Genomic DNA, 144,179 nt, shown 5'->3' on the forward strand with positions numbered 1-144,179 from the left:
CATTTTAATTCTTTAAGTTGCATGTTTTTCTTCGAATAAATGTTTTAAAAATTTCTATTTACCTATTCAAACTGCGTCAATAAAGGTGCAGCGTTTATTTATTTTTTTTTCAAATAGTTTTCTTTATATATATTTATTTGTCATAGTTATTATTTTAAGAAATTTTTTAATTTTTATACTTTTTTTTTAATTGTTTGTTTGCCTCTTCAGATAATTGTTTTAAAATTTTCTATTTATTCCTTCGAACTGAGCATTTTAAATATATTTATTAATATAAATTTTCCAGAATTTGATTTTATTTTTTTGAATTGCGTTTCTTTCCGAAGAATATTTTGTAACCCAGACTATGATGCATTTGAAAACTGCATATATTAAAAGAGAAATTACAGTAAAGCACAGTTAACACGCCTTTCAATGTTCCGTTCAGAAAAGAAATATATAAATAAGAGAGATGTATAACGGACATTTTAACATAGGATGACTTGCATACACTGCTTTAAACAGTTTAATCATTGTGCCCATTGCTTTACATAGTTTTATCCTACATTTGGTTTCTTAAAATGTTATTCATATTTTAGTCAAATATTTTATTTTTGAAATCGCAAGAATCAAATATCATAAGATTAAAAAGTTTTAAATTAAAAAAAAAGTAGAAATATTAAATTTTACGCAAAAATTTATTTTTTCTTTTCTTTTTCTTCAGGCATTCTACTTTATTCTTGCACTTTTTCTTTAGGCATTATGCAAGTATATTAAAAAGCATCCAACTTTTCGAAATATCTTGGTATTTCTGACAATCATTTTAAATAAAGTTATCGCCTTCCATTTCATAAAGGCCCACAAACGGCCGAGCGGTAGAGAATCGTTGAACACTGGTAGTTCACTGCGGGGTTCGAATCCCGGTAAACGGGCTGGTTACATGGGCGTTTTCGTGGATTTTCTCATGTGTACCGTGTATGCTAGCTGGTTTCTCTTAGAAAGTTCATCATATTTGGTCAGAGCCTTTATCAGTCTTTAGAGGCTAAACATTTTGAAGGTATGAGATGAAAGGAAAGTCTGGTTTCATCAAGAGGTTTTGGTTTATTTAATTATGCCTAAGGGAAGGGATGCCTTCGTGGAGGACTTTCTAAGGGAAACTGGCTCGCATACACGTTACATATGGGGAAAACCACGAAAACGCCCATGCAGACAGGGATTCGCGGGATTCGAACCTCGGACCGAACTACCAGTGTTCAGCGATTTACCGCTCAGCCGCTGTTTCATCAGGAGGAAAAAAAAACGTCTTTAGGTGACATCCACATACATCACTGGATAAACTCCTGAATCTTCAAATAATTCGACTGAGAAAATCATGGCATTCTCCATTTATGATACGATATGATGTTCTATAACGTAATTTAAATTTATACAACCATATAATCTACAACCAGTCGCTCTTCACTTTAATCTGTAATGATATCGTTTTTGTCTTTTCTGTTAACACAAGCTCAATTGATGGTATTTGGTGGTGGTGGTGGTGTACACGTCCAAGTGTTTTCTCTTTGAACACCTAAATTCTTTGAAGTATCCTGAAGGTATATTCAAAAGCGTCCAACTTTTTGAAACATTTTTGTATGTCTGACAGCCAAATTTCCCTGCAAATTTTTGCTTACTTTTCTCCCTAATTTTCTTCTTTCCTTCTACAGTTATTTTCAGTGCTCACACAAAAAAATTAAGATTTTTCGATTGCTAGACTTCTATAAATTTTACATTCTTGTCAATTTTTTTTTTAAATATCAATTGCATCAACTGCGTTTCAGCTGAAGACAGCTTTTCATTTTCTAGACATTTTAACTATAAACAAAGTATACAGCAAAGTACAAAGCATAAATATTTTAATTAAAAGATTTTTGCTAAATGACAAAGAAATAAAAGAATCCAGCAGTGTTTATTCTGTACCACCGAGTAACCCGATTCTTATATCGGCTGAAACAATCTAAATCATATTAAAGATCATGTTTTTTTATACAATCTATAACGCGAGAGAAAAATTAGCTTCTTAAAACATTCTTTCTAAGAGGATTAATATAAAATATTATATTTAAATATATATTTTTTTAAAGCTGGGACTTGAACCAAACTGTCAGACTTTTAAAGTTTAATTTACATGGTGGTTATAATTAAAGTTCCAATTTGAAATGGTCATAAAAGGAAAACTACCGGACCAAATGTTATCAAACTTGGGAATCGTGTAAAGGAGGTTACGGGAATTTATTTTCCGCGGGAAAGAAAAAAGTTCAAAAACTCACCTCCAGTGGAAAAATGGCGCTGTATACAATATTGGTAAATGAAATAAGACATGAAAACATCCGTTTAAAATGTGTTTAATAGTTTCCGAAACGTGTTACAAAGCATGTTCAATGTAGCGTCCAGCATTTCCCGAGAGCAAGTTAAATCCTGTTACTGCATTCTTAACAACAGTTCTTAGCATATCAGGAGGAATGTTACAGACATTTTTCATTTCTGCCAAACTGTTTAGAATATCACCATAAACAGTGCTTTTGAGATAACCCCATAGCCAAAAGTCACAGAGATTGAGGTCTGGTGGAAAGAGGGGAATTGTCGGCCTATAAGATGTTCATTCGTGAAATGTTTCCGAAGTAACTGTGCGACACACGTGAGGTGGGGCCCAGCCCTGCATAAAAATCGTAGTATCTATGAGTATCGTAAAATCGTAGTATCGAGTATCGTAAAATGCCATGTTACTGCAGTTCCATGCAGTTCATGTATCACGAAACATTTTAACATTGACTCTAAGTGAGCTGCAATCACAGTGGTCCAGCTGTCGCCTGCTCTTCAGAGAAAAATGATTCAGTTATGAAACTAGCTGTCATTCCACACTAAACGGTGTGGAATGACTGCTATGCAATCGAATGCAGTAGGAGAATGCAATGGAACTAGGTAGATAACATGAGGGATTTCTTTGGCCCAAATCGATTAAAAGCGTTTTGAATCAGTATCTTCATGTTTTAGTGCCGAATTCAGGCTTCAAAAATTACAAATTAGCGATCTGTAAGAAAACGATTTCCAGATTGTACGCACTTGGGCGAGTGATTTGCACTTGGGCGAGTGATCTCACATTTTCTAATCGCTAATTCGTGGTTTTCACGGACGAATTTCTCACTTACACGGATGGCGCACTCGACTTTTATCGAATTCAACGTTTTTAAATGGTAATTTGCCTACTTCAAAGTTTCTTAAGGGTATGCAACATGTTAAACCCGTGTAACAAAAGATTAAGTTAGATTCCGACCCACATTTTGTTTAACAATATTGCATACAGCGCCATTTTCCCCCTGGTGGTGAGGTTTCCAATTTTCTTTTTTTCGCGGAAAATAAATTCCCATGACCTCCTTTACACGATTACCAAGTTTGATAACACTTGATCCAGTAGTTTTCCTTTTATGACCGTTTCAGTGTGGCACTTTAATTATAACCACTCTGTATATTATTCAATTTTAATTTGAAGCTATGCGTTATATACCAAGCGTAAACTTTTCGCTTTTATGGAAAAATAAAGAATCGAAGCAAATATACTTAGGATAATGGACCAAAACTGAAAAAATTTCCCATCCCTCCGAAAATAAAATATTGAAACTTCGACCTTGAATTTATTGGGTTACCGAAATATTTAATTTGACTTATCTTCTAAGTCCTAGTTCCGACAACAATTCCGTCAAAACTTCCGAATTACTTAAGCTAAAGTAAAAGATTTAGTATATATTCACTGTATGTTAATAAAGTAATCAGAGTGGAATAAAAATAGATTATAAAATTTACGCTGATGCAACATTTTGTCTGACTGCACAACATGTAATGGAAGAGAAGGCTTGTAGAGATCTGTTTTTAACATGCCTCTAAAAATAGATGTCATACTCCTTTTGTCTCTTCAATGCCAAAAAACTTTCCTTTGATAGGCAACTTTAGTTTTTGGGAAAGAAAAAAATCACAAGAAGACAAATTTGAAGAACATGCAGGACAATTGAGTACACATACTTATTTTCGGAACACAAGCGGTTCTCCGACTGGTTATTGAATAATGAAAAGATGCATTGTCATGCAATACAAAAACATTTGGAATAGGTTTTCTGACTGAAAACGTAAAATTAAAAGTCATCTGCTTAATTCACAGTCATTTATAAGTCAACTACTCGGGCAATTGCAGAATCGTTTTGATCCTGAGCTTGTAAGACAAACCTAATATCACTAGATTTAAACACTTCTTTAATCTTCCGAGAACGTTCCTTCTTTAGCTCATATTCCAAGAATATTAAGTGAATACAATTATTGCAAAAGCAATTGAATATTCATTTGCACTACGGCTTGGTAGTTTACTAACGAGTTAACAAAACTTAAATTCTGCCTTTTGTGTCTAAGAATACAACAATATTTTAAATATTTAGAAATAAAATGTTAAATTGGAGATTTAATTGGAGCTTCACGAGTTGCCTAGCATTTGAAGATTGTTAAATACTAATTGTTTGTTGCGAAGTCTAACCCAGGCTTGCGTAGTTGGTTTTCGTAGTTTTCTAGGTTCTCTTTACAAAGGTTCTCTATGAAAGCATCTTAATCAAATAGCTCCCATGTTCTTTCTATGTTCAAATAACCAACTAACCTAGTTTAAGCGCGATTTCTAAGTGAAGTTACTAGCAAAACCCGAAAACACATTAAAAATCATGTAGCTTGCCAATCGGGAGTAACATGAAAGATACGGCGCCAATAATTGAATTGCTGCTACGGTACGCTGTTTTTAAACTTAGATGGTCGTTCCTTAATTAAATAGCCCACCAGCGGCCGAGCGGTAAAGACGCTGAACACTGGTAGTTCAGTCCGAGGTTCGAATCCTGCGAACGATCTGGCTGCATGGACGTTTTCGTGGTTTTCCTCATGTGTAACGTGTATACGAGCCAGTTTCCCTTAGAAAGTCCTCCACGAAGGAATCCCTTCCTTTAGGCAGATAACCCTCGTGTGCTTTGCGATAATTAAATAATCCAATCCAATCCAATTCTTAATTAAATATAATTGATTTGTAACTTCTACTAGAGCTGACGGTAAGAACTGAAGTGTAAATAAATAATATCGTGTACAATCTTGATTAATATAAAATTAGAAATGTTTACAATTTATAAGAAGGATTTATTATATTACTAATGATTAGCATTCAGTTCTTGACAATTACATTCTAAATTAGAATTTTAAGAATATAATGAAAATACGCTACGCACAAAAATACATTTTAAGATTAAAAAATTAGTTGATTTTTTATGTTTTAAAATTTCTTGAATTCATTTAATAAACATCGTATCCTCGTTGTTAATTGAATCCAGAATGTTGGGTGTCGTTTATATAATTATTCTTACTTGTCTACAGAATCTGCTGACTTATCCAGCCATTAAGTAGCTGCAGATCATTTCTACACAACCACCGAACTTCCATTAATTCAGTCTCTAGAGGGTTGTATGTTTATATCATAATTTGACTTTTATAAAAATGATAATTCTAAATCTTATGTTTGTATAAAAATATACTGTGCTTTAAAAATATGTATCAGCCGCTCTTTCAGCCACTTCAAAAGCAATAGTTTGTTTAGAAATAAATTATGCAGTAACTGTCATAAAATTCAAATAAACATCAAACGAAAATTCTCAGTTTTAGACAATTCGATTTAAACGAAGTAAAGCAGCAGACGATAAAACGCCGAAGGTAAAAATTTACTCATACAAAAATTTACTCTTATTATTATTTTTTTTATATATATAGATATAGAGAAATTAAAAAAAATAGTTAAAAATTTGAATAATATCATCTGTAATTTAAAAAAATAGCTTTAAATATAGTATTAATAAATATTTATTACGCATATATTAGGAAAAAATGTCATATAATTAATTCTCCGTAAAATTTTACTTGAAATTTAATATTAAAAATAGCTGTGGCAATTCAGTGTAACAAAAATCCATAGACCACATTTGGCGTTATTATCGCTCAAAAAAAGATGCCAAATTTCAAAACGCGAAAATATGTAAATTCGTGTATATCTTAGAAAATTCTGAATAGAAAAGCCTAATTTTTTGCAGATATGCTTAAAAATACACCTACTTTAAGATGATGGTAAAAATTTTATAGGTTATAATACAAAATGTTTTTCGAAAAATTTATAAAAATTATTTTAAAATAGAAATTTTAAAAATAAAACACAAAAAATGGGTAAATTTTATTTGGAATGAACCTAAATTTCGAAATGTGAGAGAAAAAATCAAAAAAGTTTAATAAAAAAAGAGATATTAATAAATATTTGCCAAATTCAATTAACATTGAGGAGCTAAAATTTTGATAGCTAATATTTTAAAAACTACTCGTACGATTTTTACAAAACTTGGTATTCTGACATAATTTGAGTCGTAGAATCGAAATATGGAAAAACAAATGGTATGTTATTTCAGAAAAAGTCCGATTTTGTGTCAAAATACCTATGTTAGAATAGTGCTATATATAAATCTAATATATATCCTAAGTCGCGCTTTCGAGACATGAAAAACGCAGGTTGAATTTTGTCAATCGGCCCAGTAGAACGGGAAATAAGCACTGTCCTTTTTTTTTTTTTTTTTTTTTTTTTTTTTGAGCAGTGTACAAAGGCGTCCCCTAGGAAAGCGCACTTTCGTCAAAATTATTTTGCATTTTTGTCAATGACATGCTTCAGCCTTTCTCTTCAACTGTTTTTATGTATACTGATGACACCGTGGTTTTAACTAACTCCCTGAACCCTCAAAATGCTGTAGACAAGCTGAAGTACTAAATTAATGAAATGGATGCATGGTGCAAGCTATGGAAGATTAAAGTGAACCCTTCTAAATGTCACACAGTGATTTACAGACGGTATAAAAAATGGTTCCCTCTTAATATTAACGTAAAAATTGACAATATCCCAATTCCTGTTGTAAATTCTTACAAATATCTTGGAGTGCATATTGATAGAACTCTCTCTTTTCATGATCACGTGACTTACGCGACCAATAAAGCTAACTCAGCATTCATGGCCATCTACCCGTTATTAGGACGAAATTCTAAATTGGATTTAAAGATTAAAAAAACACTTTATATCACCTTAATTCTCCCAGTTTTATTGTATGCCGTATCGGCCTGGGCTACAGCAACGAAAACAGACAGACAGAAGATGAATGTATTACAAAACAAGATACTTCGATCAATTACATACGCTCCCTGGTTTATAAGAAACTTGCAGCTCTATGAAGAGTTAAAAATTCTACCAATTCAGGAACAGATTCTGACCACAGCACACAACTTTTTCACAAGTATGCAAAATTCTCCTTACTCTGCCATAAGAAATCTTATTACTTACGATCCCACTCAGGAGAGTGTTGTAAAACGCCCACGTTCAATCCACCACAACCGACGGTGGTGGTGATATACATAATGTAAATATTTCGTATTTTTTCGTATCTTATTTACTCACTTTTTTTGTTTAGTTTGTGTTTAGTGTTTTGCACCAAGAACTTTGTGATTTTTATAAATCATCTTGACAAAACGAACTGTGCACCGTTTTTGTATCTAGCCAAGTTTGGTGTTATTTTAAAATGTGTTTTTTGTGTTTCTTCAACGAACTTTGATTTTGCAAAACCATTGAACTGTGTAATTTAAGGGGTATCAGAAACCCCTATACCGACAATGTTAAATTGGCCATTTTCGATGTACCTTTTCTCAAAATCTGCTGTAGATACAAGCTGGTTATTTTTTTCTATAATTAAAGTATACCTATCTGATTATACTGAAATGAGCTTTTGAAACATTTTGAATTTTAGAGTAAATTACAGAATATTTTGTTAGGCATAGTGAAATTTAGCATTTTTTTTACACAAAAATTTTTTTAAAAATTTATTTCTAAGTTTATTACAAAAAGCTCATTTCAGTAAATATTAGGGAACCTAATAAATAAGCCATAAAAAGTTTAGATACCTTGAGCAGTAGTTCCTGAGAAAAGGTACATCGAGTATAAAAAAATCACGTTTGGAGAAATGCGTTTTTATGTAAAAATCCTCATTGATCAAAGCAGTAGATGACAAATTAAAACTAGATGTTTTTACAGTTCTAATTTTCATGGAGATTAAGGAATGGTATTTTTAGAAAGATAAAAGTGTAGAGAATTTGAAAATGCAAAAATCCGAAATCAAATTTTTTTGAAGATTTTGGGGTTTCAACACCCCTTAAATATTCACGAATGTGGAAATTACTTACACTCTGAAGTTCAGTTAGAATAATCCCAGCTAAATTCGATTGGATTACGAGCCATACCTGACCGCATAAGTGTTTACCTTCAAAAGAAAATTATCACGTCTCAGTGTTTAAGTTTTGACTTCTTTTTACCATTTAAAAATCTTAAAATGGCATATATAAATGATTTTCAGTAATACTAAATTGTTAAAAATTACAAGTATTTTAGATATCAGCTTTTTGCGTCTCATCATCATGACCGCTCTGCTTAAAGCAAGGATCAATCTGAATTTGACTTTAAGTCATGTGACTTTACGATGTACTTGTTTCTCCTACTCTATGCACGCTCACGTAGCTGCTAACTGTGTGGAAGACTTCAGCCGCACCTACTCATGTATTTACGAAGGCGTTATTGCTTAAATTTACTAATTTCAGCATCCTTGTTTAAATGCTTGAACTTTCACGAAGGAATGATTTTCCCGACTTGCCACCTGTGTTTCTTAGTTTTTTCGTCCCCAGGACACGGCACACAAGACAGTGTGCTTTTGATTGAATTAAAAAAAAAATAAAGTAAGAGCCCAAGAGCCAAGATATCTATTGGTGATTACTCTTTGTAGTAGAGGCCAGATTTTAAATTTACGATCCAGATCCAGAAGATCGGTTGCAAGCTTTTCACTATTGAGCGTTGAAGCTGAGATGGCTGAGAAAATGGATATCCAAGTATTGATAAATAATTTTGCGGAAATGAAGGTTAGGAGACGCAAATTTTAAAAGAAGGATTTTTTTCTTTATGATGGATTTTGGCCACCAATGTTATTATTACACTTATTGAGAGAGGAAAAAATTAGAAAAGAAAAGCAGTACGGACTGAGGTAAATTAAAAGGAAACAGTAAAAAACATTAGCATTCATATTTTTTATAAAAATCATGTATTCAAGTAGTTTAGTGTACCAAAGGGTTTTTTTTAAAAAGACAGAAAAAACTTTACCATACATATTTTCTACAAAAATTGTGTGTTCAAATAGTTTTCTTTACGAAGTGTATGATAAATATGTTTTATATTTAACAAATGTATCATTTACATCATAAAAGTTCTTATTTATTACTTGTATATTATTGCATAAATCATGTTCGTAAGTTGAGTAAATCACAGAATACTATACATTAATGTAATAGCTTTTCTGTACATTTATCAATTATCTTGTCTGTCAGGTTACAACTAATTATTTATAAGTTCGCTAACTTATGCGAAAAAATTTAGATAGGCGCAGATTTTATATAAAAATTTAAAACATTAGTATGTAAAACTTCTTGGATTTTATATAAAAATCTCCGCAAATCTAGGTTTTCTTCCTTTTCTTAATGTCGACATGTTCCTTTCTTTATATAGACTTATTCATTTATTATCAGTATGCATCTCAGTGAAAGGAGAGAAAAATCTGTCTCTCGCACTCACACAAAAAGTCTTAAGTAACGTCAAATACCCAGACTAAAGCAAATTTTCATTTCACCTGTTGGTCAAGGGAAATTATTTTCCTTTTTATTCTTCCTTCATGTTACACACCTTTCAACTGGTTCCCTAAGAACTGCTTTTATTTTTTAACAATTGATCCAGATGTGATAAAATTCGTCATGAAAACATTGGCTCCTGGAATCCTTGACTTTTTTTTTAATTTTCGTGTTTTTTTTAAGCACATTAAATTTATTTGGAAAGGGGCCCAGGAAATGTTTTTGCATAGGGGGCCCAAGAGTTCTAGTTACGCCCCTGAATGTAATGCTTGTCTAAAAACTCATTCCGGACAATGCAATTCAAACTTTTCGTGCAGCTGCTGTTTCCGAAAACATCTTTTCCTCCTTCATAGATCTATAGATTTCTAAAGTGGTGCCAGACACCAGGGTACCTGGGTATTACTAACCCTACCTCTCATCGAACAAATTATAGTATAGTTTCGAATATATGTGAATTATAACTGAATACATTAATGAACATATCTTAAAATGTTGTGGATATACATAATTATCAGGTAATGGTACATAATTTTTTGACAGCATATAACCTAACGGTAATTAAAGCAATAATCTGGATAGAAAGCCAGTCAAGCACAGAAGCTGTCGAGTGGTAGAGCTGGAAAGAGAACATAGACAAACATGGCAAAACAAAAGAGGTAAGTGCGCTACTTTGGTGCCGCTAAACTGACAACATGCATAATACTAAAAAAGAATATATAATACAATAACAGTACAGAAATTTGTAGATTATATATGTATAATAATAATAAGTCATTACACACAGAAATTAAGGTAGGTTAACACACATAATGGCCCGCGGGCGCTTAATATTCATAGGATTATTTACATCATAGTTATACTTAGTTATCGCAGGATTGTCAATAGCCTCCTGTTTGTCATAAAAATTCCGCGATAGGCGGCTGTAATAATCCTTGAGTTCCTCAAGTTTTAGCTCCTTGTGGAGCTGTCTATTCCTAACATACCTGGGGGCATTGCAAATTTGTCTAATTGCCCCATTCTGGGTTGCTTGCAGTCTTTTTCTAAGTGATTTACAAGAGTATGCCCATACCTGGCACGCAGTGGCTAATCGCACCGACGGTGCGAATAGCTAACAGGCTATTCACACCACCTACGTTCGCGCGTGCGCACAAGCAGCCCAGGTACAAGGCAGGCGGTAGTGAGAGCGAAGGTTGTTAACCCTAACTCAGCAATAGAAAGGGTTGTTAATAGTTCACCAGCAAGACAAGAATTTGCAAGTAATAATTATCAGTTACAAAGACGAAGTCAATCTATATACAAGATAATGTTCAGGAAATGATTATATAAAATAGGGATTTAATGATGGTTCTAATTGCAAGCGAGGACGAGTAATAGTTTATAAAAACTTTAGTGTATTGACAAAAAGGCTACAGAAATTACTTAAATTCTTTTATTTAACAAGGGAATTTTTATGCAAACTTAGACCCTAGTTTTATAGCATTGAACTGTCAGAATTTATTATTCAATAAGAAAACTTAGTGAAAATTATAATTTTCTTATATATTCATCACTTTTTCAGTATCCACTCATGTTTATAGGTTAAAATGCCATACTCAATATCAAAGTTATTTATGAAATAAAAACCTTATAAAATCTGATAAATCATTTGTGTGTGCAAATTTTTAAATCTAAATCTCTTACATTAAATTATTTCTGTCTTTTAAATTACATCCCATTATTTATTTCAATCCAATTGATTAATGTGTTTGTACTAATATTTCAAAGTTCTTTCAAGCACCTTTTTGTGTCTTGAAAATGCCAAGTATTTCCATAAAAAAAAGTAAGCAGGCATATAGAATAATTCATTTAATAGTTCATATAATCGCTTTTAACTGATTTCATGTCTAAATTTTCTACACAGAAATCAGCTGTATAATTTTTAGTGTCTTTTATCGGACGAAATTTTTCAAAGAGGAATGAATTAAAGGCTTGATTGAGGAAAACAAATCTTTAAAGCTAAATGTATTCTAAGAAGTACAAAAAATGTCAACACGATTTTGCCCCCCCCCCCTTCAAATCAGTCATTTAATCTATTCAAACCGTTCAGGAAAAGGATAAACATTGCGAACATAAAAATCTGCCCTTTTTTATATATACTTTAATAAAAGGAAATGTGTTCTTTCTTTTTTTAAGAAAAGGAACCCATTTTTCTTTCTAAGCTTTTGAAAGTCGCCAACGCTTAAAAAATGATAAACTACGCCAAGGTAGAAACCCGCCTTTGACAACTCAATGCGCATGCGTGGTGGTGCGAATGTTGGTGCGAATAGCTTAAGCGGCTAATCGCACCGGTGGTGCGAATAGCATCGGCCTACCGGGCAGGCATAACTCAGAATGGGGCGTAACATAGATTTGTAAATGAGCAACTTGTTATCTATAGATAGAACGCTGTTTCGAGCAATTAAGGGGAAGAGTGAAGCTTTACTAGCTCAAAACTACTTAATAATATTTGTAATGTGTGGGTTCCATGTAAGAGATTTAGTGAGGATCACCCCAAGATAAGGGACCTGCTTGACCCAGGGGGTGCTTTCTCCAAACATCTGCAGGTAGACTGGAAATTTCTTTTTTGTTGTAAACAATATAGCATATGTTTTCTCAACATTAACCTTAATTCTCCACTTGACAAACCAAGCCTCTAATGCCTGGATGTGTTCTCGTAAGTGTTGTATAGCTGAACAAACAAATGCGCTTTGTGTAAGGATTGCAGTATCATCTGCATACATTGCGAGTGTCGTGTTGGGTGTAGTGGGTATGTCGTTCACATAAATGTTGAATACAGTGGGGCCCAAAAGGGACCCTTGGGGTACGCCAGCCCTTATAGGGCGGCTGGTAGATAATGTGCCAGAAACGGGAACGACAAAGTGCCTACCTGTTAGGTAGGATTTGATCGTGGTAGTGATGTAGCCTGGTAACCCCAGGTTGTGTAACTTGTATGTGAGGGCATCTAGCCACACACGGTCAAAGGCCTATGCAATGTCTAGAAACAGACCTCCAGTCACTTTGCTTCTTTGTAAGCCATCACTGATCATCTCCACAACTCTATAAAGCTGGTGGGTGGTTGAGTGCTTCTGACGAAAACCGAATTGGTATGGAATGATGACCTTATGTTCCTCCAGATATTTATTCAATCTGCTCAGTATTATTGCCTCCATTAGTTTACTTACAGAGCTCAGGAGGCTGATGGGACGATAGGACTCAGGTGCAGTGGCTGGTTTGTGAGGTTTCAGTATTGGCGTAATTTGAGTAGTTTTCCAACATGCCGGAAAGTGTTGCCACTGTAAGATGCAGTTAGCCAATTTCCTCCTTCATAGGGACCATGATCTTCAATCTGCGGATACTCTGTGACGCGTATTTCCAAAACATACCCTACTTTCTGAATTTTCGACGTCACGGAAATATCGGTTTTCCTTGGCAAATACTAGAAGTCGGCGTACCCCACTTATGTGTCACTTCAGATTTCAAAAAAAACAATGTATATTCTGAACAATAAATAGCTATTACCATGATTGTAATTGTGTTTTCTGCCTCTGTCATGGCTGTTGCTAACTTTCCGGCTGGAATCGGATTATATTGCAAAATGCGCAGCCTATTTTTATTACTGGATCTGTGGTTTAGATCTGCAGTACATTTGCATTGAGCTTTTGTATTTTACTTAACGATTTTAAACGAATTTCTCAACGAGAAGTTAACTTGTTAAATTTATTTGACAATTACCATCATTAAAATTTTGAATGAAGCTATGTGAAATATTGTCGTTATCATAATATTCGATAACATCGTCGATCATGTGTGAAAAATGAAATTCACAGACTTTAATGAATCGCAGAGGGACGAATCATTTCAGTATTTTAAACGGGAAAGAAACTAATCATTCATCTGATGCCATTTCAAGGGTACAGACATCTGTTTGCTTCATGTACAATCTTTGACCATTTTTCCATTATTATTACAATTGATATAGGTTTCTGAATTTATTCCTATTATTACAATTGTTATACATTTCAGATACATTTCTTTTCACTCACGAAACAGATTAAGGGAGAAGTCATAATCCCATAATTTTGTGAGTGAGTTTCTTAAATCAAATTCCCGTATTTTATTCTATTGTGTGTTTTTTATTTTGCGTATTCAGTATCTGCCTTTTAATCTTATATCGTAATATATAGAAAATTACTTTCTTTCATATTTATTCGTTTAATAATGATTAATATGTGTGATTTCCGCAAAATTAATGCAGGTTATTCGATTCGAAGACGAAAAATGGTTTCCAAATCCTACACAAGAGTTTGCAAGAATGAAATGAGCTCTTATTACCACACCCACCCTACTGTGTACGGTGTGTGTGTGTGTGAGTGTGTGACGGAAGCGATGATTGGTCATGTATTGTGCGAACATAGTCGGTAATTGTTCCACATTGACAAGCGAGATGACAATTCTTTAATCTCAACTTCATGCATTTCTTTATTGTCTGTTTCTGGCGAAGAAAACAAGTATTCGTGTGTTCATTACAAAGCTGGGTTCCTCAGGGGCTGTAGGTCAACATGGCGTGTTGCCTAAGTGAGGAGGCGAAAGAGCAGAAAAGAATCAATCAAGAGATCGAAAGGCAACTGCGAAAAGACAAACGTGATGCTCGAAGGGAATTAAAATTGCTGTTATTAGGTATTTATAACATAATTTTCATTTTTCCCTTCCCAATATTAACATGCTTATACTAGTTAATAGAGACGGCCATGTTGTCGATATTTTTTAAAAAATTTTATGATATGTAATTTAAATTTGAAAGATTCAGCAACGGTAAGTATGATGTCGCTAATAACCAGAATTGCATATTTCTTTACGCGAGTTCTTTTAAATGTGCATGCTTAATATACGTAAAAAATTCCTTTAGGGGATCATGTTTACATGCTAACGACGTGATTTAAAAGAAGCGGCATAAATAGTGTACGATAGATTCATTTATTATAATAAAGCCTGATTTTTCGTTGAACATAGCAGCGGCTATTTGTTATAGTTTGCCTAAAATATAATGTTGTATTACCTATGCAGCGTTACTTTTCTAGTCTTTGAAAACAGTTGTATGAGAAACACTATGCTTGTGTGTGAAGTCGGAGCTATATTTAACATATTAAGCCCAGTGTTTTTATGTTAGCTGATGTACTTAATAGTTGCTTATTTAGTTTAATCGTAACATTTTAGCATGCTGGAAGAAATTAAGACCGTATTTATTTATTGAAAGTTTTTGATCAAAGCTTTTGTGCAGCAAATGAAAATTTCTGGAATATAAACTGCTCTAATAAATTATGTTATATTGCGTAGTTGAAACAATGAATGCGTGCAAAATGCAAACTCCTAATGCTCAGACATCATGATTTCATGTAACATAGAATCAACCGGCACATTGGTTAATTAAAAGAACATGATCCCAATTTGATGTTAGCATATTAGTACACATCATATGAAATAATATAAAATCCACATCATTAGCATGAAAAAAAGTTAGTTTTGAGTTGATAAAAAGAGAAAGTACATTATATGATTGGAATATTTATCTATTTTTTTGCACATTATCTGATGAGTATGATGTGCTATTTATAATTGTTACAGGATAACTACATATTTACCTGTTGTATTTTTCTGTACATTAGTTGCCCTCTTTTTTTGGGGGGGGGGGGAAGATTTGTATTCTTGATTAATTGCACCCCCATTAAATGTTTCCAATTCACTGGTGAAAAACTTTGGTTTGATTAACTATGTTTCATGGGTACTGTTCTGTTTCTAATTATTAAATAAAAAGAAGCCTTTCCTAAGAAGACTCTATGCTGTATATTTGCATCTTTATAGGCATTTAAATTGTTCGTTATATATAAGCACGTGAATTCATGTGTTCTCAAACATGTATGGTATATGCATGCATTGGTTAGATATTCTGTGTTCTCTTTGTGATATAATTAATATTTTTAATCAGGTATTGTTACTTTTTTATAAATGAGAACTTATTATATACATGTTAAATATTGATATCTATTATCAGCAAGCAAGCAGTTTTTAATCTGGTTGAATATCACGTAAAACTTCAAATTGGAAAATTTGATCATAGTGAAGGATACTATAGCTCTTTACTTAGGGGAAGACACAAGACATCTTAAAGGAAACTAAACCTTGTTTATGTTTTTCATGAATAAAATCAAGAAAATCTTTGGCAGTTACAGCATTCAACTGCTATTCAAATTCAGTGGCATAGCCAGAGCTTTTTTCGCTTGGGATGATACTTTTGTTACTGTTTTCAGCACACATCAGAAAATCTATAAAATGTCAGTATAACATATAAGGAAATAAAAGCTGTTTGTTTATTTTTGAAATAAAACTTTTAACTCGAACAATCTGAATTTCTTTTGTTTTTGTTTTGTTGTTGCTGTTAGCAAAAATCATCAATAACATTCTAAGAGTTTAGTAGACACCGAACTAAGGTTAAATGCGATAACTCATTTTAAGATCTTAGGTACTTCTTAATCGACTGATAGAAAGATTCTTCCCATAAGTAGCACTTAACCTGTTTTCAGGAAAGTTCATAGTGAAATTACAATATTTGGAACTGCTCCGAGGAGACTGTATTTAAGAATAAACTGCAAATATTAAAAATGACCGTCGTTATAACTGTCTGTTAATTTTCTTGAGCAGTAACAGAAATAAAACTGCGAAGAATTTCTATTTGAGTGAGGAATGTTTCCTTTATATCACTGTGTCTTGCTTTAATTAATATTCATGGTTTTCGTTCAAAAGTTTCAGGGAACTAAGGAAGGCATAACAAGAACATGAAGCTGTTGAAATGTTATTGTGATTTCTTTCAGTGTAAAACTAGTTGTCTCCTCAATTGAATTTTGTATAGCAACGTAGCTTCTTGGGATTCGTCACTTCATCAGGGGGTGAGCAGATAAGATTTCTGTTACAAAGACATCCCTCTTAAGCAGATAACCATTTACCATAATTCATAAATACATTCAGCACCACAGTATATTGTAAAAAGTTGTTTTTAGCTATTATTATTTTTGATGGTACTATTATGTGCGTCCTCGGGTCACCAAACGCAGCAATATGTGTTGTGCACTGGTTTTTGGCGCGATTGCGTATTCTGCAATGGTTTTGGGCAATGTTGGTTTCTATGGCAACCCTTTTTATGGGGAAGCTTGGATTGTACTGTACAACTTTCAGTTGCTAGTTGTTTCATGTGGTGTGTGGTATTTAAGTGATTTATGATGCAGTGGCAAAATTTTATTCGCGTGCCTGGTACAACTCTTTTTTCGTATGGCTGGAAATTCTACAAGTATATAGCAGAAGAAGGTTTTGAACATTTATTTTTGAAGGATAGTATCAGTTTTGTGGATAGTGAGTCTGGCTGTCAAATAAATACGATAGAGATTACGTGGCAGCATGTTAAAGCTACGTTGGCTATATTCTTGTTCTTATTTTGTAAAATGTTCTGTTCATTGTTTTTTTATCATGAATTTCTGTCATTGTTGTTTTTTTTAATTGTTTGAAATTTATTTTGTTGATTAGTGGACAATGCCTAGATTGTGCAATTTGTACATGTTTTTTAAAGTTTGAACAGAATGCTCTGTACATGGTGTTCTTTGAAATTTATTGTTATGTTAATTTATTAAATCAAGGTGTGCGTAGTACGCAAATTCCTTCGTTGCCTAGATTGTGCAATTTATAGATTTTTTTTTTAAGCAGAATGCTGTGTACATAGTATTCTTGTCAAATATTTTTGGTAGAAACTTTATGTTTTTGCTATCTAAATTTTTGGTTTTTGTTTCAGATTTTTAGCTTAAATTGTGTGTTCAAAATGTGGTTTTCGCATGTGCAAAAACCAAGCCACACCTTGTAAAACACATTATATTTATATATATATTTTTTAAATAACATAATCATAAATGTTTCCTAATGTCACGTAATATATTTGTAAAGTGCATTATATTTATATATTTTTTAATTAGTTTGTATTCATGTGGATACATAAGTTCCATGTGGACAAAAAGTTCTGTTGGACAATTGTATCTTCTTGAATACAAGTACAAGCTTGTTTAAATATGCTTTAAGAATGTTTATCTGATGATAATATATTTGGATGTTTTTGAATTATATGTTGTTATAGTCAAATACAAGTCTTTAATCCGGACTCGTCGGGACTTCGGCAATTCCGGATTATAGATCATCAGTTTAAATCTGGTAAGATGGCATGTAGAAATTATAGAATTAAAAATATGAAACCGTAATTTATGAAATAAAGAGCAATTATGATCTAAAGGGTATCAAAATTTACAAAAAAAAAAAAAAAAAAAAAAAGCTTAATATTTATTTGTTTACTTTATTAAACATTTCTTTCAACGCGCGTATGTATAAAGCATACATTATGCATAGTCGAAATTAGAATATTGCAAACAGAAAACTATTTGATGTGTATTCGTGATATTTATAATGACGAGGAATTTGATTTAAATCATATCAAAGACGGAGTACATCAAGATGAAGTACTACATTTAGTAAGGAATTATAAGCCGAATAAAATAAAAACATCTGCCCTGAAGATAAGGATAGTGCTGACAGATCAACTTGCAGTTCATTGCGTGCCGCGACGTTCCCCCTCTCCCCCGCTGAGCAACGTGAAATTGATAAACATATTTCGGAATGGTTAGGAAATCAAAGGATATGCCTTTATCCATTTTTTGCAGCAATTCCACTTTTTGTTTGATGGACATCAAAACAGGCTTTCACTTTGTAGATCCTTTGATAGCTCCAGAATCGGAAATTCTTTTTGACATAATCGAAAGTTCAAGCTTACTTTTATAAAATTGCTCTAACAGTATGCAAAAAATAATAAGCTGGATTAATTAGATAATTTTAGCCTAGCTTATACTGTCTGTTATACATTAAATGCGCATGCGTAAACGCTACGCATGCTCAGAAAGTTTGTAGCTTTGAGGTCCGTATTATGGACGTCCAGATTAAAGACTTTTGACTGTACATCTTTTTTTTTTTTTTTTTTTTTTTTTTTTGCAAAAGGCCGACATATGCCTGTAATGGCATTGGTCGCTACTAAGGCCAGAAATGGTAGCCATTTTATTGTGGAGGTACCTAATAGGCAGCCAGCGTTACCTGCTATGGAGGGACAAATAATTTTACATCCATGCCTTCTCCGGGATTCAAACCCGGGCCCTTTGGTATCGCAGTCAGGCTCCCCCAACCAGTATACCGTTTGGGTGGCAAGTCAAATACATCGTTCATTTGCTGTATAAAAATTTAGTTATTTAGTTAAAGTGCGTATATTTACATTATTTCCTATGAACTAGAATAAGAGGAACTAATGAATTTATGATTTGCATTATATCTGTAGGAGAGGGTGATCCTATTATGGGTACTTCAGGGGACTTTGAAATGAGATCTAATCTCTTAAGTAACTCTTCTGATTGAGATACCCTTTTAAAAGGAAAAACTGTATGATGTAAATAAATTACCCCTTCTATCAAAAAAGAGAGGGCACCAAAGTAGTATGGGGATTCATCCATAGATGTATTAATTTGACCGATATCAGTGAGGAGAAAAACAGCTACTGGTTACCAAAGTTTTGTGTACACCAGGCTGCCTATAATAATTACTTCATTTAACCCCTTCGCGCCGGGTAGCGCAAACGTGCGCTTATCGCGGAGGCCGGCAGTGTCTTACGCGAGCGTCTGTCCAGGGCCGGGAGCTTTTTTGCTATTAAGCCTAAATCCATGAAATTTCCAAAGTATCAACGCATTGTTTAATAATGCTCTATAGAGTATTTAAACAGCTTATACTTTATGGATATTTTTATATATACTTTAATTACCATATTTCTTGTTTAAATGCATATTTTACACATTTTATTTTCATTACTCACCATTTTATGACTTTTAACATTATACATCTGAAAACTAAATATATTACTTAAAATTCTCTTTTCGTATGAAAAATTTGAAAACAGGGATATACACACAGTCCTATGTTACATTTCTTGCACTCGTAATAACACATTTGTCGTTTTGGAGGATTTTGCTGGGAATGTGAACAAACGGAACATCGTTGTCTCATTTTCTTATCAGTCTCTTCTGAACAAAGTTTTGGTAAATGTCTTTCAGTTAATCTGAGCGGATTTAATGATTCTGCTGATCTTGGTGTGATTGCAACGGTAAAAACAGAAAGAATTCACGTCTAACAAATTTTCTATTAAAAAATATTTATTCGGTCTGTTTCTACCCAACGCAAAATACCCAACGCTTTAGCGAAAACAAAACTTCTCTACTTACAATAAATTGGGGGATTGGATTCAGAAATGTATGTATATATACATGTAAGATATAGCAAAATATGATAGCTGCATTAAAAATAATTGGCGACCTCAAAATAAACATTCTAGATTTGGTGCTCTCCCCCCCCCCAAATTCATCTGTTCTCCGAAATTCGAGATCATTCCAAATTATGTAACACTGCTTGAAAAAAGGTAACTAAAAGTAATACTGACCAGTCATAGCTTAGAATACTCTCTGCACATAGCAGTGTACCACTGCTCAAAATATATAACAAGTATATGCCCATGCAAACAGCTGGTGTCTGCATCAGATTTTTTCATATATCATTTGCAAGGACATTTCTTAAATTCTTGATGGGGATCAGGTCAAGAGATTTGGCTCAGTTTATTTAATGGCTTTGATTTCAAGAGATTCATTGGTTGAATTTAGTTAATATGGTCATTAACATTATCATCCATGAGAAGAAAATTGAATTTGCATGCATATCTAAAAAATCTTACATTCGACTATAAAAACTTATCTTAGTACTTTTGGACATGTACAGATTTTCTGTTAAACATACAGGAGAATACACCTGCTGATCATTATTGCTCCTCTTACCGTCATGTCTGCTTTTGTCATAGCAGTAATATTTCTGAGCATTTTTGGGAATGTTTTGTGTTTGGCTGGTTTTGTGAAGTGGTAAATTCTATCTTCCGGGTGGCTAAGATGCTTCAAACATTCATCGGTACTTTTCCATTTTGCTGGCGCAGATGATAAAATCGCCAGTAACGGTACAACGCATGCGCAGAAAGTTTTTAGCTTTCAGGTCCGGATTCTAGATCATTCCGGATTATGGGTGTCCGAATTAACGACTTTTGACTGTATATGTAAGATAAAAAATATATGAATCAAAATTATAGTTTAAACTAACGGTAAAACATTAATTCTTCCTCTCTATTCTAAAATCGTAATAACTTCTCTGCATTGCATCATTTCTAGATCACCGTATGGCCCGCGCAGTTCTGATGACGTAATAATTAGGAATTGTAAACCAAAACTTTTCTCTTCGCCGTGCTTCCATCCTTCATAACTACGCACTTCAGCTTTTGCTCTCTACTGTGCTAAGATGTAATTTCGCTGGCTTGCTTTCTATCTCAACAATACCAAAAATGTAAATCTTCTGTGGAAAGGCACGACTAGAGTGCCAAGTGATTGTGGCCACAAATATTAGTTGCAAATAAAAATGGAATTAAAACTGCCTTGACCTCCAAGTTCTTTAGATATTACCAAGTTAGCATTACTAGCATACTACACAATCAAAATCTTCTTCAATATGGGTCTAATCACGCATCTACAGTGTTCTGTCTTTTCCTTGTGTTTTTTATTATGGCATATATAGAGAGAGACTAGAAGAGAAACACGCTAATGTGACAATCAAAATCGTAAAAACAACCTTGTATTTAGCGTAAGTATATAGAAACACTCAATCGATTTCGAGGGCAGCTAAAGGTCTCTCCTCATCAGGAGAAAGAAATACCTAGAAAGAAGAAAAATAAAGGGGGGAGGAGTCTCAGAAACATGTGGTCCTTATCAGCACTGCATGTGGTTATGACCGGATCCAGTGTAACTCTGCGGCCAGTGTAACTCTGATAAAAAATCTGGTTATAACCATGTGCAGTGCTGATAAGGACCATGTGTTTCTGAGACTCCTCCCCCCTTTTTTTTTCTTCTTTCTTGGTATTTCTTTCTCCTGATGAGGAGGGACCTTTAGTTGCCCTCGAAATCGATTGAGTGTTTCTATGTACTTGCGCTAAATACAAGGTTGTTTTTACGATTTTGATATATATATTTATATATTTACTAGCATCTGATAAAACAACTATGTAGAGCTATGGCATCTTCGTTTTCGTAATCAATATTTAACCATCGAGGAACTTCAGTCTAATACGGCAGAGGTATTTGGTTCAACCAAACTGCTCACGTAGAAGTAGAGAAAGATCTTCATCCCACTTTATCTTCTGATTCCAGGTTTCTTGCAATTCCAGTTTCTTGCAGTTCCAGCTCGAATTACAGTTATCGGTGCTGTGCAGGCAATGGGATAAAAAATTTTCTGAATAGTTGATAAAATTTTTCTTTTGGTAATAAGTTCCCTAAAATCAGCTCGAATTACAGTTATCGATGCTGTGCAGGCAATGGGATAACAAATTTTCTGAGTAGGTGATAAAATTTTTCTTTTGGTAATAAGTTCCCTAAAATTAAATGTTTTTTTGATTTTGCAACTCAAGTTATAATACAGGTACAACTTTCGTCGTATTCTCTATCTCATCGATCATGTCGATGCAAAAATTTGATTGTCAACATCTTAAATTGAAATGCCCTGAGGCCAAAATCAATTTTGCTTCTTAAAGGAAATTTTCGCCTTCTACATTATTTAAGCTGATTAACAAATTATCAAAGTAAAATGAATCCTTCAAGATATTAGAAGTTTCTACCAAGGCTATGGAGTCGGTAGGCAAAATGACCGATTCGAACTCCTGGAATTTTAGATTCCGACTCTTGTATATATATGTAAACATATACACATGGGCTGCAGCTTACTTTTTTAATATAAAAGAAGTAATAGATGCTACAGGAAAAAAAAAAAAAAATTCTTGGCATAGCAAATTATTTATATTAGCATTTATTATGAAATGGAAAAACTGGCATTAATAATTTCTAAGAAACTTTAGCAAGATCTTTTTTGTTAGAGGACCATAGATCTGATCTGATAATATTAAATTTTTGTAAGTTATCAGACAATGAGATACTGGAGACTTAAACAGAATTATGTATAAAGTGAAAATAAACCGCATAAAATGAAAAAAAAAGGACATTAATAGGATATGTGATCCCCCCTCATCTGTATACAAAGTTTACACCTTGTGACCATGCTTTCAATTAGGTGGTCAACCACCGCAGAATTAAGCAATCGTCATTCTTCTTTTAGAGCAGTTTCCAGCTCAATAAAAGAGTAGTTGGAGGTGGGAAACGTAAAGATACAGCACGACCGAGAGCATCCCAAAGATTTTCAATGGGATTAAGGTCGGGCAAATATGCTAGCCATGCCATACGCGCAATCCCTTCACTTTCCAGGTAGTCATCGACGATGTCAGCTCTACGGGGACGTGCATTATCGTCCATTTAAACAAAAATGAGGCCAACTGCTGTAGCGTACATACTCACAGTGGGTTCTAGGACTTATGTATAAAATGACAGCCTTGTATTAACAACCTTGTATCTTAAATCTTGATACCGGACAGCCGTTAAAGAACCCCGTTTAAAGATGTGCAGGTCGGTGCGGTATCCTAATAAAATCCCTGTCCACATCATAATGCTTCCGTCTTGGAATGCGTGATGTTTTGGGACCGATTGCGTGTTCGTTGTTCACGTCATATTCGTATACACTTGTCATCTGGCTCCAGAGCAAATCTTTTCTCATCAGTAAACATGAAATTGCCCAATCAGACACATTCCAATTGACATGTTCCCGGCACCACTGTAATCGTGCCCCTCTTGATTGAACGGTTAGAGGAACACAAACTCGAGGTACCTGGGCATACGGTCCACTCATATGTAATCTTTGGCGTACAGTGCCTGCAGATATCGCCTTACCAATGAACGCTGTAACCATAGGTGTCACACGTGTGTTGATCGCTCTGCAATTCCGCTTGGCTACAATAGCAATATATCTATCTTCCGTGCGGGTTATAACCCTTGGGCGACTGGCTATGGGTCTTCGGACAACTGTCTGTCGAATTTGGAATTGTGTCCATTAACGCGAAATTACAGAATGATGAACGCCGAAGAAAAGAGCAACATCTGTGATCGACTGTCCTGCTTCAATGCGCCCCACAGCATGCCAGTGCTCAGAATCTTCCATTCGTCTTCTGGAAGTCATAGAAACACGTTGTTCTTGAAAACAAATTGTATGAAAGTTTTAAACACCTTCTATTAGCACTTATAATCAACTTCTGTAACTCTTCATAAAGCTGGCTTCTTATAAGACTGCCTTTTTTGCATATTTCTTGACATGAAAGCATGATTGGCTGTTACCTAACATATTTGCATACTTCCATCTACCTCTGCAGCGAATTGCATCCTCTTCAATTCTGATTGGCTTCCGAAAATTAGCATTTTCCTCTCCATGCTTACTTTTGGAAGTGAGTATATTATCTTTGTATTCTTGTTGTTTTTCAATTTCCTTTTCTTATTTTATCAGTTTTGCACAGTCTTCGAATTTCATCATCAAGATGTGTCGAATATTTTTCCTTGTCTAAAAGTTTCTCTATTAAATCAACTGACTTTTCCTCTTTGTTTATTTCGCTTTCTAATAATTTCGTAATGTCAGTTTGTCAGTTGCTGCTTGTCTGATAAGGCCTCTATGCTTTTTCAAAATTTCAATATTCACTTTAACAATAAGTCTTTTATTATAAATTCTTATTCTTAACTTGGCCGTCCCAAACAGGGATGCCAAAAAATATGTGTAGATCAATCAGAATTCTAAAGGCAAAAAGAAATCTCTTACCTTTTCTATCTTCCGGGTGGCTGAGATGATTCCATTCTGGTCTGAAAGAAATCCTAATTCAAACATTCTTCAAAATAATTCACACTGCCACTTCTAGTAAATATAAAGGAATATATATTACATTTATATACAATTATCAGATTACGTTTACAATAACATTATTCTCTTTCCTTCATACAATCTTTCTAGTTCAATGCAAATCAGAGTTCTATTTACGTTTTTGTTAAGGTTATTCTAGAGTTTAGATATAAAGGTGCTGATAGTCCAGAGTTTAGAAGTAACAACTAGTTTAATTGAAATCTGCATTTATCTCCTTGAGCAGTAAAATAGAGCTTAGTTATTAGTTACAGGTTTAATTTTTTCCCCCTCTCTTTTCATTTTTCCTTTTTTAAATATTTTTTATGTACATGTCTTAAATGTTTTCTTATTTTAATTAATGATTTTACATTTGTATGCTGTAAAATAAACTAATTAAAGTTTGTATTGTAAAATACACTCCTTTTAATTGATGTGCAGTTTATGCTTGTATGTTTAAATGCAGTTTCTACCTGTACATCAATAATGCCTCATTGATTGATTACATTGCCAAAGTAAACTTCTTATATCACAAAACAGTTTTTTAAATGTTTTAAATGCACATATTTGTTTTTAGTGAAAGTATATGCTGATGCAATGTAATTTCTGTTCATTCAGTGATTAAAAACTCTTAAGAGTAAGTTATAAAGTATACCTTCCTGTCCAATAAATGTTATGTATAATTTTATCAGAAAATGTTTGTTAATTTTTTTTTTTATTTGCATTTAGGTACAGGAGAATCTGGCAAAAGTACATTTATCAAACAAATGCGAATTATTCATGGATCAGGTTATTCTGATGAAGATAAAAAAGGCTTTATAAAATTGGTATATCAGAATGTTTTTATGGCAATGCAAAGTATGATCAAAGCAATGGATATGCTTAAGATACCTTACAAGGATTTACGCAATGTGGTGAGTTATTTTTCTTTTAATACTTTTTATGAATTGAGAATTTTTGTATCAAATCAGGTTTGTTAAGTACTCATATACAGGGTGTCCAGAATTAAACTTAAAATTTAGGAGCGGTCTGGAGCAAAAACTATGCAGCGGAATTGCATGAAAATTGGGTAATGGCAGAATCAAAAGATGGGAATTTTATTGAGGGAAAACGAACAATGAGTTTCAAAAACCACCCCTAGGTGGCATATCATAGCCTATTTATTGAGAACATATAAAAAATCTACAAAACATGCTTCATATGATACCCACTGTTGTCTGCTACCATCTGGAAGTGTAAAATCGCATGTTCGACTGTTGAAAGCAGCGTGAACTGAGGAATGATACGCACATGGTGTTCTATGCTTTTTTTAAAGTTGGAAAGAGATGTGATGGGATCATGGTAGACCATGTCCTTGAGGTATCTCCACAGCCAAAAGTCGCAAGATTGAAGTCGGGAGATCTAGGAGGCCAAGCTGTAGGAAATTGCTGGCTGATGATTCTATCATCACTGAAATGGTGGCGGAGCACTTGTTTCACACATTGGGCGATGTGTGGAGAAGCACCATCCAGCTTAAACAATGTGGTTGCAGTGTTGCCAGATCATGTAAATTTGTGAAAATTTGTGTTTCTTTTGGCAAACTTGTGCTACTAAAATTTTAGTATTTGCGATTTTGCGACATCCATCATTTTCTATGATATTTTTTGCGACTTCAAAGTTTTTTTTAATATATCATAAAATGCTTTCACTTTAAAATAATTATCAATTAAATATAATTTATATTAAAAAAATGGTTTATTTAGGCTTAACTAGAAGTTGACAGCTGGCAAGCTTATTACGAGGGCATTTCGAAAAGTAAAGATACACCGTATGCCAGAGGAAAAGAAAAGCTTTCGTGAGCAAGTTGGTAACACAGGTGTTAACCTTGAACCATTAGCTTTCTCCTCGTGGTCGTTTGGCATTTCAACGTTGATTCTGGTTGGAGTAGGTCGTGTTTAAAATAGCTGCGCCGATTCAAAATCCTGCCAAATGCGAAGTGCGCTCCGTCATATGTTTTCTTCATGCAAACGTTCAGCGACCAGCGGATATTCACAAAGAAATTGTTTCTGTTTATGGGAACATTATGAATTGACAAAATGTAACGAAATGGTGTCGTCATTTCTCTGAAGGTGGGACCGATGTTCATGACGAACAAAGAACAGGTCGGCCATCTGTGATCTCTTATGCTCTTCTTCAGAGAACAGAGAAAGCAATTCATGCGAATAGACGTCTCAAATTGAAAGAACTACATCAGATCATACCGGAAGTGTCAATGACAACTCTTTATGAAGTTGTGACTGTCAAGTTAGGGTACAGGAAATTGTGTGCGCGCTGGGTTCCAACAGGCGGCAACCTTCTATGACTGTGGGATACAAAAGCTTGTGCACCGACTTAACAAATGTTTGGATAACGGGGGGTGATTATGTCAAAAAATAAAAAATAATCCAGTTAATAAGATGTAACTGACGTTTTCTAAATAAATGTTTTTTTTTTAAGGAATGCGAGCCGTTGTATCTTTACTTTTCGAAATGCCCTCGTAGATGTGGGTTTTTCCTTTTCAAGGCTGCACAGCCTGATGCTGCTATAATGAGAAAAGGGTAAGGGAAGTGAAAAAAGTAGAAAGACGAAGAAAAAAAAAAAAAAAAAAATGCTTCGGATCCTCTTGACCCAGTGCATTTTGTTTTTAAGTCAGTTCCCTCCCCTTCAGTTCTATGGTGATAATGAATCGAACCAAAGAAGTTGCAGTTTGCGCACCATATATTGGGTACCCAAGCAGAGAAATAAATTCACACTCTTGATTATAATATTGCTAGGAACTAAGTAATGAAAATGACTTGAAAATCAAAGCAACGGCATTTTTTTTAAATAACAACAAAAATAAAGGTAACAGTGAAAGAACAAGGCTTTCTTAAGTAATCGAAATCCGAAACAGATCTACCACACAGAACGGAAAACTCACTGAAAAGCATTCCTCAATTAAAATGTTCACAATTAAAGAAAAGAAAAAAAAATCGTGAATTAAAAAAATTAACTACCAACTCAAAAAATTTAATAGGAAAGAGTTAACAGTCTGAACCTGAGGAATTTCTTAAGAATGGATATCTGCAAATTAATTTAAAAATTGACACCTAAATTAAATGAGAATTAATTAGAAAAGAAATGGATATTTAAACAATTGAAAATGAGCAATATAGTTTTTAAATTTTTGTTAAGCTAAGATATGTAATTAAAAAGATTGCATGCAGTCTGCAACTTACAGAACCAATAGACGGTAAATCATCAGAGGTCATGTCAGCCTGCGTAATTATGATATCATAAAATCACGGAATCTCTGACATCATTTGTGACTTTTTGAGTCATCTTTTGCTACTTTAGTTAAAAATTTTCTGGCAACACTATGTAGTTATATCACATCGCCTTGTCTGAAGAGCCGGAATAACGGATTGCTCTAATAACAAAGTATATCGCTGACCGGTGATGGTCCATGTGACAGGCCCTGCAGCACTGTGCTCTTCGAAAACAAACAGACCCACAATGAAGGTTGAAGTAAAGCCGCACCAAACCGTTACATGCAAAGAGTGTAATGGAATTTGTAGGAATTGATGTGGGTTTGTAGTAGCCAAATAAGGCAATTGTGCATGTCAACCGCACCTTACATAATGAAAGTGGGCCTCATCGGTCCACAAAATGTTCCATGGCCATTCATCCTGGAGCTCATCTTGCACAAGAAAATGCAACACAAAAGCTATCCAGATCAGGTGGTAAGAGATACTGCACTAGCAACAGTTTGTAGGGACAGTCCTTTTGAAAAATCTTGTGGAACGAGGTTGGTCAACAGATGCTGCAACACACTAAATACTAGTACTGCCGATGGTTTGCGATCTGTCTTCCTCCACTTGCGTCGCTACATCATCAACTACCTGTGCTGCAACACACTTTGTCCGCTTCCTGGCTGAATCTCCAATGTTCCCGTTGCTTCAAATTTCCTAATCATGTTTGTTAGTCCTTGACTAGTGAGTGAACCTTTTTGTAACCGCTTCCCAAAGACCGAAATTTCCGCAAAGCTTCGATAGCAGAGTCTCTGTTTTTGTTAAAACAATTTCACCAGTAAAGCATGTTCCTGGAAAGTCAACGCCATCTTCCTTGACTTGAAAACCAGTATGACTGCACTTCGCCTCTCGCATCTTTATAGGTTTGCTGCGCACGCACAGGATTACTGTGGTTGCGACATTTGCATATGCCATTAATTTACATTCCACAATGCTATATCGTGGTGGTTTTTGAAACTCGTTGTTCTCCCCCCTCGATAAAATTCCCATAATTTCATTCTGCCATTACCCAATGTTCATGTAATTCTGCTGCATAGTTTTTGCTACAGACTGCTCATAAATTTCAGATTTAATTATGGACACCTTGTACTTTGTAATGCTTAAAGATAATTACAATTTTTACAATTTTTATGAAACATTATTTGATTGTGAACATTAACCCTTTGGGCACACATTTATTTGAATTTTTTTTTTTTTTTTTCACTTAGAGCATATTTAATTTTGCATGCAAGTAAGAACAGTTAGATTTTATGCAAGAATTAATTTAAGAAAGAATTTCTTATTATTCATTATATATACTTCTACATAATATTAAAATAAATTTAGGCACTTAGTATTACAAAATACTTTTAAACAAATAATCATAGAATTGCTGAAACTCTGCATTTCATACACTATCATTCTCGCTATGTACTGAATAATCTGTTTTTACTATTAAAAAAAAAAAAAAAAAGGATTTCACAAATTTAGCTATGGAGCACAAATTTTGATATATAAGATTTCATAGTTTACAAAATACAACTTCATAGAATGTAAATTTTTTGTGTTATCTACTATTAAGCATATTTTTGAAGAAATACACCGCTCTCTTTTTCATCAGCCAGCAAACTCTACAGCCCCACTGCAGTTTCTTACAAGGGAAAAAAAAAAAAAAAAGGTTCTGCTCCATTTCCAGGGGCCGTAAAAAATCACCTAGCTCAATGTTGTAACCTATCACAGTTCATGAGTTCATTCATTAAGTTGCACAGTGCAAGGGTTCCTTTAACACAATTCACAAGTTCAGTTTCTTTTTGCCTGTGAATTTTTCACAAGAAATAAATATTCATTAAAAGTATTTCTCCCCTCCCCAATGTATTTCACAATTTGAGAATTAGCTATGGCTGAAAAGTATTTTGAACAAGTAGCATCATCAAAAATAAACAGTTGTGCTCAAAAGATCATGAAATGAGTTTTGGACAAAATGCTGTGAAATGGTGTTGGAAGAAAGGATCTTGTAGTGATAGAAAAGGATGGGAAAAACAAAATTGGTTAGAAGGTTCCAAAGTCCCTTTCCTCATGACTGTGAGGTTCATGTACTTCTGGTGCCAGGAGATCAAATCGAGTGAATTTTGTGAATTACAATTTAAAATGAACCATAATATTACTGTACATTAGAATAGTTACATGTGGGAGGTTTGCACAACAGCTTTAATAGCCTGGTCAACAGTGAAAATTTGTGGAAGCGACAAGATTATCGAAATGGAGAGAAGCTTTTTCAGTGGGGGGAAAAATCAATGTTGAATTTAATGTTGAACTGGTTGTTCCACAGCAGTGGGTCTTTGGTGGATTATGCATTTATTAATTTCACTCTGTTGATCCAGACAGTAGATGTCATACCGAACCGTAGAGTATCTGTGGGGAAGCACTAAAATGGTGCAACAAATGGCATCGAGGCATAGCTAGACAACACTTCGAATGATACATGTCCGAGTTTATATGCCGACGAATGCATAAAAGGACTAATATTTTTCCTTTGATGTTGGAAGCTATTAAAAAATTTATTCTTCCTCTATAAATTAATGATCCAAGATTAGATCTTAATTTCAAATTTTTGCCTTATTTTCTGTTCGATATTTGATTTAATGAAAAAAGTTAACTATCGCCAGCGGCTCTTCAAAATGGAGTAGTACAAAAAAAAAAAAAAATACTCGGTGCAACCAAAACAAACATTAATGACCAACAAATTTAACTGGTTAAAGCACTGGTTTTAATCAGTTTGGTAAAACCTTGTAACTCTGATTTTGGTATCAGTATATTCACTGTGACTGATTGTAAAAACAGTAATAAAAGTTTGTTATGCTTCTTCTTCTGTGTGATCTTTTTATTTTAAAATCACACATTTATTTATGTATTATTTTAGTTATTGCAAAATTAGGTAATAGAAATTATTTTGCCATATTCAGATATGTATGTATGCATGCATGCCCGTATGGAGGGATGTATGTGTTCATGTACCTAATTTGCATGTACGTACGTACATATGTATATGTGTGTACACACAAACACACACATATATGCACATACATACGTTTCTGAATATACAGGATGAATAACCATCCAGTCCATTTTTAGTATATTATCATTAGTGATTATAAAAGCATGAATCTGCAATTCATGATAAATATTATGTACAGCATTGGTGATATCAGAGAGATTATATTAGGTTAAACTAATGGCTTGTCTTAATTTTTTACCAATTGTAATTTTGAAAAGCTCTGAGATGGTCTTTAAATTAAGTCTATCCTGGAAAAATCTGGAAGCTTGGTTATTTTATTAGAATAAAAGATATTATCTTCATCTATTTTGTATTTATTATAATTTAAAAAATATTTGCTGCTTTCTCCTTTAATCTTTGCTTGTCTGTTTTCCCCCCCCCCCTCTAGGACCATGCCGAACTTGTTCGATTAGTTGACTATGAGACAGTTACAACTTTTGAACAACCATATGTAATAGCTATCAAATCACTTTGGGCCGATTCAGGTATCCAAGAATGTTATGATCGTAGAAGGGAGTATCAATTAACAGATTCAGCTAAGTAGTAAGTATTGTAGAAAAAAAAAATTTTTTTTTTTTGAACATTACAAAAAATGACTTATTCAGGGTAGTGTCAGGGTTCATAGCGGTCCTTGTAAGTGATTATAAGTCCTTATATTTGAAAATAAAATATAAAGGGCCTTATAGGTGCTTATTTTTTTTATTTATTTATTTTTTTAATGAACGCGCTATTTTTTCCCGAACCAAAGCCAAAAGTAAATAAACAACTTTTCTTCCTAATATGGAATGTCAGATGGTGAGTCATGCTCCCGGAAATAGCTTTTCCTCCTTTCTCTGCATTAACATAACCTTTGGTGTGCACGAAGAGTACAGACAGGTACCTGACATTCTATTGGTCAAAGAATTGCAAAAGCAGTAGAAAATTCCGCTACATTCGGCATTCTTTTCCTCCCACCCAAATACTACACACGTTTGAATTTCTATCAAGATCTAAAAAATTGGCATTCTCGTTCTGCTTGGTCAGTTCATATTTGTGTTTATTATGATCTTTATGCTTATATTATGAGCATATATATGAATGTTTATAATAACATAATTGCAGTAACTGCTAAAGTATAGTAAACAAAAATGGTTGTGTTTTAACACAGATTAGCTTTCTAAGGAATAATATTCAGAATGGCTTAAATAAAGGGAAAGTAATAGAATAGTCAAAATAATTTCATTTTTTTGGCCAATGCATTATACAGTAGGAAGGTTGGGAGGTCTCCCTTTTCTCCGCAAAATATTGAATATTGAAACTGTTACAGTTTGCTGCAAAACAAGCAATGTACTTTTTTTTTTTTTTTTTTTTTTTTTTTTTTTTTTTGTCACTTTCCAATCTGGATTGAATAGGACAAAAAGTTCTGCGGTCTACCAACCCAAGCGAAGAATGATTCTATTCCGGAAATTTAACGCCGTCTGTTGAAAATTAGAATGAAAAACACCCCAGTTATTTAGTTCTTTATTCTCCCAATACCAGCAGTTGATTCCGATTGCGTAATATCACGTAGGGAAGAATTATGGCGCACATATTGCGCAAGAATGTTTGCGATATTTTACAGAGGTAATTAATTTGATGTTCAGTCTGAGATTTGTTTATGAACACTTCAAAGAGTTTCACTGTGCTTGCTAAGCAGAATATTTCCGTTGGTTTATTTTTATATGATGCACATATTGAAATGTCAAAGCATTTATTTAGCAGGAAAATCTAAAGAGCGGCTACAGTCTACCCCCCTCCTCTCCTTCAAGTTACGCTCGACTGTCCGAATATTCGCCAATTTCCAAGTATGCGGGTTAGTTAAGCTTTTACTGTTAAAGATAACTGCATGAAGCAGAATTCTGTCTTCTGATTTCAGAAATGTTCCTCTTTTTCACTTAAATTACTTTGCTTGCAATATCTGTTAAGAGAAAACTGATATACAATGAAAATTTAGAAAATGTTCAGAATTTAGATTTAAATTATTTAAATATCAATATGAGTGGGAAAATAAATTGTGTTTATTATTAAGTTCCAAGCGAATACAATAAATATGCCTTATTATTATTTATTTTCTCTATTTTGAGCTGAAATTTCATCATTAAATCTTGTAATATAGTTTAGTTCTTCATAGTTTTTTTTTTTCTCTCATTGTAAACTAGATCTGTAAATTGAACTATTATTTAAAAGTAAAAACAAAAAAAAAAGTAATTATTTTCCATTGTTGAGGTAATCCTTATTCTCTCTTAATAAGTACTTCATTTCTCATATTTTAAATTACAAGTCTAATTTTAAAGGTTTATGCAGTTGTGTATGATGTAATTAGACAGGTGCTTATTTTTTCTCTTAAAATGTGCTTGAAAAGTGCTTATAGGTGCTTATTTTTTTAACTAAAATGGGGCTATGAACCCTGTAGTATGTTTACCCAAATTTATTGAAGCATACAATCGATGTGTTTAAGTCTTTAAAAATTGAAGATTTTATATAAAGTTTTTAAATTGTAAACTAATTAAAAATTTTTACTTCTTTGACTCATCAGCAGCTATTGGTATTTATCAAGATAAGTTTTGTACTTGTCTGTTAATCGGTACCTGCCAGTACATTGTTGAAAAAAACCAACCTAATTCTGATATATGTAAGTATTTGGTAATCCTAAAAGCTACTTCAGATTAAAGAATAAAAGAAATTTTTACATATTTTTTCCCTCCTCTTATTGCTGCTCTATATCTTCTTCCCAGAGAGAGAGTGGAGATAGCTACTTTTTTTTTACGTCAGCATCAACTTCAGATTCAAAATGAGCAACATACCTACATTGCATAATTTTTATCTTTTTTTGGGGGGCATAGCCCATTTTCCCTTCGGAAATTCTCAGGACAGCATTCGTTTCTCTTGTGAAATTTTTATTTTTATTTTTCCATACATTTATCAGATTTTCGAAGAATGAAGCAGAAATAATCTTTATTTCCAGCCATGTGGTAGTTCACCAAAAAATCATAAGTTTTTCAATTCTTGCATTGTAAAACTGTATGTGATGGAAGATATACGATGGAAAATTTATCTAAACAAAGCCAATAAAATAAGAGCTGAGATTTGGTTCTAGAGAAGGTATTTATTTGCTTTTTTAATTTAGACGAATTCATATAAAGTCGGAGACAAGCCATGAATACTAATTTGATACAATATTGGATGATATTGTTAAACAGCAGTTGCCGAAAAAAATCCATCTAATGATATGAAAACATATTTTGTAGCCAAAAGTTGGCAATAGATTGTTGACAATATATCAATAAGCACCGGTTACTCAGCAAGTGCAGCAGGTACTATAGTTTCCAGTTGAGATAGTTATAGTTTCCAGGTACTATAGTTTGAGATTTAAAAGATACAACATGTTTTAATCCAATTTAAAAACTTTTGTGCAACCAGTATGAAATTAAATAGTGAGTTTGAGTTGAATGATAAATTTAACTTTTAAATATGATTACTGCTTTTACATTTTGGCAACTTAACTTAAGCATGATTCTTAGCTAGGTAAAGCAGTTTAAACAGAGACTATCAATTTTTTCATGCTAAGTTATTTACAAGAGAGAAAGCTGCCTATGAATTCATTACTTCCAAGATAAACAGGTAGATCTTGGGATCCTTGACCATCAAGGTATTTTCACAAACAAAATATGCTCTGTCTATAAATATCCTTAGGTTGCTTTTATTTTCACAATATTTATTTGTCATGTCATTCAGTTACAAAAGTACTTATTCTTATTATAATGTTTTCAAATTTAAAAAAATCATGTTTGTGAAAATTCTGAAATCTTTTTGTTCTGGTCCGGGCTTTGTAGTTCAATAAAATGTTCTCTGGCATCACAGTTGCACAGGATCGCATGCCTCCCAATATCCAGGTTGTAATTACTCCTCAAGTAGATCAAAAAGAAAGCATTATTTCAATCTTGACATTTCCCAACATAAAAAAAAAAAAAAAAGTCCGTTTTAAGAGCCAGAAAATACATGAAAAAGAGAATTATATGTAGTACTGAGAAATAACATGTACTTCTTTGTTATAGCAGCCGCTGAGATTGAATGGACAATCAACCGAGATATCTCGCCAGACTCTGGCTGCTTGTTCTTATACCTCACCACATGATCGTTGTGTTCTTACACTCCACCACATAATCTGATTAATTTCACTGCATGTTCTTATATTATTCATTTTTGACAAGGTTTTGAATTTGCATATTATTTTTTAAATATGTACATTTCTTTTTTTTTTTTTTTTTTCTTGTTGTTGTGAATATGAAGTTAACAATCTTTAATTTACCAAGTAATGATGTGGATGTCATATAATTTTTTCAAGAAAGAGGTCTTTCACCTGACAAACGAGTATGCGAAAATGGCCATCACATGAAACTTTTAACAATGAAACCATTTGGAGGTGCAATGTTAAAAATTATAGTAGGAAGAAGGGCCTCTGTGTTGGAAATTGGTTCATTGGTTCTAGAATATTGTTCATCACTCCTGTTAGATTTATGTATTCTTGGGCAGAGGGATTGACATCCATGAAATAGTATAAGAAATATCTTAATATGTGTGAAAGTGCTGCAGTTGAGTGGTAAAATTACATGCGATAAAATAGTAACAATAAGAATAAGGATTCTTAAAAATATTCTTAGGAAACAATATGTGAGCGTTATTGTTGTTATTACATATTGTGGTTTTTATTTTTACGTTCGCTCTTCACAAGCTTGGTGAAATTATAGGAGATCTTCGCGCAAATCTAAAATCGGCAAATATGGTTAGAGGCTGCTATACCAAAGAAATACCACTATAAATTTCACTTCCATATGAAATATTCAGCAAGATATTTCATTTTAAAATCATATTCAGGGGGTCATACATAAATTGAAGAGTGAAATATTTAAATTTGTAAATAATTAAAAATGAAATAAGGATTTAGAAAAAACTGATGGTAATAGATTAGGTGATGAGGATTACTATGGAAATTATCATTAAATGTTTGGATCAAGTTAAATTTTTCCTAAAGAGAGATCTTTTTAATAGAATCTGATAGAATTTCTAATCTAGAAATCAGTGGTAGGTTTTATTATTAGTGCATAGTATTCTAACATTATTGCATAAATTGCAAGCAAAGCATGAAATCCAACATTGAATTATTATTATTATTTTTAATCAACCTTGCATGGAAAAACTAAAAAAGATGGCAAAAATCCTGTATTTAAAAATTAACTAGCTCAATCTTTTTTGTGTTTAATTTTTTGCAGTTACTAATGAACACTATTTAAAACAGTTTTGAAGTTAGAAGTATGTCCGCAAAGAAAATAAGGCCACATAAGAATTTTATGGACATAGTGCATATCTATCTATATGTACATATGAACACCTTGCAAAAAAGAAGGGGGGACAGTTTTATTTCTTCCATTCTGCTAGGCTTATTGACGAAATTTAATATGCATTTTTCATATGTTGAAAGTGTGACTTAAGATATTTATTAGATTTAGTATATATAGCAGATATTTTGACACAAAACTAAACTGTTTCTGAAATGGCATGACAATTCTTTCCATATTTCGATTGTATGACTCAAATTATGCAAAAATACTAAATTTTGTAAAATTTGGGGATAAACTTACCAAGAAATTAAAAAAATTTTATCTTGATGCACTTTTTTCAATTTGCACCAAGAATAATTGGGGAAATTTAAAGCAACCTATTTTTCCTTCCCTTTTTTCACTATGCATGAGCAGAAAAAAGGTCCATCATTTGTACTTTCAAATAATTTTAAACTAAGTGCATAAGCACATTTACTGTTATTATTGCTTGTCACAAATATGCCAAATTTCAAAACATGTCAGTATATAAATTCATGTATATCTTTGGAAATTTTGAATAAAGAATTCATTTTTTTTGCAGGAATGCCTAGAAATACATCTGCTTTAAGATGATGGTAAAAATTTGGTAGGTTTGTAATTCAAAAAATGTTTTCGAAAACTTTATAAAAATTGCTAATAAAATATAAATTTTAAAAACAAATCAGCTGCATATTGAATTGAAAGTAAATCTTCGAATTGTAGGAAAAGAAAATAAGTTTAATTTTAAAAAAGTAAGCAATATTATTAAATACATGCCAAATTCAATTAACATTGAGAAGCTAAACTTTGGAAAGCTAATTTTTTAAAATCTACTCTTAATGATTTTTCCAAAATTTGGCACTTTGGCATAATTTGAGTTGTAGAATCGAAATATAGAAAAAAAGTCGGTATGCCATCTCAGAAAAGGTCCAATTTTTTGTCAGAATACTTATGTTAGAACAAATATATAAATCTAATATATATCCTAAGTCGTGCTTTCGAGACGTGAAAATGCAAGTTAATTTTCGTCAATTGGCCCAGTAGAACAGGAGATATAGAACTGCCCCCCTTTCTTTTGTGCAAGGTGTACATATGCATACTTAAATAAAAGGAATTAAAAACTTATTTCAAATAAAAATAAAAATTCAATCTGAAATTTTGGTTTTTTAAAGTATTCAACCTTGCATTATTAAAATTTTGCCCCAAATTGTTTAACTAGGGCAGTGAGTGCTCACTTTACTTTATTAGATATGATTTGCACTCAAAATTTACCATCTTAATATTACTTTTATGTTAATTTTTTATGGCTGTAAATCTTTGTAGTATAATATTTCAAATATGTAATGTTATCTGGGATGTGAAAGTCATTGGGGGAGACATGTTTCACATTAAGGGAGAATATTGCTCACTAAAGTGTATGTGTTTGTGTTTTTTTAATGTGCTGCATATTCTCGGCATACGAAAAATGTGAAACATAACTGGAGGTTCCATGTCCCTTATCTCCTACATCGGCAACAATGTAGAAAATCCTTTCTTTCTGTAATAGGTGCTTAAATTAACTAGGCATAAATTAAATAAACTAGCTTGAAAGCAATAACCTTCATATTAGCATTATGCTGAGCCACCACTGTACAGGTAGGTTTTTGCTTTGTTATTCTGATTTAGTTTTTAAGTAGGAGATAATGAAAATCGCAGCATCTTTCCATAAAATCAACTTCTTTCGCATAACAGAGCCTGAAAAATGGTAAGTTAACATGTTGGTTCATCATTATGCAAATTGGCTCTGGTTGCATAGCTGCATCACTAAGAAGACTTAAGACAGGGTTGCCACGCTACCTGGAAAACCGGAAATAGTCAGGGAATTCGGAAATTGACCAAAAAATTCAGAGAAAAGTCAGGGAATTTAAGTGTTTTAGTCAAAATCTGGAAAAGTCAGGGAATTTCATACAACGATCCCGCCAAAAAAGGCGAGTTTTGCGCCGACGTCGAAAGAGATAACTTTTTTTAGCGAATTGTGTATCACGTGAGTGTCATTCGGGCAGCTGGCATAGAGCCAATTTTCGCAGCTCCAATTTGATTGTCTTTTTAGAAAGGCAAGCAAGTTTCCCGCAACTTTTGGTTTCCAGCAACCTCGAGAATCGCGTGTGCAGTGCATGAACTAAAGAAAGTACCTGTTCTCGTATAAAACAAAATGGGTTTAATCCTAGTATACGGTACCATGAAGGTTAGAATTAAAAAAATATGTATTGTAAAGAAGGAAAACCTCTCTGCAACAGACGTGGCTCGGTTCCATCATAGCGGGAAACAGCTGTGCATGCGCGATATAGTATCTGTCGCCAAAGCTCGAAACCGGTGTCGAAGTTCGAAGGTCACGTTATCAAGAGTCCATAAAATGAATATCGTTTAAAATGTCTTTAAAGGAAAAGAAAATATTTTTTGGCGCAAGTAAATTAATTCATGGATTAGTTATTTTGACGGGGGGGGAATCTACGAAAATCCGTTTTTAAAATTATTGAATCCAAGAAAAAACGTTTCTTCTTGGATTTTTCGCAATAATTTAAAAACGGATTTTCGTAGTTTTCTTTTTTGTCAAAGAACGTTTCTTCTTAACACGTGTTTCTCTATTTCCTGTACACATCGCGGAGAGGGAAATTCTGGCCGTTCCGTCGTCAAATCCCTTGGCAAATTTTCCCTCCGCTTTTTACATAGACGTTCTTTGGTCAGAATAATCTCCATGTATGGTACAGCGGGATTTGGCGACATGATGATGAGCAGTAAACGGGTCATTTTGTTCTTGGCGACAATTTTCAAAATCATGCGAAGGCCGTATCGTATACTAGGATTTTACCGCAAAATCTTTTTTTTTTTTTTTTTCTTTTTAATAAATACCTTGTCATTTTGCAGTAAAATAAAAAAATAGTCATCAATCATCTAGGATAACCATATGTAACTATATTCGCTAAAATATCGTTGATTATTCTAATTAAATTTTTAAGTATATATCTTTATTTTTATGTTATTCATATCATTTAATGTTGCTTCTTCCCTCTAAATTTATTTATCATTAGTAAATAATATTTCCAAATTTCAGGAAATTTTCTCTGGCATAATCCTGAAATTAATTCTAGCAGTATGATGACATCACGAAATTTAATGCACATATTTTTTCCTTATGTATGCTGCGAAATAAATATAAAATACCTCAATTTAGTAAAAATATATCATTAAATAGATTTCTTTCTTTTGTTTAGCTGCAGAATGTCTGCAAAAAAAGCCTTAATTCCAGATTGGGCAGATTCAAATTTCAATCTTCAGTGGAGAAAACAACTCATATTATAATTATATTTGTGTTTTCAAGTGTTAAGGTGCCTTTTAAGAATACACCTCACACAAATTAAATTTACCTAAAATCTAACCTAACTTTTAGCATTGCGTTGTGATTTATAAGAATCGGATTAGCCTCGTGTTGAACTGGGGATGATCATGAGTAATAATTAAATAAAACGTACAGTTGGTTATCCAATGTATATATCTTAAATTTTATTAAGTTTTTTAAGTGGAAAAGTAAACAAAATTATCAAACAAAGTGTACCAAGAATAATTAAGAATAAATGTCCTCTGGGATTTATTGAATAATTAAGTGAATTTGCTACACAGTACAAGTAATACCATAATTAATTTACCTCTTAGCACAGCCAACGTACATTACGTGGATAGACTGGAATTTTCTCGAAACATACCTGGAAAACCTGTCAGGTTTTCCAGGTCAAAAAAAGTCAGGGAATTTCATTCTCCTCTTTGAGTGGCAACCCTGTTAAGAACATAATAAATAATATAATAAGAACGTAAGAACTAATTTTTTAATATTTTTAATAATTAATATTTTTTTTTATCCTGTGAAGAATTGTGATTTTGCTATTTTCAGTGAATTAAAAAAAAATATGTGAAGTGTATTATGTTATTTTAAGTTCATGCAATGCACTTGATTTCAATGTTGCAACTAATTAGATTAAGTAACTACTCTGAAAATTGTGCTATATCTCAGTTTTTGTTAAATGATGTCAGTAATTTTATATTTTGCATAACAATAAATTTTATACTTTCTGATTAAACAAGAATGAATGATTACTTTCTGATTAAACAAGAATGAATGATAGTTTCTATTTTGTAATTTATTTTGAGAAAATGCTTTCTGAATGCAGTAGAACTCCACTTAACCGAATCAATAGGGACCGGACCCCATACAGATAATTGGATTTTTTCCAAATAAAGAGGCTATGTACACTTTAATTAATTACTGTATGTACTGTATGTTGAAAAAAACTATTTTTAAAGAAAAAGAGTTTTTAATTAATTAAAATGAAAAGGCAACACTTTTACATACATGTTATATAGCGTACTGTACAGTACTTACAAGTGTTGAAAGTCATTGCTTGCTGAACATCTCAGTCAAAGTAAGCAGCTTGACTGTCTTCATTCGTTTATGGGCTTCTTCAGCTTTGACATTAAGGTCATCTTCTTCCTCGACACTTTCTTCTCTCACACTATCAATAAATTCATCATTATTTAGAATTTGAAACCCAGGGTCTGACGAATCACACACCATCCATTCTGCTGCATCCTCAGCACTAACTTCTGAATGTCCAGGAATTTTTCAAAAGAATATATCTTAATTCCTCAAGTGACACATCATTCTAATCTTCTGTCTTTTCTTGAGCTTTTTCTCCTTTTCCTTCTATTCTTCACTTTTTATCCTTTTCCTTCTCTTCTCGAGTTGATTCTGAAAGCGATTTGGCTAGTCGGAGTTCGAATAATTGAAGTTGTACCATAATTACATGATTCCTAATTAAATGTTGTGTAGAAAACAACTTTTAATTAGGAATGCTATGTAGAGTACTTTGTTAGACATGGTCATATTTAATATTTCTTATGTGTATTTTTGCTAATGGATAAATTATTTGCTAGTAAACGAATAGGTAATTAGAAAGTTAATGTATTTGGCAAGAAATTTAATTTGTATGTTTGATACCAAAATATTACATTCAAAAATTAAAGTATATTTTAACAGATGTTAATTGTATTAATTATGGAACTGTATTTCGATTTAAGGTTTTTTTTATCAGTTGTAAAGGCAAAATGCTAATGTTTAAAATCAGCTTTAGAACTCTAAAACTGTTTTTCAATGCCATGCTAATGATTATTAAAAATGTTTATGTAATCTTTAAGGGCTATGAACATGAATAAAAGACATTCTTTTTTGGATTTATGCACACATGGTTGATTATGTATAAAATGTTGTTATTAAATTCAAGTGTCTGTTTCTGTTGAATAATATGATGTTAATAAAATCAGTTATGGAATATATTGAGTTATTAATATGATAGATTTATTTTATTACATCTTATAATAAGACAAATGTAACATTTAACATTAATTTTGTTACACAAGTTGCATTTTCTCTTTCATTTGATTTTTATGTGTGTACTTTTTTTTTTCCTTTCAAGTTACCTGACTGATATCGATCGACTGTCTGCATCTGATTATTTACCTACACAACAAGATATTCTTAGAGTGAGAGTACCAACAACAGGGATTATTGAGTATCCCTTTGACCTTGACTCAATAATATTTAGGTAAAAGATTGTATGGAATTTAAAGTTCTATTTTGTTTAATTTTAATATTATATTTTCTTTAAAATGTTATTTTTAATCATGACAAATTGTGGTATGCTCTTTTTAAATGGTAGACAAAATTTTTGTACTACGAGTTATGTTATTTTGGTTCATGCAGTTCACTTCATATAAATAATTTGGAATGAGTGATGTGTTGTAGAAGCCTAAAAATTAAGTCGTATAACATTTATGGGTAAACAATTTTGATGATCATGAAGTTGTACATTTAAAAATTAATAAAAGTGTATTTTTTCATGGAAGAAATACTGGATGCCATTTTTAATTTGTTTATTATGAAAAAATATTATACTATTCAGGTATTTTGCTGAATGCATTTGTAATTTTGTTGTCCAGGAATTCTGTATTTATGATGTTAATTTCACCTTAGTTTTATGCTAGTGTTATAAATTTTGTACATAGATAGACAACATTTTATACATTTTCGGCCCTCATATGACTTCCAGTAATTTCGAGGAGCAGAAAGTACTAGAAATACCTCAGTGGCTGGGTGAAAAACTATATAAGATCGGAGAGAGCATCAATTCCTCAGTTGTTGCTAGTTGTTATTTCAGCATGAGTTCGGAGTACCGAGATATCTCTGGGTTAACTTTCTCTTTAGATGTGCTTTGCACTGTGTTGTGTTTAAGGTTCTTAGAAGTCTGAAATGTAACTACTGATTGTACTCTGTGATGCTGTGAACACCCAGTTCCTCACTTGTTGTGAGTTGTTAGTTCAGCATGAGTTCGGAGTACCGAGATATCTCTGGGTTAACTTTTTCTGTAGATGTGCTTTGCACTGTGTTGTGTTTAAGGTTCTTAGAAGTGTGAAATGTAACTACTGATCGTACTCTGTGATACTGTGTACACCTTTACGAGTATTTCTGTAGAAAGTTGTAGAATTCTGAAGTGTTTTAATAAAACAAATTTTACCATGTTTTCATGTGATCTGTGTGCATTCAATCTGTAATGAACCCATACACACGCAACACTAGAAACTAAGGTACTAATGAGCTTTCTCCTAGGAACAAGTAATATTTATTCAGTGCGTCTTTTCTTTTTCTAATAAGATTTATGGTATTCAGGTATTAAGAACATGTCTGCAAATGAATAGAATTTTAGTGAAGTATTTAGATTGTTATACCAAAAATAGGGGCATTGCTGTATTGAAAGTGTAGGGGAAACATGCATTATGTTTTAGGATGCAATAATTTATTACTATGATGCTCGACTTCTTTTCATAATCAATCCAGTATCATTTTATTTGTACAAAGATTCATTCAGTTTGCCAAAAGACATATGATGATAAAGGAAAATAATTTTTTGTCTTGTTCTGTGAAATCAACCCAGGGTACTAATCAACTCAGTGATTTGATTACATAATTCCAAGCCCCGTAATAGATGCTTATCATTTTGTTAGACATAAAACTTGTTCCCTTCACCAGTCTTTAGTAACATAAAGCAACATCTTGTGCATCAACATCAAATGCACAAAATGACAAAATTGTCACTTTGTGCATTTGTTTCCCTAGAATTATTATATAGTCCTTGGCAGTGAGTAACATGCCCATCAAGAAGTATCAGTATGTGTGGAGAATACTGGGATATTGCAGTGCGTAATTGTTTTTCTTTTTAAATAAGAAGCAGGCCCGGTAGTAAATTTTTGAAGAGCTTCTCTGCATGCAAATTTTCTGGTACTTCTTTGTTATAGTGGCCTCAGAGATTTTATTGCCAATCAACTGAGATATCTAGCCAAAGTCTTGCTGCGTCTTCTTATACCTCGCCACCAGATCGTATATTAGCACCGACTGCGTGTTTGTTTATTTTAAAATACATTTATTGCTCTTTTTTATGAATATGATATTAACAATCTGTAATTTACTAAGTAATGAGGTGGATGCCATATAATTTTTTCAAAAAAAAAAGTCTTATACCTGACAAACTAGTAAGCGAAAATGGCCGCAACATGAAATTTCATGTTAATTCACCATTTGCAGGTGCAGTGTTAAAAATTGCCAGAAAGAAGAAGAGCCTCTGTGTTGGAAATTGGTTCAGCAGTGCCAGGGTATCGTTCGTCACTGCTACAGAGGCCGTTTGCACATTTTTTAAATGGTTTTCTGTGTATTTACAGAAGTATTTTATCTAAAACTTTTGTGTTTTAAGGGCTGTGTTTGATAACTCTTATTCTTCACTGTCTCTCTACACCGTAATTTTTAAATTTATTGTCTTGAAAGTATCTGAAGAGTATTTTATCCCATTCCTCTCGAACAGCTTTTCAAAGTCCTTGGGAGGGTTGTAGGTCAATGTTTGGACAATCTGCTTTTTAAAAGTCCAAAAGTGCAAAAATCCATGGGTTTTATATATAAGAAAATTTACGAGGAATATGAGTGAAGAGTCTGACCTTGATATTTGTTTCTTGTTCCTTTTTTTTTTCCCCAGAAATGAGCAGTGTATTTTGATGTGTGGATTCTTGCTTTGTCTTGATGTAGTGCTGCTGATTGATGGCACTGTGGGTAAACAGAAGGTATTTCATATTTAAAAAGAAAAACTTTTAGAGTCTTTGAACCATGTTTTAAATTCTTTTCCCTCTTTCATAATAATAGATGAATCGCTTTTTATTGCAGTCATTTAAACCTGACGTAAAAACATACATTAATATATATACAGACTCATTATATCTGGTTTAGAAGCATTAGCAGATGTTGATCACACTAATACGGGGTGTTTCTAAATGAATATCAGAGTTTTATTGCTTTGTAGTATTTATTACATAAAAATTAAAATCATAATTACCTTATTTGCCAGCGTAAAAGATGCACTTTTTTTCTTTGAAAATAGGTCTGAAAAACGGGGTGTGTGTTATACGTTGATACTGAGTTTTTGATTACATTAATTTCTAGAAATTTCTTCTATTCAGAGTTATGTGATTTTGAATGGGTCAAAGCTTCATGGGATGCTGTAAAAACAGAGACTGTGGATAAATCATTTAAGAAGTGTGGCATTAGGAATGCACTGGATGGTACAGAGGACAATTTGTTGTATGAGGACTCGGATGTTAATTTAGAAGAGGCTTTAAGTGACTCTTCATTTAGCTCTGGAGATGAGTGTGTAGGTTTTGATGAAGAGATTAAAAGGTATTCTTTCCCAGATAGAGTAATAACATTTTATCATTCAAAAATGTGTATAAACAAGAGGGTGTATCTTCTACGCTGGCAAATACAGTAATATATGAAATGAAAGAGCAACTCAAACAGTTCTGTTTATTGGCGCATGCACATACAATAGTAGCAAAAATGTCAACTAGTGAACAGAAGCCTTTTTGTGTTCTGCAGTTTGCAGAGATCGAATCTGCAGTTGTTGTGCAATGTGCATTATGGATTAAGCTCACATGTGATCCCCCAAGTGATAATAACATCTGTACATGGTATCATCATTTTGAAAATATTGACTGCCTTTGTAAAAGGAAGAGTACGGGATGATGAAGGGTTAGTGAAGAGAGTTCATAAAGGATCATGTTAGTTAGTTCATAAATGATCGTGAGTATGGGCCTCCACTACCAGCTAATCTACCGAACCTAAGAAACAGGATTGAGGCAGCTATTGCAGCAATTCCAGAACTGGGCTATCAACTTGATGTGTGCCATGTGATGAGAGGTGCTTATATTGAACACCTGCAAGCTTTGTAGGTTTAACTGTTTGAGTTGCTCTTCCATTTCATGTATTAATTATAATTTTAAGTTATATGTAGTAAACACTTTAAAGAGCTAAAACCCTGATATTCATTTAGAAATGCAGCACCCTGTATTTTGATCTCATATATAAAAGAGCTCTTTGTAAAAGTTCAGAAAATACATGAAGTGAAAATAAACTGGATGAAAGTACATATTCGTGTTATAAGGCAATGAGAGGGCCAACACACAGCCCAAAAAGGCTGCTATGGTTAATGTTGGGGATGTGTTCCATATTCAGGCATCAAAAAGAATTGTTATTCGTAAAATAAAGGATTTCTGTTATGATTGCTGGAAAGCGAAGTGGAACATTTCAGGAAAAAAGAAAGATTATTTGTTGAACTTTTCAGTTGAAGTTTCTAAAAATATCAATGATATGTGATTTTGATTACAATCAAATAATTACTGGACATGGTCATTTCCCCGCATACCTAAAAAGATTTAATTTGCAAAATAATAGTCTTTGTAATGTTGAAGGCAATGCATGACATTTCATTGAAGACTGCGTATTGTGACATATTAGGGAAAAACATGGTAACATAAAAAAATTCTATTGCCACGGGAATGAGTTTAGATTTGAAAAGGATTTGATGAACCTTATAAATGGCAACAGAATAATACTGGGGATTTTGGTTCAGTGTTTTTAACTGTATTTTTGTTTTGTTCTGTGTTGGGTGTGCTGTGTAAACCTTGAGGCCGAGTATTATCAGCCAGGAGGGTTGCAGCACCATTCGTATGTAACATTACATTACTTCACTGCCTAGTTTTGATATCCTTAACTCTCTGACTGCTCAATTTGTGGACCGAAATCACTTCAAAAATTGTGTAATTTTTTTTTTTTTTTCATACTTAAAATCTATAGATGTTGGAGAATTGAAAAATTAACTTTTCTTTCTAGAAAATATGTTTTATATATATTTTTATCATGGGAAACTAAAGTTGCCAGAGAAACCAATTTCAGATGTTATCATGAAAAAAGTTTTTTAAAATAAATTTCAGTCGAATTACAGTTAATTTCTATTTATTGCATAATATAAAAAAGCAAAATGTATAAAATTTAACAAAATATAAAGCACTGAGGAAAAACTACCTTAGAAATGCAGTTTAGTATGATAGAGTTCAAAACAGAGTTTCAAGGCAAGTCCAACTTCACAGTCTTTGCACTAGATTCAGTAAATATAATTAATGACAAATCTAATTAATAATTCAATAATTTAATTAAATAATTAAGATAATCGCTGAACATTTTCTAGCAGCCATTTCTGTAAGAAAAAAGCGGTAAAAAGTGAAGTTTGAGCGGTAATACCACGCGCCTTCAAATGCTGCAGTTAGTGGACAATTAATGATATCTGTTGGCCAAAGCGTAAACTAAACATCTAATACTGTATATAATTTATTTCGATGGTTAAACGGGGGGGGGGGGATGCAATGCGCTGCTCAATAAAGGAAGAAAAACACTTGCCTGCGGAAATCGCAGGATGAGCAGGTTTTGCTACATTTGAATTGCCCGTGGAAATCGCGGGATAAGCAGCCAGAGGGTTAATGCAATGTGCCAACTTTGTTTTTTTTTAAAAAAAAAAAAAAATTGATACATTTGTCATTAGTTTTCAAGATTCTTATTTGAAGGGTTAAAATACTTTTGCTACAAAAATTATCTGCTTATTATGATTTCGTAAAATTTTTCAGGATGGTAGATGTCGGTGGGCAAAGGTCTGAACGAAGGAAGTGGATTCATTGTTTTGAAAATGTGACATCCATAATATTTCTAGTTGCTTTAAGTGAATATGACCAAATTCTGTTCGAATCTGATAATGAGGTAACATAGCTAGACATTTTCATCTTCATATAGTATTGCTTCTATACTTTATGTAAAATACTTAATACTTTGTATTTTAAGAGTCTTAAAATGTGTTTTATTTGCATTAATATTCTAACTAGACAAGTTATAAATGTAATTTCTAGTTGCTTTAGGGGAATATGATTAAATTTTGTTAAGTATTTTAATGAGGTAACATAGCTAGACATATTTATCTTCATATACAAATATTCCTGTATTGCATGTAAAATATTTAATACTTCATATTTTAAGAGTCTTAAAATAGATTTTTCATTGCATTAATACTCAAACTAGTCAAGCTGTAAATGTGCATCATTTTTTTTTTTTTTTTTTTTTTTTCCTCAGTACCTCAAAGCAAATAAATATATGTAGTTCTTGAAATGTGTAGTGGTAAAAAGTACAGATGGCAGTGGCAGTTCTCAATTATAATCAAGAAAATGTCTTTCTCATGAACTTTACAGGATGAAATACTTTGCTTGTCGCAGAATTGTTCGATGAGTAGTTAAAATGATATTTGCATGTGTAGTGAATGATGTGATGTATTTTAAAATGTTACTGAACTAATTCTATTAATATTTATTATTTTAAATGTAAATATTGTTATTTTATTAGTATATTAAAATAATTATATCGGTAACATTCATCATTCATTATGCATGATTTTGTAAAAGGGTCAATAAAGCTTTCCATAAGTAAGAATAGGCTGTTATTTCATGGATGTTGGTAATGCAGAATGTTTTCATTGTTGGCTCATGAGGGTGAAAGTGGTAGCACCTGATTAGTTTTCTGCAATTACTTGATTCAAGAGTGCATCACTCTTCTGTCAGTAGGAAAGTATATTCTGCAAACACGGCTATGGTTATGTTTGTTTTCACTTCCGAGAAAAACTTTGGAACCAATGCCGCTATCATAGCACAGAAATTAAATCATGAAAGGTCAAGCTAAACAAAACAAAATCAGTAATTCTAACTCGAACTAATAGCAATTAAGGAAGCCATAAAATTTACAAAACATTTTTTTAAAAAATGGATCATCATTCCAGACCGTGCCTCAGGCATTCAAACAACAGCCAGACAAAATCGTTCAGTAACATCTTTTTTTATTTGTATATTTAAAAATGTTTTTAATTAGATTATTTCTCAAACTGAAGAGACATACTGTAATTGTTTACAGTTATATAATAATCTGATAAATTTCGCTTGTTATGTAATAGATAGGAAATATTTTACCTTTTAAAATTTCATCCATATCATTTTGAGTATTAGGTTAGCAAGTAAAATTTCATTGAAGGTATATGTGAATTTTTACACGTGTTTGCTTAATAATGTAATAATTTCAGATATGCAGGTAAAAATTACGATTGGTAACAGAGGCTCCATCTATTTGAAAAGAAATTTAAGTCACCTCTTTCTGAGTGCAATTCAGAGCAATATATATTTTTATTAGTCATTGCCAGGGTTTTTAAAGAAGAGGCTTTTTTTGTGTGTCTTATATATAATAGATGTACTGTAGAAGATCCTGCTGTGTTACACATCGAGCCAGTGCGCCATTGATCAATATGGTCAGGGAGTTTGAAGAACTTTTGGAGAGATCTGTTCAAGGCTGATGCTTTGGTGGAAATTTTTGCTATTCAGGGAAAAAGGAAGTAATCAATAGATTTTTATGAGTTTGAATAGACAGGTGTAGGAAATGCAAAAATTTTTGTCCGTGCTATTTTAAATTTTTAGTATTTAAAACCCAAGATGTATCTTTAGAATGGGATATTTTGCATTCTTTAGACTTTTTGCAAGGTTCAGGATGTTCATCATAAGGACCTTTTTTCATCAACCATTACCTTAGTGATGGTTGATGAAAATTGAGAATACATGAATGAATACTTTCTCATTGGATATTAGACAGCACAGATAAGTGATAAAAAATTATCTTTCATTTTTCATATTTTCCTGACCTACCTCTTTTTCACTCTGTACTGGACAGTTTTCTTTGTGAAAATTCATCTGTGCACTGAGCTGTATAGCATTTTTTACTGAAGGCAAGGTGAGTATTATTCGAAAAATACAAAATGAATGTAGTTAAATTGATATCAGCTGGGTATACAATTTGTCCATATCTGCAGTCTTGCCATGTTTGAAAATTGAGACTGCATTATTTCTATTCAATGAGGTAATTTTTTTTTTTTTTTTTTTTTTTTTTTTTTTAAATCCTACATCCGTTTTTGTCATTTCGACCATTAGTCAATGGGCAGACCAATAGAATGATGAAAGTGTAAAAAAGTAATAATTAAAAATTAGCCTCCATAAAGTTGTCTGTAATAAACTTTAAAATAATATGACAGTTCTTGAGGTGGTCTCCATCCATATCACCCTGATGACACAGAGGGCAACAAGCTGAATCCTTAACTCCAATTCGATGTAAATGTTGCTGTAAACAATCATGACCAGTTGTATAATAAAAACAAGTAACTCCAACAGCCTGAGGTGGGGGTTATTTCTTTTGTTGAGCAGGATATTCCACTTCTTATCCACTGCTGCATCAACATATGAGACACAGAGGACAACAAGCTGAATCCTTAACTCCAATTCGATGTAAATGTTGCTGTAAACAATCATGATCAGTTGTATAATAAAAACAAGTAACTCCAACAGCCTGAGGTGGGGGTTATTTCTTTTGTTGAGCAGGATATTCCACTTCTTATCCACTGCTGCATCAACATATGAGGATATTCTGCTATTTTTCATTTTATTATATATAAATCATTTAATATTATGCAAAGATAAAGGAGACTCAGGTTGGACCATAAGGGATCAGGCCTTGGCAAGTCTATCTGTCTGCTCGTTTCCAGAAATATTGTAATGGCTCGGAATCCACTGAAGAACAATGCTCTTTCTGTTTTCCCTTAGCACAAAAAGTTTTAGTAGAATGAACCTGGACATTTTCATTATAGTTAGACTTGGTACGTGACAAAATAGCAGCTTGTGAATCAATGAAAAACACAATATTTTGATCTTGTCTATTTTTTAATTTATCATTGCATATGTTATAGCTCATTGCATATGTTATAGCTACTGTCTTCAGAATTATCACAATACTTCCCACAGCTCATACTAAAATTACTTGAATAGACTTCAGAAGTAGCATTTTTTATTTCATTTTCTGCTGAATCATGCGTGTAAAGATGGAACCACTTGTCTGGAGGGTACCTGAAATGTATGGTTGCTAGAGCAGCATTTTTAAACTCATTCAGTGTGGAAGGGTGTTTGTTGACATTCCAAGCAAGATGTTCCAAGCAAGATCCAGATGTTTTTCCAGCTTATCTAAATTTAAAACAGCATTCCACTCTTGTGAGAAAAACCTGATGATTGGGTGTAGGAATATGGTAAGTATCATAAAGCTCATACACAATTGAAGGATCTATGAGTCTTCATTCACTTGCTGGTCTACAGCAATTTAAAAAGCTTTCTTCTTAAGATTTTTTTCAACAAGATTCATAGCACTCCTTTGGCACCTTTCATTAAAGACTCCAAATCTGTCTATAATTCCATAGCAACAATAGGAGTTGGTTTTACGCCGCCAGTAATCAATCACAATATGTTGTTTTGCAAAATATCCAGCTTATTTCAAACAGAATAATAAAAATATCATTACCACATTCAATAACAGGATGCAGTTAAAGCTGTTTGTAAAGCAAAAGAGAAAGTATTAACCTTTTAAAACCAAATTATTAACCTTTTGTAAATGTTGATTCCTTTAAAATTACAAATGCTTCATTATTCCGTAAACAACCATTTCATAATTTTGCATGTCATCTTACTAGATTTAAATTAATGATCTAAAATCTGGCTCTATCTTAAACCTTGTGCTATATTTCTTCAGGGAAAATTGTCAGAGAATCAGGGAGAACATTTTCAGTTTAGATATTGAAAAATGGGCCGGGAGGGGGGAGTATTTAGGAGAAGTCTCTTGCTAGTGCAAAGTGAAACATTTTCAGTGTCATTCAAACTGGGCTGTTCTACAAAATGATGCCAAACTAGATTTTGAAATTTGAAGACCAAAGATGCACTGACAGAAACTGTCAAAATTGCTGATCACAATTCTTGTATGTGCCAGTATGAATGATTTTGTGTGTTGTAGGAATTGGGTATTTGGAAAATCTCTCCGAAGCTGTTTGTAAGATATGGATAAGGTTAGAATTGTTTTGAAAGGAGTTATAAAAGTTAGTCCAAAGGTGATTTTTTTTTTTTTTTTTTTTTTTACTGATAACTTCACACACAAATGTCAAAGTGAAGCTTGGATTAAAACTGTTCTCTTGCCCTCGAACGCAACTTTGATCCTGAACATATGTATTTGTGGAAGATGCTGTGTGGGAAACTGTCTTGTATCCATATTACACAGGGGGCGGCACCCATGAAAATACGGAAATGCCACACTGAGCTTTGAAGCAAGGTCAAACTATCTGTATTCAACAATTTTAGTGCTTGGCTGCTCTTAGAAATGAAAACTAGAATTTGCTTATCGATAAGAAACTAGTGGAAGAAGGCACTTCATTGTTTTCAGAGGGCAGTATGGAGCTTTTCCAAATGTCCGATAATGATGTTGCATTCGAAGATCCACATGATGAAGATATTTTCACAGAAATTAAAATGAGAAATACTGATTTTGAAAATTCTTCTTCTGATGTTGATAAAAATGAAGAAGAAATGGGGAACACATGAAAAGCAAACTCCCTGCTAGTTGCAGTGTGTGTCATTAATAAATTGTTTTTCACATAAACTGTGAAACTAATAACCATTTTGTTTCTTTAACAAAAACATAGATAAATGTTCTTACAGTCTGCATCACACCAGCATAAAATTATAGATAACTTTTGCATTTAGAAGTGAAATGAAAGTTAAAGGGAAATTCATATATATTTTTTGTTATTAAGTTGATTATTGATAGTCACAAATACGTATTTTAGATGAAAATATGTAACTGAAAGGATAGATCTAAACCACGACTTTTATGTTGATTAATTTATTATATAATATTAATTAAGGCATTAAAAATTAGTAATTTTGCATGATAATTGCAGTTAATCCTTAATAAAAAAATTTTAATTAAAATTATTCTCTTATTTTGAGATTCGTGACAGTGCTATCACTGTTTTTAAGTGGTTCATAAATCGATTTTTACATTGTGTTTTAAAACAGTTTCCTACCCACCCACCCATCCCATCAGATCGGATATAGCGAATCAAACGTTTGGTTCCTTGAAGTTCACTATTGCAAGGTTTGAATATACTTCTAAATATATTAGTAAAAAAAGTCTGAAATTTGTAAAAAAATCCTTATCATGAAATACAAGGTGTCGGAAATGGAACTACCATGCTACCAAATTAGAACCATAATTTATTTCCATTTCTGTTGCAAAAAGTCAGCTACAGAATGTCACCAAATCATGTGTACAACTTAACACATGATTTGGTGACACCAAATCATATGAAATTAAAGTACCAATGTTACTAAGGTGTACTTTAGGTACTAATTTTTTATCATATGACACCGTTAAGGTTTGATACCAAAAGTTCAAAAACGAGGACTACGGCATTCAAGAAGCAGAGTGCTCTGGCCAGCCTGCTGATGTTGATGAGGCCCACCTGGGAGAACTTGTGGAAAAAGGTCAGTAAACAACCACCCGAGAACTTGCTAAGAAGTTAGACGTTAGTACCATGTCCATTAGTTGTGCTGTGCATCATATAAACTTGACATCTAAGTTCAATTGCTGGGTGCTACATGAGCTGACTTAAGCAGATAAGGACAGATATGTTTGGGCCTGCAGTAATCTGCTCGAATATTAACACAAGCACAAAATTATGGACTGCATCATCACATGTGATGAAAAGTGGATTTACTTCAACAACATAGTCTGAAAAGGCAGTTTTACGTACAAAAATGATGTTTTGTATCTGATGGGATTATCCACAAAGATTATCTGGAAAAAAAAAAAAGGTAAAACCCTCGACACTAAGGTTTACAGCAAGATACTAGTCGTGTTGACGCTACTATCAAGGGAAAATGTCAAACTGAGTTTCCGCACAAAAAGCTAATGTTCCATCAAGATAATGCAAGACCGCATGTGTTCGTATTCTCCGCCTGTAGTGTACAGCAGTGCTTCGCAACCGGTGAGCCGGGAGTAGGATATAGGTGTGCTGCAATCAAATACGTGTATTTGACATTTTGCAATTTTTTATCATGTATTTAATACACAATGACAATTTTTTTCCTTAAAAATGTCTATTTTAAATGTTTTTATATATTTCACTGTTGTGCGATTGTAAGTGTGTCAGCATTTGAATTTTTTCGGCACTTCCTTGATAACTCGGAACTCCAGAATGATTTTTTTGTGCGTCGCAGGTGAGAAAAGGTTGCGGAGCACTGGTATACAGCCTTGAATGGGATCTTTGACCACATCCACCATATAGCCCCGGCATAACTCTAACTTCCTGTTTAGTTTGTTAAACTTAATAACTTCTATACTTTCAAAGTAGACTCAACTATTGATTATATTTCAATTCAAAATTTTTTATTATTACATTTTTAAACATGACATTCAGCTAACACAGTAACACGTGCATCACAACAATGGAATCGCATAGTATGAGTGCTATTACAGTTATAGTTATTTTAAATATACATCACAAACTCCTTTGGACTTCTACCTTTTTCACATCTGCAGGTACATCTTACTGGTGCTATATTCTATTCTGCACAGGACATCTAAAATGATGATCTGCTTTTGGACTCACGGCGACCAAGTTTCTCTGTCAAATGCTTTAAAAATTACCAAAATATTGGCAGAAAGTCATAGATTTGGGTTATAACTACTATCCGCATCAAAGATACTGGATTTCAAGTTTTATTTTTTCCCCCTAACTTTATTTAGAACAACTTTTACAACCAGCTTCTTAAGACATTGGTGGTTTTTTCTGTCATGCCAAAATCCTTTGCCATAGATTGCCAATATTCAGTAAGTGTTAACTGTGTTTCAAAACGTAATGCTTTCAGTTTGGATTTTGCAAATATTATAATTTAAGGTTGTTAAAACAGCATTAACTAAAGTTAATGATTTAAGATTTGGAACTTGCATGCATTTTGTGGCTGAATTGCTGGCTTTGAAATGAAGGTAACCAATTGCAATATCCCAAAAATGGAAGCCATCTGTTTAGGTGCCGCTAAATTGTTGATTTGTAGCAGAGAATGAAAAAATTATTTTGATCAGTTTAGGATTGTGATAAATCTTTTTAAGAGTTAGCCACTAAGTCAAGATTTTAAAAAATTGCATCACACTGATAAAGTATAAACGTGTTGATTTAGAAATTATCATCTGTAGATTTCCTTAAAATTATTTCTGCTGTTATCGTTGGAATTGAAAATGATTATGAATAATTATTCACCAGATTGGCATCAGATCAACTATGTATCTATGTGGAATGTTTCGGTTTGAGATATGTGCCAAGTAGATACGCAGCAACGAAGTCAAATTACTGATCGTACAGATTTATGCTAAAATGATTGTTTTCTTCAATAACAAGGTATTTTATTTAGTGTCGAAGTGAAATTAGGAATCAGGACTTTCCAGATGTTTTATCATGCGCGGAGGGGGGAAATAAATGCGCATCCGTAAAGCCTAGGAGAAAAACATTGGTGGTGGTTTTGAGGTCCGGATAATGGACGTCTGGATTTCAGACTTTGTACTGTATTTTTAATACAGTCAGCTTAAAAACATAAAAATCTGCTAAGAAAATATATTTAATCGCAAAAATACCAAAACCAAAAGTAAACATTTTTAAGTATTGAAAAAGTAACTATCGTCATTGATTGCAGATTAATCGACTTATCAAGGTGATAAATTAATCTACCATCAATTAATAACAACTAAATTAAGAGAGAGTGTTTCATCTTACTTCCAAGGAAGCATCAAATTATTTGCTACATCCAAATCATACGTCACAATTAATACTCAATTCAAATAAAGACCTTAGTCCATTTAAGCCAAAAGAATCCTGTTAAACAAAATAAATAGCAAATAATCTTAAAATTAAAGTTTACAATTAAACTGAACGGGATGCTTACTTTAGAAGACATATACCCTACACTCTCATCTTCAAACTCAAAAACAAAAGTATGCATTTAGAACACTAAAGGTAATTCAAAATCATAAGAAGATAAAACATACAATCCTTAAAGTTTAAAGTAAATAGTTAATTAAAAATTTAAAGATCAAACTAATAAGTTAAAATTAACTAACTTGCCTTCAAAATTTTAAAATTAAATGGATGGAAATGCAAGTACAGTCAAAAGTCGTTAATCCGGACTCGTCGGGACTTCGGCGATTCCGGATTATAGATCATCAGTTTAAATCTCGTAAGATGGCATGTAGAAATTCTAAAATTAAAAATATGAAACCGTAATTTATGAAATAAAGAACAATTATGATCTAAAAGGTATCAAAATTTACAAAAAAAAAAAAAAAGCTTAATATCTATTTATTTACTTTATTAAACATTTCTTCCAATGTAAGTTGTTTAAGTTGCTTCGTTTTATGTGATAATACTTTCCCTTTAATTCTATAAACAGACATAATTTCTTGTTCAGTTACAAAGTTCCGTTGTTCAAGTCCCGTTAATTGCTGTGCCGAGAATACTGACTAACTTGTCAATCGAAATTCTTTCGTTTTCACTAACCTCTCTGTCACGTTCTTCATGTCTTTATCCATTTTTTGCAGCAATTCCACTTTATGTGTGATGGACATCGAAACATACTTTCGTTTTGTACTATCCTTTGGGAGCTCCAGAATCGGAAATTCTATTTGACATAATCGAAAGTTCAAGTTTACTTTTATAGTATTGCTCTTACAGTCTGCAAAAAATAATAAGCCGGATCCAATTCGAAAATTAAGGAACAACGCAATCATCAACATTAACTGAACTAGATAATTAGATAATTTTAGATTATACCATCCGTTATACATAAAACGTGCACGCGAAAACGTATTCTGCGCTTGCACACACGCATATGCGCAGTGGTAAAAGGTCTTACGCACACGTGTCAACACGGTGCATGCGCAGAAAGTTTTTAGCTTTGAGGTCTGGATTATAGATCATTCCGGATTATGGGTGTCCGAATTAACGACTTTTGACTGTATTAAGTGATGGAAGTAAAAAGGGTTATCGTAAAGTGAAGTTTTCTGTTTAAGAAAGCATTGCCTAAATTGGCTAGAAAACAGGAATTATTCTTGGAGATAATACATAGAGAGTAGGCTGTTACTAAAATAGCACTAAAAGCTGCTATTAGTTAGAGTATAAATTCAAAAGTAATTAAAAGGCCCATGACTTGCACTAAAGCGTCAAAGTAATAAACCAGTAATTACTTTGCACCTTTAGCACAAGTCATAGGCTTTTTAGTTTACTTTTATTTTGAATATTTATGTATATATATTCAAAATAAAAGTAAACTAAAAAGCGTATAGTATATATATGTGTGTGTGTGTGTAAGATAAAAAAATATGTGAGTCAAAATTATAATTTAACCTTTTGGCACGCGGTGGTCACGCCTTGAAACCACCAATTTTCGATTTTTTTTTTCCTCCTCTTCTTTCCGAAATTTTTGAGTGAAAATCAATTGATTACTGATCTTTTACCTCTACATAACACAAAATGACTGCAGAATCATACATGTTTTAGGACTAAGTACTTCAAATCGGATGCCTTTTAAAATTCGTTTTCATTGAAACAAAACTGTGTTTTATTAATATAAACAACTTTAAATTTAAAAAGTTATTCATCGCACATCATGATTTCTGTCATAAACAATAAAAAATAGCAATAATTAAGCTGCATACATAAAGAAAACCCTCTATATGTATGGCATTTGCTTTGTGGTTTCAGGGTGTGCCCACTGCACCAGTAGAGCATTGTGTCACAATGCGACCACCGAGCCTCAAGAGCATTGTGTCACAATGCTCACAATGCTCTTGAGGCATACATAAAGAAAACCCTCTATATGTATGGCATTTGCTTTGTGGTTTCAGGGTGTGCCCACTGCACCAGTAGAGCATTGTGTCACAATGCGACCACCGAGCCTCAAGAGCATTGTGTCACAATGCTCACAATGCTCTTGAGGCTCGGTGGTCGCGCCTTGAAACCACTGCTGTTTACAATGGCGTTTGCTTGCTTCTCAGATAGGAATGTTTATTTTTGCCCAGATATACATAAGGGTTTTAAAACCAAAGAGTTATTTTATTACTAAACAATACATGCTCCTGCCCAGTAAAAAGTTCTTTCTTTTCCAGAGATTTTTCTCTGACCTCAGCCCACTTGCTCTCCAAGCTAGTATTGAGATTTTATAAATTATTTCCTGCGGTTTAAATTTTAATGTAAATATACTTTGCTATAATTAAAAATAGAAATCGCGTAAAGTTTTATTTAAATTAAAATATTTTCTGAATATTTTGTGACGAAATACGAATAAAATAGATATGAATGGGAAATGAATGATCCATACCAAAATCCAAAAAGACCAAGCCCCCCCCCCATTCACATAGAAAACCACAAACTTGATATGCCAGCTGAAAAGAAACTAAGTAACACTGAACATATAACAGTGAAATTTAGATCCAAGCAGTGTACATTTTGTAGCACAAAGAAGAAACATTCATAGAAGATACATGTGCGAAAAACGTGCAATGTGGGTCTATGCATGTACCAAAATGACAGAACATGCTTTGAACAGTGTCACAAAAAATTTATTCTTTGATATTTAAAAAAAAAAAACTGAGTCTTTTTTTTATCCTTATTTTACTGAATTTTTTATTCATTTAGCCAAACGTCCTTATTATGTAGATACTTATATTTTCACTGCTATAGAAAAATTACATAAATGTTTATTTTTTAATTTTTCCTGACGATTTACTTTGTAAAATAATGTAAAAAAAATTATATATAATGCAATTCTTACATACATTTTTTAAAAATTCATAAATTTCGTCATTTATTGGAAACGTGCATGTAGAAAGGTAAATTTTTTCCCCCTACTACCTCAGTAAATTTCAAAGTCCTAGACGCGCGATGGTTTCACAGTGCGACCACTACCCACAGAACAATGGGCAAGAAGAGGTTTTTTTTAATTCATATATTATTTGTCTCTAGGATCATAATATTCAATTTCTAGAGTTTTTTAGTTTAAAAAAATTATAAAAATAATATCGCTCGCGTCATAGGGTTAAACTAATGGTAAAACTTTAATTCTCCCTCTCCATTCTAAAAATCGTAATAACTTCTCAGTTGCATCATTTCTAGATCATTCTATTTTGCATGGCCTGCGCAACGCAGGCTGATGACGAAATAATTGGGAACTGTAACCTTAAACCAAAACCTTTCTCTTCGTATGCTTCCATCTACACACTTTAGCTTAGCTTGCTATCCTGATTGAATGTAATTCCGCAGTCTTGCTTGTTATTGCAATAATATTAAAAAATTTACATGTTCTGTGAATAAGCATGAATAGAGTGCCAGGTGAGCTGTGGTCACAAACTTCAACTGGAAAATAAAAATGGAATTAAAACTGCCTCGACTGCCAAGTTTTTTAGATATTACAGAGTCAACTTATTAGCTTACGACGCAATCAAAATGCTTTAAAGAACATAAAATAATTTATTTTTTGTAGCAAAACTGTATATTTTATAGTTTATGATGATCACAATCAGGTTAGGGAGTAGTCATCTTAGAGATTATAATTCTAATTATCAATAATAGTTTTCATTTTTTGTTCCCAGAAGTACTGATCACATTCAGAAGTGGCCATCATGAGAAAATTGACTGTGTGTTTACTCTAAATGTTAATTTTAATTATGCAAAGTTTAAATAAAATTATCAAATTCAGAGTTATATGCATCTTTTTTGAGTAAATGATGGTGTTGATTCTCTGTTTATATGCAGATCTTTTATTTAGCAATGAAATTTTCAGTGATTTATGTTTTATATATTTATTATTTTAAATAACTAATTCCATAGGCTTTTTTTTAATCAAGTACTTGAAAGAAGAAATGTTTCTTTAGGCTAAACTATATATCACAAACTGCTTAGACATACCATTTTTTAAAACTGTTTATCTAAAGAAATTTTTGGAAAAACCTACGACCAAAATCATTTGCATAATAACTTAGAACCTCATATTTTTTAGGCATTTACTTAATATCCGGAATATGATCAAGAATTTTATTGGATAGAAAAGAGTCATGCAAAATTGAATCGCTTTATTATATTTCTAAATTTTTGTGTAATTTGTTTACCCATAAAATTAGTTCTAATCAATGGTAATTATTTGTGTTTTATTTGCAAAAGTATTAAAAAGTGCAGAATATGTAAATTTCTTTCTGATTTATATTTATATGCTGTGAATTAAATATAAGATATATTTTATTAGAAAACAACTATCATGTTGATTTAAAAACATTGCCTTTGGTTATATAATTACAGAATTTTATCTAAGGTAGAAAAACAGATATGTGGATTAAATGGGATTGCAACTCATCTAGATATTTTGAAGATTCAAATATTTTTCCAATTATCTGTATTTTTCTAAGAAACAAGATAAATTGTACAAATTATCCCAATTATTTGCACGTATTATTATTAATAATATGATATTTGTTATTTACTATAATGCAAGTGAGATAAAAATGTTCCCCCCTTTTTTAATCTTATTTTAACAAAGCTCTTGTATTAAAAGAAGTAAAATATTTTTATATGAAAAGAAATGGAGCATTAGCACTTTTTTTTTAGGGTCAAAATTAAGCAATGAAATGAATTTTTATTTGCTGAATGCACAACCTATTTTTGTTTCAACTAAAGTAAAACAATGGAATTAAATGTTTATTTATATAGATGTGCTTTTTTGCTATGCTAAATTAAAAAAAGTTATCTGGATGTGTAGAGTTCCAAACATCTGTAATCCAAATAATTATAGTTTTGATGGATTTATTCATTGTTGGTGAATATTGCCAACTTATCCATTACCTTTTAAAATTAATATAGCTTGTATACTATAGTGGTACTATATTCAGCATATTTTTTCATGTTGTTTGTTTTTCTTTCTTTAGAATCGAATGGAAGAGAGTAAAGCACTATTTAAAACAATTATCACATATCCCTGGTTCCAGAATTCTTCAGTAATATTGTTTCTGAATAAAAAAGATTTATTGGAAGAAAAGATTATGTACTCCCATTTAGTTGACTATTTTCCGGAATATGATGGTTGGTTTTCTTTATTTAAGATTGAATTTTCCTTATTAAATGTACTAGTTTTTGTTTGTATTTCTTGTCCTTCTCTGGAGTGAAATATAGAGTATATTTTGTAGGATATTGCAGTTTGTGTAAAAATATTATTTTGATTGCATGCTGATGGAGCTGAAAAGCTCTTTAAATCTCCACTGTCACTTCTTCAGGTGAAGTGCTGCGTACTGTATGAGAAAGCTTATATATTATGGAAAATATTGTGTATGTAAATGCATTTGTCATAGTTTTATTTTGAATTCTGCAACCATCAAACAGTAATGTTATCTTAAACATTAGAAATGGGTAGAAAAAGATGTGATTGATAGATTGGACATTCGGAAGATATGCTTTTTCATATGAAATATTTTAACAAAGCAGACAAAATATAAATTGAAGGTACAGCTACAGATTGCAATCACTAGCCAAATGTTAATTGTATGGTTTAAAAATGAAAATTTTCAGAATGTTTTCTGTGACAAAAGAACTGCCTAAAAATAGAAAAATTAAATTAAAAAAATTCATTTTTAAACTTTTCGAGAATTGTGCAAGTTACTGCTAAATATCATGTATAGTTATCTCTCCCCTCCCCACACCTTAAAAAAAGATTTTGTAAATTTGGAGAATTTTTTTATGTGATTTTAAGCTAGCTTATTTTATGCTAGATGAAATGTTAGTGTAGACAGGAAATCTTTTTTTTTTTTTTTTTTGAAAGAAAAGTAGAAGAAAAAAGAGTAGTATAATAAAGATAATTTATTGGTCAAACTATGGTCAGAACCACAATTAACATTCTTAATTTTAAAATTCTGCAATTAAAGTAGCAGAGTGTTATAATTAAAAGTATTTATGTTGGTTTCAAAATATTTTTTCTCGTAAATTCTTCAAAATATTTAAGTAAAAGTTACATTGACATTTTGTCCTTTGGAAAAAAATTTGTGATTCCATTGCTGTCATAGAAACATACCAATAGTGTCTTCACTATTGGTATGTTTCTAAAACAAAAGGTTTTTGTCATAGAAGCAAATTAGTTTTTGAAGACATATTCCTCCCTTTTGAAGGTGATTGTAACTTGCTCTCACAATTGTGGTGTTTAGTTGTGGAATAATAAATTTTTATTTCTTTGACAAGTTTGAAATTGAACACTGTCATGCTTTTAATCATTGTGCGGGTGATGTAGAGCAGGCAAAGGAGTTTTTCTTTTCTTTCAATCATCAAATAAATTTTCATAATTTGTCTATAGTTGTTCCTGCATCTCTTTGGGATTATAAATGTCACTTGGATATCTGCCCAAAAAATAAATAATTATTCTCAATTTTTTCTTATTTATCTGTCTTTGTTTGATGTTTTCGTGTTTAAAATAAAATGTTTGCTCTTTGCTCCATGCTGTTTAGATAATAACATTTTCTTATTAACTGAACAAAATGGTCATGTACACTCTTTTGCAAAAAAAATCAAAGTGCAATGAAGAAAGGGCTTGTTTTTGATGAAATTGAATATGTGTATAACTCATACACAGATAATAAAATGATTAAAAATCAAGGCCATAGTACCTGTTCACGGCTCACAATCACCCATTGAGTGTTCAAATTGGTTACCCATTGAGTGTAGTTGGTCAAACCACCACTGACGGCAATGCTTGAATTCGTCAAGGCAAGGAGTGGTAGAGGTTCCTAATGTCATCCTGTGACACATTCTGCCAGGCATTCAATAGTTGTTGCTCCAGATCTGCGATATTTTGTGGTGCCCGAATCTGGCGGCCTACCATGCCCCAGACATGCTCGATTGGAGAAAGGTCTGGTGACCTTGCTGGCCAAGGAAGAGTATCAACCGCACAGAAACAGTCCAGAGATATGCGAGCAGTATGTGGCCTGGCATTATCTTGTTGGAAAATGGCCCCAGAATGATGTGCCACGAAGGATAATGCAACTGACCGCAGGATGGTGTCAAGATATCATTGAGCTGTTAAAGATGTACAGAGGAGGACTAAAGATGACCTGCTGTCATAAGAAATAGAGCCCCACACCAGGGGTTGTAGCTGTATGCCTTTGTAAAATAAAAGCTGATTGGAACCTCTGGCCTCGTTCTCTCCAGACATGAACACGGTGGTCATCTGCTTCAAGAGTGAAGCGGGATTCATCGTTGAACACTATACGATGCCAGTCGGATGGCAGCCATGATGATCCGCTGCGACACCACTCCAGATGACTCCAACGATATTGTGGAGTCAAAGGCAAACGTCTTAAAGGCCTCTGTGATCATAATCCTGCCTCAAACAAGTGCCCTCAGATGTTGGACGGTACCATGGGAGGTATAGATGTGGCTGTAGTGAGTTGAATAGTCTGCAATGATACTGTTGGGGCAGTTCAGGCGGGGTGAACAATAATCCTATCTTGCCTTGCATTTATGCTCCTTGGCGTTATTGTGTCTTTATTTCATCGGCAATTTCCTTGTAGCAACCATTGTTGCCAACATCTTTGCACAGCAGTGTCTGTACACTGCAGGTGGCAGTCTATTGCTTGGTATGACCACCCGGCTTCACAGAACCCTACAATGAGACCACGTTCGAAGTCATTTAGTTGTCTGTGAGGTCTTCGATATCGTCGTAATGGGATTTTTAGTTGCTTCTTTACGGGATTACAATGGCAGCAACAAAAAAAAATCAATTTTCCGCCTCTGTTACTGGTTTTATACTTTGCGAAATGCGCGCTATGAGTGCCATTCATGTTCATTTGCCTTGAAACTTTGATCATTTGCATGTTCGATCAAGCTGTTTTTGCATACCAAATTTTGTCACAATTGCAAAAGTCCTTCTTGGTGCTTCGATTTTTTTTGCAAAAGAGTGTATTTCAGGTGACGGCAGGGCCGATGGCGGAGTTAGTGCAACTGATGTGTTTGCACTGAGTGGCAGAATTTAGGTGCCGCAGAATTTTTATTATTTAGAGAGGAATTTAACAACAAAATTTAAGGATACCAGAATTTTTAGTTTTAGGGGGAGGTACTGGGCAGCAGAGTTTAAAACTCTCAGAGAGTGCACTGGTGGCAAAATGCATAGAGGTGGCTTTTGGGTGACACCGTGTTAATTTATTAATTATTATAACAATTTTTTTAAATTAAAGCAATAATCTGTCTTACATTTTCAGTAAATTTCAAATGACAGCTATATTATAAGGGTTGGGGTAAAAGTCATGCAACAACTTTTTTTTTTTTTTTTTTTTGGTAGATATGTGAATGGATCACAAAATGTATATGTTTCATGTGGAAGTTCTGCAGGCATAGTGTGTATGCAGAACAACAGATGGCTCTGTGATAGCTGGCTCTATGGCAGTCAGTTGGTGAGTGCCATGTGAGATGGAAGTAACCCGTGTTCAGCAGCGTGCTTACATCAAAATAGCTGTTCTCCGAAGGAGAAATGCAATGGAATGTCACAGTGAATTACTAGAAGCCCTTGGGAATAATGCCTTACCATATTGTACAGTAGCACGGTGGGTAGGAAAGTTTCAGCAAGGACGTGTCAACCAGTGAAGAGCAACGTTTGGGGCAACCGGTGAGTGTGCGGACCGACTTGGCACGTGCCGTCATCGAGCACCTCATGGATGAAGACAGACGATGGACATCTCTGGAGTTAGAGAGGGCAAGTGGAATTGAGAAACGCACTGTCCACAGGATATTGCGTAATAAGTCAAATTGATGGTGATCGTCGCGTAATACATCAGGGGTGTCATTGTTTGCCACTTTGTTCTTCATGGCAGAACAGTGACCGCACAATACTACAGGGACTTCCTGGTGCGACAGATACGACGTGGTGTTTGGGATAAAGTCTGGATCTTGTGGACAGTGCAATAATTCTGCACAACAATGCAAGACCACATAAAGCAGAGTGTGTACGACGGCTACTCCAACGTTGGGAATGGGAAGAATTGGAGCACCCTCTGTACTCTCCTGACCTTTCGCGCTGTGGCTTTGATCTTATTCCCAAGATTAAGGATCCAGTACGTGGTAGGCGGTTTGCAACACGAGAGGACATTGCTAATGCTGTGCGTCAACAGATGGCTTGATACACACATGGTGCAGCAAATGCTGAGGCTGATGGTATGCAGCGTCTCCTACATCATTGGCAGCATGTGGTGACAGTAGCAGGGGACTATATTGAAGGTCTTTAGGCCCAGCTTTGTAATGTCAAATTTATGTGTATTGTGTTATCATTCTTTTGCATGGTGAAGGCTATATTGCCCTGTATACTACCGTAATAAATTCATGTGTTATGATATTTCAGTGCTATTCATTGTCCACACATGTAGTTAAGACCTTGTTGTTTCATCTGTATATGTAACATTTTCCAACTGGACTGGTATGTTCAAGAAAAAAAATAGTTGCCATGACTTTTGCCCCAACCTACAGATTTGTGTTTTGTTGTTTTAAAGTTCGGCTCTTAATTTTTTTTCAAGTGCTATTTGAAATAACTGTATTTTCTTTTATTGCAACTTTGAATTCAAAATACTACTACTGAATACCATCTAAAGACTTTCATGCATATTTGACAAAAATCATTGAATTTAAATTAATTGTTAGAAGGTTATAACAAGATTATTACACTGGCTCTGATAGCACTGAATGGCGTTGTAAATAGCGTTGAAACATTTATTTTTATTGAATATAAAGCAGAATACTTTTTCCCTGGAAGATATGGGATTTTTAACTGTGCAGTTTGTTTCTTCTTTTAATGATATATATGTGTGTAGCAAGTAGGAACATCATTTATAACATTATCAACACATCTGCTTATATGTGCATAACTTATTCATTGCATTCTGTATTGTTAGCTGAACAAAGGCAAAATTTGAATTATGGTTACTACTGAATGCGTATGTTTTTGCATCATTGTGTAACAGAAAGAACATAAGTTAAAACTATTCTTAAATCAGAGTTTCCATCTTTTAAAATTGTTCATTACTCATATATAAATGATAAGCCTATTTATAAAATAATAATGTTATTCATATTTGTATAACATGGCAAATTTTGTGTTAATCGCCCTCCATTAGTAGGTTTCATAACCATTTAAAACAATTTGTCTACATTCAAATGGTGATTTAGCATTTAATTTTGTAATTCAGGCATAAATCCAACCAGTGAAATTTATTTTTTCCTGGATTTCTTTTAATTCCAAATGTTTGATTTTATAGAATACATGGAAAAAATATTGCTATTTTGAAATGATGTCTGAGTATTTGTCTTCTATAACGTCTTATATTTTACAGAATCGAAAATATTTTTGCATACATCAAGGAAATATGTTTTGTCATGAAAAATATAAAATGGGTTGATCTTAGAAATTTAAAATGAAGTAAGACTTAAATATATAAAATACAGGGTGGGTTCCACTCTTATTATTAAAGTTCTATTAAAGTTCCACTCTCAAATGATCATAAAAGGAAACCTACTAGACCAAATGTTATCAAAATTGGTAATCGTGTAAAGGAGGTCATGACAATTTATTTTCCATGAAAAAAAAGAAGAAAAAAAGGCTAAAAAAAACTCACCACCAAACAGGAAATGGCACCGTATATAATATTGTTAAATGAAATAAGGTTCAGAATCTAACTTAACTTTTTGTTACACAGGTTTAAAATGCTGTAGACCCTTAAAAAAACAGTGACCTAAACATAATTACCATTTAAAGGCGATAAAAGTCGAGTGTGCTATCTGTGTAATGGAGAACTTCGTCCGTGAAAAACCACAAAATAGTGATTGGAAAATGTGAGATCCCAAATCACTCGTAAAAGTGTGCATATTCCGAAAAATCGTTTTCTTTCAGATTTCTAATTTGTGAATTTTTAAGCCTGAATTTGGGCCTAGGAAATGCAGATTCGGTTTAAAACATTTTTAATCGTTTCTGAAACAAAGCTGTATGTGGGGTTGAGGCAAAACCGCAATGACTTGTAATTGGCTTATGGGAGGAAGAAGTAAATGATTTAAATGTAAATATTTGGTGTAATTGATAGATGTGATACACCGACATGTCTGTAACATTCCTTCTGATATGCTAAGAGCTGCTGTTCAGAATGCAGTAATACGATTTAACTTGCTTTCGGAAAATGGTGGATATCACATTGAAACACATTTTAGAAACAATTAAACACATTTTGAACTGATGTCTTCACGTCTTATTTCGTTTAGCAATATTGCATACAGCGCCAATCAAGTATATGTTTGTCTATAAACTAATTTAATGCAATTTAGTTCGAAGAAAATATTATGCATGAGTATGTAATTTCAGCATTTAGTTTGAATAACAACATTAAAAATATTTATTTAGCCTCATATGTTATTGTAAAAGTGTTTTTACTTTTTTATTAACAGTGTAAGCAGTAGCCTGATAACGATTCACTTCCGTACACATGCTTCAACATTTTGAAAGTCTCCATAGCACTCTTTCCCAAGTGAACACAAAATTTGATATTGATTCTCTGCTCAACTGATGCCATTTCCTTCTGTCGCGGGTCACTAAATGCACCTGCCTACAAAGAACGCTGTTACTGTGAGCTTTCAACAATGTTATTTGGGACAAACCACTTTTAGAAAAGGGGGAGAACGTAGTAACACAAAAAAGTTCTTGTAGTCACACTACTGCAAAAAAAGTTTTACGTTATAGACTCAGTCCAGGAACTTTTGAATCCTACAACATATATTTGCCAAAATAACATCGATTTTTGTATCCTTTAGTAATTAACTTTGTTTTAATATAATTTGTATCATTTAATGTGCCTTCTTCCATAAATTTGTTTTAATATGATTTGTATCATTTAATGTGCCTTCTTCCATATAAATTTATTTAATATTAGTTAATAATACTTTCAAATTTCAGGCAGTTTTCTCTAGCATACTTGTGAAACTAATTCTAGCAGTAATAGGACATACCATCTCAAAATTTATTGCACATATTGTTTACTTATGTATGCTGCTAAATAAATATAAAATACTTTAATTTATTGTAAAATATCATTAAATAGATATCTACTGTCTGCAGAAAATACAGTTTAAAATCCCAATTGAGACAGATTCTAATCTCAATCCTCAGTGAAGAAAACAACTCCTATTATAGTTATAAAAGTAATGCTTTGGGGATTATATATATATATATATATTATAAAGTCATGTGTAATTGGCAAATTTTTGTGTTTTCGAGTTGTACCATAATTAATTTACCTTCAGCACAGTCAATACGCACGGAGCAAATAGCCTGGAATTTTCTTGAAATACACCTGGGAAAGTCCTCCTGTTTAAGTGGCAAGCCTGTGCTTTCAAGTTTTTCAAAATATGGGTAGGGTGGAAGAAGTGCGTGTTTCATCATCATGTTGCTAATTTCTTGCTAACTATTGCAAGTAAATTTATCTATCAGTTTGTTTCCTTGATTGTGGAAGATATCTTTTTTCAAATGCACTTAAATTTTGTTCGTAAAGTTAGCATTTAATCAGATGAACTTATTGTCCTAATCACATCAGTTTGACTTAAACAGGGTTCGTAGCGGTTCTTATAAGTGCTTTTATAAGTCCTTATATTTGAAAATAAAATATAAAGGCCCTTATAGGTGCTTACTTTTTCTTTAAAGCCCTTATTTTTTTTGTTTTTAGTGCTTTTTTTAGGGGGGGGCTTTTAGTGCTCTTTTTTTTTTTTTTTTTTTTTTTTTTTTTTTTTAAAGCCAAAACTAAATAAACAACTTTTCTTACTAATATGGAATGTCAGATGGTGAGTCACACTCCCTGAAATAGCTTTTCCCCCTTTCTCTGCATTAACATAACCTTTGGTGTGCACGAAGAGTACAGACAGGTGCCTGTTGTTCTATTGGTCAAAGAATTGCGAAAGCAGTAGAAAATTCTGCTTCATTCGGCATTCTTTTCCTCCCACCCAAATACTACACACGTTTGAATTTCTATCAAGATCTTAAAAATTTGCTTTCTCGTTCCGCTTGGTCAGTTCATATTCGTGTTTATTATGATTGTTATGCTTATATTATGAGCATATGTATGAATGATTATAATAGCATAGTTGCAGTAACTGCTGAAGTATAGTAAACTTCCAAAAATGGTTGTGTTTTAACACAGATTAGCTTTCTAAGGAATAATATTTGGAATGGCTTAAATAAAGGGAAAGTAATCAAATAGTCAAAATAATTTCATTTTTTTGGGCCAATGCATTATACAGTACGAAGGTTGGGAGGTCTCCCCTTTCTCCGCAAAATATTGAATATTGAAACTGTTACAGTTTGCTGCAAAACAAGCAATGTACTTTTTTTTTTTTTTTTTTTTTTTTTTGGTCACCTTCCAATCTGGATTGAATAGGACTAAAAGTTCTGCGGTCTACCAACCTAAGCGAAAAATGATTCTATTCCAGAAATTTAACGCCATTTGTTGAAAATTAGAAGGAGAAACACCCCAGTTATTTAGTTCTTTATTCCCTCAATACCGGCAGGTGTTGATTCCGATTATGTAATATCACGTAGGGAAGAATTACGGCGCACATATTGTGCAATAATGTTTGCGATATTTTGCAGAGATAATTAATTTTGATGTTCAGTCCGAGATTTGTTTATGAACACTTCAAAGAGTTATACTGTGCTTTCTAAGCAGAATATTTTTTAGTTCCGTTGGTTTATTTTTATATGATGCACATATTGAAATGTCAAAAGCATTTATTTAGCGGAAAAATCTAAAGAGCGGCTACAGTCTACCCCCTTCCGCTCCTTCAAGTTACGCTCGACTGTCCGAATGTTCGTCAATTTCCAAATAAGCCGATTAGTTAAGATTTTGCTGTTAAAGATGACTGCATGAAGCAAATTTCTGTCTTCTGATTTCAGAAATGTTCCTCTTTTTTACTTAAATTACGTTGCTTGCAATATCTGTTAAGAGAAAACTGATATACAATGAAAATTTAGAAAATGTTCAGAATTTAGATTTAAATTATTTAAATATCAATATAAGTGGAAAAATAAATTGTATTTGTTATTAAGCTCCAAGTGAATACAATAAATATGCCTTATTATTTATTTTTTCTATTTTGAACTGAAATTTCATCATTAAATCTTGTAATATAGTTTAGTTCTTCATAATTTTTTTTTTCTCTTATTGTAAACTAGTTCTGTAAATTGAACTATTATTTATAATTAAAAACAAAAAAAAGTAATTATTTTCCATGGTTGAGGTAATGCTTATTCTCTCTTAATAAGTACTTCATTTCTCATAATTTAAATTACAAGTCTAAAAGGTTATGCAGTTGTGTATGATGTAATTAGACAGTTGCTTATTTTTTCCCTTAAAATGTGCTTGAAAAGTGCTTATAGGTGCTTATTTTTTTTAATTAAAATGTGGCTATGAACCCTGTTAAATTTATCTAAAACTTTTCCAATTTTGTAAAATGCTTTTTCATTAGTTTACAGCGCAATTATACAACAATTAAGTTGTATATTATTAATTTTCAAAATTGAGATTAAAATGTTCATATACAGTTAAATCTAAAAAATTTGTTAATGGGAAGTGGTTAACCCTCTCGCTGCGCATCCTGCGATTTCCCGGGGCAACGTAAAAGTAGCAAAACTTGCACAACCCGCGATTTCTGCGGGGATGAATTTTCACCATCTATTTTACTTTGCAACCAGCTCTTTCCCCATTCAAGGTTTCCTTTCGGCTTTTCTGTGATGTTTAATTGTTTATTTAGATGTGGGCTAACAGATGGTGTTAGTTGTTCACATTTCTGCCAAATATACAAGAATACGCAATGTAGCATTTTGCGCATGCTTTTCAGAGCTCAAAGATGTCTGGCAGGAAGCGTTTCGCGAGTGATATAACCTGTATTCCTGACGCTATTTCCGACACTGATAGTACTTCTGAATCTGATTTAAAGTGTATTGAAGATAAGTTACAGTGAAACTGATGAGAATTTCTCAGATTCCTCTGCAAATAGTTATGAATCTGAAAATTCAGTTTCTATTGAAAACGTTCAACAATGGTGCAAAATTGATATGCAAAATATTACATTATGCAAATATTTTCATTAGTATATATGTTTTACCTTTGTATTTTATAAAATAAATCATAATTTAACCAATAATAATTTTAAAAATTTTTCTTTTATATCATTATTCTTCAATTTCAGTATTCTGACAGCCTTTTTCTATGATCTAATTCTATATTGAAAAAAACTCTTTTACAAAAAATTTTTGTCTATTTTAACTGTAAAATATATGTATATTTAAAATAAGTAATAAAAAATACGCAATTTTTGAACTTATTTTGATAATGAAAAAAGTATGCAGTGAGTGGGTTACGATTAGTAATATTAAGTAACTTGTTTTTCTGATTAGTAATAACGGGTGGCCATAATTAAACTGACAGTGCTCACAGTGTTCTCTGTAGCGCGATCTATTTGCAAGAATGACACCACATTTTGTAGGGAGATTAAACAAGACGAGGGACGAAGGATTCCGCAAAAAAAAAAAAATTAGTTCCAAAAGTCACCGCTAGGGGAATATTTGCCGCTGTGTAATAAAAAATAGTGTGTTAACAAATGCAAATCAATAGGGAAATTACCTTTTATTTTGCATTAAAATGAGATTCAATGTGGCTGCCGTTGTTGTGGACCATATATTGAATTCTGTGCACAGTATGCACAACAGCAGAAAGTAACATGTCTGCAGGAATCTCCCGTACAGTCTGTGATATGTTATCCTTCAACGTAGCCGGGTCCTGGACCACTCCTTGATAGACCTTGGACTTAAGGTATCCCCATAGCCAGAAGTCGCATGGGGTCAGATCAGGCGACCGAGGTGGCCATGCAGTTGGAAAGTAGCGCCTAATGACTCTTTCTGTCGTAGCATCTGTTGCACCCGTACAGCAACGTGTGGAGGGCTCCATCTTGCGTGAAAATGATAAAGCATCTTGCGGGCATTGTCTTTGCTGAAGTGCCGGAATGACAAAGCTGTTTAACATGTGGCGATATTTCTCTCCGGTAACAGAACAGGTTTCCGGTCCTGTTGGGGTAATGTTCTCATAGAAGAATGGACCTGCGATAAATTCCGCTGTGAACCGACACCAAACTGTTACCTTTGGTGAATGTAAGGGAATTGCTGTGACTGTATGTGGTGATTTGTCATCCCAAGTTCGACAGTTCTGGGTATTCACAGTTCCATTCAGGAAAAAGTGGGCCTCGTCTCCCCATAAGATCATCCATCATGGCCAAGCATCATCCACCTCCATTCTGGCAAGAAAGGTGAGAGCAAAAGTCAATCGCTTATCATGGTCGGGGTACAGTAACTCCTGTACACGGCTAATCTTGTACGGATAGAAGCTGATAATCTTTCTTAAGATTTTCCATACCGTACTGTAAGGCATATCCATAATAAAAGGTAATTTTATTCCGTATTAATTTGCATTTGTTAACACTATATTTTCTATTACACAGCACGAAATATTCCCCTAACGGTGACTTTTGGAACTAAATTTTTTTTTCGCAGAATCCTCCGTCCCCCGTCTTGTTTAATCTTCCTACAAAATGTGGCGTCATTCTCGCAAATAGGTCGCGCTACAGAACACTGTGAGCACTGTCAGTTTAATTATATCCACCTGGTATTCATTGTCCTTAGGATAATTTATATCTTGAGCATAAATTTGCTTATTTAACTAACAATAGTTAGAAATTTGTTGGTAGAAGGTTGAGTTTAAACTCAAGTATGGGCTGCAAGAATATGAAAATGACAGACATGGTATTATTATGAAATGCAAATTTTCTCCTCTCTGATTATTCCCAATTTACTGTTGTCACAAGAACTGTTGGAAACAATGGGACATATTTTTTTTTCTTGATAAATTTTTGCAAAGGTTATCATAGAAATGGGAGCTCATAAATATATTAAATAGTTGGACGTGAAACGTTTTGCTTTATCAGATATTGTAACTGAAGGCAGTGTTATTCCAAATAAACAGCTGTATTGATTAACCAGTGATTTCTCATCAGTAGAATTTATTACGCATAATATAAACCCACCCATATTTATAATTAAAAAAAAACTTAGAAAGAGACAAAGTTAGGTAAATGCTTAAGATGCATGTGAAACTCTAAATAGAAGTAATTTTGAATGAAGTTGCCATACTTACTAAAGCTTAAACTTTCAGTAATTCATTCTTTTTTTTTTTAAATATATTTGAAATGATTATAATTTTTGGTGCAATGTAGTGTTTTGATGTAGTCATTTGGCATTGTTCCAGTTAGGCATGTTTTATTTTAAAAGTGGGGTTCTTCAACTTAAGTCAAATTCATGCTCTTGTTTGCCATTTCATTTCAGACCTAATATAGGACATCTTGCATGTAAAAAATTCATTCTGACATTAAAACTCTTTTTGATAAGTGTCCTTACATTGAAAAGACATTCCTTAAAGTAAAATAATTAAAATGAAAACATTTTAATTATTTTATGCCAGTACTTGCTATTTTAACATATGCTTAAAATATAGTATGTGACATAACTAAATTCAGTGCTAATGTGAAAATGATTTAACCTTTTCTTCCTTATCTGAGAAAAGCAAAACTGTATTTGTAGAGGAAAAAATTCTAAATTATTTTCCATTTTAATTTCTCATAAATTTTTCTCCATTAGCATTAACCGTCTTTTCTAATTATCATATTTTGTAGTTCTAAAGTACAGTTCAAAGACCAAGATCTGGAATTGTCATGACTTAGTTGATTCCAGATTTTAGATTACTGGTTTGAATCTAGTGAAATGACATGTAGATGTTACGGTGAAACACCGAAATCTGGAGAATGTCGACTTTCACTGGTGAATGTCAACATTCACATAGTCGCTTGGTTTATGTCCGAAATATTTTCCAAATACTCTTATTTCTGACTTACACCGGTGAATGTCGACATTCACCACGTACTAATGGTGAATGTTGAACATATAAGAATATTATATTTCTTTCTCCGTAATTCATTCGCAAAAAAACGCACTTGAGACTCAGAATAAGAACTTAAAACACACAGTACATTCAAAATGAGAAAAGAAAATAATAGAAGTTATAAACTTACCAAATTATGTGATTCAAATCTTATTTATTGCAACAACTTAAAAGTATTATGACACTTTAAATTGCACAAGAGGCCCTTGCTTTTACAACTGCATTTATTTGTGGAACACTTCCTTTTGGAATGGCAGCGTGTACATATACTCCTCTCTTTTCGACCTACACCAGAGCATATCTGTGATTGTTGACATACACCGGTGAGGGTCTGAATGTAAAGAAATATTCGATCTTTCACCGACGTATTTGGTGAATGTTGACATTCTCCGATTTCGGTCTTTCACGGTAACATAGACATGACAACATTGGGGCTTCTCATGCTGTTTATGTCAGACAGAAAAATGCTACCCCTCTACATTGTTCACCAACAAGTGGCAGCATTAGGGGTGGCAAAAATTTTAGAATTTGTTCTAAATTCTAAAATTTTGAAAAGGCAGAATTTTTGGAATAAAGGGCCAGGCAGTAGGATTTAGGACCCGGAGATATTGCCACCAGCAGAAAAATGTGTAGCTTTGGTTCTCCTCCCTCCCCCCAAGCATTCAAGGGCCAAAAGTGTAATCCTGGCCATTGTCAGTTAGTGCATTCCACAGTGCAAGTATCTAGTCAGCGCGTGTTTGAAAGTGACATGCAGGAATTTCCTTTATTCCATAGAAAAACCACATTTATGACACACCTGCTGTCTTTTGTTACAATATTCTCCATTTCTAGACTTCTACACTTTTCTTTGTCTAGTTCTATGGTGATTTTGGACTTAGTACTTTACACACATATTCCTAAATCAAATGCCATTTAAAAAAAGAGAGAGAGAGGGGTCATGGAATTTATAATTTCTAAAAATCGCAGATTTATAATTAATTGTTACACGTTACTAATTTAAATGTATGTAATTTTTTGGTAATAAATTGAAGTCAATTAAAAAAAACTTGCTAGGTGTATTTTATTGTTTTATTTCAAGTCCTGTAATCTGACACCCCCTCAATTTTTTATGATGATGCTGAAATTTGAAGGTGCATCTTAGAATTGAAGCTATATGGTTATTTATTTCAAAATCAAGGGAATTTAAAATATTCCTTGCCTCAAATTATAGAGCCTGGTGCTTATACGCTAAATTTTGTATCTATTTTGATTTTGCTATACAATGTCTATTTTGTGACCTAACTTCTGAAAAATAGTTCATTTGGTGAGAAATAAGATTAAATTATCTAAATAATTTTCATTTCTTTCTTTTTTACAGGACCAAAGAAAGATGCTATTCATGCCAGAGAATTTATTCTAAAAATGTTTGTTGATTTAAATCCCGATAGCGAGAAAATAATTTATTCACATTTCACTTGTGCTACAGGTAATGCATATTTCCTATTAAATCTTTCTTTCAGATGAATACACAAATGCTTCTAAATGTAAAATGTTCAAAATGGCTGATATTTGTGTTTGAAATAAGAATACCAAATTTTCTTGTTGTTTATAAAAAACCTAATAATTCCTATTTGAATTTTTCCCCCTCATAATATTTCAGGCACATATAATAATGATATGAAATATCCTGTTTTAACAAAATCTTCCTGCCACCACAATTATTGTCTGCACAAACACTTTGCTTTGGTGTGTTTAATCATATTTTGTTAAAACCATCATTTACTTCCAATGCTGTTGCAAAAAGTCAGCTACAGAAACTAATGTTGTTTCATATGACATTGTGATGGTAACGGAAAGTTCAAAAACATGGACCTTGACATTCAAGAAGCAGGGTGCTCTAGCCAGGCTACTGATGTTAATAAGTCCTGCCTGTGAGAACTTGTGGAAGAAGATCAGTAAGCAACCACTCGAGAACTTGCTAAGAAGTTAAACGTTAGTGCCATGTTCATTAGTCGAGTTATACATCACATAAACTTGACATACACGTCAGTCACTGGGTGCCATATGAGCTGACTCAAGCAGATAAGGACAGATGTGTTCGGGCCTGCACTAATCTGCTCGAATATGAGCGCAAACACAAAATTCTGGACCGGATCATTACTTGTGATGAGAAGTGGGTTGACTTCACACACCGAAAAGGGGGTTCATCTGCACCCATTGATTCCGTCAGCACCGTCGCAAAGTGCAATTTGACTAACAAAAACATCATGCTTTGTGTCTGGTGGGATTGCCGTGGTATTATCCACAAAGAGTATCTGGCTAAAGATAAAACCTTTGACAATAAGTCTACAACAAGATGCTAGTCCATGTTGATGGTTGCCTTATGCCGCATTTGGCATTGGACATTTTCTTCCAAATCCAACGAATAGTTGTGGGATTGATCTGCATTTCATCCAAGATGTAGTGCAAGTACCATCCGGAATGCAGAACATTAATGAACTCATCAATTTGGTGATTTTGAATATGACAACTTTGTTATACCTCAGACAGAAATAACACAAAATCTCGTATTTTATAGCCATGATACCTCTAAAACTTATGGTTTTGTGCTTGTTTACAGGCTTATGTACCTTGTTCTGTCTGATTGGCTTGCAGATGGTTGCATTTCCATAATTTATGTGCGTGTTTGTTCAGATTTGTGTCTGGATAACTATGACTTATTACTAAATTCATATTATAGAGTGCATGAATGCTGTTCTGGTCCTGAAGTTTCTATCTGTGATCAGTTGCTGATGAGCACTTTCTAAAGCAAATGATGTGTCATAGCTTAGCCAGTCAGTATGAGAATTTTAGGATCAAGTTAGTGGCATACTCTATATTTAATTTAGATTTTATGCTTTCTCCATATCCTTATGTGATTTGAGATATTGAGTTTCGTATGGGTTATTCAATTCATGGACATCTGGAAGTCATCCATAAATTGAAAATCTAAGAATTTTTATTTGAAAGCCCAAGAACTTTTAGCATATAATGAAGTGTTGATAGCATCCATACATTCAAAAAAAATTTCAAGTCTTTTTGGAGACAATAGTTTCATTTTCTCCATGTACATTACTATTTTATTTCTACATCTACCATTTTATTTATTTTTGCCCTGTTTATCTGGTTTTTTTATAAAACAAATCATAACAGATTTTTTTCAAATAACTTTTTAGCCCAAAGGGGCAATTTTGCCCAGAAGGGCTATTAATTTCATTTTAGCATTTTGTATTGAATCACTTTTCCAATTGTTGTCACCAAATCTTATTGTCCTTAGCATTGGGATAAAACAACGGTACCTAGAGCTATCAAATTTTGAATAATGTAATCCTCCATCCAAATATGGACATCTGGAAGCCAAAATTTGGAATTTGTTATATTAACTACTAGCAGCTGAGAAGAATACCAAACGCTAAATTTAAAAGCTGCACAGAATTTTACTCTGCAGAACAACTTCATAAAAACAATATGGAAAAAAAATATATTACATATAACAAAATTACAATAAGCAATATCCCTTGTTACAAATATTAATTATCCTAATAAATGAATTAACCATCTTCCCATTGCCTTCTCTCAACAAACATCCAGTATTCGAGAGAAACATTAAATTTAAAAACTGCACAGACTTATCGCCTTCATTTTTCCAAGAGGCAACAGTGCTGATTTTGAACAGTCAGCAGTCCACAGTGTACAATTGAATGAAAAACTGTTACCAAAACCATGTTTCTAAAAGAATGAAACTATTGAAAATAATGTAATAATACCAAAAAGGTAAAATTTAAAAAAACTGGTTCGAATTTTGAAAAAATTGCTTCTAGGTGCACTGTCTCTTGTCTAGATGTACCTATATACCAAATTTCGTAGCCCTGGGTCTATTATCTTACATGCAGCACGAACGAAGGACACACAGACTCTTTCTTTTATTATATGTAGAGATTTCATATTTTGCAAAACTTTAATGAATGTTTGATTAACAAACTCAATCATTTGAAAGCAAGCAATGTCAATGCTCTACGGGGGGGGGGGGATCTCCAGCGTGTGAGACTGTGTATCGGAAATTCTAAAGATATGCTCTTTTAAAATTATGTGATATTGCTGTTGAATTGGATTTTATGGTCTAAGTGTGAAGAACATGATATTTAATAAATAAATGTAACACACAGAACATTAAAAAAAGTCCCTTTGGGTGCAATATAAAATCTGAAAATTTCTTTTTTTAAATTTAATTTCTTAAATATTTCTCTGTTTTTCTACATAGTTTCCATATTTTTAAAAACATTTCTCCTAATGTTCTATAAGCTTGTCTAAGTCATAGACGTCTGCGAGGAAAACCATTCTTAAAAACTGCTGCTTTTACCTGGTCATCGGTAGCAAACCACTTGGCTCTGAAAAACTCCTTTAGGTAACGCAACAAATGAAAATCATGTGGTGCTGTACAGTGGGTGGTCAATCTGTTCCCATCCAGTGAATTGCAGAATGGGTTCTGGCATTCTCATGCAACAACAAAACTCCATATGACAGAAGGCCATGTCGCTTATTTAGTCAGGGTAGCATAATAAGTGGCATTATTTATTGTTATCCTTTGCTGCATTAACTTGACTAACAAGCCTCTTTGTCTGTCCCAAAGCACGATTACCATAACCTTGCATGTTGAGATTGTCTGCTTGTCCTTGGCTCTGACTGTTGATGCTGTTTGACTCCATTCATTTGACTGATGTTTAGACTCTGGAGTGATATGAGAAACCCACGTCTCATCCTCTGTGACAATCCTCTCTAAAATTTAATTGCCTTTCTTATGATATCAGTCCAAAAATTAAGAGCACAAACCAATTTTTTTTTTTTTTTTTATTTGGTGTTCCTCAAAATTCCTGGGAACCCAGCATGCGTACAGTTTGTGAAATTGCAACTATTCAAAGACAAAAAGTTGTTCTACCCTAATTTGGAAGCTTCAGTACTAAAGTTGGAATTGTGAATCGCCAGTCTTTCATTCATGGCATTGACCAACTCTGTGATCACTGATCATCGGCCTGATTGTGGTTTATCATGAACATGAACTTAATGTCCACGAAAGCTGTCACCTACTTAACGTATTTTGCTGTCTGTCATATTGATTATATTGGCCTTACCTGTTGATCAATTTGTGCTGCTGAAATGTTCCTTGCTGTCAAAAGCTCAATCACTGACTATATTTCACAGTCAGCGGGCTAATTAATTATTTTAACCATTTTGAATGTTTTGACTCCTATTAAGATTAGCATTTCCTGTTTTGTATTATTTAACACAGTCAAATACCGAAAATCCGCCGACCTGAAATCCGCATTGCCTCTCAGAATATAAACATTCAGTTTATAGGTTCCTTAAACCGCAACATTGAGTACGAAATATCGAAGAAAAAAATACTTAACAAATAATGACGTCATAATTACCGAATAATAATGAGTCAAAACAGAAATACCAAATTATTGATATAAAAAAAGTTTAAAAAAATAAAATAAGTTTTTTGCCCTTTAATCTCCATCGAGGTAAAAAAGCAGACGATTCACTCTTTGTTCAAGTTCACAATTCACGTTGTTGTATTTTCTGAGCTTTGTTATTTCATTTCACGAGATTGTTTAGTGCTGCCTTTTTTTTATCCAGTTATTTTGAGAATAAATTAAGAATATTTTTAATTTCAGCCCTTTTTAATACAATGACAGATAAGAAACACACTCGTGATTTTACTGCTTGCAACGTTGAAAAACGTAAATGCGTTGCATTGACAGTAACGCAAAAAGTGCAAATTCTGCAAAAGATGGAAGCAGGTGTTACTCCTCGATTTATAGCAAAATGGTACGGAATCGCTACACGATTGTGTCTGATATACTGAAAAATAAAGAAAAGCTGTTTAAATTTTACAGCAACAGTGATTCTAACACCGGAATCCGAAACCGGAAATCTTTGTATGAGGGAAAATCGGCAAACGTAGATGCTGTGTACATATAATACAATTAATAATATAATTAATTTATATATGTAATAATAATTTAATGCATATAATAAATTATTGCAATATAATAATTTAATTAAATGTATCTAATATGCCTTATTCATTTTGCACTTTTAGTCTGAATATTATGCTTTATCTTTTCTCTCCTGAAATCCGCACAACCTCTGGTTCCAAGCTTTGTGGATTTCTGGAATTCTACTGTACTGTGTTTTGTAATTTTGTTTGATGGCTTTGTTTCGTAATTAATCTGGCAACCAATTTTGTTTTGAATGTAATGATCAGAAAATTACCATTCTAAGAGATACTGAATGTTTTTCATAATTAAGATGTACAGATCATTTTGATCATTATACTATACATGTAAGATAATCGTATTTATCTGTATGTGTTCGTAGAGTGAAATAAATTTGATATAAAACGAAGTTGGATTTCGAGTCAAAACAATACCAATGCAAATGGCATCGTTTGATGAACAAGGCATGCCCGTAGTAAGTAGGCATATGTGTTTCAATGTTCACATGACATTTAAATAGCTACTGCGATTTGGGCCTTAATTTCTGAATAACCCTCATAATTTTGCCATATCTGCTTATATCTTTTGCTCACTCTTTTAGAAACGTTTTCAGCCAGATTATGGGTGCATATATAATAAGAGAATTCAGCTTTTTTTATGCCACGTTGTAATATTTTCATAGAAAGAAAACAAATTTGAGTTGCATTTTTTTTCTTAGCTGTGGTGAACATTTTTTTTTATTTCAGGTAATAAATATTAAAAATAAAATTATATGTATTTTTTCCCGTATTTGTAGTAACTGAATTTAATTTAGGACATGGCATTTTACGACGCGCGATGAACTGGAAGTAGATCTGTCAGCACTATCCTTATTTTCAGGGCAGGTGTTTTTATTTTATTTGGCTTGTAATTCCTTACTAAATGTAGTATTTCATCTCGATGTACTCTGTCTTTGATATGATTTAAATCAAATTCCTCTTCATTATAAATATCACGAATATACATAAAATAGTTTTCTAGTTGCAATTTTCTAATTTCGACTATGCGTAATATATGCTTTACGCATGTGCGGGTTGAAAAAAGTGTTTAATAAAGTAAACAAACAAATAAATATTAAGCTATATTTTTGTAAATTTTGATACCCTTTAGATCATAATTGCTCTTTATTTCATAAATTACGGTTTCATATTTTTAATTTTATAATTTCTGCATGCCATCTTACCAGATTTAAACTAATGATCTATAATCCGGAATCGCAAAGTCCCGACGAGTCCGGTTTAAAGACTTTTGACTGTATTTCTTTTAATTGCAGAATTCCTTTGGCAACACAGAATTATAGTGATGAAATTCTTCATATTATGTTGCTTTTCTATTTGCACCACCATGAGTTCATATTTTCAGCATGATAATGGTCAGCCACATGTGCATACATTTCTTTTGATTGCCTTCTCGCCAAATAATTCCTTGTCTGGCTTAATTGTCAGATTTACACCACATAGAGCATATATGGAGGCTGATGGAAAAGCATCTGTGACCATCTTAGAATGTTGGAAAATTAACCTAAACAATTGCAGGCACTTTAATAAGAAATCCTGCAGGAAACCTTCTGCTATGTTTACGAGTCTGGGTAATGACTTATATCCAAGCCATAGGTGGACCAGTACCTTATTGACTTGCATCCTTTGTGTTGCTCTTTATCTTGAATTAATCATCTATTTTTTTTTAATTATAATTATTTCTTTTTTTCTGTGTGTATGTATACTACATCTATCAATTTTTTATCTCTGAATAACATGTTGGCACTGTAGCACTCTCGAAAGGGGTTTAAACACTCATATTATAAAGCAATTCGAATAGCAGAATCTACCATGTAGGAGCTCTACTTTTTTCTTGTTCAGTTACTACATCCAGGCCCAGAATCAAATCCCAAAGTAACTGAAATTTTCAAGGGCATATGAAACTCATGCGCTGTTGCAAGCTTTGTGATCACTACAGTTGTGACATGCCTGCTGTGGACATATGACAAACTTTGTCACGCATACCAAGGCACTTCACACGCTCCACTCCACAGCCTAATGACATACATGCCAACTAGCCAGGGTCCCTCGACTTTACTCCACCATGTAACAAGGATTCATGCCAATCAGTTACAACATGTAGCAAACTAAGTATGCCTGCAACTATGCCCACCATGCATGCTGAATTTACGATGACTGATAGCATCATATGGAAAGATTATGTAATGATCTTGAGCCAATCAATGCAGTTCAAACACCAGAATGTGTTGTGCGAGAGCTGTTTTGCAACAGCAGCACGGTATTTGAATGCCATGTAACAGACCAAGGATCAAATCTCAAGGCCATTAATAATCTTTAAAAGCATACAGAAGTCGTGCTCTGCTGCACTTCCTATTGGTGCTAATAGATGTATCACAAGCTGTGAACTGAACAGCACAAAGCAAGGATACTACCATGTGATCACAACGATATATTGATTTCCTATATCTTAGATTGTATTTCGTTGATATGTCATTGCCATGCATAGTTTTTCGTAACTACAGTATCACTAATTTAGACATATGCATCTGAAATGATTTATATATCTTGATACTTTGAAAAGTGCATTTCCTTTTGTATTTTATAAAGGAGTCTGATGATGAATGTAATAAAGATATTAAAATCTGAATGAAATGTGGTTGAATTCTTAAAAAGAAGTAATTTCTAATTATTGTTTTTCTTCTGCCTCTTTATGATCTGAATTTTTTTTTTATTATTTTTTAACTCTTTAACAATATATTAGTTAATATTTTCTCACTCTTTTTATATCCTGCATGCAGGAAGGTAGAATCTGAAATGCCACACATGTAGAAATAAAAATTATTTTTACCTGTTCATACCTGATTTCTTGTTATGATAATTCAATTTTTTTTTTTTTTTTTTTTCTAATTTCAGATACAGAAAACATTAGGTTTGTCTTTGCTGCAGTGAAAGACACCATATTACAGCTTAATTTAAAGGAGTACAATCTGGTGTAAACCTTTTAAGTTTTCATCAGTGGCTTACAGATGTTTTTGCTGTTACCCTCTGTCTTTCTGGAGGATTCAGTGCTCCAATTCAGAAGGATAGACAACTGAGAGAGAAAGATGTTTAGAACATACAGAGGCTTGTTTATTCTCCTCAGCGATCTTTTTTAAAACCACTCACTTATGTGTCATTGTGCAGTATATTGCACATGCACTTGTATACCTTCAGTTCACACTGCACAGTATTTTCTATATTTGAGTGAATGAGGAAAAAATGATTGTAATCATGGTGGCTATGGAAAAACACACATCATGTCATTGTTAGCATTAACTTTTTTATCAGTCATTGAATGTAAATTTTTTCACATCTATGTGCTTTACATCCAGACATAACAAGAAAAAATATTTGGCATAGTAAAAATGTGCCAAATCAAAGTTTGGTTTAAAAAAAAAAAAAAAATTGATGCACAAGCAGGTGCTGTATGTATGCATTTGTGTGCATTATAAGCATGCATACACATATATAAACACATGCACAGTTGTATATTCAGACATGTATATGTATGATGGAATTTGTACACCAAAGATATGGTATAATGCTTTTCAAAGCATTTCCCATAACTCATTGGTGGGGTTTTTCAAGTTGTTGCATGGCACGTATTTTTCTTTATATTGTGTGTGTTAAAGCACTTTGAATATGATGACAGCTCTGGATATTGGGTAAAATAGTGGAAATATTACTTTTTTTCTGAATGCTGCTTGTGAGCTTTTTATTAATTAATGAATGTTTAGCCACTGACAAGTCACAGGCCCAATACTTTTTGACTAGTCACTGTTTGTAAATATATTCTTATGTAGTATTGCCTGATGAGCTTGTTTTTGCGATCTATGATGGTATTATTTTTTATTTGTGCCAACTGAATGAAGAATCATTTTTAATAAAGCTTCATTAATAGCGTGTCATGTAACTTGTTATAGCTAAAACTCCATCTGAAATTGTGTTGTTCATATGTATAGTTTGTTTTACTTTTGTTTATATGCTTATTGTATATTTTATTGTATGTGTTCTGTTGTCCCTCCTTTTTTTACTTTGATGTTGATATATGTTTACGAGAGATCAAATTTCATGCCATATAAATAATGCATAACTACAGCTCCAAAAACAACAGCTTTGCAGTTTGGTACTTAAAATCTTTTTCTGTGTATTTTGAAGGTGCTTCACTATTCCTCAGGGCTTGTTATTAATTTAATAATAGCCTCTTTTCTGACGCACTAGCTGTTGGCACTTAAGTTTTCTTTTTATTATAAAAAGTAGATGAATGTGGTAACTCTGTTTGCATATAAAAAGACTTTCTTGAGCTAAATACAATGTGTACTTTTCGATCTTTCGAATTCAACGTAATGTGCTAGAAATGATCGACGAGCAGCTCATTGGTATCAGATAAATTTGTAATTCTTACTCTTTTTCCGAAATCAAGAGCATCAATTGAAAATGAAAAAGAGAATAGAACAATGTGATTTTGCGTGAAAGATATCCTGTTTTTACCAGAAGATGGAGTTGTGGTGAATTTGCATGAAGCCAAAGACATACCATTGCACATGCCAGTATTCAATTTCATATCACCGACAGAAGTGATGTGTGAACAAGTGCTACATGCTGTGCTAAACTACTGCCCATAATTTTTTTACTATTGTTCTGGGTGCTAAGCACTTAGCAGCAGATTAAAATGTGTGTTGAAGGTGACAAAAACTAAACTGTAATCTACTCGACCAATATTTGGAGACATGCATGAATTGTCTCAAATTATGTTTAATAGCACTTTATGCACAAAGTTTTTTTAATAAAAATTATTTAAGTTGTCCTTTCCGAATTATGATATTAAGAATTTAAAATTTTGTTATATTTATGCTTCAGTACACTGTTGATTTATTTAAAGTATGAATTTTTTTTTTGCTGGACTAGTGCTGAAGTTTTGATCCCTTTTTTAACTAAATGTAAGAATATTTAAATATTTCTATATAAGCTTTTACGTGACTGTAAAGCAACTGTTTGCATAACGCTTCTTTTGTTACATTTACTTTAAAGGAAAACAAATAGTTTCAAAACAGTTTGTAAGTCATCAATATCTTAGTCTGTTTTACAAGGAAAGTAAATTGTACTTGATTATTGTTCTGTCTAATTCCTTGTTGCAATTATTAATTTCCATAAACCAGTCTTTTTTATACAGAGGATGTTTCATAATAAAAAAGCCTACTAATCTGAGTGTTTATTAAAAAAAAATTTGTATATATTTTTTTTTCATTTGAAAGCAGGTGTACATTAAATTATGGGATATTCTTTCCTGGGTGTTATATTTTAGATATTTCTTGCACAGAGAAAAAATTAAAAACTTAAAGCATTAATTTCTCAGTATAGTATATTTTGGAAAATATATTAGTTTTTCATTAGAAATTTGATATTCTCGTCAAGTTTATCTCTCCTTCCCCCAGGTAGATTATTAATGTTTTGATGTGATTGTATTTGTTATTTCTAAAACACTGCCAGAAAAAAAGAAGTCTTATGAAATATTATACTTCTGATGTAAATAATTCTACCTAGAAAACCTACAGCAGTGATAATTATCTTGTCCATATAATTCTAAATAAAATTTTAGAAATATTTACTTGGCTAGCAAAAAGTGCTTATTTATATGTAGGTAAATTTGTGGACTGAAAGAGGAAAGACATTTCATTTTACATAGATAATCATTTACCATTTGGCAAACAAAATGCCATCTAGGTAGCAAGTTCTGTTTAGTTTCCATGTGTGCTTTTATTTGAACAGGCATTTTATAGGCGACTTTCATATAAACATGTAACATTTGAAATTCTATAGTGTTTTCTTAATTAAAAGTAAATGGCAATTGTGAATATTTAATGTAAAAATTTTCTTTTATCTCTTGTTGGTTTAAAAGGAACTGGATTTTTTAAAAAATAATTCCTTAAATGTATAAATGCAAAACTGTTTCTATAGTATTATATGCTTTCTTTGTAAAAAGTATATTAATCTAGATATGTTATCTGCTTGGGGGATATTTTTATGTAAGAAAACTTTCTACGTGCTATATAACAACTTCTATAAATTGCAGAAGTTTTAATAATTAACCAGTGCTGTGATTAGTTAAATAACTGTCACACATAAACCATTCTCCTAACTCATACTGGCTCACGTAGCTTTGACAGTAGTGATTCTTATTGATTAACAAACTGTTGAGATTGGATTGGATTTCTAGGCAAAGAATGCCAAAGCTTGTATTGTCTTTAATGAACTGGGTTGCTTAAAATCTGTTGATCATGCTGTTGGTCAAAATTTTTTTTGAAACTTAGGCAGATAACTTTTGTATGTTTATTCTTGGTCAAATAGTCCATTTCTTTGAACAGGAGTTTTTAGTATATTAAAGTAATTATAAATATTTGATTCTATAATAGACAGTGAAAAAACACAATCGATCAAGGTGTTCATAAAGTTGACGAGTTGTCAATCTTTTTCTATTGCTGCATTTTCATTTATCTGTAAAGGAATATTATTAACTAATTAATTATCATAAATTAATAATAAATAGAACAGTGACAGCAAAACGTTTTGCCTGGTAGAAACATCTGTATTATTTGTTTTGTTATTTATTTTTAATTTTATAATTTTTGATGAAATTAGTTTGATAGGTCAGTTTATAAAAGATGATTTTGTTCCGCACAAATTTATTTATGCTAAATAAATGCTCAATTTAATGTTAAAAAAAGCGTAAATTTTCAGGATTGTTATTTAAATGAATTGCTTATTTTTTAAAATTAAAATTTCAATTGGATTTATCTATTAAATGAGAAAAATTATATACATTTAATGGAATTATGTACTAATATAGAGAGTAAATTGTTATAAAAGCAATTTTATACCAGTTTTGCCTGTGATTGAATATCTTAAAAAATAAAAATTTTGCAGTTTCAAATGGTATTTCCTTTTTGTTTTGTGTATTTAACTGAGTTCTTAGGTGACTTATTTTTAAAGTGCATACAAAGATAATTCTTTCATGAAAATATTAATATGGATAGATCTTGGCAGTGTAGAACAGAAGTAATTGTAATGTAGAGTTTTGTTGAAGAATGATGGTCTCCCATTTGCAGTTTCCAACATTTAATATTTTCCAAGCTGGAATAAGAATTTATGTTTTCCAAGTAATTCAAAATTCCTTTTTTCTTTCTTTTAAAAAAGTCACCAGATTTTTTTTTCATTCATGAAGAGTACTTTGATTATTATGGACTTTGTTTTCAAAGAGAAAATGTACAGTGAAGCTTATTAGTACTGATGTCAATTGTTATTAATCATAATGGTGACTAAGCTGGTACAAAAGTTTACTGACTGTTCTGGCAGTTTAAGTTAGTTCTGAGATAATTAAATTAAATGGATGAATTCATCTGATGGAATTTGAGATTTCTCAAAAATAGTTTGTACTCTTCTTCTATCTCAGTATTGCTGAGGCTTTAAAAATGTATTTTAAGCATATTTCAGTCGCCAAAATTTATCTTGGTATGCTTTCAGTGTTTCTTGCAAGATGGGGATTTTTTAATTTCACTTCTAAGATAATTTGAAATTGTTGAAGCAACTGATCAAAAGTCAGTAAACAAAAGAGTGGCTTGAACTTTTTTTGGTGACATTATTTTACATTTTTCAAGATCAGTGCTGTCCACATTACCAGATGATCTTGTGATAAATCACCTTTATAATAATCGACAATAGAAAGTACATTTTGTCTCTTGGAAATAACCACCGTGTCAGTTACTGAATTTTGGAAGGTGTGAATTTTTTAAATGGGGCATTGTAATTTATGATTCTGAAGGTAAATTAATTTAACTGTGTGTATGTGGTAATAACTCCCATCCTTGATTTGTACTTAGGTGCTTATCTGCAGTTTATAATGCAAGTGTTCAGTAAGGATGTTTTCTTCCAGTCTTCATCAATATTTGTTATAATTTCTAAACAAGTTTTATTAGGTTTTTAACTAATTTTAAGTTCATGAAATTTTTATTGTTGAACAAAGATACTGAATAGTAGGAGATGGGCTACATTTTTTATATATGATTTTGAAATTTTATTAGGGTTCGTACAGTCCTTAGGGAAAGGATTTTTGGTCATTGGTCTTTATTTTTGTCAGAAAGTCCTTAATTTTAATCATGTAAAATTTCTATCTGTTTTTACGACTGACATTTTGAATGTGAATAGTATTTTGGAGGAATATTTTTTGGCAATTCACTGACAAATAATTATTTGATGGGTTATCATTTGAATTTGTTCCTACTTTTAACATAAATAGTGTGATGCAAGAATTTCTGGGCAAGAAGTCAAACATAAGCATTTCAAAAAAAAATTTTTTTTTTTTTTTTTTCCCAATGAAAAGCTCATAAACAACTTTTCCCTTTTGGGGGTGTGAATTCTTTTATTAAATGGCTCTAAATTTGACGACTTAACAACATTTTGGTGATTTTAAGATTATATACAAAATTTTAATTTGGAGATTTGTGAATTTTTCAAAGATTTTTTCTTAAAACATTATAACATTGATAAATTACATTAAAATAATGATCGTATATTAAAATTATATTTAAAAAATAATATTAAAATAAAACATTTTTATTTTTGTGTGCAACTTATTAGAATATATTGAATCTGAAAAATAAGTAATAAATGTTGTAAAGCGCAATTTCCATAACACATCTTAGAAAAAGCAAATAGCTATTGTAATTATTTTAAAATGTCTTCTTTTATACTTTTTCATGGTAAGAGTTTTTCCCATGTAACTGTCTCAGAATATTTAGAATTCCCGGTGTATGTATCAGTTTCCTGGGTAAAATTCATTTTACACTTTTCTTCCCTGAATATGTTTTTCAAAAAATGTCTGGTTTTTTGCCGTTACGAAATTGGTAGGTATAATTTTTCTTTTTGACTTTAGACATAGCACTTCGGAAGTATTTGAAGGAAAGGACCTACAATTCAAGAAAAATGTCTTCGTGGTACAGAAGAAGTCCAGAAATCCGCAAAGCTTGGGAGCAGAGGTTGTGCGGATTTCAGGACAGAAAAGATAAATCATAATATTCATACTAAAATTGCAAAATAAATAAAGCATATTAGATACATTTAATTCAGTTATTATATGCATTAAATTATTATTACATATATAAATTGATGATATTATTCATTATATGCATACAGCATCGAGGTTTGCCGATTTCGCCTCATGCAAAGGTTTCTAGTGTTAGAATCACTGTTGCTGTAAAATTTCAACAGCTTTTCTTTATTTTTCAGTACATCCTACACAGTCCGTTTGGCAATTCCATACGATTCTGCTATAAACTGAGGAGTAGCACCTGCCTCCATCTTTTGCAGAATTTGCACTTTTTGCATTACCGTCAATGCAACGTGTTTACGTTTTTCAATGTTGCAAGCGGAAAAATCATGAGTGCATTTCTTATCTGTCATTGTATTAAAAAGCACTGAAATTTAAAATATTCTTAATTTATCCACAAAATATCTGGATTTAAAAAAAAAAAAAAAAAAAAAAAAAAGCAGCACTAAACAATTGCATAAAATAACAAAGCTCAGAAAATACGGGAATCATGAACTTGAAAGAAGAGTTCAGTGAATCATCTGCTTTTTTACCTCAAAGCAGATTGGACAGAAAAAAACTTTTATCATGATGTCAATAATTTGGTATTTTCGTTATGACGTCATTATTCAGTAAGTATTTTTTCTTCGATATTTTGTAATCTATGTTGCGGTTTCCAGAACTTATAAACTCAATGTTTATATTTTGAGAGGCAATGCGGATTTTAATTTGGCAGATTTTCGGTATTTGACTGTATTTACATACAATGGATGTATTTTACAGCAGTATTGTGATAAATTTCTTGATTTTTGAAGAAAATGAAAACATGACTATTTATAAAAAAATTTCTACTCTTGTCACATGGGTAGGCATCAACAGAAGGGAATTTTTCTATTAATAAAGAAATTAAAAACTGATAATTTAAAAGATTCATCTTATATGTCTCAATGCATTATATGCGGGGCTGGTGCTGGACATTTTCCTACATTATGCAATCTCTGTGGGACCTAAATTCTGTTGCGTAGTGCCTCCCAAAATTTAAAAAGTTTTACATCTGTTACATATTCAGTGCTTCATTAATTTCTAAAAATTCTGCCGCATGAATTCTGGTACTGGCTCTGACCATTTATCATTTCATATTTATTCTCAATGTTCATATTACAAAAGAGAAAAAATCGGCAGTTTCTTCTATACATTCTAAATACATGAAGTTTTTTTGAATAACAGAAATCTCTAATTAAAACCAAAAATTCTAAAATGAAAGACAAATGTATTGAGGAAGAAATGAATGCATAAAGAGAAAGAAAATTATTCTTCGAAAGTATATTGTTGAGACATTGAGAAGTTGGGAAATGAATCAGAAACTAGTGGGAACTTTGGTTTGCTTATAGAAACAAATTTCTTTTTGTTAAAAAAAGATGCTTAGAGAGAAGGAAATTGATATAAATTAACCAAAATGTCTGGGAAGCTTTCAAATTAAAAATATTCAAATATTTTGTTGAATGTTGCTGAAAAACATAAATGTTTTGTAGCTTTTAATGTATAATTAGCCTAATGTCATTTAAGAATCAATTTCATTAATTACATGTGTTTTAACTGTGAAATGTTCTTAAATTTTTTATGCAAATATTTTTTTTAATATTTACATAAAAAAATGTAATTTAACAGTGGCCGTGTAAATCTATAATGACTAAGGGTATCTCATTACTTAATTTTATTATTTGTAACTAACTGCTTGCCCTTAAAAGTTATTTCTGCATGTTAAACTGGATTATAGCCTTTCATTAACCCTTACTGTGGTCGCAAGATACAGTATAATGATAAAACTTTACTCCTTACAGCTGGTGAGATTTAAAATGTTACAAAACAACTTATCTCTGGTGCTTTTGTATTAACTGGCTTAGAACTCCAGAAACTTTGCATGAAGCTACAACACTAACTGCAATAGACAAAGCATAACTTATAAAAAAATGCATCGAAGGCACGGCAGCATTAACCAGCCCTGTCGATATTAGGCATTCAGATCTGTTCCAATCAGCAGTTCTCTCTCTCCATAAAGGCAGCAGCCAAACTTTAGTTCATGGATCATCACTTTGCTACTAGCTTCTACCACTGTGTTTGTTTTACTAGTCGATTTAGTTTATTCGCCTAAGGCCAAACATAGTATTTTTTTAAAGTATGGTGTAATCGCACCTCACAACCGGAGGTGACGCTGTTATTTTGGCAAAGTCAAGAGTTCAAAGCTAAGTTCTTTAATTCACAAATCTCTTCTCAGCAAGTGAATTAAGTAGGGCGATTTGAAGTCTTGAAATTCAGTCTCTAATTCATATACAGTACAAAGTCCGTAATCCTTCGTCGATTCCGGAGGTGGGGTTTTTCCGGATTATAGATCATCAATTTAAATCTGGTAAGATGACATGTATAAATTATACAATTAAAAATATGAAACCGTAATTTATGAAATAAAGAGCAATTATGATCTAAAGGGTATCAAAATTTACAAAAAAAAAAAAGCTTAATATTTATTTGTTTACTTTATTAAACATTTCTTTCAATGTAAGTTGCTTCGTTTTTTGTGCTAATACTTTCTCTTTAATTCTCTCCTCTATAAACAGTATCTCTTCTCTTTACGTGCATGCGCGCATTAAATGCGCATGCGTAAGTTTGAGGCTTTGAGGTCCGGATAATAGACGTCCTGATTACGGACTGTGTACTGTATACACTTTTTACACAGTCTTTATAGATATGCAGAAGGATTGAAACTTGCGCTTTCTTGGTCATGTCATGTGATGTGAACAAGCTAATGGAAGAGTTTTCACTTTCATAATTTTAGTAAATGGTGAAATAATATTGAAAATTAATTTTTAAGATTGAAATTGCATATGAATCCGATGAATTGTAAATAAATGTAAGAAAAGTCAAAATTCGCACTCAAACTTTGGTAGTAATTTTTACAAGTACATTAAAACATTGAATAATAATGATGAAGTAAATGATAGTTAATATTTTTAAAGTCCTTAACCTGCTTTGCCACATAACTCAAAGTCCTGCAAATCTTGCCGATTATAATTTTGTTCCGCATTTTAAAACCTATGTCGTTTGGCATAAAATCTGCTTGCTATTTGCTAAACCTCTAAATGAGCAAGTACGTGACAAAACGAGACATGAAAGAAAAAAGTAACATAAAGCTGACTATTAGTAAAATATGTATAAAATGCTTCTAATCTTCTTTGAAATATGTACCGACTATTACAAGTTTAAAATATTTAATGCTATTTAAAAAGTTTTACAAAGTTGATTTTATTCTCAGAATTGTTTTATAGTTATCTTTAATATTACATTATGTTTAAGAATAATGCATCTTATTCACAGATCTGTTTTACTCTGTGGATAATATTATAAAAGTTCAGACATAGATTGTTTATTTAATATTTTCAATGAGTTTAATTTTTCATTTACATGTAGGGATTTTTATGATGAAAATGTTGGCATGAATAATGGTTCAAAGTTGGATAGTACAGTCAAAAGTCGTTAATTCGGACACCCATAATCCGGACCTCAAAGCTACAAACTTTCTGCGCATGCGTCGAGTTGACGCATGCGCGTAAGACCTTTCGGCTGCGAATATGGGTGTGCGCATGCCCAAAATACGTTTACGCATGCACGTTTAATGTATAAGCCTAAGCTGATAATAAACTAGAGAAAATAATAGCTAAGCTAAAATTATCTAATTGAGTTAATGTTGCAGATTGCGTTGTTAATTAATCTTCGAATTGGATCCGGCTTATTATTTTTTGCAGACTGTTAGAGCAATTTTATAAAAGTAAGCTTGAACTTTCGATTATGTCAAATAGAATTTCCGATATATATTTGCTAATATGTAAAGGATCTACAAAGCGAAAGTATGTTTCGAAGTCCATTAAACAAAAAGTGGAATTGCTGCAAAACATGGATAAAGGTATATCCTTTGTTTATCTAGCCATTCCGAAATCTGTTTATCAATTTCATGCTGCTCTGCGGCGGGAGGGACGCCGTGGCGCGCAATGAATTGGAAGTTGATCTGTCAGCACTATCCTTATCTTCAGAGCAGATGTTTTTATTTTATTTTCTTATAATTCCTTACTAAATGTAGTATTTCATCTCGATGTACGCCGTCTTTGATATGATTTAAATCAAATTCCTCGTCATGATAATTCGCTTCCTAAAGCGAAAGTAAAGTAAACAAATAAATATTAAGTTTTTTTTTTTTTTTTTTTTTTTTTTTTTTTTGTAAATTTTGATACCCTTTAGATCATAATTGTTCTTTATTTCATAAATTACGGTTTCATATTTTTAATTTTATAATTTCTGCATGCCATCTTACCAGATTTAAACTGATGATCTACAATCCGGAAAAATCGATAATCCAGAATCGCCGAAGTCCCGACGAGTCCGTTTTAACGACTTTTGACTGTAACAAATTTCAAATATTTTATTGCTATATTTTCCTTACAAAAACCAAATTAATGTTTGTAACCAGAGGGAGTTGTAAAACAGTTAAGTTATGGGAATAATTAATCATTTGTAATATGAGGTCTGTAACCTTTATATTTTCTCTAGTTTATTATCAGCTTAGGCTTTAACTTTTTATATCAAAATGTTCATTGCATAAGTAATCATCTGCAAGTGCAAAAGCAGTACCCTATTACTGCAAACTGCATTTTGCAGTAATAGGGTATCTATTGCTGCATTTTAGGTTCAGGCAAAAGTGTATAATAGTCTTCCTTTACCATACCCCCTTTCCTTTATCCAGTTTTTTCATTGTCTTAAATGGCAAAGAACTCATTATTCATTCAGGCATAAAAATTAAAAACACTCGTCTTATACTATTGTTGGTATAATGATCAGCTCAACTATAGAGTAGTTTGAAGACTTGGTTCCAATTCTTGTGAGAGCTGAATTGATTTTTCAAGATTTCTTGTTTTGGAAAGCTTTATGATTCTATAATAAATGTCTATTTTTGTAATATACTGTAAAATATGTGTATATCTTTCATGATACGTTATGGATAAAAGTAAGTTTTATAAAGCATTTCAAGGGTTTTTTTTAAATAATATGTTAAATGTTTCACTGTTTGATTTCCTATTTCAGTGTTTCTGTGTATTTAACAGTTTAAATAAGTAGGCCTATCAGAAGCTGATAGAATTGTGAATGGTACTTGATTTCCTTAATTATTGATTTAAAAAAAAAAACATTTAATAGAGGTGGTTTCAAATATCACTCATATGTTCTGCAACTAGGGTAAAAATAATGTGACTGAGTATGCCTAAATCTGTGAAATGCATTGCTTAGCTATGTAAATAGTTGATTCACAAGTATGAATCTGTGATGCGTAATTAAAATTTTAAACAAGTATACAAACATAACTTTTTAAAAGAACTGCATTCTTCATGTAATGTTGAATTTTCTTTTGGGGAAGTTTAATAATACCATGACCTTGCCTTATAAAATAATGCCACTGCATGTCATCTATAAAATAGTTGAAGTTGATGCGTTTTTTATAAGTGACATTGCTTTTATTCTGTAACTTCAATTTTAAGGCAGTAGGCGTTTAGGAAATTCAGATTTTACAGATTTAAAATTTTTGCCATTATTTCAAATAATCAAGAAGGTATAGAAAATTTGTCTTTTGGTGTCATTTTCTTTTTGTTCAAATTTAGCGCCGGTCTTACTAATATTTAAATTTTGTTCCCCAATATTTTGAGTATATGCATTGCTGTTACCGAGTTGCCAACCCGATTTACAACATATTTTTCTGACTTTCTCTTATTCTTCTCACTATTTTTTATGTAGTTTGGTTTAATACTTCGTTATTTGCACCCAAAAAAGTGATTTGGACGTCTGAAAGCACATTGTTTTTCTCTAGATTACTTATGAAAGAAAACCGAAGTCGTTCCATCAGTGAAACATGGCGCCCTTCTGCTTTGTGAGTGACAGCACATATCCGAAAACGTAGTTTTTCAGTTCTCCAATGACCATCGAGCGCCACTGCGTGTCATCTGGCATATATTAATTAGCCAATGAGTACAAAGCAAGATCGAAGTTGTTATTTGTTTCGTTACTGAGCGCTTTGTCACGTACTTTCGAGAAATAGTTTAAGAAATTGTAATCTTTTGTCTTAGTTATGTCTGCGAAAAAGGTAAAATAATCTTGTACTTTTCAAAAATCGCTTTTCTTCTATTATTTCATTAAGAAAATGTAAGACATTTGCGACGTGTACCGTTTGTCACTGCTATTTTTCGGTTTCGCACGTTGGAAAGGCCGATATAACATGTGCGTACCCAAAAACAATGTAAGTTAAATTTAAATTTCTTTTTCTTATAATTTTCCTCTGAAAACAGAGGATCAAAAAGTTATTAATGCAGGTAGCCTGTGCTGTTTCTTTGCTGCAGCACAATCTGTCATTGAATGTATCGCATCGTGTTACAGCTTTATTTAGAAAAATGTTTCCGATAGCGAAATCTCGAAGAAATACTCAAGTGCATTGACTAAAACGGCTGCAATTTTTTTTTATTGAAAATTTTAAATCCTTGTGCACCACATAGTATTACACAAGGCTTACAGAGAACGGCTGCAATTGTTCAAGAAATAGGTATGAAAAATAAATTTTAAGTTATTGATTGAATTAAAACACCTCCTCTCTGCGGATGAAAGCAGTAATACCAATGAAAAACTGAATCCATTTCTTTCTTTTTTTAATACAGATTCTTCAGAAATTGAGTCTAGTTTGCTTTTTGTCTTCACTTTAGAAGGAGATTCGACAGGTTTTAACATAGCGCAGCTAACTATTAAAATTTTAAAAGAAAGTGCAGTTTATCTGGATAATTGCTTAGCACTTGGTGCCGACACTGCACCATTAATGTTAGGCTTGAATACGAGTATTGCAGGGATCTTAAAAGAGGAAAATTCATATTTGTAAATTATGAAGTGCTCCTGTCACCTCTTAAATTAAGCAGCTGAAGAAGGGGTAGTCTCTTTATTAGTAAATGTGGATGAACACATTGTTGATATTTATTATTATCTTGAAGAGTTTTAAAAGGGAGGAAAATTTAAAACAATTCTAACAGCTGCATTACACCAAAAAAATAAGAAACATGCATGTACTCGCTGGCTATCTTTAAGGAAGAATGTAGAATCCACGACCAATGGAAACCAATTCTTGCATTTTCTGAACAAATTCTAGAGTTAAGATAAAGGCTTTATTAAAAGTTATAAAATACCTGAAGTAAATAGAGATGTAGCTACTACTTCCACTTAAAAGTAGGTGTGAGGAAAAATAAAGTAATTTCTGCTCCTGTGAAGAATTTAATTGGGAGTTCTAAAAGCAATACCTACAATATTGTCAAAAGCCAGAAAAACCACCTTTCGCAGAGCGGACTGCTGCCACACGTGGAGGAAGTTTCACAATTGAGTTAGGTTCTTTAAGGTGTTCACTGGGATGCTGAGCCATGCCAACTCCATCAGTGCAGTTGCCATCTGCGCTACACGATTGAGGATCCATGGCGCAAAAACCCGATCGAAGTGGTCACTCAAATTCTCAATCGGAAGTCCGGGGAGTTTGCTGGCCATGGCAGTACGGTAAAGTCATTTTAGGGCTGTTCGAGCCACGCATGAACTCTGCGAGCTGTATGATACTTCGCATTGTCCTGCTGGAAGATGCCATCATTCTAAGGAAAAGGAATTCGCATGTAAGGGGAAGGACATGGTCCGCAAGGATAGATGCGTATTTCTGTTGATCCATCGTGCCTTCCACAATGATGAGTGCACCCACAGAATGCCACGAAATCATTCTGTACTGTAATCCTATAATTGTAAATTAATGAGCGGACCATATAAATAGAGAACTGTTTTATTAACGGTAATTAACGACATTCAGTACTAGTACATGCTCTGGCTCATACAATTTAATAATTTCAAGAACAACTAGTTCTAAAGTACAAATATGAAAGCCAATAGGTAATTTTTCATCATGAACATATAAGAACACAATAATGTAAAGCTGATCATTATTATCCTGGATAGGTAATAAACAAATTTTACTAATACATCGAACACAATTTGATGCTTTCACTTTAATAACTCTGCCTTTATTATCTTTACCATGTAAAATATCTACAACTCTAGCTAAAGACCATTTAAATGGAGAAAAGTTATCTTCCTTTCATATAACTAACATGTCTGCCTTTAAATGTTCTTCATTAATAAACCTTTGGGCCGTTGTTGGAGAAGGCTTAAATTAATCAGTTTGCCAACGTTTCCAAGTAACTTAATGAAATTGATAATAACCTGTCATTTAGAAAGTCTGTTATTTGTAAGATGAGACAAGTGAGGTTCAGTATAAGAAGTAATGAAACATCCAATTAAAAAATTACCCGGTGTTTAAGGTTTCAAAATTATTCTCATCGATAATAAAATTGGATGAGAATTGAGAGTACCTTCAATCTGTGTGAGAACAGTCCAAAATTCTTCTAAATGATCTGACTCCTGCCTCCGAAAGTCCTCCAAAATTGGGAGCTCTAGGAGGCAAAAAGTTCCATTTTACTTCTTCAGAAGTCAAGTAATTTTCTAAAGATTCATCTGCGTTTTTAACAAGATTATACAATTTAGTCAATTCTCTACTAGCACCAACAAAATTCGTTGCATTGTCAGAAAATATAATCGAGCTTCTACCCCTACGAGAGAAGAATCTTTTTAATGCAGCAATGAAGGCATCAGATGACAAATCTGATACTAATTCAAAATGGACTGCCTTAGTGACAAAACAAACAAAAATAGCAACATATATCTTTTGAAATTGTCCCTTTCGTTGCTGTTTATATAAAATGTGCCGCAAAAATCGATCCCTGTGCAATTAAAAGGTGCACTTATTCTCACCCGCTCCTGAGGAAGATGTCCCATTATTTGCTCAACTAGAATTGGTTTAGCCCTTCTACAAACTACACAATTGTGCACAATTTGTCGTGCCAGTTTCCCACCTCTAAGAGGCCAAAACTTTTGTCTGACATAATTCAACAATGCTTGTGGACCTATATGCAGATATTTCTTATGATAATGTTCCATTACTAATTTAGTGAACTGATGGTAGAATAATGGGATGCTTCTGTGTGAAATTTAAATTGGCATTTTGGAAACGTCCCCCTACTCTTAGCAACTGAATTTCATCAAAAAATGGATTCAATAATTTCAAACAGCTTTTACCTGTAACCTGAGACGTCCCCTTCAGGTTTTTAATATCTTCCAAAAATATTTCACTCTGAGTTACCGGAATTAGATACAACTCTGCCCCATTGACTTCCTCTACTGATAAAATTCCACTTCTTTTTTCTTGGTTCCGATAGTTATTAATGAACCTGAAAATATAACTTACAATATGCAATAATTTAGTATAGTTATTTGTAATATTTAGAATATTATAAAACAGATCGTTAGTTAATGGTTTGACTAGAAAGTTTTGCAAATGAGTTGAATTAAAGTCAAGTGTAGAGTCATTATTCACTGAAGTAGTTTGATTGGATAACTGCTTTATTTCCTTACGGTAAATCTTATCTAAATCTGACTGAGACACAGTTAGGGACAAATCAACTACTTCTGTTCTTAAGAATAAAGGTCCATTTCACCAAAGTTTAAAATGTTCAATTTGATCTGGGCTAATACCTCTTGAAATCAAGTCAGCAGGGTTTTCTTCTGACTTCACATATTGCCATTGAAACTGTGTAAGTTGCTGAATTTTGGCAACTCGGTTAGCTACAAATGTCTTTAACACATGTGGAGAATTCCGAATCCATGCAAGAACTACAGATGAGTCACACCACATATATATCTTATCTAAATTCAATTTAAGTGCCTTTCTCACCTTATTATCATTAACTGCGATAGTGACACTGCACCACAGAGTTCAAGTCTTGGGATAGAAACTGATTTTAACGGCGCGACTCTTGATTTACTGCACAATAGAACTACTGAACTGGAACCCGATTACAATATACATTTGACATAAATGCATGCTCCATAAGCTAATTCTGAAGCATCAGAAAATGCATACAATTCAATTTTAACAGCGTTGCTAGACAAAATTTTTCGATTAATAATTACACCATTAATTTTAGGCATCGACGGGATAAAATTCTTCCACTCGCGAGATTCCGTTTCGGGAAGCACATCATTCCAGCCAATTTTTAGAAGCCAAAGCTTCTGCATAAAAATTTTGGCTTTCGTAATTACTGGTCCAGTTAAACCGAGTGGATCAAATATTCGAGCAATAGCTGATAAAATATGTCTCTTAGTATAGTAATCATGCAAATTTGTAGTTACGTTGAATGTTAAAGCATCTGAATCTGTATTCCATAAAATACCTAACACCTTCATTTCATTTTTCATTTCATTGGAAAACAAATAATCTTCAGCCTTAGTATTAATATTAATCAGCAATTCCTTGTGATTAGCGAACCATTTATGAAGCTTCATGCCTCCTCGACTTAAGAGATTCACTAACTGATTTTGCAGTTCTTTAGTTATTTCTAAATCTTCTGCTCCTGATAGAACATCATCCATATAAAAATCTTGAAGTGTGACTGAAACAGCTAAAGGGAATTCCTTTCCTTCATCTTCAGCTAACTGTCGTAGGACTCTAGTAGCAAGGAAAGGGGCACTAGTAGTGCCATATGTAACGGTATTCAGCTGATATGTCTTGATTTCTTCTTGGGAATTTTTCCTCCAAAGAATTCGTTGAAATTTCTTCTGGTCTGGGTCTATTAAAATTTGACGATACATTTTCTCTATATCAGCAATGAATGCGAAAGTATGTTTCCTGAACCTTATCATGATGGAAAACAAATCCTTCTGTACTATGCCACCATTCAGTAACTGATCATTTAAAGATGTACCAGTTGATGTCTTCGCAGAAGTGTCAAATACCACTCTCAGTTTTGTCGAACTCTTGTCTGGACGGTATATTCCATGATGCGGAATATAATATGATGGTTTCAAGTTTACATCTTCGTGTACTTCTTCCATATGGCCTAAAGCTTCGTATTCCTTGAGAAAATCTTGATATAAGGATAGTAATTTTGGTTCCTTCAGCAGTTTGCTCCATAACGAATTTAATCTCTTTAACGCGGTATCTTTAGAATTTCCTAGACGTAAATGTCCTTCGCTCTTCATAGGCATCTGGACCACATACTTCCATTTTCATCTCTAGAATGTGTGCTTAAGAAATGATTTTCGTATAATAATTCTTCCGGACTCTTCACAGGTTTATCTTCCTCTATCCTTTCAGTTTCCCAAAACTTCTTTATACTTTGATTCAAATCGTCCAATTCTTGGACTAACTCACAATATGCTGAATGTTTCGTAATGCTATCAATTTTACCGCTGATAATATAGCCAAATACAGAATTTTGAAGACCAGAGTTTTTCAGCGCAATTTTTTCGCATTTTTATAAATCAAAAAAGATTTCAGCACCTATTAGCAGATTAATCTTTCGAGGTCTGTAAAATTCAGGATCAGCAAGTTGAACAGAATTCCAATTTCCTAAGGATGTAATATCCCATTTCTGGGTAGGCGTAATATTAGTTATTTTAGGCACTATTAAAAATTCTAAGTTTCTGTAATATTCTTCTTCTTTATTAAGGATAGTGGCATTAAGTTTTTGTTTTATATTGAAGGTTCTATCCTTTAAGCAAGCAACCGAAACGTTAATTTTCTCGCGATCTAAACAAAGTCTGGTTGAACATTCAACAGTCATGAAATTACACATCAAACCGCTGTCGATGATTGCTCTCCAAGGACATAGTTCACCGTCTCTGTTCCTGATATAAATTACAGCTGTCGCAAAACAGTTTCGAAATTCTTTTGGGCGTAGGAGGCGGTGAGTGAAGACGTGTGAGAAGCTACTTCCGGTGGGGGGTATCTGGAGCGCGGGAATCCTTCTGATTTTCTTTTTACGCTTCGACGGCTGAGGAAAATGCAACAGGCTATGATGGCGTGAATTGCATAAACTGCACGAAGTGTTTGATTTGCATTCTGTCACCTTATGCGATGGCTTAAGGCAATTAATACAAAAATCAAATTTTTTTTACAGTCTCAAAACGCTTGTTTACAGTTAAATTTTTAAATTCATCGCACATATAAATTTCTTGCGTCGATTTACATAATTTGCAATTGTTCGTCGAAGTTCGTTTCGAATTAACTAAAAGTCCCTTTGCCTTGATATTAGGAGTGAAAGACTTGGAGGTTAATCTTTGGAATATGGTAACAGGTAGTTTGGCGACATTTTGGTAAGGCGATAAAGGTTACTAGCTAGGACTTTAGCAGTGTACATGGATAAAGTCAAGACTGCGCAATGCCATTTTTTGGGCACTTCTGGTATGTTTTTTAAGTGAAAATAGATCGACGGGTACATGGTTACCGTGTATGTGCAATTCTTAAAAACGCGGCAAGCAGTTTGCGATTCTGCGCTTTCTCCCAATTTCGCATCTAATCTTCGTCATGATTAAGCACTTTTGTTCCATAAAAGTTCTAGGGTTTAATCCTAGTATCCGGTGCACAAGGGATTTGGCTACTTTTGGTGACTTTATGATGAGTAGTAAACGGGACATGTCAACACCTCCTAGAATTCCAGGGGGTGCTGGACATATACGGTGAGTAATTAAACGGGTCATTTTGGTGTTGGCGATAATTTTCAAAATCGCGCCAAGGGTGCACCGTATACTAGGATTCTAGCATAAGCGTAATTCGTCTAGCAGATTATTGGAAAAAAATGTTGAGTTAAAAAAAATGCCTTTACTTCGTGAAAACAAAATGGCGTCCAAAACAAAACTAGCAGTTTGCTGTAGCAGGGTTGGTCGGCAAATTTTCGCCAAAAAATCCCTGAGTTACCATAATTCAAAGATTAACCGACTTGGAATTTGGATTGGTAATTTTACTTGTGTTTTCAAGAACTTGACATCTTTTTTCAGGGAATGCGATAAAGTCTGCCTAAGTAGGAGGCTCAGTAGTGTTCAAGCTCATTTCGAATAATTTACGAGTTTCCTTATCTAATTTAGGGAGAATTAAATTTATCAGTATGAGATCCGAAAACGTATGCCTTTCAATGCTCCAATGCTTAAGAGCTCTAATATTTCGCGAAATATTATCCACTAATTTTCTGAGCTCGACCGGCGATTCATATTTATTTCTTCTATGTTTATAATGGAGTTAATGTGTCTGTCAACAATTAAGCGCTTATTTTCAAAGCGATTTTCTAATGCTTTATATAATGATTGAAAGGATTCGTCTTCTGTTTCAATCTGTTTTGCTACACCTCGTAGAGACGATTTCAAATAATAAAGTATTTCAACTTCCGATAAGTGAGAATTGTTAGAAATTATGCTATTAAATTAAATTTTAAAATTCCAATCCTCATATTGGCCAGAAAATGTTGGCTAAGGTATATCCGGTAATTTAATTCGTCTCCCAGTATCTTTACCAGTTGAATAATTCTGACTTTCGATTACTGGTTGCTGTCTTAAAGACGTTCTTAACTGTCTATGCGCTCGCGTTTTTAAAAGAATTATTCTTTCTTTATACTGTTCTGTTCTATTAATTTCATCTTCTAAATCATCAATCGCAATAACTTTTTCTATTTCGCTGTCTACTAAATATAAGGCTTGCTCTTTAGCTATTAACTGAGTAAGTAGTTCTTCAATAACCTCACTGTTTGGATTTGAATTTTCAGTTTCGATTTGGAGTTTATCTAATACCTTTGTAGTAATAGTTCGCAAATAAGCCTGTGGCGTTCCGACAGATACTTCAACTTCTATTCATGAGATGGCGCCACGTGTAAAATCCAGTTCTTAATCGGAGCAGCAAAGCGACATCTTTACTCACTCAGACTTCTCGTCGGACAAGGTACGCGACGCTAGCACGAATTGTGTTCCGAGCTCTGTGTTGATCTCTGCAATGTAATTTAAATTGTAATTTAGTACTTAATATATTCTTTTGTTATAGGAGATTGTCTACTCTTATTTATTTTAATTATATCATGCATTAAGCACACACGACCACCAAAAGTGGTGACCTTTTGACTGAGCATGCTACTGACAATGGATTTTCAACGACCCTAAGCCACGTGCATCCAAGGCATTCTGAAGAACTGACTAAAAATAACAACGAATATGGACATTAAACGTATGCTACAACGTACCCCTTCAATTATTTCTAGATGTATTGATATATATTGCTTGTGTTTTTTTCAAAGTCGTGCATATCATCGCAAGGAGCTTCAGCAAATCATCAATGTGATCTGTTCCGTTCCGCTGACGGGGATGTTTCCATAACCGGCACTTGGCGAAATTGCGGATTTGTTTACATCGGAAGTGAGCGTACGTGCGCCAGAATATAGTAACCCTGGTAATTGTTGCAACCCACACAGGGAATTTTCCTGAAGGAGGAAAAGGGAAATTTTCTGTTTACTTTTCGAACATTACGGTAAGAGAAAATAAAGTTTGAAAGTCGCAAATCATTATTAGTTCATATTTTCGCAAAACGTTTATGGGGTTTATTTTTCGAACATTACGGTAAAAGAAAATAAAGTTTTTTATATTTTCGCAAAACGTTTATGGGGTTTGGGGAGTTAAAAAATGCAGCAAATTATTATTATTAACATAACAAAATGTTCCTTTTTTAGGTATTATATATGTTATAAATATTGCTATTGCCATGAAGACAAACTGGGCAAAGTTAAAATGATACCAACAACAACAGCATTTAATTTATTATAGCTTTTTTCTTACTTTTACTAGAATTCTAATGATAAAATGATTAGTGCATTTAAATACATATTAAATGAAAATATTAAAATAGATATGGAGATGCATTAAATATGATTTGGACTAATTTAATTATGTATTCTTACATATATAGCTATGCACATTTAATTTTTCTCAATAAAAATAATTAAGCTATCCTTATTATTTTTATATGTCTATACATTTTTTAACTCTGCACATAGCTACTCAGAAAGAAAGATATATGGGTAGGATATAAGAAGATAAAAATTATTAATCTTCCCTTCAAAGTCAAATGGATATAGCTGTAGTATATGATTTCAAAAAAAGTAAATCATTAGAATATTAAGCTGAAAATATAAGTCTGAAGGAAAGAGATTTTTCTTAAATTCAAACTGTGCACAAAACATTTCAGATGCATTCAAACTCTGAACTGGAACATGTTAATTTACTGTTGTGGAACTAATATGAAAACAATATTGTTGACAGTATAGTAGTGTACCACCAAAGAATTTATGCTGCGAGAAGAAGCAAAGCTTCGATGACACCACAAAGCCAAATGATAACTGGCTTAATTTTTACTCTTTTTATGCATAAAATGTCATAGTTGTTAGTATCTCATTAAAATGTATTTTCTAATAATATAATGATTTGCAAATGATGGAAATTTACTTGTCATTAAAACATTTTGTTCTAAACATGCTTCAGCTTATCAAAGAAGTTAAAGCTATTCCAACCTATCCCCCATATTAAAGTTTGATTAAATCAGGTTCATGTCTAATGCATCAAAAATATAAATAAACTTTCTTTAGTATTTGTCAAACATCAGTTCTCATGGCCTTAAATTGGATGCAAGATTTATTTCACAAAGTTATGTTTTCAGTTATGGGGCAAAACTTTTAAATTTGTTATTTGAATCTGTTACGTTAGTCTTTATTTTAAAGAATATATTGTATGTCATATGGCCATGAAGGCAACCTGGTTAAAGTAGAAATGAAATCAAACTTTCTAATTAATGTGATTTGAAGCCATTGTGTTATACTTCGAGGAATATGTTATATGGTAAATATGTGTGCTCATGTTTTTCCTGGAAAGGGCATAACATTTTTTTACAGAAATAAGTTACCAACCTAAATCTATTGTCATGGCAATTAAATTTTTCTGAAAGAGCAGGATTATTTATAAGCCAAGTGCTAAACCTTTGTATTGTTACCCTGATCATGAAATTTTAAATGGTGATTTATTTTTTTTTTTCAGGTTGAACTGCCCTTCAATGAAAGCTTTTGCTCGATGTGTGGCCTGTAATAGCAATAAATGGGACTTTTGTGAACTGAAATCTGTTAGGCTTTCCAAAATCCAGAAAGGTAAAGTTTAACTTTTTATTTAAGCCTAATGTTCTTAAAATATATTAGAATATCCATAGGTGACATTTGATTATTGTTTAATAAAGACACCATAACAAAATAAGCTGATTGAATCACCAAATTTGTAACTTGTAACTTTTAAATATATCCAGACTGTCTGCTTTAATAAGGAAGTAACATACAGTGCATATATAGTAGTGTTTTGATTTTCATTTATCATTTTATTCTGTTTTAAGTATGAGTTCAGCAATGCTCCAACATAAGGTATTCCAATTTATATGAGCTTTAAGTCGTACAGCTCCTTATTTTATTTTGCATATTTATACTTGTTGTTTTGAAATTGTCAATAATTCATAAAATGCTGATGAACAAAACATTACTATGCCTATATATAAGAATTAGCTTTAATGAAATAAGAAGCATCAAAGTATATGCTAATTGCCATAAAACTCCATACCTTTCTTCAAAACAGTACTTCAGTTATAACTGTGTTAACAGACGATGCAGTTGTTCAACATTTTTATACACTGTGCTGTTACTTTCATACTTTGGTTCAGGAAAGTAAATGGGATTTGATATTCTATATTTCTTCTTTTTTCCCCACATTATAATTATGAATCGAGTTATCAGAAAAGAATAATTAATTTTATGAAACCATTAGCATCAGAATAACTCCATTTCTTGCACATGTACTTTTTGTTTCCAATGGTGGATGCTTGCCTATGCCGGCATTGGCCACTCCTAAAATCAGGTATGGTGATCTATTATGGAGGCACCTAATAGGCAGGCCACCTTTGCCTCCTATGAAGGGACAGATAATTTACATCCATGCCTTGTTCATTATTCGAACCCGGGTCCCTCAGTATTGTACTCAGGCTTCCCTAATCACTATACCATCCGGGCAGCTATGACTTTATTTTAATATGCTATTTTGTATTGATATGTAATATGAAAAATACATTTTTATTATGTATTTTTTAAAACAAGTGCTTTTTAGTCATTGGTTCTGTTTAACTAGAATTCACATGTATTGTTTTATATGCAAAATAAATACGACCCAGACTGATTGGAATCTGACTTCAGAGCTTTCGCTCGTCGCATCTGTCACATAGCTTCAGAGCTATAACTGTGTTATATTTAATTTTTAGTACTTAAATATTAATTTGTTAAAGTTAAAAAGTAATAAAGCTGAAGAATGTCAATGTGATATATTTCTTAACAATAATGTGCAGTAGTCCCTCTTTAAAAATGGTTTTGATTATCTGCAGACAATAAAAATTGAGAAAGTTATGAAAATTAGATTATTTTGTTGAATTCAAATTGGCCAAATGATAAAGATATACAGTCAAAAGTCGTTAATTCGGACACCCATAATCCGGACCTCAAAGCTACAAACTTTCTGCGCATGCGTCGCGTTCATGCATGCACACAGGCGTTTAAGAGTGCGCGTAATACCTTTACGGCTGCGAATATGTTTGTGCACATGCGCGTTTAATGTGTAACGGAGGTATAAGCTAAGCTAAAATTATCTGATTCAGTTAATGTTGCACATTGCGTTGCTCCTTAATCTTCGAATTGGATCCGGCTTATTATTTTTTGCAGACTTTTAGAACAATTTCATAAAAGTAAGCTTGAACTTTCGATTATGTCAAATAGAATTTCCGATATATATTTACTAATATGTAATTTATATCTACAAAGCGAAAGTATGTTCTGAAATCCGAAATCTGTTTATCAATTTCACGCCGCGGATTAGAAGGTGATCTGTCAGCACTATCCTTATCTTCAGGGCAGATGTTTTTATTTTATTTGGCTTATAATTCCTTATTATGTATAGTATTTCATGTCTATGTACTCTCTTTGATATGATTTAAATCAAGTTCCTCGTCATTATAATTCGTTTCCGATAGTGAAGAAAGTGACCCAGAGGTTATTGAAAACGAAAACATTTCCATTGACAAATTAGTCGGTATTCTCAACACAGCAATTATAAGACTTGAACAGCGGAACTTTGTAACTAAACAAGAAATTATGTCTGTTTAATAGAATAAAAGAGAAAGTATTATCACGTGAAACGAAGCAACTTACATTGAAATAAATGTTTAATAAAGTAAACAAATAAATATTAAGCTTTTTCTTTTTGTAAATTTTGATACCCTTTAGATCATAATTGTTCTTTATTTCATAAATTACGGTTTCATATTTTTAATTTTGTAATTTCTGCATGCCATCTTACCAGATTTAAACTGATGATCTATAATCTAGAAAAATCGATAATCCGGAATCGCCGAAGTCCCGACGAGTCCGGATTAACGACTTTTGACTGTACTTGCATATAAATCACTGTACTTGCATATAAATCACTTCTGCATATGATTGAAGCTTAACAATATGTGCTTGTTAACTTCAGTTGTCTATAGTATTATTATTATGACAGTTTAACACTTGATATTTGCAGCACATTACCTCAGATTAGACCTATAGGATAAAATGTAGTTGAAAACTTTGGGAGGTTATAAATGAAATAAACGCAGAAGAAATTAACTCAAGCCATTACTATTGTGAATGAATAACAGAGCAGTTAGAAAATTTATTATAATTCAGAATTAATGTTTAGTACTGGCAAAGAGAAAGTGAATAGTGTATTAAGTTAGATAGTTTTCCCAATAGAAATATTAACTTAAATAAAAAGAACAAAACTATAAATTTTCCCTCATTAATTATTAATATTTTTATTATGTTTCATTATTAAACATGTTTATTACTTGTGTATCCTGCCAAATAGACTGGCTGCATGGAAGTTTTCATAATTTTCTCTATGTGTGACATGAATTTATGCATCCAAAATGCTAACCTTTGTATGCAACACTCACTCATTTCTAATGGTTTAAAGTCCCAATACTCGTTTAATTTAGCATTTGCAGTATCAGCGTTGTTACACTATGAGTATTACTAATATTTTAATTCAGTGCTGCTTTTTAATTACTTTCACATTGATTTTATTCAATAAATAAATTAACTAAAATATAAAATGTATTGTGAATCGATTTTGTAATTATTTATGTTTATAATTTTTATCCCTTCCAGCTGATTAGGTGTGCAGAAGCAGCAGACTTGTAAATGTGAAGGAGCTATTTGCTTAGTTATGCAGTAGAATTCACCACCCTGCGGCAAGCTTCATTAAAGCTGTGAACAGCCAAGCTAACCATCTTCAGGGCAAGTGGCTGCATCAAGCAAACCCAGTGACATTCCAAAGAGGAATGTCAGTCAAAATAAAAACTTAATACCTAAATCTCGGAAAATCAGACAATTAAGCCACAAATCTTGTGACCAATTTTTCAGTTGCTGTGCTTAGTGCGATAAAGTTATATGGCAATAAACTGAAAAGCTATGGCAGGTATTCTATTGTACCCTTTAATGAAATCAATTTAAAGCAAGCTTATCATATGATAAGCAAAATGATTGTATCATTGGATATGAAGACTATGGTAATGATTGCATTGCTGGGTATGCAGGCTATGGTTCTACAATGAGCCAAATGTAATATCTCAGTATGCTGTGACTATTAAAATTATAAATTATGTATTATTACTTCATATTGGTCATTATGTTCCAAAATAGATGCTCTTTTTATATAGAACTATATAAATGTAGAAAATCTGAGAAGTTAATTTTATATGGAAAGCCTTCGTGCAAAATTAATAGCATCTTGTTAATTTCATATATGTTTTGTGAAAGTAATTGCTGCTGAATCTAGAATTAATGCATTATCTGAGATTTGAGACAAAATTTGTCAAATTAGAAGATAGTGAAATAGATAAATAGGAAATGAAACATGAAATTTATATATTTAATATTGAAATAAATATCTCAGTAAATTGGCTGTATGTAAAGTATAATGGTGCAATTTTTATAATTTTTTACTAAAATGCTAAAATTATGTGCTATGAAAATTTTATTTTCATTAATATTTATAATTTTAAGAGTTATTGAATTTAAAAGTGAAAGAAAAAGCTACAGTTATTTCAAGACTCTTTAATAAAACAATTCTTTATTCTTGTATTCTCGTATGAAAATTTTCTGTATATTTAACATAAAATTGTATGCATGTAAATAAATTTTTTAATTTATTATTATCATTCTGTTAGCTTCAATTTTTATTCTCAATAAATTTGATACATATATTTAATATTCAGCTAAGTTTTATTAACCATGACTGATAAGCATTTTAAATTTCATTCTGTCAAAAAATTTAAAATTCCCTTTATTTCTTGTAATTTTTTCATACACCTCTCATTTTCTGTTTAATTGTAAATATTGCATACTTATAATTTTATAAAGCATAACTTCCCTTCCCTGAAAAAGCACACAGATTCATTCTTAATTTAAAATTCAATTACAAGTCCAATGTGAAAATGAATTAGCCAATGGAACAAAATAACACATATGTCGTTAATAGAGGACAACATATCAATAATTCCCTTAGTTTCATTTATCCCATTAGCTTCTTTACTTATTAAAAAAATTCTGATTCCCCCCCCTCATGGGGGGAATCAGAATTTCAGTGTAAAGTCACACTAATGCATACATTTACATATACACATTTGCTGCCCCTTAATGTAGTATAACTAATGTTACTCTCCATTGATAATGTTTATTTTTATTTTAACTTTGCCTATATCATTCACTTTTAAAATAAGCACAAATTTCTATACTGTTTTTTTGGTTATCAGTATTTATTTCAAGATTCACACATCTGCAATTTCCAGCTTCATTTATTAAAATATATTATGCATTTTACGCATTATTTACATTATTTATACATTATTACTGGTATTAATCTTATTATCTTTTATGGATTGTAAACTGACTCTGGATGAAGGAAATTTCCATTATTAAATATTTTCTATTAGCTTAAATAAAACATAAATACACACACGCAGAATGTTTGAAATAGGTTTTATGCTTAGTATATTGACTGATCTAAGGATGGAAAAGTTGTACAAATAAAACATGTAATTTTGTAAAATCATTACATTTGTCAAAGTAAGAAATAGGGCAAATATGCAAAATTCTATCTACAGTGCCAGACTTAATTATCGATGCTCAGGATGGAAATCTCACTTGGTCACCCTATATTGGAATGATCACCATACAAAATGTCAACACAAATATAAAATTAACATTTACTTAATTAAAATTAAATATTTTAATTGATTTGAAAAGCAAGTCTTAAGATTAAGGGGGAAAATTACATTTAGAAAACAAATTTATATTTAAAAATGCTTATTAATCAGCTATTTTTGATGATTTAAAAAATATTGTTAACTTTTCTAAAAATAAAAAAGCTATAACTGTTTTTAGTGAATTTTGACTTACGAAAGTTTGTTTATAGTTTTGTCAAAAATTAATTAACATGTTTAGCTACCGTATTTTCAATGCAAAAAGACTGACAAGCCATTAAATCTTGGCACATTGTTGATCGAAGATAGCTTTTAATCCACTTCAACTTTGAAAAGCTTCTCTAGCATGGAGCAACTGAAACATACACCGTCCGAAAAATATCTTTAGTGCCAATTATGAGTTAGGGATTGATTCTCCCAATACAGACCACATATTAGCTTCGTTTTTTTTAATATATACTTAAAAACTTAAGGTTTTTCGGAGGCCTCTCCTCTTAATCAGTGGCCTGGCTGTTCTGCTCCCCCTGGTACTCTTCTGCCTAGCCAGAATATGAAAAAGGTGCAATACCCTAGCCAAATTTTCCATTGTGGTAATGAAGGAGAAAATTCCTTGCATTCTCCCCCACTTCAAGGGCGACAAGGAAGGTAAGGATCAGTTGCTAAATCCTGATAGTGACATATTATAGGCTACCACATTTTACTTCAGGCGCCAATAGGCAGGAAAAATATACGTTGCCCTCGCCGAGTTTCGAACCCCTAACCTCATGATTTCTAGGCGGGCGGGCTTCCGATTATACCATTACAGACCGCTTTAAAGAGGAAAAAATACCTATAACTCTTCCTATTAATAATGATTAGTTTTTCTCAGACTTGGTTTGGCTTATTAAATTACGGCAAAGCACTCGAGGGCTATCTGCATTAAGGGAGGGATGCCTTCGTGGAGGACTTTTTAAGGGAAACTGGCTCGTATACACGTTACACATGAGGAAAACCACGAAAACACCCATGCAGCCAGCCCGTTCGCGGGATTCGAACCTCGGACCGAACTACCAGTGTTCAGCGACGTTACCGCTCGGCCGCTGGTGGGCCCTTGTTTTCCAGTAAATTAATTTAATGTGGCGTCATATTTTATAGTTTTACTAGCTTTTACCCACGGCTTCACTCGCGTTAATGTCCTTAAATAAGTTTCAACTTCGCGTGAATTTTAAAAATACACTCTGCGTAAAATTTCAGTAAATACTGCCCTTCTTCTATACCTATAGACCGCGGATATTTTGTATTTACGTGGAGTGTATCGCCATGAAATCTAGTAAAACTGCTACATATATTTTCTTAATGACTGAAAAATTTTTGTGAAAGATGAGCCGAAACCCGTAAATACTGAAGGATTTCAAATAATAAAATTAAACAAGTAAAAATTAATAAATGTTACGCTTTCACGCCTTAATTACTTAACGGATCATCATGAAATTTTCAAGAAATACTTTTGATATATTAGCAGTGGCGTAGATTGGGTGAGGCTATCTGTTTTTGGGCCCAGCATCCAAGGGGCGCCTTATTGATGCTACGAAATTTTTGAATGAAGTGTTTTCCATTTTTGGCACATAGAATGGGGCGCAAATGCTTCAGTTGTTCCCAGGCGCTGGAAACTCTAGCTATGCCCCTGTATATTAGAAAAGGTTATAAATAAAATGTTTATTAAATATTTATTGTCTATAAAATGTTTGCGTGGTTTAAGCCAAGCACCTGTGCGCGCAGACAAACTTTTATATCGTTTAACATTTAATGTTTATACAACGGCAATCATTTTAACTATAAAACTTATTGTATAGTTTAAGTTTCAACTGATAAGTTACATTATATAGCCTAAAACCTTTTCTAATCTTTCTTGAAAATTTCATGGTGATCGGTTAAGTAATTAAAAAGTAAAAGGGTAATAAACAAACGCACAAACAAACTCGCATTCGCATTTATAATATTAGTTAGGATTATATAATATTAAAAACAATTTTTTTTTCGTTATGACATAATTACGAATAACCTTGCTTTGTTAAGTTCCCCCACTTTAAAGGTAACCTCTCATATGCATCGGCAAAATACAATTCATCTTTCTGTTATATATACAGGCTGACTCATCTCTAATAAAAATCAAACGAAATAAACCGTATTTATATGGGGCAACAAGGCCAGAAATGGAAAAACAGATAAATCTGTATTTTGTACCAGTGCTCCTGGTAGGCACTTGGAGAGCTTTCTGATTCCAACCACAGAGTATATACCGTTTTACGAATTCAGAGTTTGCAGACATTCACTTCGTGTATCAAACAGCTGACGGCAATGGAGGAGCCACTGTAAGAATATATGGGAAAAGGTGCCCAACCACGTGTGTATCATAATATTAATGTTCGCACATTTGCATCAGAACCTATTTCAATGAACATGGTCTCTTCAGGGTAAGAATATAGAATGTCAAATGGCAAAGATCAACCGAAACACCTGTTATATAGGAGGATGGGTCGCATGTTATGGAAGCTGTATATATGCTTATACCAAAATTAAAATGCACAGACATATATGCAATTGTGGCTCCAACAGGAGTATCTAGAATCAATGGATATTATGCAGCTCACCTTGCCTTTCTTTAATTTTATCTGCAATGTGCCCAGTTATTGCGATGATAATCTGCGATGTATTGTATTTTTTTGCGGTGGTTCTTAGAGACACCTTCATAATGGCACCCAGATATAATGGTGAATACACCTTTATAAAGATCGATCGCTGTTCGAAAAAATAAAATTCTTTGTAAGGGTGCCTTGGCATAAAGGCATGTGAACCTTACAAAAATCAATCTGTAATTTTGAAAAATGCAACCTCTGTAAGGATACGGACAATTTAAGGCAGGTCTCTTTATGCGAATGGGGTTTTCATTTGCATTGCAGATTAATTAATTAATGATGCAGGGGATGGAATTAATTTTCGGCACTTTTGTGAAAAACAAGATTTTTCTACGGAAACACTCGTCTTACATTTCTCAAAGGGTACATTTATACAAAGTCCAGTGAAGTGAATTTGCATAAAGGTGCCGAAGATTTATTTGATCCTTCGCTTAATTAATTAGTCAGCAGAGGCGTAGCTAGGGTTTTCGGCGCCCGGGGACAACTGAAGATTTTGCGCCCCTTTCTCTGTGTCAAGAACGGAAAACATTTCATTCTAAAATTTCGTAACATCAATTTCGCGCCCCCTGAATTCTGCGCCCGGGGATAGATGTCCTCCCTTGCCCCACCCTAGCTACTTCACTGCTAGTCAGTAATGAAAACAAAAATTGAACTTACATAAGTATGCACTTTTATGAAGAGTGCTTTTCTGAAGTTAGAAAATGATACTCATCAGGGACGCTCGTCTTCAAGGCAGGCGCATTTCTAACAAGATTTCTTTAGGTAAAAGGATTATCAAACAACAACGATTTGCACAGGTGTGCAAGTATCTTTATGATGCAGGGCCGTTCCTAGTGAGGGTGGAGAGCGTAAAAGTAAGCGGGCTTCGAAAATCAGGGGCGACCGGACTTCCGCGATACCTAAATATTTCAAATTCATTATAAATACTTGTCATATGTCAGTACTTGTTATACAATGTGTCATATGTAAGTACTTAGTGAGTATGAAATATAAATTTTATTAATCATTGAGCATTTTGTTTTAAATTTGGGGGCGGCAATCTCGAATGTACTCGGGTATCTAATGGCCTAGGAACGGCCCTGTTATGATGTACTCCTTATCAAACCATCTTGATTCAAGGCAAACTAGATATCTAGTTGGCTTGCTTGATTCTTTTAACAGAGCCCTTGTGATCTAGAATTTCGAAGCTGTATTTATAGATGATAAAGTCCAGTAAAGTGAATTTGCATAAAGGTGCCGAAGATTTATTTGATCCTTTGCTTAATTAATTAGTCAGTAATGAAAACAAAAATTGAACTTACATAAGGATGCACTTATGTAAGTTCAATTTTCCTCCTTTCTTATAAAAAGGTCTTCTAGATCTCAGCGCAGACTGTGGATTCAGATGAACTCACTGCTACTCAGTCCCATGTTGCTTGACATCGCTTCGCCATTATTAATATGTAAGTGGATGACTGTTTACTGAGCCTATACCTACTACTACCCAAGATGGGAGAGTAAGATTTTTGTAGGCGAGATTTCACATGATTTCTGAAGATAATCCCATGACTCTGAGGCACTGTTTATGATTCCAACCCGAGTGGCTCCAGCCCATTACGTCATTCATGCATGTGAGTATTAAGTGAAATTTTGTAAAGCAATGGGTTGGGGCATGATGAACCTCTGTCGAAGCTCCCATATTCACATGAATTATTTAGCACGAATTTCTTTCTGAGGAAGACACAGAGCTAGATTTAGACTTGATAAGGCTCTAGGCTGTTTGAAATATGGGGCTCTTTATAAGTCTGTTATACTATATTTTAATTTTAGGGGGGCGAAGAAAGTGGAGGCCCTAAGCTATATATAATAGTAGCTTATATGTGTAGCTTATACGTAAATCCTGCACTGGAAAGACACTTGAGACCAATGTGCATTAAATGGCTGTTGTTTCTGATGTAGGGCTTACTGGAATAACTGCAAAAGTAGCTACTATTATGCTACGAAATTGAAGGTGCCTTTGTAAATATTTGGCAATCCATGTGGAGTTAATGACGGGGATGCATTACAGAAAATTAGCTGAAATTTCAAACATCGTTTTTAAAACCCTATTATGCGGCTACAAGTTTTCTTAGCTGGTCTTCTTACGTTTATTCAATCGGGCCAAAACTCTATTTATACTGTTATTAATGTTTGATAAGCCAGTAATAATATTTGATTCACTGTGATAATACAGATAAGTGAACTGGAACCATTCTAGCTAATAAATGAAGCTTTTAAAAAAGTTACATTTTCATTAAAAAAAAGTTTTTTTAATCTTGAATTTAATTTTTCTTTCCAAAAATGTAATTTAGAATTGTAAATAGACAGAAGCAGCAGTGTGGCAGACAGAAGAGCATCATGGATGATTAATAACTGCTCGGCGCTAAATGTACATAAATATTTAGTATAATTGTTTGCAGCGAAATAATCTATACCATTCTGTTTGAAATTATTTACTGTATTTTATTTTAATCAAATTAGAAAGCAGTATTATTAATTATACATTCTGAACTGTAAAAACAAGACCTTAAATATAATCAAATGTAGATTGTGAATAAACATAAGAGTAGAAATATAAGAAAAATTATACTATATAACAATTTTATATTTGTTTATTGGCAATAAATAGCAGTTCTAATTTCAATAATTCTATTTACAAGAACTTGCAGAACTTCTTAATAAATTTTGCCAAAATTATTAACTTAACGATCCGAGTTCATCGTTCACTGCAACCGTAACTAGTAACCGTAACTTTGGGCGCCAAATCGATCGCGCGCGGGAATGATGTCTTGTGTACAAAGTAAGTGCTAATTTGTTATTAATACAATTTAATATTATTATTTATATATATTATGATATAAATTAACTTAAATTTCATATATTGTCAGAGGATGCTAACGAGAATAAAGTAAATTCGTAGTTTAAAACGATTACTTAACTTATCCCTTACTTAGATACTGAGAATTTTTTTTTGCTTTTACTATATGTTTTAAGCGTTTTTAAGTATTTCTAGATTTATAAAAATAGTTTATGTATTTATAAAAGAGTAGGTTTCTTGATTGATTTTATGATAGATATTTCTTTTAGTTTTAAAGCATGTGATTTTATGATAGATATTTCTTTTAGTTTTAAAGCATGAAACTATTTTGTAAAGCTGATTTCTGCAAATCGTATATTTGAAAACATTAAGTAGTCGTATTTAATGTAATTTAAGCAATTTCGTTTATTATTTCTTAAACTTTTGCCCAGCAAAAAAATATTATATATATATTTTTTTTAATAATCGCATATTTGAAAATATTAAGCAGTTGTATTTAATGTAATTTAAGCAATTTCGTTTATTATTTCTTAAACTTTTGCCCAGCAAAAAAATATTATATATATATATATATATATATATATTATAATTTGCAGTTCTGCTAAGCAGTTGTATTTAATGTAATTTAAACAATTTCATTTAATATTTCTTAAACTTGTGCTCAGCAAAAAAATATTATATTTTGTTTTTCTTATTATTTGCAGGTATCCTGATAGATATCTGAAGGAACAGCGATGAGTAGCCTTCAGGATGGCACCATAAATTCGGTAAGTTCGTTTTTTCTTGTTTTTTCCATGTTTGGTAGGTCAGAGTTGTTTTCCCTTTCCGATTTCCCTCGGACAGGGAAAACAATTTTGGCCGCCATCTTGGATTTCAAAAACGCGCCTCGGCGCGTTTTTGAAATCCAAGATGGCGGCCAAAAAATAGCCAAGGGCCGGTTACGGAAAATTTCCCCCGCTGACTTCGCCAGTCGTGCAATAATTCTTCGATCATTCAACGACAAATGTGCTACAACAGTGATTTTCGCTAAATGTGCCACATCAGTAACTTTTGTGCAACGTGCTACGGCAAAATTCTTTTCTCAGTGTTCGAAAGTAGTGAATTTTTTTCCCATGTGCTACAGGAGTGATTTCCTTTTTCCCTCGAAAGTGCCTTAGCAGTGTGAAGTGGTGATTTTGTGTGTGCGCAATACAAAATGAACGCATCATTTTTTTTCTCAAATAAGGGTTTCTTTTCAAATGCATTTCGGTACAATATTATTTGTGTGTGTAATTGCTGACCCTGTCTTATTTGTGTGTGTATCGTTACGTAAATTTTTTCTGCATGGTTAAAATATTTATTGTTATCATGGTAAAATATCAATAGTGTATCCTCATGCTACAATATTTGTGCTGTTAAGTGTTTATTAATTAAAGTGAAAATTATCTATCAGTATGCCCGACGATATTCCACCAGAGCCACAAATCACACGCGTTGCGGTGAAGCCACCGCCTTTCTGGAAAAATAATCCTTCATTGTGGTTCGCTCAGATCGAAGCACAATTTTCTATCGCTCGCATTAGTGAGGATTCTACAAAATTCAACCATGTAGTTGCAGCAATTGAGTCTGATATTCTGAATTCAGTGCATGACTTAATTCTCAAACCACCTGATTGTGATAAATACTCCAAACTGAAACAGCGGCTCATTGAAATCTATTCAGAAAGTGAATCTTCCAAAATACGTACTTTACTACAAGGACTTGAACTTGGAGATCAGCGACCTTCATACTTGCTGTCACGAATGCGTGATCTGGTAGGAAGCCATTTTAGTGACGACTTGTTGAAGTCACTATGGCTTTCGCGTCTCCCTAATAACATACAAATAATTCTTGCTGCTTCCAATGAAGATCTAACCCGTTTAGCAGCAATGGCTGACAAAATTAATGAACTTGTTACTCCAGCTTATGTCAGTGATGCTAATGCTGCACCTTCCAGTTCATCCCTCGAACAACAAGTGGCTGAATTGACCAAAAAAGTATCTGAACTCTCTACAAGTCTTCATGCTTCACGGAGATACAATCGATCAAATCAGGGCCCACGTAATAAATTTCGTGCTCCAAGCAAGAATCGATCTCGTCACAATACTCGAACGCAGTACAAAGATCCCACAAGTGGCATATGTTTTTATCATATGCATTTTGGCTCTCAAGCTCGCAAGTGTGCCCCTCCATGCACTTTTGTACAAGCGGGAAACTAAATGGGCGGTCTTCTGCTGGCCAACAGAATGTCCGCCACATCGACAGAATAGTACTGGCTGATCGTTCAACTCAGTTATGTTGTCTAGTAGATACTGGAGCTGACATATCAGTGCTCCCGAGAACTAAAACAAATGCTCACCAACTTAATAAACTTGTACTGTATGCAGCCAATGGCACCCAAATTGCAACCTACGGCACCAAACTATTGACACTTGATTTAAACTTGCGCCGGACTTTCAACTGGCCTTTTATTATTGCGGATGTAACTCAAGCAATTATTGGTGTCGACTTCTTGACACATTTCCACCTTCTAGTGGATGTCAAGAATAATTGCTTAATTGATGCTACAACTCAGCTGACATCACAGGGCAAAGCTTCTCACATATCAAACGTACCTACCAACATAAGTGTTTTATCGGGCAGCACACGGTTTCATCGGTTATTAGCAGAATTCTCTGACATTTTAAACCCATCCAAATCAGGGCAGCATACTCATCAGCCAGAAGTGTATCATCACATTGAAACACATGGCCCACCTGTATTTTTCAAGCCTCGTCGTCTTTCTCCAGAGATGCTAAAAGCTGCTCGCAAAGAATTTGAATTCATGCTAGCACAGGGAACCATTCGCCCATCTAAAAGTCCATGGGCCAGTCCACTTCACATGGTTAAAAAGTCTAATGGTGACTGGCGGCCTTGTGGAGATTATCGTCGACTTAATGCCGTCACAGTCCCTGACAGATATCCAGTCCCACATATCCAAGACTGTACCCATCTTTTTCATGGAACAAACATATTTTCTACCCTCGATCTTGCCAGAGCATATCATCAGATCCCAGTGCATGCTGAAGATGTGCCTAAGACTGCAGTGACTACACCATTTGGTCTCTTTGAGTACTTATATATGCCATTTGGCCTTCGCAATGCTGGCCAAACATTTCAGCGTTTCATACACCAAGTACTGTCTGGCCTCGATTTCTGCATTCCATATTTTGATGATATCCTGGTTGCATCTACAGATGCGGAAGAACATTTTCAACATCTGCGTCAGATTTTCACTCGTCTTAAAGATCATGGATTAAAACTAAATCCATCCAAATGTGTACTTGGTCAACCCTCAGTTTCCTTTCTTGGATGTCTTATTACCCAGAATGGAGTCAAACCTTTACCGGAAAGAGTCAAAGCAATTAACGACCTACCCCAGCCCAAAACCATCTCTGAACTGAAGCGTTTTCTAGCAATGTTAAATTTCTACCGACGCTTTCTGCCAAATGCCGCAAAAACACAAGCCTGCCTACACGAGTTTCTGAAGAATAGCAGAAAAAACGATCAACGAGCTGTCCCTTGGACTGAATCTGCATCTGCAGCATTCGTGCAATGCAAACACGATCTGGCAAATGCAGCCACACTTTCTTATCACTCACCTAGTGATCAGCTCTCTATAATGGTAGATGCATCTGACACGGCCATAGGAGCAGTGCTTCAAGCCCATACCACTAAAGGACTTTCCCCAATGGCATTCTTTTCCAGAAAACTTACTACTGCAGAAAGGAAATACAGCACATATGACAGAGAGCTACTTGCTGTGTACTGTGCTGTTAAATACTTCCGGCACAACTTGGAAGGACACGATTTCATCATTTTCACCGATCATCGACCATTAATCTTCGCTTTTAGAAAAAACTCTGACTCATGTTCTCCTCGTCAGCTTCGACATCTGGATTTCATCGCCCAGTTTAGTACAGATATCAGATATGTCTCTGGTACTGATAATTGTGTCGCTGATGCCTTGTCTCGGGTAAACAATATCAACCTCACTACCCCAGATTTCTCTGAAATTGCAAAAGCTCAATTGCATGATGAGGAACTCAAGAACCTAATCTCAAATCCACAAACCTCCCTTCAGTTACAACCGCTGCACATTGATCCAACGCTTAAAATTTACTGTGACATAGAGAACAATAGAATACGTCCCTATATTCCTGTCAATTTTAGACGTGAAGTGTTTAATGCCTTGCACAATTTGGCACATCCTGGAATCCGTGCCACCAAAAAGCTGATCGCAGACAGATTTGTCTGGCCAGCGATGAATCAAGACATCACAGAATGGACTCGGTCATGTATTAGATGTCAACGGTGTAAAGTATCCCGTCACACTCACAGTCCCATTCAACAATTTAACCTTCCAGCAAGACGCTTTGATCATGTACACTTAGACTTGGTTGGCCCATTGCCTCCTTCAAATGGTTACACTTACCTCCTCACTTGTATTGATCGGTACACAAGATGGCCTGAAGCCATTCCTATTGAAAATATATCCGCTGAAACTGTAGCTCGAGCATTCATCTCCCAGTGGCTTTCAAGATTTGGCATGCCTACCACCATCACTACTGACCAAGGCCGACAATTTCAATGTCACTTGTTCGCATCCCTCACCTCTCTTCTTGGCATTCGCCATATTCGCACAACACCATACCATCCATCTGGAAATGGGATGGTGGAACGCTTTCACCGATCTCTCAAACAAGGTCTGAAGTGCCACAGTAGCACACACTGGACAGAAGCCTTACCCCTAGTCTTGCTTGGTCTTCGCGCAGCATTCAAAGAAGACATTGGTAGCACTTGTGCTGAAATGTTATATGGTGCAACCCTCCGTCTGCCAGGTGAATTCTTTCACCCAGAATCTACTCCAGTTATCGACCCTCCAACATTCCTTCAACGTTTACGTGAGACCATGAGCAATATCTCGCCAACCCCAGCATCTTCGCATAACCAGCCAAGCTATTTTGTACATCCTGCGCTTGAGACATCTTCGCACGTATTCGTGCGCAACGATGCAATCAAGCCAACTCTAACACCTTCATATGATGGTCCATTCAAAGTTGTCAAACGAACACCGAAACATTTCACCATCATCTGCAATGGCAAACAATCAGTGATTGAAATCGATCGTCTCAAACCAGCATTTCTAATGCAAGATCCAACAACTTCCTCATCAACATCACTCCCGGAAGAAAGCTTACATCCCGTTAAAGAGCAACCTAATACTACCAGATCTGGAAGAAAGGTTAAATTTAACCTAAAGTACTTATAACGTACCGATGGTATTTGGGGGGGGGGTACTGTGGCGTTCCGACAGATACTTCAACTTCTATTCATGAGATGGCGCCACGTGTAAAATCCAGTTCTTAATCGGAGCAGCAAAGCGACATCTTTACTCACTCAGACTTCTCGTCGGACAAGGTACGCGACGCTAGCACGAATTGTGTTCCGAGCTCTGTGTTGATCTCTGCAATGTAATTTAAATTGTAATTTAGTACTTAATATATTCTTTTGTTATAGGAGATTGTCTACTCTTATTTTCTTTAATTATATCATGCATTAAGCACACACGACCACCAAAAGCCTTTTTTTTTTCTTTATTTTTTCTAATTCCATATTGAATAGTCAAATAACACAATTTTTCAGACAGTTCTAAATTTAAAGCAATATATAAATTGGTTGATCTTTACAATATGGTAACTGGTAGTTTGGCGACATTTTGGAGGCGATAAAGGTTACTACCTGGGACTTTGGTAATAATGTGAGCAGTACTCAGTTCCGATTACGCATTATTTTGTGTGAGGGAAATGAGAGATCATGGGATATGTCATGTGATATTAATGGACGAATTACGGTTCTTTAATAGGAAAAGGGAGGGAAATCGGAAAATTTTGTATTTGGCTTTATTCTGTGTTGTGTGAAACAGTGTTCGTTAATTTTTGGATCCCATGGCCCTAACTAAAGTGAATTCGAAATGGGTATTTAGTGGGATTGAAAGGGGTAGTAACGGCTAGTTTCTTTAAGGTTGTGCGAGATACAAGTAAAGATGTTTTATTAAGTTATTTATTTTACCTGGTACCTTGCTGTGAACTATAAGTATGATTTTAAAGATCCTGAAACAGAAATAAGAAAAGTTTATCGGACACGTAATCAAGATTCTGAAGAAGATTAGTTAAGTTAGTATTGTTAATTATTTGAGGATATTATTTTTATGCATTGTTCTAAATGTAAGGTGGAAAGGAATTTGGTATTATTAAGGAAATTGTTATTAGCAATGATTTAGTTTAAAGTAATTAGGATTGTAAGGTAATTTTTATTAATTTAATGTATGTGCTCATTTATACTTTAAGTAGTGTTTTTGAATTTAATTATATTTTAATGAAATGATAGTTATTTTGTAAATTTTATGTTTGTAGGAATTTGGTATACGTTTTAGTTGAAGTAAACGTGCATGGAAATAATTTAAATATCTGACACTAAGTATTTGTAATGGTTGCGGTATGAATTCGTTGGTGACGTTTATAATATAATAGATGATTTAGAGGTAAAAGTTTTTGGATATTTTATTTATTTTATATGTGGAAATGTTCATATTTGGAAAGGGTAAATACTTTTTCGTGATCAGGTAATTTCATATATGTTCTTTTTACCGGGTTTAAAGATTGAGAAAATTGTCATGTATTTTCGTGAAATTTTTCTAATTTATGAGAAAAAAGCAGTGTACATGGATATAGTGAAGAGTGTACGCAATGCCATTTTTGTGCAATTCTGGGATGTTTTTTTAAGTAAAAATAAGTCGGCGTGTACATGGTTTATGTGTATGTGTTATTTTGAAAAACGCGTAAGGAGTATGGTATTGTGCACTTTTTCCCAATTTTGCAGTGAATATTTGTCATGATTAAGCAGTTTTGTTTGATAAAATTTCTAGCATAAGTGTAATTCGGCTAGTAGATTGTTGGAAGAAGTGTTCAGTAGATAAAAAGAAAAGAAACATGTCTTTACTTCGTGAAGACAAAATGGCGGCGGGGGAAAGAAATAGAGGGTTGCTGTAGGAGAGTTGGTTGCCAAATTTTCGCCAAAAAATCGCCAAGTTACCATAATGTAAAGATCAACCTATAAATTAAACAAATGCAATGATTCGAATGCTTAAATTATACAGTTCTTAACTGAAAACAGTAGAATCAAAATTCACTTACCCATTTTTCTCAGGGTAACGACGAGCTGATCACCATATAACGATATCCAGAGACAAAGAATTCTCAAGAAAACGAACGTTCATCCATATCCAATGAGTTCAGGGAATTCTAAACGAAACTAAAGTTCTACACAAAATCTTCATGAGCCAGTTCCAAGTTCCGGCTCGACTTGCCAAAAAATGTTTATATCGAAATGTGGACTGTAGGAGGCGATAATGTCTTTTAGTAGTTTTATTAAAACTCAACAGTAATATGAGTGATACATTACTTAGAACCGAAATTCTCGACAAATGACACCAATGCGACTTGGTGTCTGCCGACGAACGAACTAACAATTTTTTCCGCCTAATTGGCGGCATTCAGTTTGAATTGTAAGATCGTCAAGTTTGGCGCAATTACAGTTAAAGGCAGCAACAGTAATTGATACCAAAGACTGTGAACTTGAAAATTCTGCTAAAACATTTAGTTTAATAGATATGGCAGAAAAATTGTAAAACCAAAGAACATTAATTAGTTTAATTTTGTTTTCAGTATCACTATTATTTCTTTTCTTTATTTCTTTCTTTGAAATTAATTTTTGTATACAATTTGATTTCCCAGTTTAGTGAATTAATCTCTTTACTTGTATTTTTCAGAAAAGAATTTTTTGCCTGTTGTTTTAAGAATGTAAGTTTGCAGAATATTAAGTATGTTTAAAATATTCAAGATATTTGTTACGCCTAGATAAAATTGTTGATTTTGGTAAGATTTAAATTACTCATCTTATATTCGTATTTCAATTTTCATTTCACGATTGTTTTGATTTTTTCATACTTTGTCGAAAATCGAAAGGTGGGAGAAATGTTACAACTCGAACGCGAAATGAGCGAAAGTTTCTCTTCTGCCAGTGGCAACGAGGAGTCAAAAAACGAATTTGGAAGAGAGCGGTCGCTCACTCGGTTTCTCTCGATAGAATTTGATACGAAGGGGGATAATCCCCATCTTTTGATTTGAAATTAATCTCGGCACAGCTTTAGTATAGCCCACCTGGAATTTTAAACAAAAAAATATCACCAAGAGCGGCGATAAATGATATGATCTGGTAACCCATACTATTCGCCAAACGCAATGTAAACAAGAGGATGGAATTACGGTTACAGCTAATTTAGTAGTCAGTTACATTTATTCAATTTCAATACAAATTACCGACATATCCGTTTACTCAAAGTTTAATGCACGTGCCCTGTATTCTTACTTTTCCGGTATAGATTTCTCTTAAAATTTGTCTCACGCTGCGTTGCAGGAGGAAATACAACATTTTAAATTAGAATTCTACTAAAATTAATATCTAAATACATAATTCGTAACACTGTTATTGGCGATTGTTTAACGCTCAGATACCGTGAATACTATTTTGTATATATATTTTTGGCTACTTGAGGTGATATTTTTGCGTTTAGTTATTGCTTGCTCTAAAACTGCTGTTAGTGATGTTGTAATTAAATATCAGGAGATTATAAAGGAAAATTTAAGGTGGGAGTTTTCAAACAAGCGTAAAATTTTGGGAACAGATATTTTATGTATGAATTAACAATAGAGTATGAACTTTTTAGAGGATTTTTGATGGATTGTCGATTATTGAAGGATAACGTTTTCTGTGAAAAATGTAAGCTACCATGCTGATTAGTTAGTCAGAAAAAGTCATCGAATGATAGTATTTGCAAGAAATGTACGGCTGAGAAATCAATTAGGCTAAGATCTTGATTCGCCTGTAGTAAGCTCAATTTTTCTAGAAACTTTTTTTTTTTTTCCAACGCGAATCAATGGAGTTGCTTATGCGCGAATTTCTGCAATTCTCCGATTTCTTTTAAGTGAAAAAAGATTTCTTAGTATATGAGCAATGCAGAGTTTATTCAATTTCTGATTTTTAAGTAAAAAGAGATCGCTATATACATGGGCAAAGCCAATGCAGTGCGCAATTCCGAGGTTGTGCACGTGCCTAGTTTGTGCAATTCTAGGATGTTTTTTAAGTGAAAATAGATCGATGTGTACATGAGCAGAGCCAATGTAGTGCGCAATGCCGAGGTTGTGCGCGATGCCTAGTTTGTGCAATTCTAGGATGTTTTTTTAAGTGGAAATAGATCGACGTGTACATGGGCAGAGCCAATGTAGTGCGCAATGCCGAGGTTGTGCGCGGTGCCTAGTTTGTGCAGTTCTAGGATGTTTTTAAGTGAAAATAGATCGATGTGTACATGGGCAGAGCCAATGTAGTGCGCATTGCCGAGGTTGCGCGCGGTGCCTAGTTTGCGCAATTCTAGGATGTTTTTTAAGTGAAAATAGATCGATGTGTACATGGGCAAAGCCAATGTAGTGCGCAATGCCGAGGTTGTGCGCGGTGCCTAGTTTGTGCAATTATAGGATGTTTTTTTAAGTGAAAATAGATCGATGTGTACATGGGCAAAGCCAATGTAGTGCGCAATGCCGAGGTTGTGCGCGGTGCCTAGTTTTTGCAATTCTAGGATGTTTTTTAAGTGAAAATAGATCGATGTGTACATGGGCAAAGCCAATGTAGTGCGCTATGCCGAGGTTGTGCGCGGTGCCTAGTTTGAGCAATTCTAGGATGTTTTTTTAAGTGAAAATAGATCGATGTGTACATGGGCAAAGCCAATGTAGTGCGCAATGCCGAGGTTGTGCAATTCTCTGATATTTTTAAGGTGGAAATAGATGGATGTGTACATGGACACCGAGCTTTGATGTTTTTCGGGCGAATACGGATCGTTGTTTACAAAGGAAAATGAGATAATGTGTGATGACGAGCTGTAATGTAATGTATTTTATATGCAATGTTTAACATATCGTTTGTGTATTTTAAATTTGTATTGTTGTTTTAATTGTGAATTATATTTAAGACATCATTTTTCATTTAAATTGTATTTTAATGTTTTGGTTTTGATATGTTTATAATGCTTTCCGACTTACGATATATATCGATAGCCCGACGATCTACTCAACAGTAGCAAAACTGTAAACTTTGACCCTATAAGTAACTTTTACCTCATTATTATAATACGTAGTGTTTGCAATCGTAATCGCACTTGATAATATGAGTTCTTTGATAATACAGTGTCTCACAAAAGTGATGGGACACTTATGCTTTACAAAAGGAAACTGTAATAAAATAAATTAAAAAAACATGTAAAAATGTTTTGTGGGTGTGTTTCATACTTAAATTTAGTAACAATTATTACATCACATACATTTTCTCAAAATATTAATTTAATAAAAATACAATTGTTTAGAACGGAGCAAAAAATGGTTCACATAAGTGATGGGACACCATTAGATACTACTACGTACTATGCAACAAAAATCGTCTGAAGTAAGCAATAAAAATATTTTTTGGGGTTTGTATTTTTACTCAAAGCAATTGGCAATAATTTATCGCAATCGTCTGCAGTATTTCTCTCCAGTTTGTTTTGGAATTTTTGTGTTTTTTATCTCTGTGCAACCATGAATGCTAAACGAAAAGAAACTTTGCCTGAAATTCGAAAATTAGTTATTAAGTTGCATATTGAACGTGGAAATTCTATTAGAGAAACTGCTGAAACCGTTAACCTGAGTCATTCAACAGGTTTTAATATCATTAAACGATATAAAAAGAATCATATGATTCAGGATAAAGAAGACCTGGCCGACAATCAAAGCTATCCAATGGACTAAAGAGAATTATCGTTCGAAATATTAAAAAAAATCCAAGAATGAGTGCTCCCAAAGTTGCTGCTGATTTACAAGCATTATATGGAGTAATTGTTAATCCTGAGACTATTGGAAGAGTAATTCGATTTGCTGGATATCACGGTAGAGCAGCCGGGAAAAAATTCTTCGTGAGTGAAAAGAATAGAAACCTCAGACTGGCTTTCGCAAAATCCAACATAAATAAGAATTCTGATTACTGGAATGAAGTTATATTTGCTGATGAGAGTAAATTTAATATATTTGATTCTGACGGTAAAATCTTGGTGTGGAGAAAACCCAGGAAAGACAATTAATTAAAATCGGTGCTTCAAGAAGAATAGGGTAAAATCACTCCAGAAATCGCAAAAAAATTAGTCGAATCCATCCCAAGAAGATTAAATCATGTTTTAAAAGTAAAAGGAAATCCAACAAAAATTAAAACCTTTTATAAAGTAAAATTTTTGGATAAATATTTGATGGAAAAGTAAGTGTCCCATCACTTATGTGAGCCATTTTTTGCTCCGTTCTAAACAATTGTATTTTTATTAAATTGATATTTTAATATTTTGAGAAAATGTATGTTATGTAGTAATTGTTACTAAATTTAATTATGAAACACACCCACAAAAAATTTTTACATGGTTTTTTTTAAATTTATTTTACTACAGTTTCCTTTTGTAAAGCACAAGTGTCCCATCACTTTTGTGAGACGCTGTATGTATGTGTGTATGTGAAGCATTGCTTAGTGTTCCTAATTTGTAGTATTTATTTTCTTATAATATTTTCTTTCATTGCGAGAAATTAAATTTTTCATTTATTTATGTGTAGAATTCTAGTATGCCTGCCTACAGAGAATATAATGTGATTTAGAAATTTAAGAACTGTTTTTCATTAATGTGAAGTTCAAAATTTTTAGAAAATAATGAAAATTGTCTACTTACTGGTACATAAGGGATTATGTTGTTACGTAGCAAAATGTTAATTTGTAAATATGATAAAATTGATATGTTCCAGAGTATTAATTAAAAAAAACTTTTTTTTATTTGTATAAATGCTAAAGCTTAAAAATCTGAAAATATGGAAGCTGTATGAAATACAAGTATGAGAGACTGCGACGTTCTTTATCGTTGTAATAACTGGTAGAATTCGCTTACTGTATCATGATAATTTTAAATATAAACAATTTATTATACTTATTTTCAGTTACGCCTAAGCTCAGAAATGTAAATTTAAAGAATTTGATGTTAATTTACAATAATAAACAATTCATTATTTTTTTTTAAAGAGAAAATACAAATTACACGTAGCATGGAGAATACATTACATGTAGCATGGAGAATACATTGTGACGTCACACCAAATTATTTATTAAAGGTGAAATAGCTAAAGGTTTCCGGTATTGTTTTTAAAATTACATCCTTTTAACCTTAGTCATTTTTATTAATCATTTCTTAATATTTCTTTCTCTTAAAACCGTGTATAATAGTCATAAACTTATTTCTATTATCCACGATTTCTGGTGAAATCAAGATGGCTACCATTTTTTTAAACACGGAGTTTCGTCGAAAATCTGGATGGCAACCATTTTTCAAAACAACGTATTGCTTTGGCGCCAAACCAAATTCGTCAAACTTTGAAGGTGGGCTATACTAAAGCTGTTCCTTAATCTCAAATTATGTATATATTGTAATATAAAAGATGTGTGTAAATAAAAGTCATTAGGACTTAATTGAAGTAGTGATTTGAATTGAATATAGAAAATCGAAAGCTCTCCTAAATAGAACTATGGATTATAGAAATAACAGTTTTATTTTAATTCGACATCTTTTTACAAAACACTGATTTATAAAACTTAGTGAACTACCGGTATCAATTAGGGCATTCAGCTGAACTCCATTAACTAGGACTTTAATTATTGACCTTTCAAGACAGTGAGGAAGCATTGAAGCTGATTCTAGTGTATAAACTGCCACTGTGGAATCAGTAGTACTGCGAACAAGTTTGGATTTGCATACCTTTTGGTAATGGCCCTTTTTACCACATCCTCGACATATTGCATCCTTAGCGGGGCAAATACTTCGTAAATGAAGGTCTCTCATTTTTGTTCTCACACTGTTCAACAGCAGCTACCGGTGCTGAGGAAGATTTTAAATATGAGCCAGAATGATGTTCAGCAAGTTCTAAGGCCCTAGCTTGATCAAAAGCTTTTTCTAACAAAATACTGGCATTTTCTAATAATCGTTCTCGAATACGTGGATTCTTCAAACCTCAGATGAATGCATCTCTAATATACTCATGTTTATATTCTTCTGCAGTAACAGACTTAAATTCACAATCCTTGCTCAACTGTTTTAATATTTGTAAATATTCATTTACAAACTCACCCGTTTGTTGAAATCTGGATGCTAAACAGTGCCGGGCAAATATTTCATTTCTTTTGGTAATGGATCCAGAACATTAATGCATTATCATAGGATTGTAAATCATTAATATATTGATAAACACTTGCAGATACGAAATTGCATAACAGCTGTAATTTTCTTTCTTCAGTTGACTCCTTCACTTGTATGAAAAAATTTGAAAAAGTTCTTTTCCAGTGTTGCCATTTAGATTCCGCTCCAACACAGGCAGGGTCAACATCAAATCTTTCTGGTTTCAAAAGGTTTTCCATTTTGCAAAACAAATAAAATTTAGTTGATTATATTGTTGTAAATATAATAAATCACTTTCCTTAAGAAGCTCAAATAAAGCTTTAATCGACTGAAACTGCACATAAAACAATTGTTACATTGTAAGAACAATATTTAAACTAACAATAACTATTGCCATTCCATACAATATAATTTTAGTGCTGCCAACAATATTAAATCTACCACACGAGCTTAGTTAATTTAAAGCTTTATTTCCTCCATAACAGAGTAGGAGGATGTTAGATTTAGCACCTTAGTCATTTGCAGCCTGCATCACAGGGAGTTTACTTTTAAAAATTTGTGGGACTCTGTGCAGGTTAGTTCCAAATGCTGTTTGAAATTCAAATAGAATTTTCATTAGTTCCAATAATGCTATAAGATTACTGCCGTCTGGCAGACTACTGGAGTTCATCAAACATTTCTACCGTTGGTGAGATGTGTAGAAAAGTTTAAGTCCATAGTAGCAGGTTCCGAAGAGGAATTGGCATTTTACCCTTCACTACCTGATTTTAAAGCCTGAGCATAACTCACACATTGCGGCGATTAGAAGAAGGCGTTTTAGATCTCTTAAAGGCTAGGAACTTTTCCACAACCCCTATACGAGGCTTTATGACCCTCTTTCCCACTGTTGCAGCCACTAGGGGACGCCCTTTATCGCAGTCCTGAGCCTTATGATGTCCAGCGCATTTCACGCACCGTGAGGAAATATGACAATTCTCCGACGAGTGATGCCATTTCTGGCAGTTAAAGCACTGCGGAACTTGGAATTTCAAAACGTATTTTTCTACCGCAATGGAAAATAGACACAGGTCAGTCAGTTTATGGATTTGATCGATTACTTCATTTTTGAATAACTGTACTTGAAATAAGGGCATGGGGGCCCGAGTCCTATTTTTTGGCAGCTGCACTATTTTATGAATCATGAATCCTTGCTTAACTAACTCATCTTTGAATTCGGAGACTTCCGTATCAGAAGGCAGAACTCTCAGTAGCAGCTTAACAGCCTTTTCGTGCCTAAAATTGATTACAAAATGATCGATTCCGTTTTCGAGAAAGTATTTACTCAGAGTCCTGTGATCATTACCAGTGCGGTATAGAACCTTTAGAAATTCACCACTCAGACGGAATAAAAACTTAACATCAGGTAGTTTAGCGGCTAAGTCCTCAGCAAAATCCTTAAACTTAACGTTTGCCTCTGGTCTAACCATTATAAAGGGAATTACACTTTGAACAACAGTAAGGGCCTGCTGTTGAGAACTACATTATATTACTAATTTATATTACTAATGTTTATATTACTAATGTTATTAGATGAAATATTTACAGATGTATTTGAGTTTGAATTAGCTACATCAATATTTTCAGGCTGATAATTGCTATCACATTCTGCAGTTACACTGTTATCAACAATATTCGCATGGCTTAATACTTAAAATTTATTAGAAGTAATGGCACAAAATTTAGTCTTAGCTTTAGGAGCTCTAACAGTTTTACTAAGTTTCTTAAACATATTATCATTTTCAGAAAGATCAGAGTCACTTCCAGTACTTTTTCTCTTAGATATGTTGCCGGGTCAGTTTAAAATTAGTAATATCGTTTCAGAAGAAACGAAATTTAATTATTTAGTTTCACAGCTTGAACTCAAGTTCCTCGAAAATATTTGGGACATTGTAACGAACGATAGTGCCACAAAATACTCGGATGCTAAAATTAGGTTATTACATTTATTCAAAAAAGTGAAAATGTACGGATTAAACGTTTGATTACTGGTATAGAGCTTGGAGACATGAAACCAAGCCAACTTTTGCAGAAGTTGAGATCAAATGCTACTCCAGATGTGTCTAAAAATCTAATCAAAATATTATGACTGGAGAAGCTACCTGACTCAATAAAAAATATATTATTAGTTAGTGATAAAGATGTAACCAAGTTAGCGTCTAAGGCAGATAAAATTAGTGATATGAATCCGAAACCAGAAGTATTTAGTGCTAATGCCACTTCCGTTCCCGTAAATGATTTGTTGCAAAAAATTACCTCTCTTGAACAAAAAAGTGATCAAATAACCATTCGCTCAAGACGCAGGGACTCGAATTTACGTAATTCACGTTCACGATCTCGAAGCCGATCTCGTAAACGATATGACCATACTGGCAAATTTGGTTTCTATCACTTGGGATTGGGAGCAAAATGTACTCCAGAGAAATGCCGGCCTCCATGTGCTTAGGTAAACAACAATTCCCAAAACCAGGAAAACTCGAATCTGCAGTAGGTTCAAAGCGGCAAACGCTTCTGCAGAAAATAGCGTGACCGAAGATCAAATTTGCACTTTCTTATTGATAGCGGAGCTGACGTAAGCATAATTCCTGCTACTTCACAGAATAAATGTAAGACTGAATACAAACTCTATGCAGCTAATGGCACGGATATTTCCACTTATGGCATAAAAACACTAACTGTTGATTTGGGATTACGTCGTGATTTTCAGTTTCCATTCATAATTGCTGATATCACAAAAGGTATTTTAGGAGCTGACTTCCTTCACAAATATAAATTGCTTATCGATATAAATAAGAAAAAATTAATTGATGGCGTAACACAACTTTGTGTCCCGTGTGATGTCGCTGCTATTTCCAGTGATAACTCAGTAACCACATTAAAAAAATCCATAAAAATTTTCGATTTACTGTCGAAATATCCCGAAATTTCTATACGTAACCTTTTTACTACACAAATTAAACATGGTGTCACACATTTTATTACGACTGATGGTCAATCCGTTTATTCAAAGGCACGACAGCTCGATCCAAAACGCTTATAGCGAACTATATAGTTAAGCTAAAGAGCAATTTAAATTTATGCTTGACAATGGAATAATTCGTCCATCAAACTCCCAGTGGTCAAGCCCCTTGCACCTTGTTACGAAAAAGGATGGTTCATATCATCCTTGCGGAGACTACCGACGATTGAGTTCGCAGACGATACCTGATTGATACCCAATTCCTCGCATTGAAGATTTTCATCATATTTTAAGAGGTACAAATATTTATTCTAAAATTGATTTATTCAAAGCTTATTTTAAAATTCCCATTGCAGAAGAAGACAAATGTAAAACGGCTATCATCACTCCTTTCGGTTTATACGAATTTAATGTAATGAGTTTCGGTTTAGAAAATGCTCCTGCAACGTGAATGGACTGAAGAAGCTGAAAAACAGTTTGAAATGTGCAAGAATGACTTGGTGAACACGGCACTGTTGTCTTTTCCCAATTCTGAACTACCTCTGGCGTTATTTACAGATGCTTCAGATACGGTGATTGGCTCAGTGTTGCAACAATATGAAAACTCCTTGTGGAAACCAATTTTCCTAAAAAATTAAATGACACTAAGCAAAAATATAGCATCTATGATAAAGAACTATTAAGCATATATCTTTCAGTTAGACACTTTAAGCATTATCTAAAAGGAAGAGCATTTACAATTTATATAGATCACAAGCCCTTAATATTCGCCTTTCGTAAAAAACTTGACAAAACAGCACTTAGACAAGTTCGCCAACTTCAATACATATCCCAGTTTTCGACTGATATCAAATATGTAAAAGGTGAGAATAATATTGTGGCCGATACATTATATAGAGTTAATGAAATTTCATCGATAGATTATGATAAAATAGCTGATGAAAAGACTCAAGATGAGGAACTGAAGTGTTTGCAAACCACTACTTCCTTGAAAGCAATCTTCTCTACCTTCGAGGAAATATTTGTGGTTTGATACATCAACTAAACATATTCGGCCGTATATTCCTCAGGCTTTCAGAAAACACGTCTTTCAGCGAATTCATGGTTTATCACATTCGGGAATAAAATCGACTATGAAATTAATGATATCAAAATTCATTTGGCCTAACATAAAAAAAGATGTACAGTTGTGGACAAGAACCAAGAACCTACATTCCTTGCCAGAAACCTAAAATCAGTCGGCATACCAAAACAAAATTAGGTGAGTTTGAAGTACCACCAGGAAGATTTTCTGTCATCCATATTGATTTCATAGGATCACTTTCCCCATCTAAAGTATCCTTCGGTTGCCTCTTCAAAAAAGCGACCTAGAGCTATCTATCTGAGCTATCTGAATATGCTTAACTGCCTTTTAAATAACACCGGTATGTACATACAAACGCCCAAGTGGATGCTTACTTTGTAGGGTTTATATTTATTTTAACTAACATTTATGTTAAGTTTAAGATATATTTCCTGTCAAGCCTTACTTTCCCCTGGAATTGCCAATGCCAGAGTATGTAAATTTTAGTAGAACTCGCAAAGTATTCAAATTGTCAGCGGAAGTAATTTGAGTTAAATAGAAGGGAAACGATTTCGAAAGTGTGCTTTTCTTGCTTCACGAGTGTGAAGGTGGCTAGGTAGAAATTGAAGAACCGCGCGTTTCGGCCTGTGTGCTTGCCTCGGCAGATAGTTGAATCTTTCAACTTAATATTCAGAAGTTTGCTGAAATATCAGCTGTATCTCAGAACGCGGTTAGGTTAGTTACGTTTAAAAGCCTCGTAGGTAGTAACTTGTTATTATTCATTTTTTGTTTCTTATTTTTATTTTACCGCCGGGTCGGCGTAGTTTGTGAGCGTCAAGAGCACGCATCTGTAATTTCTAAAGTTGAATAAAAAGGGATTTAAACCCTTCTCAAGACTTTGTGTACTTTCCAGTTCATAGCAGTCACCCGTATTGTTGCGTGCAGGTTGGAACCGCGCAACATTACATTGGCGCCCGAACACTTGTAGAACTGAAATGGCCGAAAACTGGATGGAAGCTTCTGGACAACAACAAGAAATGGCAAGCCAATTGGAAGGATTTGTATACCTGGTCCAGATGATGAGAGCGTCAATCAAGCCAAACGTCAATTTCGACGGAAAAAATTCGGTGGCGATATTTCCAGAAGCCCTCGAAAATCATTTCCAGCTCTACCTTGTGCCTGAAAGACAAAAAGTTGCCATTGCCACATCTGCACTAAGAGGACAGGCCTCGCTATGGTGGAAGAATATAGGTAAATTCTTATTAGGGGAATTCGGAGGCCAAACATATACATTTAAAATTTCAAAAAATCGTTATTAAAGGCCTTCCGCATAGTGAAAGACCGAGCAAGGCTAGAAGCCGAACTATATAGTTTTTATCAACGGAATATAGAATAGTTGACGGACTTTATTCTGCGAAAAATTAAGCTGACAGATATGCTGTATGGGAAGAAACCCGACGCGGAGATTATTGAAATAATCTTACCAAAATTGCTACCTGCTGTTCAAGATTACTTCGAAATTAGAAACCCAAGCACATTGCAGGAGCTCTTCGAATCCGCGGTCAAGTTCCAAAATCGCAGAATAGCGGAAAAAGCTAGAGGGGCATCGTATTCTCAAAGTATCCGAAGGCAATCATCAAATGAGCAAACCAGAAACGCGAATCGCTCTTATGGGGGAAAGAGCTATCAAGCTAACTCATCGAAGCTCTAAGGTCAAGGCCCAAAAAGGAAATTTGAAAACAACCGTCCGCGTACTCAGAAGGCAGAAGTTGAAAGGAGAGCTTTAAACGAGTAGAGGGGCTTGTAAAAGCGAGGGTCCAGACCCCGGAAGTTTCGAAAAAACCCTCAAGATGATACTTAAATACGGTCATCGTAAAAAACTCACAATTACCAATTATACAAGTCCTGGTTGGCGATGTACCAGTAGAAGCCTTCATCGATACAGGAGCAGAAGGTAATTTTATGAGTGATATTTTTTTAAGAAGAATTTTAATAGGTTACGATTATTTAAAAATAAAAACACAGAAATCATAGCAGCGCAAAGACTATGTATTGGAAAATTTTCTTTAAAAATACAGGTTCAAAACGAAAGCCTTTTAGTATTAATTTTTGTAGTAAAAAACTTGCAAAGTCCACTATTTTAGGTATGGAGTTTTTAAAAGCCGCGAAGGCCAAACTGAATTTTCAGGAAAGTTCTATTGTGCTGGAGATGAATCGGAGGGTGGTGGAACCAGTGGAACAACCGCAAGTCGACCTTAGCCATTTGAATGACCCTGAAAGCCAAGCCATCCAGCAAGTGGTGAGTACTTTTTCAAACTTGTTTTCAGAACGGCCTGGTAGTTGTCAAATTGTTACGCATAATATACAGTTAACTGCCGACAAACCCTGTAGGACTAAACCTTACCGCTATGATAAACAGAAAGAACAAATCATCGAAGAACACATTCAGAAAATGTTAAAGAACCAGATAATAACGCCCATAAATAGTGAGTACGCGAGTCCAGTCTTACTCTGTAGAAAAAAGAACGAGTTTCCTCCTTCGGATAAAAGGGCTTGGAGGTTTGCTATCGATTACAGAAAACTTAATAGTGTTACTAAATTCCCAGTTTACCCTTTGCCGGTTATAGAGGAAATTATTAGAAAGATTAAGTCTACAAGATACATGACTACGTTGGACTTAACATCTGGCTACAATCAAATAGCTATGAGACCCGAAGACATACATAAAACCGCGTTTATAACAAAATCGGGCACTTATGCATTTTTACGCATGCCCTTTGGGTTGTGTGGGGCCCCGTCAACATTCCAGAGAGCTATGGACATTGTTCTAAAGCCTGTCCTAGGAAAATCGACTTTAATCTATCTAGATGATATAATTATAACGAGTGGTACGTTGGAACAACATATTAAAGACCTAGAAGTTTTTAAATTATTAAAAGAGGCCGGTCTTACAATTAACGCCTCAAAATGCAAGTTCGCATCTAAAGAACTTAAATATCTGGGTTATAAAATTTCGGAAAAGGGTATAGAAACTCAAGATTAAAAAATGAAAGCCATCAAGAATTTCCCACCTCCCAACACCGCCAAGAAACTTTCTTCTTTCCTTGAGTTATGTTCTTATTATCGGTCATTCATAAAATATTTTGCTAATATTGTTGAACCCTTGTTAGTAATTAAAAGAGAAAAAAGTAAATTCACGTGGACAGCAGAAGCAAATACCACATTTGAAAGGTTAAAAGAAGCGTTCATCAATGCCCCTGTTTTGAAATTCCCGGAGGGGGACGAAAACCTGGAAATTGCAGGAGATGCCTCGGACTATGCTGTAGGTGCTGTTCTCATGCAAAATGGCCATCCTTTGGCATTTTTTAGTAAAACGTTGAACCCTACACAAAGGAATTATACAACTACAGTGAGAGGCATATTACGTATTAATGGCTGTACACAAATTTCGCGTTTATTTCCGCAAAGCGCCAGTAACAGACTTTTGGGATCATGCGGCTGTTGGTAGACTTTACTCGGAGAAAAACCTAACGCCCATGTTAATAAGATGGGCTTTAAAACTTCAAGAATATAATCTCATAATTAAATATAAACCGGGTAAGGAAAACAATGTAGCTGACGCACTTTCTCGTATAAAACTGGACGATGAAGGCAATGAACTGAAATGCGCTGTGTTGACTTCAAAAATTTTAGATTCTAGAGATACGGTTATTACTGAACTGAAAGCTGATCCTGAATTTGGAAATATCTATGCTTATTTGAAAGACCCCGAAAGCTTTGAGCACACAGATATCGATGCGATAAGAAATAGAGCAGAAAACTATGAAATAATAGATAATTTATTATTTTATACGAAAACAACAAACGAAAATCTCGACTGACAAACCAGTCATCCCAGCCTCGCTTCGATTAAGCATTTTGAGGAATTACACGACGCGAAAACAGCGGGTCATTTAGGGGTCAGAAAGACTTTAAAAAGGGTACGCGAGGCGGTATATTTCTCGCAATTATACAAAATAGTAACTGCGTATGTCAGGTCCTGCAATCAATGTCAGTTAATAAATTATATTAATTACAGCCTGGCCGGGTACTTAAATAGCATTCGCGCTACATTTCCGAATGAAATTTTAGGCATAGATCTTCTTGGTCCTTTCCCCCAGAGTGAGTTAAATAAAAGTCGTTTTCTTTTAGTAATTGTAGATCATTTTTCAAAATGGACAGAAATTGTTCCACTTGAACGCGCGTCAGCCAAAACAGTCGCAGATGCATTCTTACACAGATACATTTTAAAATACGGTGCACCGATAAAAGTCATTAGCGATAACGGTAAACAATTCGTTAGCCAAATATTTGAAAACATTTGCACTGGACTTGGCATACGCCATATCAAAATGGTTCCGTATAGACCACAGGCAAACATCGCAGAAAGAGTTAATAAAAATATTGTAAAAATAATTCGAAGTTATGTTAGCACACATCACAAGCGCTGGGATGGCTACATAAATGAGTTAGATTATGCTTTAAGAACAGCAAATCGCGATACTACGGGAAAAACTCCAGCAGAATTATTTTTAGGACGGAAGTTAATTACCCCATTAGATAAATTATACTTTGTGCAACAAAGAGAGCAAGAATTTAAACAAAAAGATGTGCAAAACCCTCATTGACCAGGCGGTTAAAATCTCGGATACGGCAAGAAATAGACAAAAATTATACTATGATAGAAAACACCGTGAAGCAGATTTTAAAGTTGGAGATAAAGTGTTGAAGCGGAAATTTTCTCTATCAAGTGCCCCAGACAATTTTACTGCAAAGTTAGCTCCAAAATTTGAAGGCCCCTATGTAATTCAGGAAATGAAGGGAGTCGTATTGTACCTTAAGAACAAGAGAGGGAAAATCTGTAAAGTAAGTCCCGACCAGGTGAAAAAATATTATAATCAAAATGATTTTGAAATCCTTAAAAGTTTCTTGCAAGACTCAAGCGCAAAAGAAGTGGAAGTTCCAGAAGTAACGTCACCCGCTCCACCACCCAATAAGCAGAGAACAGGAGAGGAACCTAGCCCTTCTACAAGTAATGCGATGGTCCCGAAAAGAAGAAAGGAAAATGTTCAGACTCTAGCATTTAAGAAATACAAGAAAGCAAAGCCGCCGTGTAAAGAATCTTTGGTAAAGAGGAAAAGGCCAGTTACAACGTATCGCAGTAGAAATTCTGCGTCGAGGAAAACACTTCCAGGGCCAGATAGTCAGGAACATACAAGGCCGCCGTTCACGAGAACAAAAAGACAGCAGGAGGAACGAAAAGACCACCACCAACAGAAGAAATTCAAGCACGATTCCAGACCGGAAGACGCCAAGACCAGCCCTCCAGGGGCAAAACGGAAAAGACAGCAACCCGACGACTACCATTCCAAGAGGCCCGCATACAGAGGGCGAAAAAGAAAAATCAACATGGACGAAACTCGAAGGACACAAAGGAGACGACTGACTTCGATGAATTCCATATCGAGGGAGCAGTTCTGCCAGAAAAGAAAGTCGGAGTTCCAATCATCGAAAACTCAAAGATAAGTGAAAATCTTCTATAATTTTTTTTTTCTTTTGTTCCGAAATGTTATCCGTAAACACGAAGTTCTATGTTTTGACGGAAGTCAATTTGTCTCGGTTGAGACTTAGTTTTGTTTTAATTTATTTAGCAAAGGCAAAAGTATTATTTTCTTTAAATATAAAATCTAAGAACAAGCAGTTTCTGATGGTCGAAAGACTAATTCTGTTATGTTAAAGCCAAAATTGGGCCGAAAGTAAAATAACTTCGTATTCTTGTATTAATGAGAACTTTTATTTCAGTGCCGCCAGCTTGGCGAAGAATGCGTGAAGTAAAAATTTATTTTTCTCTTATTCATTTTATGGTAAATTGTAAAAATCATATGGATTAGAATTTTGTAAATATACGTAAATACTTAGAAGTTATGTAAAAGTAGACTTTAGTCTAGAAGCATAAAATTTTAGATGCTAAAAGTAAATGCTCAAAAGAAATGAATTCAAATTTAAGTATTAAACTGTAGATAAAATCATGCTTTAGAGCGAAAGCCTGCATGTCTAAAGATGAATGAGGGGGAATTTAGAGTGAATGTGTTTTGTAGGGTTCTCCACCTACACATGAATTTTTAAGAATGTTAAAATAGCTCTCGAGTTTTAGAATGTCGAGTAAGGTGTGCCTATTTGGTCGTTGAATTCTAACAAATCATTGTGGTTAGGGGAAGTGTTGCAATACTAAAACACGAATATTCCCGTTTGACACCACACATGGTGGAGAGCCAGGGTAAAGTTAAATTCATGTCTGAATACTTGAATGAATGTGAATTAAGCAGTAACTAAGGAAAATAAATCGATCCAAAACAAACTTTATTCAGTGTCAAGAAAGTGTAAATTATAATGTATTTAGAAAGATACTGATACTTATTCCTTTCAGATGCTGGAAGGAAGAGAACAGATTGATTGATGAAGTCCAGGAAAGGTTGCTGTAAGAAGAGAGGGTAAAATAATTGTCTGCAGAAATTTATTCTAATTTGTGAGAAAACGGTTTGTTTTATGTAATCGAAGCTCTTGAAATTTTAGTTCAGAATATGGAAACTTTTCAACAGGTCGTTTCTAGGACCTGCTTCCAAGTTTACCAAATTCTGGCAGCGGCAAATGTAGGGTTTATATTTATTTTAACTAACATTTATTTTAAGTTTAAGATATCTTTCCTGTCAAGCCTTACTTTTCCCTGGAATTGCCAATGCCAGAGTATGTAAATTTTAGTAGAACGCGCAAAGTATTCAAATTGTCAGCGGAAGTAATTTGAGTTAAGTAGAAGGGAAATGATTTTGAAAGTGTGCTTTTCTTGCTTCACGAGCGTGAAGGTGGCTAGGTAGAAATTGAAGAACCGCGCGTTTCGGCCTGTGTGCTTGCCTCGGCAGATAGTTGAATCTTTCAACTTAATATTCAGAAATTTGCTGAAATATCAGCTGTATCTCAGAACGCGGTTAGGTTAGCTACGTTTAAAAGCCTCGTAGGTAGTAACTTGTTATTATTCATTTTTTGTTTCTTATTTTTATTTTACCGCCGGGTCGGCGTAGTTTGTGAGCGTCAAGAGCACGCATCTGTAATTTCTAAAGTTGAAGAAAAAGTGATTTAAACCCTTCTCAAGACTTTGTGTACTTTCCAGTTCATAGCAGTCACCACTATTGTTGCGTGCAGGTTGGGGCCGCGCAACATTGCAACTTTACGTTCTTAAATCCCAACCGCTCCCGCGTTAAAATGCGTAAAGGCATTCACCGGAGGAACCCTGTTCGTTAACTCTTTAAGAAGAGTCTTTTAACGTCTCTTTAACAAGGGACAACTTTTCTCCGCAGCCGCACGCGACTGCATTTATTTCATAATCGCTTCTTAAAAGCTTCCTTTCACCCGCTAAACGGGCTGCTTTCGACCTCCTAAGGGGCACTCTTATCTTGCCTTTAAACGTCGCACTGAATAGTGACCAAAATTTCTTCTTCTCCATCAGCTGTTACTATGAATTGCTCCTTGAACCCGCCTAACGGGTTCCCCCGCCCAGTTCGTCCAACTACTCCGAGTGGGTGCGTTATCATTGAACCCGCGCTAGCTCTTTTCATCCGGACTGCTTATTCTGAGGATTCTTATTTTATTGTTGATATCAAAAATCAAGGAAATGTATTGAACCTTTTTTATTCTTTTCAAAATTTCATGAATGATGACTTCCCTATCAAAATTGAATTCTGAAATTGAATTGCTTTTTAAATACGAAATTTAATTAAAAAGACCTTCTATGAGTTACCCTTTTTCTCATTTGGAAGGCATTATCTGAAAAGCTTTTATTTTTTTTTTATAATTTAGGCTTCAAATTTTTTCCCGTTTTAGATGAACCCCTCTTTTGATGTACGTAATTATTTTTTTATCTCTGATGATGTGGAGTTAAAGGCCTAGCCTAGCGCACTGCGTAAATTAACTTCCTTGATCCTTGATCCATTTAAAGGGAATATTTATTGTCTTACTTGCATAGATAGATTTTCGAATTGGATGGAAGCAAATCCTTTAGAGAATATTTCAAAATTTCATGAATGATGCTTCAGCTGAGAATGTCGCAAGAGCCTTTTATAGCAACTGGATTGCGGGTTTCAGAACGCCAAGTAAACTCATTAGTGATCGTGGATTCCAATTTTAAAATGATACATCACGAGCTTTGTCAAAAATCTGTGGCATCAATTTACAACACACTACTGCCTACCACCCCTCGTATAATGGCAATGTTAAGCGCCTTTATATAACATTAAAAGCCCACAACAATATATTTTGGACGGACACATTACCGACAGTACTTTTGGGTTGCTTACTGCTATTCAAGAAGATACAAATCATTCTATTGCGCAAGTAGTTTATGGAAAGAGTCTCAGACTGCCTGGAGAGTTTTTCAGCGAACAATGTATCCATACAGCATCGGAGACTTTTGCTAATAACCTCCAGAAACAGATGGAAGTTGTTAGACCTAGACTAATTCGTAAAAATTCATCTGAACGGATATTTGTACATAAAGACTTAAAAAATTTTTCTCATGTGTTTCAGCGAATATATCGGGTAATAAAAGCCTTTGGAGCCTCCTTATGAAGAACCATTTCCTGTTATTGATCGCAAGGATAAATATTTTACTATTAGCATAAAAGGAAAACATGTTAATGTATCCCTGGATCGCTTGAAACCAGCATATATTTTAGCTGAGAAAAATTCCCAGTTGACACAACCTGACTGTTCGATGTTATGCAAATTGTATTTCTTTCTTTGTACCGAGGAGCGGCGCAGACGCAAATTTGTTAGGTTTTTAAAGCTCGCGTTTAGAGCTTTGAGGTTGCTGTGAATTACTGGAGTTTCAACTAAGCAAAGGTTCTTCTGTGTTTGTGTTGGTAGCCGCTACTGAGTTCAGAGTTGGTAGTGTGGTCTTCGGCGTTCCTCAACTAACTTACTTTGAAAGTCAATAAAAAAGTTTCGGTCAACGTTATGATTCTGAGGTTTTTTGGGTTCTATACTGAAGTAATATCAAGTCAATTTACAGTCCACTATTTTTAAACAACGGAACGTACATGTTTTTTGGTCCGTCGAGCCGGAGTCGCAGTAAAATTGGTGAGTCAGTGTATTTTTTTTATCTTTCTTATTAGATAATGGAATTTACAACGCTTAAGACTAAAAAGCGTGTAGCTAAAGCTAAGTTAAGTAAACTGAAAGAAAAAATTACAGTGACTTACGATTCTGCTGATGTTGATCAGTTAGAACTTTTTAAATCTAGATTAAATAATTTAATGACCGAACTTTCGGATATTTTTAGTAACATATTTGTAGTGTGTGAAGAAAAAGATATTGATGTATTTATAGAAGAACAACAGGTCATACAAGATACTGTTGATGAGTTAATTTTAATGCTAACCAGAGTTAAGAATGTTAAAGACATTAGTGTGGAAACTAAATCTTGTGAAATAGCGAGTATACGCTTACCTAAGCTAACTCTTCCTGTATTTAGTGGCAGTACTGAAGAATGGTTATCATTTTCTGATTTATTTAAAACGGCGATAGTGATAATGACCGTTTATCAGGTGCACAAAAGCTACAATATTTAAAGGGTTCTTTAAAAGGAGATGCTTTGCGGATTGTTCAAGCTTTAACTATTTGTGACAGGAATTTCGAAATAGCGGGGCATTTGTTGTGTCAAAGATTTTCACATAAGAGAGAATTACTTTCATCGTTATTAAAGAAAATCTTGTATTTATCAAATTTACAAGCTGAAATTCCTAGTCAGATATTAGCGTTAGTAGACACTGTAAGAGAGTGTGTATGTTCGTTTGAAAATCTAGGATTCAAAGTGGAGCAATTCGCGGATACTATTTTAATGTTAATAGTACAGTTTAAATTGGATTCTTTGACGAGAGGATGGTGAGAAAGAACATTAAAGAGTGAGGAAATACCAACACTTAATAATCTGCTAGAGTTCTTGAAATCTCATGCCAGAACCTTGCAAGCAGGTAAAACGCAAGGTGTTAATAAACAAGTTACAAAAGACAAATTAACTTCATTGACTTCAGAGATTCGCGCGTAGTGTACGTATTGTAAAGCCGGTCATTCAGTTTTTAAATGTAATAAGTTTTTAAATCTGAATGCTCAGGAACGCGTTAATTTTGTCAAGAGAAATAATGTTTGTTTTAATTGTTTGGTTTCAAATCATAAAGCTTTCGAGTGTAGAAGTACACATAAATGTAAAAAGTGCTTTAAAAATCATCACACACTACTGCATTTCGAAAGAGTTCAAAATGAGCCAAAGGCACGTAAAGGAGTTACGAACAGTTCGAATGAATTATCAGTGACGGCTAAGCCATTTTTCCCTGGGCCAGAACCTCGCGCTCAATCGGCTGGGTCAGGGGAGAATATCGCAAGTTCTAGTCCAGTAATTAAATCTTGTGTTTCAGACTTTAACTTTCAGCGTGAAGTTTTATTATGTACGGCTGTTATTAAAGTGTTAGATTCATCGGGTTAATACCAATTGTGTAGAGCCCTCCTTGACCCTGGCAGTCAAGCAAGCCTGATTTCAGAAGATTGTGTACAAAGGCTAGGGTTAGCAAGAAGAAATGCCAAAGTTTTTATTTCATGTTTAGGTTCTTTGGATACGAAAACTAATG

The 144,179-nt window shown here is 33.4% G+C and overlaps 1 protein-coding gene and 1 long non-coding RNA gene across 6 annotated transcripts; both read left to right on the forward strand.

The window, feature by feature from the left end:
* Positions 1-14,136: 14,136 nt before the first annotated feature.
* On the forward strand, positions 14,137-87,001 carry LOC118203417 (guanine nucleotide-binding protein G(q) subunit alpha). 2 transcript variants are annotated; one of them, XM_035375694.2, is made up of 8 exons: positions 14,138-14,472; positions 25,492-25,676; positions 31,493-31,647; positions 41,984-42,112; positions 47,562-47,691; positions 60,850-61,003; positions 75,326-75,433; positions 82,940-87,001. In XM_035375694.2, the coding sequence occupies exons 1-8, from the start codon at positions 14,355-14,357 to the stop codon at positions 83,020-83,022; spliced, it is 1,062 nt and encodes a 353-aa protein (XP_035231585.1). In that variant the 5' UTR covers positions 14,138-14,354; the 3' UTR covers positions 83,023-87,001. The 2 variants fall into 2 exon arrangements, with proteins under 2 accessions (XP_035231586.1, XP_035231585.1); XM_035375695.2 differs by lacking the exons at positions 75,326-75,433; positions 82,940-87,001 and adding an exon at positions 67,382-67,805 and having other exon boundaries at positions 14,137-14,472.
* A 16,072-nt stretch (positions 87,002-103,073) lies between these two features.
* LOC146994934 (uncharacterized) lies at positions 103,074-109,427 on the forward strand. 4 transcript variants are annotated; one of them, XR_015043382.1, is made up of 3 exons: positions 103,074-103,353; positions 105,210-105,316; positions 108,404-109,427. It is a non-coding gene; the product is annotated as an uncharacterized LOC146994934 (long non-coding RNA). The 4 variants fall into 4 exon arrangements; XR_015043379.1 differs by having other exon boundaries at positions 103,074-103,653; positions 108,404-109,426; XR_015043381.1 differs by lacking the exon at positions 103,074-103,353 and adding an exon at positions 103,637-103,742.
* Positions 109,428-144,179: the final 34,752 nt, after the last annotated feature.

The sequence above is a fragment of the Stegodyphus dumicola genome, chromosome 10 (assembly GCF_044657685.1).
Source record: "Stegodyphus dumicola isolate Sdum_Otavi_A_Nest chromosome 10, ASM4465768v1".
Lineage (NCBI taxonomy): Eukaryota > Metazoa > Arthropoda > Arachnida > Araneae > Eresidae > Stegodyphus > Stegodyphus dumicola.

What these genes read in the sequence shown, in the direction of transcription:
- LOC118203417 (XM_035375694.2), top strand. Translation starts at nt 14,355, where the DNA reads ATGGCGTGTTGCCTAAGTGAGGAGGCGAAAGAGCAGAAAAGAATCAAT. An exon ending in CTATTTTCCGGAATATGATG is followed by an intron (nt 61,004 to 75,325) that starts GTTGGTTTTCTT and finishes TCTTTTTTACAG; the next exon opens with GACCAAAGAAAGATGCTATT. An exon ending in ACATTTCACTTGTGCTACAG is followed by an intron (nt 75,434 to 82,939) that starts GTAATGCATATT and finishes TTCTAATTTCAG; the next exon opens with ATACAGAAAACATTAGGTTT.